Genomic DNA, 110,170 nt, shown 5'->3' on the forward strand with positions numbered 1-110,170 from the left:
CGCCCCCGCCCGCCTGCCCGCCCGCGCGGCCCTGCTGCCAGCTCCCGCTCCCTCCCCGCCGGCTCCGGGCCCGGCGCGGTATAATTACAGCCCATTGATCCGACCTGGGCCGGGAAAGCGGCTCCCTCGGGGAGGCCAAGCCTTTGGCTTCCGACACCGCCAACCTCGGCCTCCCGCGCCCCCCAGCCGAGCTGCTGGGCCACCAGCCAGGCCTTTCCCCCCTCCCGCTGGCCCCAGGGCTCGCGGGTGACCGCTGGGCCTGGCAGGAAGCCCATCCGCACACACACGCACAGGAAAAAGCGCACACACACATACCTGCCTCAGAACGGGGGAGTCCCCTCTCCTCCACCACCGCCCAACTGGAAACTCTGGGCCTCAGTTTACTCACCTGTACGGGATGATGGTGGGTGGAGAAGACTCATTTCCCAAGCTAAATCAGCACTCCCAGCTTGTGCCCCTGGCCTGGGCAGTTCAAGGCTGGGTCACAAGGCCAGGCCAAGAGGGGCCCCCAATCTGGGAGAGGGGGCAGGGAGAGAGTGGAACAAGCCTCCAGAGAGGTCATGCCCGGGTGAGGGAGGGAGGGTGGGACCCAGAGGCCAGCTGAACCCAGAGTGACAGCCCTGCTAGGGAAGCCATGTTAGTGGCTCCTAGATGTTGGGTCCTGGTGGGTGTTTTCGGCTGGGGTTCTACAGAGCACATAGGAGTTGCCTCATTTGTTTGAGTCACTCAAACATTTCCATCATCTTAAGGAGAGGAAGATGGGAGATGGTAAATTTCGTCCTGGTCTAAGAAGGGGAGCAATGAATGGACTCCCTTGGTTTTGCTGGGGGTGGGGGTGGGTGTCTCTGAGCATTCTTAGGCAGGGAATGGGGGAATTTGGACACATGAATGGCCAAGTCTCTCTGCTGGTGGTCCTAAATTCACAGGTGTTGGAAGCCACAGCCAAGGGCTGATGGAGTCCTGAGCATTGCTGGGGTACCAGTGTCCTGCTGGACAGAAACAGGGCACCTGGGCCCAGAGAAAGGGCCTCCTGTGGCCTGGGGTGGGGTGGGCGGGCGTGGATGCCAAGTGTGCTCATGCAGCTGGGTCTCCTCGCCAGGGAAACAAAGCACAAATCAGGGGCCAGAAAATGCTCACAGCCGCCATTCCTGTGAGTGCTCAATAATGGGCAGCCATTGTGTCCCTCCATCTCACCCTGACCTCCCTGAGCTTCACCCTCAGCTGGCCTCAGGGAATCTGAGCTTGTCGGGATTACAGGTGTGCACTACCACACCTCGGCTCTGCCCACATCTCTGTTCATCCACTGAAATGATGAGAACCCCATCCCATCTCTCCCCTGTCCAACAACATCCATAGCTTGCTATTGTCTGGCCTTGGCCCAGGTCTAACCCCCAGCGCCCTTGCACACACAATCCCCTCTGCTCAGACTTTCTTGGTTGTTTTGGGCATGCACGTACACATGTGTGTGAGAGAGCGAGCGCACCAGTACTGGGACTAGAATTTAGGGCCTCACTCTCACTGGCTTCTTCACTCAATGTTGGTGCTCTATCACTTGAACCACCATTTGCACTTCCTGCTTTTTTAATGGTTAATTGGAGGATACTCTCACAGACTTTCCTGCCCTGGCGGGCTTTGAATCATAATTCTCAGATCTCAGCTTCCTGAGTAGCTAGAATGACCAGAGTGAGCCATCATGGCTGGGGGCTATTTACTGTATTAATTTCTCTTGTTTCTCTCCAACCCTCCTTCTCTCCAAAGGTCAATGGGTTGGGAGGGATCCCTGGCACCCAACTCTAACCTGACCCACAGCTGCCGGATACTTAATAAAATGTTGAGCATTTGCCTCCCTCCTCCCCCCAAGGTAGGGCTAGTAGCTCCACAGTCTTGCCAGGCCCAGAGACACCTAGCAAGCTTCCCCAGAGTCACACAGCAAGGCCCTGGGGGTGGTCGCTTTGTGGCTGTGGTTCCGAAGCCACTCTGGCCACATCCCAGGCCCCGTGCCAAGTCACCCACTCACTTCTCCTAAGCCACAACTGGGGAACCCACTGTTAACCACGAAGAGGCCCGCCCACTGAGTTGCCAACAGGCACAGGATGGCCTGGCAGAGGACGGAGGAGAGGGAGCCAGGCTAGATCTCGAGAGGGGAGGTGGGAATGGGGGGTGAAGGGCACTGAGGGGGCAGAGGCACAGGGCAGAGCTGAGATGGAAAGGCAGGAGGAGGAGGAGAAGGCAATGGCCCAAGTTCAAGGGCACAATCTGGCCTGGCCAGCAGCCAGCAAACAGGGGTTCAGGGGGCCTAGGGGTGGGTGGGAGGGGACACAGGAGGGGCAGCCAGCAAAGAGACAGAGAAACAGCTCTTCAATGAAGCACCACCAGCTGGGGAGAAGGAAGAAGGGGAAGACAGAGACACAACCCCTAGACAGCAGAGGCCAATGGGGGAAGAGGGGGGAGGAAAAGGCAGGGTCTACAATAGAAGATTGCCAGTCAATTGCCAGACACTTTTATGTGTATGTGCCAGTCCTGGAACTTGAACTCAGGGCCTTGAGGCTGTCCCTGAGCTCCCATTTGTTCAAGGCTATTGGTCTACCACTTGAGCCACAGCGCCACTTCCTCCAGTTCCGGCTTTTTTCTCTGATTTATTGGAGATAAGACTTTTCCTTCCCTGGGGCTGGCTTTGAAGTGGGATCCTCAGGTCTCAGCCTCCTGAGCAGCTAGGACGGCAGGTGTGAGCCAGGGCACGGTAGCAATGAACTTTTGTCAGGCTTTTGTGCAGAAGGAGGCTCAAAGGGAAGATAGAGGCAGGGCAGACGCCAGTGGGGAGGATTGGAATGGGGGCTGCAGGAACAGTGCCTTCCTGGCAGAAGGCAAGGTCAGATGCTCGGCCCACACAGGGTCACTGGGTCATACTGGGAACAAAGAAGCCAAGAAAGGCAGGACAGGGTGTCCATCCCCACCCCTCCTTCAGCTGGCTTGCTAGACGCAGGTTGGTCCCCCAACATTCAGGTCCTCCTTCTCCTACCCATCACTGGGTCCAGAATCCTCTTTTGTTCTTGCACCCAGAATGGTTTTATCTTCTTTGGATCCCAATTGCTAAGCTGTGTGACCTTTCACAAGTTGCTTGGTGTCTCTGAGCTTCCTTTTCCCCCCTTCACCTACATCCAAGGAGTGAAAATATTTACTCAGTTGCTGCGCCCTGGTGGCTCAGGCCTGTAATCCCAGCCTCTAAGGAGGCTGAGATCTGATGCAAACTCCAAGCCAGCCCAAGCAAGAAAGTCTGAGGCTCTAGTAAGCAGCAAAAAGCTAGAAGTGGAGCTGTGGTTAAGGAGGACAGAGCACCAGCTTTGAGTGAAAAAGCTAAAGGACAGTACCCAGGCTCTGAGTTTAAGTTCCACTACTAGCATAAAATAATAATAGTGATCATAATTATTAATAACAATTGAGTCCAAGCTGATTGGCCAAGACACCCCAATTTCTCTGGTAGCTCACAAGAGGACAACAGTCCCTTAGCAGAAGGGCAGCCACCCCGCTGAGGCCTTGCTGCCTGTGTAGGGCCTCAGTTTCCCCATCTGCACAATGGGAGGAAAGAGCTGTCAAGGTGTCTAGGGGTCTCCTGCCAGGTGATGCCCTACCTGGCTGGGAATGGGGTGAGGAGGGGACCCTCAAGCTGTAGGGATGGGTGAAGAGGGGGCGGGGCCTCCCACAACTCAGGCACCAGGAAGGGGCGAAGGTCTGGAGAGTGGGCACGCCCTGATGAAGCATGGCCAGGGATGTGATTAGCTCCCTATCCCCCCTCCCCCTGTCAGTCCTCCTCCCCACCAAGTCTCCCCTAGCCCTACTCCTCCCCTCAGTCCCCCTCTACTTCCCCTCCTCTCTCCCCTCCCCCTCTTAGTCCTCCTCCTCCTCCTCCTCCTCCCCTCTCAGCCTCCCCTAGCCCTGCTCCTCCCCTCCCCCTCCCAGTCCTCCCCTCCTCCCTCCACCTCATTAGGCAGCACCGCTGGGCTCATTAGCGGATCAATTAGCCGCTGTCCCTGTAGAGCCTGGGGCTGTGGAGGGGGGCGGGGAGGAGGGGGAAGGGGGGCTCGGCCATGCCCCTCCCCCCACCCCACCGGAACCCGCAGGGTGGGAGGGGGCAGAGCCCCACAGTAGGTGTCCTGGGTGGCCCCCCTCCTGCACAGATCCCCCCACTGCCCCCAGTCCTGGTGCTGAGGACTGGCTGGGCAGAGGGTCCAGAGCCAGCCTAGCCCGGAGGGGCCCCCAGGTGCGGGTGAGGCCCTTTCACCTGCACCAACCACCTTGCAAAGCGAAGCCCTGGAAGAAGCCAGGGGCACCGACAGCACCCCGCGGGCCATGGGAGGAAGGGCCAGTATTGAACCCTCCCAGCAGGCCAGGCCCAGGGAAGAGGCCTGCCAGGCTGGCCCAGGCCCATCCCAGGAGCCCACCAGGCCCATCCCCTGTACCCAGGACATGTGCCAAGGTCCCAAGGTGAGCTGCTGAGTCCCAGCTGCAGGGCTGAGGCCGGTGCGCATGCCTGCCATACCAGCCACTCAAGAGGCTGAGATCTGAGGACCCGGTTCAAAGCCAGCCCAGACAGTAAAGTCCTTGAGATTCTTATCTCCAATGAACCACCAAAAAGCCAAAAGTGGAGCTGTGGCTCAAGTGCTAGTCTTGAGCAATTCTTTTGCTCAGGGATAACACCCAGGCCCCGAGTTGAAGTCCCAGGACTGGCAAAAAAACAAACAAACAAAAAACTAAGGTACAGCACCCAGGTCTAGGGCTCAAACTTGAAGAAAGAAGAATGAGCAAATTGCAAATGGTTTGGACTGTTAGAAGGTGACCAGCTTCTTAATGATGGAATCATGACTGAACTTGGTAGAGGAACCCATGTTCACCCCAGCCTGTTTATTTTTTTGCTGATCATGGCCTGGGTGCTGTCCCTGAGCTCTTTTGCTCAAGGCTAGGACTCCACCACTGAGCCACAACACCATTTCCAGCTTTCTGGTGGCTCACTGGAGATAAGTGTCTCCTGGACTCTCGGGCCTAGGCTGGCTTTTTGAGGAATCCCCCCCAGGCTGGATGCCTCACTGGGCCTAGGTGCCCAACCACCAAGGCAGGGGCTCCTCGGCGCTGCCTCCCTTGCCTGTTTCCGGGCCTAGAGGCGCGTTCTTGGGGCTCCCTCCTGGGTGGGCAGGTGGAATAATTTGCGGGGACCCTGAAAGGCTCTGCCCTTAGGAGAAAGATTCAGGAGGTGTTGTCCCTAAAATGTTCACGTAGAGCCAGGTGTGGCAGTGCACACCTGTAATCCCCACACCAGGAAGGCTGAGGACAGCCTAGGCTATCTTTAGACAGGGTCTCACACACATCTGTAATCCTTGCCTCAGGAGGCTGTCCTGAAGACTGCCAGGATCTGGGAGCTCACACCTGTCATCCTAGCTACTCAGGAGGCTGAGATCTGAGGACCTCAGTTCAAAGCCAGCCCAGACAGGAAAGTCCTTGATATTCTTATCTCCAATGAACCACCAGAAAACCAAAAGTGGTAGAGTGTAAGCCTTAGAGGGGGGAAAAAAAAAACAAAGAGCTTAGGGACAGCACCCAGGCTGAGTTCAAGACACACACACACACACACACACAGAGTCTGACTGAACTTTGTGTTGTGTGACCTCTAGTCTCAGAACACTCTTTCTGGGTCAAGGTATCAAAGGCACAGGAGACAACACTTTGAAGCCTTGGGGTACCATCCTGGAGGGTGCCTGGCAGTGGGAGCCCCACACCCTTGGGGGAAGGGGTGCCCTCAACACAGACACGCACAGCAGCCAACCTTCTGGGATGTTTATTTGCAAGGCACAGCTAAGATCGCTGTCAGTACAGACGTCCGCGTGGCAGAGACTAAACCGCACACCAGGAAAGACAGGGAGGGAAGCAAGAAAAATCGTGATTGAAGAAAAAAACAAAATGAAAACGAAAACCAAGACAACTTTAGAACCCTCATTTTTATTGGAGAAGGGGAGCAGGACAAGGTGGGGTGCTGGGCCCCAGCCCCCCAACCCTTTTTGTTTTGCAGGCGAGGAGGGAACCTGGGGGGGCGGCGCTGTGTTTGAAGCTAGCAGAGGAAGTGAGGGGGTGGGGGAGGGGGACGGCAGAGCTGGGGTGCCCAGGGCTTGGGGGATGGGCAGCGACCATCGTGAACATGCAGGGCCAGGGCGCCCCAGCAGTGGCCGTGTGATGGGCGTGAGTGTGAATCGAATCAGGGAAGATGCTGAGCACTGAAGGGTGTTTTTGAGGCCCTTGACCCCTGCCTTGCCAATGGGCTCCCCTCACCTGGCCAGGTGGTCCTCAGGGGGGAGGCAAGTGGGAGAGCTGGGCGGGGGGGAACTGGGGTGCCACGTGAACATGGACCATGACAACGACCATAAATACGAAACCGGAGATGGGAGCCCTTCAGAGCTAGCCCCGCTCCCTGCGCCCCTGCCTCAGTTTCCCCGCATGCCCGTGCTCCCCTCCCCTGACCCCGCCCCTGCCCGCTAGTCGGATTTGTCGCCGTCATCCTCCTGGTGGGCGTCGCCGTCATGGCCGTTCTTGTCCTCCTTGGAGAGATGCGCCTGCGAGCCCAGTGCCGACAGCGACAGCAGCCCAGTGCCCGCGCTCACAGCTGGCAGCGACGGCGGCTGCAGCCCCACGGGCAGTGGCGTCAAGGGCAGCGCCAGGGCCTGCAGCTGGGACAGCTGGTGTGCCTGCAGCTGCTGCTGCTCAGGGGAAAGAGGGGACGGGGTGCCTCAGCCACCAGGGCTGCCTTGGGGGGCCACACCCAGTCACCCACCTGCCCCACCTCTCCCTGGCACCTACTCGGATAATGGAGTTCAGCTCCGGAGCGGTGACCTGCTTGGCCCTCTCAATGGCTCCCAGAACCTGCTGCTGGTGCTGGTGTGGGAAAGAGAGGGGGATGGTACTGAATGCAAGACCTCACCCCACATCAGCCCATGGCAACCCCTCTCCTTACGCAGGGAATTCTACCATGAGCCGGGTATGCATCTAGGCTCAAAACACACACACACACACACACCCAACACACACACGCGCGCTTTTTTTTTTTTGGCACACTTCTCTCTGAACATGTATCTTTTATCTCCAGGATGCACCAATCTTACCCCCATCTGCCTTTTTTTTTTTTGGCCAGCCCTGGGCCTTGGACTCAGGGCCTGCACACTGTCCCTGAGCTTCTTTTTGCTCAAGGCTAGCACTCTGCCACTTGAGCCACAGCGCCACTTCTGGCCATTTTTTTTTCTATATATGTGGTGCTGGGGAATCAAACCCAGGGCTTCATGTATACGAGGCAAGCACTCTTGCCACTAGGCCATATCCTCAGCCCCCACCAATCTCCCTTTTTGCCTTGGCTGCGAAGAAGCTCCTTCTCAAGGAAAGCCCAAATAAGAAAGGCCCATGCTGGTCCAGAGCGACACCAGGCTCTGCTCACCTCCTGGGACAGGTAAGGAAGGACCTGGGCACAGATCCCATTGAGCCGCTTCACGATTTCCGCCTGGAACAGAGGAGTCAGAGTCCCACGGGGAACGGGGGGGGGGGGGGGGGGAGGGAGAGAGGGAGCGTTAAGAGAATCATCTACTCTGCATGGCCTGGAGAAGGAGGTCCCAGTCAGTGTCTCCCCTTTCCCCTCCTCTTCAGCACAGGGAAGATGGGGCGGGGGGGGGGGGGAGGAGTTGGGAGCCCAGTGTGGTGGTCCGCGCCTGTAATCCCGGCACTGGGGAGGACTGAAACAGGAGGATCAGAGTTCCAGGCTACACAGTGAGATCTTGGCTCCCCCATCCCCAGCACTGCACAAAATAAGAGGGGGAAGGGGGCTTGGGATCACCTGAGCGGCCTTGAGGTGGGGGGGGGTGGAGAGGGAGGAAGATGAGGGATAGGAAACAAAGCTTACCTGTTTGTGCATCTCGATGTTCAAGCCATAGGACATCTCATAGTACTGTATTGGGGAGACAGAGACGGGCAAGTGGGTGAGGCAGGAAATGGGACAGCCAGGGGGCAGATGGGAGAGACCAAGACAGGAAGAGACTCCCTGGTAGCCCAGCCATGGGACAGGTCTGGGGCTGCAGGCTGGGCCTACGTCCACCCCACACTCCAGCCACCTCATCCATTATCCACATCTTCTCAGCCACTAAGCCCAGACGGCCTTCCTCTTTCTTATCAACAAGGCAGGAGTCCAGCCCCAGCTCCAGCTCTGGTTCTGCCCCCATCCTATCTTGCTAGGAATCCTCTCCTGGCTCCTTACTATCCCTGGGGGAGAACATTACTTTCCTTCACAGCTCTTTGTACGTGGTTTCTTTAGGCTCTACCCAAGCAGGCTCTTACTCATACTTAAAAACCTCAGCTTCCATGTCCCATGTGCCTAACAAAACCTTCCTGAAGACAGTAACCCACCCACCCCCAGCCCCTCATCCTGCAGTGCCAGGTCCCTCTCCGGGACCCCAATCCTATTGCTACTGGTCACCGGCAGACTGCTGGAAGGGGTGAGGGGAGGAGAGCACCAGGGATGGGAATGTAGAAATCACCCCCTAGAGCAGAATTGCAAGTAGGTGCTCAAAACAGAGTCCAGCTAGGACCAGTGGTGGCTCACGCCTGTCATCCTAGCTACTCAGGAGGCTGAAATCTGAGGATTGTGATTCAAAGCCAGCCAGGGCAGGAAAGTCCATGAGACTTATCTACAAGGAACCACCAAAAAACCAGGTGTAGTGTTGTGGCTCAAAGGGTTAGAGCACTAGCCTTGAGTGAAAGAGCTCAGGGACAGCGCCCAGGCCAAGTTCAAGCCGCCCCAAGCCCCACAAAAACAAAATGAAACATGGGGTCCCAGTGGGCCTCCCGTGGGGCCTGACACCCAGGGGTTAAGCCAGGCCCCATGCACCCAATGGCTCCCTCCCCGCCCCTCCCACGTCAGTTCCTGGCTGTGACATCCACGCCCCTCCCCCGTGGCCACGGAGGCCAGCCAGGCAGCCAGCAGGCTGGGCTTGGCGGTTTGGTACCTCAACCACTGCCTGGGCGCAGGGCCAGGCCTGGCACAGCGCCAGCGGTGGCACAGCGTGCAGAGCCTGGCGAAGCGGCAGCAGCCAAGGCCCCCCACCTCGGACCCCCGGGCCTCACCATGACATAGTGTCGCTGCATCTCCGACTTCTCGCTGGCCAGCTTGTCACACTCCAGCTTCAGGCTGGGGAAGGCCAAGGGGGAGACTCAGATCAGTGGGTTGGGGGCCCCCTCCCCACAAGCCAAGGCATGTCCCTCACCCCCCTTACAGTCAAGATACACACACTATTTCTGTGGTGTGGGGGTTTGAACTCAGGGCCTTGCCCCCACTGGGCTGCCTCGCCTGTGGCAGGAGAGATCCAGGTCCTGACCAGACCACACCTTCAGCTTCCTCCCTTCCTTTTTGTGCCAGTGTTGGGGATCTATTACAGGAAACTAGGAATGACTGGGTCCCAGTGGCTCACTCACGCCTGGCATCTTAGCCATTCAGGAGGCTGAGATCTGAGGATCGCAGTTCAAAGCCAACCTGGGCAGAAAAGTCCCCAGGAGACTCATCTCCAATGAACCACTCCAAAGCTGCAAGTGGCGCTGTGGCTCAAGTGATAGAGTACAGAGGCTCGGGGACAGCAAGCACCCAGGCCGTGAGTTCAACACCCACAACTGACAAAAGAAAAAACCCCACACTCTTGGAGATCTGTCAGTAGAAAAAGGAAATTGGTAATGGAAGTTATCAAGTCAGCACAGGTGCTCTCCCAACCACCAAGGACATCAGCCCAGAATACTCGCTCATGCCCTCATTCCCAGATGATGCAATAGACAGAGGCTCAGAGTGGGTGAGGAGGAGACTCAAGGTCACACAGCCCGGAAGCCACTTCCATGCTCAGACATAAATAGAAACAGCCTGGGTCGGTGAAGTTCACCTCTGGGTTGGACTCCCAAGGAGTCCTGGCTCCACTGGGGCGGGGGGAGTGATTTCCCTGGGGCAGGAGTTTTAAGATCGGGGAGAGGCAACTCCTGGCCCCAAACTCTAGGGGTTCAAAGCTCCAGTCTGCTAGTTCTATGCTGTGTAGTCCCAACACCCCAGAAGCCTGCCCATTCACTCCACTACAATGCAGGGAACTAGAGTTGGGGCCCTAAAGGCCCCCCTAATTTTTCTCATCTACTAATGTTTAAAAAAAAGTTCTCTTTGCTGGGGATATGGCCTAGTGGCAAGAGTGCTTGCCTTGTATACATGAGGCCCTGGGTTCGATTCCCCAGCACCACATGTATAGAAAATGGCCAGAAGTGGCGCTGTGGCTCAAGTGGCAGAGTGCTAGCCTTGAGCAAAAAGAAGCCAGGGACAGTGCTCAGGCCCTGAGTCCAAGCCCCAGGACTGGCAAAAAAAAAAAAAAAAATCTCTTGTGAAGCCAGGTGCTGATGGCTCATGCCTGTAATCCTACTCAGAAGACTGAGATCTGAGGGAGATCTCAGTTCAAGGCCAGCCGGAACAGGAAAGCCCTTGAGACTTTCATCTCCAATTAATCAGCAAAAAGCCAGAAGTGGCACTGTGGCTCAATCTAGCCTTGAGCAAAAACTTCAGAGACCAGGCCCAGAGTTCAAGCCCCAGGACTGATATGACTCCTCCAAAAAACAAAATAAAATAAATAAATCTCTCACTGCTGAGTACTCACTGAGTTTGTCTATATGTGTATGCATGTCTGCATGCACCGAGTTTTACTACCAGAACTGGGAGAGGAAAAACAAAATCAGACACTTTCATTCCATATCCTGGAATTGTGGTCTTGTTTTAACAAGCCTCTGGATGCCTTGGGCCTGCCAAGATCTTTTCTGTGTGCCCTGAATCTTTAGGACCCCCCTTTTCACACATAGTGGGAAGCCCCCCAAGGGGGAGGCACCAAGGCTCAAAGATCAGAGAGGTGATTTGTTTCTGGAGGTCACACAGCAATGTGTGGTCAGCGGAGCTGGAACAGGACAACCACGGGGCTTAGCAGGAAGTGGGCAAGGAGCCAGGGGCCTGCTGGGCAAAGCCTAGAAGCTTCTACAGCAGGAGATGGGAATCAGGGTCCAGGAGCCTAATTCATCAGTCTCTCAGTTTCTTTATCTTTGAAATAGTCTAAAAAAATGAGCCAGTCCCTGGTGTCTTTTGCCTGTAATCCTAGCTATTCAGGAGGCTCCAATCTGAGGATCATGGTTCAAAGCTAGCCTGGGCTGAAAAGTCCCCATGAGACTATTTCCAACTAACCACTCAAAAGCCGGAAGGGGTGGTGGCTAAAGTGGTAGAGCACCAGCCTTGAGCAAAAGAGCTCAGGGGCAGCACTCAGACCCTTCAAGCCCCAGGGACCTGCACAAAATAAATGACAAAAGAGATAAGGCCCCCAAATGAAGCACTAAGAGGCCCAAGTAGATTCTTAGCACATGAAACACACACATAGCCCAGGCTGTGGATGTCTAAATTAACTAATCTTGCCCTTTCTCCTTGGGGAAAACCAAGAGTGACCCCTTCCCCCACGCTCCTGCAGTGGGGGCTGGCATTCTGAAGTAGGGGAACACAGCTGGGAGCCCAGGCTTGGTGTGTTCTTGCTGTGCACCTGAGGGAATTCCCCAACCTCTCAGTGCTCAGGGAAATTTTTTTCCTCCCTTTGAAACTCTGCACCCAGGAAGTATGTGGAAAGCCGGGAACCTTTCCCTCAAAACTGGGCACAGAGAAAATCGGGGGCTGTGTCTTGGAGAAAAAACTAAGGTTGGAGGCCTGGCCCTATTTAATTTTTTGCAAGCTGGCCTGCTGCCAATCGGCCAACCCATGGGCCTCTTCTCGGTATAAAGGGGGACGACTCCGGGCCCCACCAGGCCCACCGCTTGTTTGCTGCTTGAGATGAGGTCTCTTCAACTTTTTGCTAAGGGCTGGCTTCCTAACCGCTGAGATTACAGGTGTGAGTCCCGAGGCCGGCCCTTCACTCATCTACTTGGGTTTTTCTCCTTCTGGAATATGCACTTGGGGTGGATACTGGGAGGTGTTTTGCCCACGTCTGACTGGAGGGGAGGCCTCGCCCACCCCCGTCTCCCCGTGGGCCCCGGCTCACCTGTGGTACTGAGCCTGCAACAGCTGGAACTCGTCCTTGATGCGGTCACAGGAGTCGGAGGTGGTGAACTTGAGCTGCTGGGGGAGGTGCGAGGAGCCCTGCGGCAGGAGGGGGGGTCAGCAGCCCCCACCCCCTCTACACCCCTCCCCCAGCTGCCTGGCGCCCATCCCCCCCCTGCCCCACTTCCTGGGCCGCTGTTTACCGCCCAGGGCGCCCAACCAGCCTCCACCCTCCCACCGCGACCCGGCCGGCCGGGCCTCCAGGCAGGGGGTGCACAGTGGGGGGTGACCCCCCTAGAGAGCCCAGGGGGTCACAAACAAGCAGCCCCCTGTACCCCCCAACCTCCGGTGGGGTCTGGGGGAGTCCTCCCCAAATTTGGTTGAGGGGGGGGAGAAATCAAGGCCTTGCAAACACCCTGGTAGGAAGCGTCCTGGCTCAGCACCCCAAATCTTCCGGGATGGGGGGGTTCCCATCCCGGATTTCCAGCGTCCTTCCTCCAGATCATGCCCGTCCGGGGCAGAGGGCGGGTACCCCTCCTCGGATCGACCCCCCCCCCCCACCTCCGACTTGCTCCACCCTAGAAAGGGCCTGGCGGGGCTCCCGGGGCGCCCAGGCCTGAGGCCAAGGCCGCCGGAACCCGGCTGCGGCTAGAGGCCCGAGCCGGAGGGGCCTCGGCCTGCAAGGGGAGTCGGGGACGCTGGGCCCGGAAGACGGGGTACTGGGGTGTTGAGGAGCCAGCGCAGGGGGCGCTGGGCCTGAAGGCGGAGGAGGAACCGGGCCTGGGAGTTTGGGGGACGCCGAGGTGGAGGGGTCTCAGAGGGGATGGGAGCTGAGCGCGGTGACCGGGAGAAGGGGGTTAGGGGGGACCGGAGGACAGCCGGGAACCGGAGACGCAGGGCCCAGGATCCGTGTGCGTGGCTGGCATGGGGGGGGGGGCACGCAAGGCCCGGGATGGGGACGCAGGACCAGAACGGGGGCGCAGGGCCCAGGACGGGGGCGCAGAGCCAGATGAGAGGACCAGAGCCGAGAACGGGGGTGTAGGGCCGGATTAGGAGCTCAGGGCCCGGGACGGAGATGCAAGGCCGGATTGGAGGCTTAGGGCCCGGGACTGGGGTGCAGGGCCAGATTGGGGGCGCATGGCTGGACTGGGGGCTCACGGCCCGGGACTAGGGTACAGGGCCGGAATGAGGGCGCAGGGCTCGGAACGGGGGGTGGTGCAGGGCCGGATTGGGAGCGCAGGGCCCGGGACTGGGGTGCATGGCCGGATTGGGGGCCCAGGGCCCGGGACGGGGGTGCAGGGCCGGATTGGGGGCGCTCGGCGGGCGCAGGCCGCGGTTGGGGGTACAAGCCCGGGGCCCCGCTTACCGAATGCCTGCTTTGTGGAAACATCATGTCAGTCGCGGCGGGGGGCGCGGGTTGCGCCCCGACTGCGCGCCCCGACTCAGGCTGTTCGGGGCGCCGGGCGGCCGCGCCTTTGTCCCGGCGCCTATCGGCAGCTCCGGGGGCCGCTCGCTGCGCCCCCTCCCGCGCCCGGCCCCGGCGCGCCCCGCGCCCCGCCCGCCGCCCGCCCGCCGCCCGCCCGCCCGCTCCTATTGTCTAATGGCGGCGACGCCGGCGGAGGCCGCGGCTCGGCTGCTGCGGACGCTCGAGCTCCACCTGCCGCCGCTGCCGCCGCCGCCGCCGCCGCGCGCGCGCGCGCCACCGAGGAGGGGAACGCGCGCGCGCCGCCGTGGAGAGACCGCGCGTGCGCGCCGCCGAGGAGGGACGCGCGTGCGTGCCCGCCCCCCCCCCCCCCCCCGGCGGCCACGCCGCCGCCTGCGCGGTGACCTTGGCGCGCGCCCCGCCCCCGGGGGACGGGGAGAGGGAGGAGACGCTGGGGGAGGGGGAGGAGACCCCCGGCCCCAGGGGCGGGGCTCCTCACCTGCACCCTCACATTCATTCACCTCATGGGGCGCCCGCCTACTGTGTGCCAGGCCAGGCGCCAGGCCTCTGGGTCCTTGGCAACCAGAGGGTGGGAGCCAGGCCCCTGGCAGAACAGGCCTTGGAGTCATCCCAGCTACTCTGAAGATGGAGATGTGAGAATCTCGGTTCAAAGCCAGCCCGGAAGGGAAAGTCCATGGATTGTGCCTCAAAGTGGTAGAGCACTACCTTGAGCAAGAAATTAGCTGGGAACTGAGCCCAGGCCCGGAATTCAACCCCATGGCTGACAGGGTGGGGGTAGGTATGGAGGAGTAAAAGTGTGGGGGGCGTGGGGTGGGGTGGTGTCCATCAGGAAGTGTAGTGTTAAAGGCTGAGTCTGGGTGGGGATCAGGGAGGCCCCAGCAAACAGCTTCCCAGAGGGCTTGGAACAGCAAGTGCAAAGGCCCTGAGCCAGGCAGGTGAAGAGAAAAGGATTCTTTTCTGGTTAACAACCAGCTGGCAAATGGCTGCCTGCCTCCAAGATGAATTGAACTTGTTTGGTCTCAGGAGGAATGGAGTTAATGGAGTTAAAACCCAAGGGCTGAGCTTAGCTCTGGTGCTCACACATGTCATCCTAGCTACTCAGCAGACAGAGATCTGAGGATCATGGTTCAAAGCCAGCCTGGGCTGGGAAGTCCTTGAGACTCTTATCTCCAATGAACCAATAAAAAGCCAGAAGTGGAGCTGTGGCTCAAGTGGCAGAATGCCAAGCCTTAATAAGCAAAAAGGAGTGAAAGTCCTCAGCCCCTGAGTTTAAGCCCCAGTACTGGCACAAATAAAGTCTTTTCTTTCCTTTTTTTTTGTTTATATTGTTATGATAAAGGTGATGTACAGAGGGGTTACAGTTACATAAATCTGGTAAAGAGTACATTTATTTTTGGACAAGGTCACCCTTTCTTTCCTTTTATTTTGGACACAGTCTTGCTGTGCAGACCAGACTGCCCTGAAACTTAGCATCTTCCCGCCCAGGGCTGGAATTAAAGGCCTGTGTCACCATACTTGGATAATATTTTTGAAAATGCAACTTCGTTTTCAAAAGCTAGATGCTGATAGGCACTGTGGCCCGGAATCCCAGCACTCAGGGGTCTGAAGAAGAAAGATCTTAAGTTCTAGATCACCCAGGGCTGCACATAGAGACCGTGCCTCAAGAAAAGAAAAAAAACAACTTAAGTCTGAGGTACATGGGGCTGGGGACTTCCTGAGCCCAGGAGGTCAAGACCAGCATAGTGAGACCTGTGTCCAAAGAGGGAAAATAATTGTAATGCAAAAATAAATAAGTATTCTGGGTGCTAGTGACTCAAGCCTTTTATCTTCACTACTTAGGAGGCTGAGATGTGAGGATCATGGTTCAAAGCCAGCCCAGGCAAGAATGCCCATGAGACTATCTCCAGTTAACCACCAAAAATCCCAAAATGGAGCTCAAGTGGTAGAGCACCAATCTTGAGTGAAAAAGCTCAGGGACAGCATGTAGGCCCCAAGTTCAGGTCCTGGTAGTGGGACACACACACACACACACACATACACACACACACACATCCTAGAGGCCATTTCTCAGGGCAGGCTACATCTCAGCCTCCACCCTGGCCTTCATTCTGTGTAACAGGGCAGCCTGGCCATTACTCAGAGGCTGAAGGGGAAATAGGTGCTATAGAGCAGGGCAGTACTTGTGCCCGCCCCCAGTGTGTCCCCCCTCCCTGCCCCAAGCTGTCATTTCTTCATTCTCAGTGAGCATCTACCATGTGCCTGGTTCTAAGTGGAGCTTTTGTGTGTGTGTGTGTGTGTGTGTGTGTGTGTGTGTGTGTGTCTTGGGGCTTAAAGTCAGTGCCTGGGCACTGTCCCTTAAGCTTCTTTGCTCAAGGCCAGTGCTCTATCACTTGAGCCATACCTCTGCTTCTGGCTTTTTGGTGGTTCATTGGAGATAAGAGTCTTCACAGGCTTTGAACCTCCATTCTTAGATCTCAGCCTTGTGAGTAGCTGGGATTACAGGCATGAGCTCAGTCTGACATTTACCTCTCCATCTTCCTTTCCCAGCCTCCTCAGTGCTAGGAGGACTGCTGTATGCCTCCACCCCTGTCTTCTGGGCATGGACTGAATATGTAGGAAGTCAGGCCTGGCTGTATCCAGGACTAGAACGTCACCATGAGGACCATGCCTGTCTGCACTCTGCTTTGCTGCCTCGACTTCATTCTTGACCTGCCCCCCCAGGCCACCATCCGGCCTCCTTCCTGACCACTGGAGACTTTCATGACCCAGCTCGGCCCTCCATGCAATTCCTTCTGCTTCATTTCAACATGGCTGATTGCTCATTCCCATTGGCCAAGCTTAAAACATGTGACTTCTCTGTCTAGGCTGGCTTTGAACTGGGATCCTCAGACCATAACTCTTTTTTTTTTTTTGGCCAGTCCTGGGCCTTGGACTCAGGGCCTGAGCACTGTCCCTGGCTTCTTCCCGCTCAAGGCTAGCACTCTGCCACTTGAGCCACAGCGCCGCTTCTGGCCGTTTTCTGTATATGTGGTGCTGGGGAATCGAACCTAGGGCCTCCTGTATCCGAGGCAGGCACTCTTGCCACTAGGCTATATCCCCAGCCCAGACCATAACTCCTGAGTAGCTAGGATCACAGGAGTGGGCTACTGATGGAAAGCTTTGGTTGTTGGTGGTGGTAGTGGTGGCCATGGGGCTTGAACTCAGGGCCTGGGTGCTGTCCCTGAGCTTTTTTGCCCAAGGCTAGTGCTCTATCACTTGGAGCCACCACTCTACTTCTGGTTTCCTGGTGGTTCATTGGACATGAGTCACACAGCTGCCTGGCCTGGCTTCAAACTACAATCCTCAGATCTCTTAGGCTCCTGAGTAGCTAGGATGACAGGCATGTACCACTGGTACCTGGCACTTTATTTTATTTTAGAGTCAGGATCTTATTATGTGGCCCTGGAACTCTGAGGCCTCCTGCCTGTGATCCCAGCTACTCAGGGGGCTGAGATCTGGAGGGTTGAGGTTTGAAGCCAGCCCAGGCAGGAAAGTCTGTGAGACTTTTATCTCCAGTGAAACACCAAAACAGCCGGAAGTGGAGCTGTGGCTCAAGTGATAGAGTATTAGCTGTTAGGATTTATGAAACAGAGAGAGAGAGAGAGAAAGAGAGAGAGAGAGAGAGAGAGAGAGAGAGAGAGAGAGAGAGAGAGAGAGAGAGAGAGAGAGACGAACAAAGAGGAGACTGAAGTAAAAGAGGAAACCGATCTGATCAGATGAGATGAAGCTTTACTAAGCTTTGAAGAGGGTCACCCCGAATAGAGGTCAGGTTAATAAGATGGTGTGCCAGGGCCAGGGAGGATTGGTGGAGCTAAGCCAGGAGCAGGAAACTTGCTGCTGGCAGCAAGGGCAGTGGGGGCTTGTTCATCACGCCTCGGTGGGTGCGCACAGCATGTCCTCTTCTGAGAAAAAGGTCAGGGCTGGGGTTTTTTACCCAAGGAAGGCAGCTCAGAACCACAGACTTCCTACCATTGGAGATCCTGAAGGGGTAATAAAACGATGAGAGGTGTGGTGCTAGATATATGTCTGGCTAGATAGATGGGTGATGAAAAAGGGGCAAGGGAGGGGCTTTTCCTCTCAGGTCTCTGAGGTTAAGAGGTTAAGGGGCCAGGAATGTGGCTCAGCAGTGTCTAGCATGCCTGAAGCCCTGGGTTCAATTCCTCAGCACCACATAAACAGAAAAAGCCAGAAGTGGCGCTGTGGCTCAAGTGGTAGAGTGCTAGCCTTGAGCAAAAAGAAGCCAGGGACAGTGCTCAAGCCCTGAGTTCAAGCGCCAGGACTGGCAAAAATTTATGTGTTTGTGTATGCATATATATGTATGTATATATATATATATATCAGGAAATTTATGTGTTTGTGTATGCATATATGCATATATATATGTATGTATATATATATATATCAGGAAAGTTCAAAGAAGGAAAATGATGGCTAAAGGGGTGAGAAACATCAGAAGCCAGGAGACCTAAGCCCAACCCTGTCCCCCTTGGCTATGGGCCTTTGTGTCTCCTGCATTCCAGTCAGTCCTGTGATTGTGGGATCCCCCACCCACCCTAACTGATTTACATGGAAGCAGCACTCTTCCTTCAAGAACAGGCCGAGGAGTTCCCCCCCACCCTTTTTTTGATTCTGCCATGAGAAAATCCAGTCCCCCTCGGTTCAGTAATACCACTGCTGTGAGAGAAAACTTGATTTTGTTGGTGATGACCAAGGTGCCCACTCCCAGCCATCCCAAGCCAAGTCCAGCCATTATACCCAGCCCCATCACTAGGGCTGTAATTGGATCACCCTATTTATTTTTTGCCAACCATGGTACATGAGGGTCCCCCAGGCAAAGAAGGCCTCTGGCCAGGACAGAAGACAGCTACAGGGTTTGCTGGAGAGATTTCCCTTCCTTCCTTCCTTCCTTCCTTCCTTCCTTCCTTCCTTCCTTCCTTCCTTCCTTCTTTCCTTTCTCTCTCTTTTTCTTTCTTTCTCCTTTTTTGTCGGTTGTGGGGCTTGAACTCAGGGCCTGGGCGCTGCCCCTAAGCTCTTTTGCTGAAGCACTACCACTTGAGCCACAGAGCCACTTCCCTTTTTCTGGTGGTTCATTGGAGATAAGAGTCTCAGGGACTTTCCTGCCTGGGCTGGCTTTGAAACCACAATACTTAGACCTCAGCCTCCCAAGTAGCTAGGACAACAGATGTGAGCCTCTAGCGCTTGGCTCCGAGATTCTCAAAAGCTCCAATTACCCACCAGAAAGCTAGAAGGGGGGCTGTGATTCAAATGGTCTCTGATCTGGAGGTGGGAATGAAGGACAGGAAGAGGTGAGATCAGAAGAGGAAAGGACAGGAAGAGGAAAAGAGACCAAGGCAGACTTAAATCTGAGTATACTGGTTAGGTCAATATAGATCTCAGACAAGACCTACCACTCTCCCTAACACACACACACACACACACACGGCAATGGTGACTGGCTCTGACATTGCTATCCAGGAGAAAGAAAAAAGAGAAGGAGAGCCATTAGTCTGTGGCTTGCACCTGTCAACCTAGCTACTCAGGAGGCTGAGATCTGAGGATCATGGTTCGAAGCCAATCCGAGCAGAAAAGTTGGTGAGACACTTATCGCCAATAAACCACCAAAACCCCCAAAAGTGGTGCTGTAGCTCAAAGTGGCAAAGCACTGGCCTTGAGCAAAAGAGCTCAGGGTCAGGGCCCAGGCCCTGAGTTCAAAGCCCAGGACAAGCAAAAAATAAAAGAAAAAGAAACAAACTCAATGCTGAGATTACAGTCTTGTGTCACCGCACTCAGCCTCATTTACTTCCTAGGCATCCATTTTGTACATGGGGAGTTAAGGCTGAGCGAGAGTCCTCAGCCTGTGTCCACAGCTGCCCAGGGACCTCCAAACAAGGAGCGTAGGTTTTTGTGTTTTTTTTGCTAGCACTTTCCTTCTTCCCCGAGGCTCAGCTGTACCCCTGGGAGCCTGGCATCCTCAGGCATGGGTCCCTGGGGTGGATATTTAAGTGCTTTTAAAGTGGGGCCTCGTATTCCTGGAGCAGGGTGGTAATTAGGAGGCTGCCTCCATCTGGGCGTGTCTCTGGAGAGATGGGGGAAATATTTGGGGACCTTAGGGAACCAGGAGACATGGCTGCTGGCTGCCTGTCCTCCCGTGCAGACACCCCAGGCCAGCCCCAGCTCTGCCTCTGGTTGGCTGTGTCTCTGAACTAGCGGCTGTCCTCCTCTGGGCCTCGACTTTCCCATCTGTCTAATGAACACATGCAAATGTACCTCAGCTCTCCCAGGACTGGGACCTCCATCTTGGGTTCCTGGTCCCAAGCAGTACCCCAGTGACACTTCCACACACAGTAAAATCATCGGTGTCCCATGAAACTCCTTTCTGTTCTGTTTGTTCCTTCTTTCTTTCCTTTTTTGCCGGTCCTGGGGCTTGCACTCAGGGCCTGGGCCCTGTCCCTGGCTTCTTTTTGCTTAAGGCTGGCACTATGCCACTTGAGCCACAGTGCCTTCAGCACACATCTGTAATCCTAGCTACTCAGGAAACTGAGATCTGAGGATTGTGGTTTGAAGCCAGCCTGGGCAGGAAAGTCCAGGAGACTTATCTCCAATGAACCACCAAAAAGCCTAAAGTGAACCTATGACTCAAATGGTAGAGCACCATCCTTGAGTGAAAAAAATAAAGGTCTGCGCCCAGGCTCTAACTTTAAGTCCCAAGACTAGCAACCTCCCCCCCCCAACCAAAAAAAAAAAAAGGAAAGGAAAGGAAAGATCTTTCATGCAGCTCATCCTGGCTTGGAATTTGAAATCCTTCTGCTTCCGCTCCCCTGTGCTGGGATTACAGGCATGCACTGCCACACTCAACTTGGAACGTCTATTCTTTTTTTTTTTTTCACCTATGGTACTGAAGTTTAAACTCTGGGTCTACCATCGAGCCATGATCCTACCACTTAAGCCCTGTCCCTTGTAATGGGGTCCGAGGGGGGGGGGCGGATTCACCATCCCACCAAGAGTCCACCACTCAGAGACAGTGTCAAGTAAAAGGATGGGTTTATTGGGGAAGTAAAAAGTGAACTGACTGGCCAGGGTCATGGTCCAGACTCAGGAGCTGAAACTGCTACCATAAAAAGCAGGCTGGCTGACCAGGGCCGCAGCCCAGACTCGGGAGCTAGGAACCATGCGCCCCAGGTGGGGTTATAAAGGCAAATACCACATGGTCAAGTTTGCCATGTTATGCCCAGATTGGGGGGGTCCCAAAGACCACCAAGGAGCCGATTCTGATGCAAAACATGAGAGTTTTGTTGCAAGCTTGAGCCTGGACTCACAACCTTCACAGATGCAGTGGATCTGGATTGAGAGCCCCGACCCTTTAGTTAACAGGGTTTTTATAGGATTTTCAGGGACATTTTATGTGTCATAGCATCACTCAGCAAATCATATCATACCCTGGGAAAGTCATAAAATTATCCTTTTTTTTTCTTTTAACCAGTCCTGGCACTTGAACTCAGGGCCTGAGCACTGTCCCTGGCTTCTTTTTGCTCAAGGCTAGCACTCTACCACTTGAGCCACACTGCCATTTCTGGATTTTTCTATATATGTGGTGCTGAGGAATTGAACTCAGGGCTTCATGTATGCGAGGCAAACACTCTACCACTAAGCCACATTCCCAGCCCATAGTCATAAAATGGTCTGATGGCGGGAATGGACCTGACATGGGGTTGATGCTTTCTAAAATGGGCTTAAGCGGATGGTGACAAGGGTGTTGACCCAGTTATCTATCACTAAAGGGCCATCAAGATGCTGGGAGTATGGCCTAGTGGTAGAGTGCTTGCCTCTTATACATGAAGCCCTGGTTTCGATTCCTCAGCACCACATATATAGAAAATGGCCAGAAGTGGCGCTGTGGCTCAAGTGGCAGAGTGCTAGCCTTGAGCAAAAGGAAGCCAGGGACAGTGCTCAGGCCCTGAGTTCAATACCCAGGACTGGCAAAACACAAAACAAACTAAAGGGTCACCTGGAACTTTAGGTATTTCCTGCCATCTGTTGATTAGCTGCTGCTAGGGAGTTTACCGTAAAGGGGGTTGTTGACACATTTCCTAGACTTTGGGCTCAAAGAGAGCTACTGATACATTACTTAGTAATGCCTTAACAAGATGGAGTCTAAAACCAAAGATGACTGTATTGTGTTCAGGCTTCTCATTCCCCGCCTCTCTTGTGACTAAGGGAGCCAATCATGGTCCCTTGATCCTAAAGGGGAGCTGATGGGCGAAGATCCTCCATCTTCTGTAACTTCTTCAGCCTGACTCAGGGGTGTTGATCTTACCTAGCCAGGAACTTATAACCTTAATCTACAGACTCTTTTACCAGCTCAAAATTAAACTATCTCCCCATTTGACAAACTTAGCTTTACTACCCACTATCGCAGATGACCTGCAAGTTTCTGCCCAGTTACAAAGTAGACAGACATGGGCGTTAGAAAGGCAGGCTTACAAACTATTCTCCTAGGACGTCCCGGCTCTGATTAACTTTTGAAGGGCCAAACACTAGTGACTCTAAGATCCGACACCATCTCTGCCATCCAGGCAGTGGCTCACTGTCTCTGGATGCTCTACTACTTTTGTCCCAGGAGTGATTTTTCCATGCTGAGGTAAATGCACCTTTGGCATTTCACTTGGTCCATCGCTGGTCTTGGACTCAGGGCCTGAGTGCTGCCCCTCAGCTCTCCAGCTCAAGGCTAGCACTCTGCCACTTTGAGCTCCACACAACTCACAACTCTGTTCCCAGCATTCCGATTAGAGACAGACTCTCACAGGGACCTCTTTCTGCCCGGGCTGGCTGTGAACTGCCGATCATGAGTCTGTATATAAGGCCACTTTACTCCAATTAAAGCAACAAGAAGGTCCTCACAGAAGTAGTTTTTAAGCATGCTCTATCCTGGAACTAATGGGGCATGATCTTGGAAAAGATGCAAAGGGTAGGGATTTTAATTCCATGCTTTTCTCCTCCAGAGGTGGGTATTGAGCCCTGAGCACCATCAATTGTACTGTACTAATTTGTTCCTTTACAAATGTGACTAACCTATTTAGCATACACAGTCCTATGGTTAACACAAGCAAAAGCACAATAAGTGGTCCCATCAAGGTTGAAACTAAAGTTGTTAACCAAGGAAAATAGTTAAACATGGATTCAAACCATCCTTGTTGTTGTTCCTGCTCCCACTATCTTTTGGCCAATCCTTCTGAAACCTTGGCCATTGAATTCTTGACTACTCTTATGGTCTACATAAGAACAACATTCTTCCTTTAAGGCAGCATGTAACTCCCCTCCCCGCTCCTCCCTCCCACCCCCCTCCCTCTGCAAAAGCAGATCTAGTCCTCCTCTATTTTGCAACACTACCTTGGATAGGGGAGTAAGTGAGGTCTGTAAGTGGGAGATGCCAGTTTCCAATCTTTCTATATTCATGTCTATGGCCGATCTCAAACTATTGTAATGTTTGTTCTGGAGAGTCAAGGCTGCAATCCTTGTGCCGGCTCCCACTGCCCCTAAACCCAGGAGGAAGGATAGTGTCAAGGCAGTCACAGGTTCTTTTTCTGTTCCCGCAGGTCTCTAGAGGAATCTAGCTTTTGATATATCTCTTCCTCCTTATGATAATTTAACTGGGGCATTAGTTGCACCAGCACACAAAAGTCTTGGGTTTCATTAAGGAACTTACTGTGGACATATGGTATGAGTCCAGAGGAACAGGCCCACCACCTCTCCTCTCGGGGAATGGGGGCAGCACATATACATCTGACCCGACTAATTATTTGGACTGGTTACAACTATGTTGGTAATGGTTGAGGGCCTGTCCTACACACAGTTCTTGTCCCGACACAGACTGGAGGGTAAACCCGACCCCTTCTTTCTGTTTCCATTGGCACTGTTCAGTTTTCCTTGCCTCCATGATGTTACCTACTATAAAGGGAGGTTTAATATCATAGCATAGCCAGCAGGACTTTGCCAACTCTGGCTGGGAGGCATTGATTACTTGGAAGGTGCTTGCTAATAGGTTCCATAAGGGGTCTTGGTCCCTGTTACAGGGTCCAGGGTGGGGAGGTTCCACATCCCCCCAAGAGTCCACCACTCAGAGACAGTCTCAAGCAGAAAGATTAGTTTATTGGGTAAGCAAAACGCAAACTGCCTGGCCAGGGCCACAGACTCGGGAGCTGCCACCATGCACCTGAGTAGACCTCAACTTGGGGGTTTATAAAGGTAAAAGCGGGGCTGGGAATATGGCCTAGTGGCAAGAGTGCTTGCCTTGTATACATGAAGCCCTGGGTTCCATTCCTCAACATCACATATATAGAAAATGGCCAGAAGTGGCACTGTGGCTCAAGTGGCAGGGTGCTAGCCTTGAGCAAAAAGAAGCCACGGACAGTGCTCAAGCTCTGAGTTCAAGCCCCAGGACTGGCAACACAACAACAACAAAAAAAAAACACCTCAGTAATGTCCAGCCACAAACAGTCCTCAAAGCCCCAGGACTGGCAAAAATAAAAATAAAGGTAAAAGTGTAGCCCAGATTTAGGGGGCAAGCCATTTACAGAAGCAGAATTTTGGGGTCAGGTTGACCTAATCTACTGCCCCCAACATTTCCTACCATGTTTCCCTAATCAAGATGGAATCAGCTCTGCTCCCTACAACAGTCCCCCTTTCCAAAGGATGGGGGAGGAGGGCTAAGAAGCATGCCCTTTCCAGTGGGCCCAGTAGCTTGATTGGGTTTAGCTGGCTCTTGCCCAAAGGCCTTGGTGGGGCCTATTTCTTGCGGGGGTGTCAAGGGGATCATAGAAAGTTTTAAGTGAATAAGGAAGCCTGGGTCATAGATATTAGGGTTATATATCCGGAGGCCCCAAGTCTTTCCCTTTTCCCATCCAGGGGCTACTTTACCTTCCGGGGTGAAGCTCAGTCGTATTCGGGACTTTGACCTGCTTACCCTATGGAATTTGACTAGGTCCTTTTCTTTTGGTTTCCACCCAGTCCACCAACGTATAGAAGTTACACAACTCCAGGAGGCGCAGAAGAAGTCCGCTGACCCACCACATTCTTTTCCTCGTCCTTCCTCTGGGCATGTATACCAGGTATCTCCTCCACACTGGGGCAGCCACTGTTCTTTCCATTTCTTTCCCGCCACTAAACACATGTCAAAGGTCAAATCAGGAAACCAGGTGACCCGGGGCCCGATTCTGGATGCAAGAAGGTAAACTTCCCCCGTATGCCCATTAGTAATCGTCCAGGTCCAATTAGAAGGGGCATAGGGGCTGGCACCTACCACAGGCCAAATAAACACTAATAACATAAACATTATGCCGTCTTAGGTAGGCAGTGTATCTTAAGTTTTAAGGGATTGTCCTTAGCTCGGGAAACTTGTCCCTTCTGAGCAGGGATGAAGTCCTTCTTTACTGCAAGTGGGTCTGCCAGCTGGGCGTGGGTGTAGTGGACCCAGGAAGCGACTTCGTCCACTTTGAGAACGGTGGGTGTGGTCAGGATTACCAGGAACAGTCCCTTCCTTCCAGGTTCCGGGTTTCCCTGGCGATGCCGCGTAGACCCAGTCCCGGGGCGAAAGCGATAGGGTTCAGGGGGAGGTCCTGTGTCATAGAGGGCCTTCAGTTTTGGCCAAACATCCTGGTGGGCCCACTGCAGGGCCCTGAGAGAGGACAAAAGCTCAGAATCATCAAATTCACTCAACGAACGAGATTGCAGATTAGGAATAATGGGAAGTGGTCTCCCAACCATGATTTCAAAAAGAATTAATCCTGTTTTATAAGGAGAGTTATGCACTCTGTAGAGGGCCTATGGAAGAAGAGACACCCAGTCTCCTCCAGTCTCCGTGGTCAATTTAGTCAGGATCTCTTTTAGAGTACCTGCCCCGAGCTTTGGGACCTGTATGCACAATGTAATTTCCAATCAGCCCCAGGAACTCTTACTAGGTTCTGTATTACCTTAGATACAAAAGCAGGTGTGTTATCTGATCCTATCATTACTGGAAGGCCATATGTGGGTAGGATGTCTTCTAGCAGCTTCTTAGCTACCGTTTTCACTGTCTCATGCTTGGGAGGGAATGCCTGTACCCATCCTGAAAAAGTACCTATGAAAACTAACAAATATTTGTATCTGTTACTTTCCAGGCTTAACTTCAGTGAAGTACACTTCCCAGTATGCCCCCAGCTTGTCTCCTCTCTGTCTAGACCCGGGGTTTGGTGTATTCCGGGTCTTGTAGCAGGCTTTGCATTCAGCTACAATCTGTTCAGTCTTGGAATTAGCATCCCTGATTTTTATTTTTTGCATGTCAAACAAGGTCTTCCATCTTCTTGGTGCCCATATGAGTGGAGCGGAGCATCTTAAGTAACACTTGCTTCCCCAGCTTCTCCGGGCGAATCACCCTACAGTCAGCTGCTTGCCACCACCCATGTAAGCTGTGTCATAGGCAGCTTTCTTTTTTGGCCAGTCCTGGGCCTTGGACTCAGGGCCTGAGCACTGTCCCTGGCTTCTTTTTGCTCAAGGCTAGCACTCTGCCACTTGAGCCACAGCGCCACTTCTGGCCATTTTCTGTATATGTGGTACTGGGGAATTGAACCCAGGGCCTCATGTATAGGAGGCAAGCACTCTTGCCACTAGGCTATATCCCCAGCCCATAGGCAGCTTTTTTTAAAAATTAAATTTTATTGACAAGGTGTTATGCAAAGGGGGTATAGTTACATAATAAGGTAATGAGTACATTTCTTGTCTTATTTGTTACACCCTCGTTTTTCTTTCCCTTCCCTAGTTCAGGTAAGCGTATATACTATATCCAGTGTAACAAAATCACATACAGTAACCAAGTAGGGTACACCAAAGGAAATTCACCTAGAACATTAAACGTAACAACAACAATAGAATCCTCCTGTGTCCTTGTCTTGGAGTTCTTTTTGCTTATCCTTGTCTTATATGATCATGTGTACATAGCTGTTGGGCTATTGTGATCCACTGATAGGTCTATCCTAGACCTTTTTATGTTTGTTTAGTAGTTGTTTGGTTTTAGATACATAATGTAGAGTCGCTGACCCAAACATGTGGAAATACCATTTGAAAAGAAGTCTGTGGACTAGGGAAATGGCCTAGTGGTAGAGTGCTTGCCTCCTGTACATGAAGCCCTGGGTTCAATTCCTCAGTACCACATATATAGAAAAAGCTGGAAGTAGTGCTGTGTGTGGCTCAAGTGGTAGACTGCTAGCTAGCCTTGAGCAAAAAGAAGACAGGGACAGTGCTCAGGTCCTGAGTTCAAGCCACAGGAGTGGCAAAAAACAAACCAAGCCAAAAAAAAAAAAAGTTTGCTATTTTGCAGACCTGGTTTCTACTGTTTCCCCTCCCCCCCAACAGTCATATATCAAGGAGACCATGCGCCTTTGTTTTCTGTGTTCTAGGCTTGTATCACACAACATTATTTGTTCAAGCTCTGACCATTTACCTGCAAATACCAATATTTTATCATTTCTAATTGCTATGTAGTGTTCCATTGTGTTCAGGTACCACATTTTTTGGATCCATTCATCTGTAGTGAGGCATCTGGGTTGTTTCCATATTGTGAATTGTGTAGGTATAAGCATGGATGTGCACATGTCTTTATGATATCCTGAGACCTATTGTTCAGGATAGATGCCTAGGAGTGGTACGGCTGGGTCATGGGGTAGGTCTATGATGAGCTTTTTGAGGAACCTCCATACTGTTCTCCAAAGTGGTTGTACTAGTTTGCATTCTCACCAACGGTGCAGAATGGTTCCTCTTTCCCCGCATCCCCTCCAGCACTTGTTGTTGCCTGAGTTCAGAGTATAGGCCATTCTAACTGGAGTGAGGTGGTATCGCAGGGTTGTTTAAATTAGCATCTCCTTTACTGCCAGGTATGTTGAACATTTCGTCATATGTTTCTTTGCCATTTTTATTTCTTCTCCTGTGAAGTCTCCCTTTAGCTCCTTTGCCCATTTAATAATTGGTTTACTGGGTTTGGAGGGGCTTAGTTTTTTGAGTTCTCTGTAGATGATGGATATTAGGCCTTTGTCTGTTGCTGTGCTGGTCAAGATCCTTTCCCATAGGGTTGGCTGTCTTTGTAGTTTAGTGGCTATGTCTTTAGCTGTGCAGAAACTTTTTATTTTGTAGTAGTCCCATTTGTCGAGTCTCTCCCCTATCTGTTATGCCCCTGGGACTCTGTTCAGGAAGTTCCTACCTGTGCCTATAAGTTCTAGTGTCTTTCCTACTCTGTCCTTCAGTAGTTTCAGGGTTTCAGGTCTGATAGAGGTCATAGGCAGCTTTTTTATCCAATCCAAATCTTCTTTGGTGTCACTAGGAATTTCAGGTAACTGTCACTGCCTGGGGTCTGGCAGGGTGGCAACCATGGTTGGGTCTACTCGGAGGGCCACTCTTCAGGCATTTTCGCCTGCCAGGTTACTTCCCTTTCTTCCTGGGTCTCTCTATTATTGTATACTCTCTCAGCTACTTCCATCAGATCCTGCAAACTCTTTCCCCCTAATCTCCCTACTGTCTATAATTTCCTTCTAATGTCTGGTGCTGCCTGGTTTACGAACACCATCACTACGGCTGCCTTAGTTTTGGGCGACTCAGGATCCATTGGTGTATACTGATGAAACACCCGCATCACCCTTTCCAGAAAGGTAGGTGGACTCTCATCCTTATCCTGCTGTATATCTCCTACCTTGGCCAGATTGGTGGGCTTTCGAGAAGCCACTTTTTTTTTTTTTTGGCCAGTCCTGGGCCTTGGACTCAGGGCCTGAGCACTGTCCCTGGCTTCTTCCCGCTCAAGGCTAGCACTCTGCCACTTGAGCCACAGTGCCGCTTCTGGCCGTTTTCTGTATATGTGGTGCTGGGGAATCGAACCTAGGGCCTCGTGTATCTGAGGCAGGCACTCTTGCCACTAGGCTATATCCCCAGCCCTCGAGAAGCCACTTTGAGACCCGCCATTAGAGTCTGGCGATAGACTTGGGGGCCTATCCTTACCTTCAACTGTGTTAAAATCCCAATCAGGGGGAGTGAGGGGAAAGATGGTATTAATAGTGTCAGGATTCATAGTGGGCTGTCCATTGTCTCCCGGGGACCAATTTCCAGGCTTCCACCTGGATCCTCTCCCCTTCGGTAGTGAAGAGCACCTGTAAGAGCTGCCCGCCATCATCCCAGGTGGGCTGATAGGTACACAGAACAGTATCTAGAAGGCTAATTAATTCCCTAGGGTTATCAGAAACTCCAGCATTTTGGGTTTTCCAGTTAAACAGGTCACTAGTAGCAAAGGGCCAGCAGTGATGGGGTTGGTTAGCGGCCTCACCAGGGGGGCCTGCAGGGGCAGAACAACAGTGGAGTCTGCCTGCCCGAGGGAAGTCGTGGAACCGCCCTGTTGTCCTCCCTGGGTTCCCGAGGCTGGTGCTTCCAAGGCCCCTGCTCACAAGGGCAGCCGACTGGCCTCTGCCGCTCTCGCTGGTGGGGGAGCCTGGGAAGGCGGGGGGCAATGAGTCCTTCATCCACACCAGCCTGCAACACGAGAGAGAGGCGCCGACGGGGCCCGAGTTTTAGTTTCGTTTTGTCCGGACTTGGCGGGGCGGTCCCGGACTGCCAGGGTCTTCTCTGGTGAGTGTTCTTGAGGAGGCAAGTGGGGGTTTTAACCAAGGAGGAGCGCTTAGTGCAGTACCAACTTTTACCGATTCCCTGGGCCCTTCAGAAAAACCGAAAGAACGAAATGGAAGGACAAACAACAAAACTCACCGATGGGTGTCTGATTCTCCGGTTCTGGGAGTCCTGGGAGGATCTGGATTGAGAGCCCAGGCCCTTTAGTTAACAGAGTTTTTATAGGGTCTTCAGGGACATTTTATGTGTCATAGCATCACTCAGCAAATCATAGCATACCGCGGGGAAGTCATAAAATTACTCTTAAAAGTGATTGGTGTGACTGGTGGTGGGAATGGACCTGGAAAAGGTGGTTGGCTGGCTTATGGGGTTGATGCTTTTTAAAGTGATTGGCTAAAGCAAATGGTCCGGGCTGCAAGGTGCCCACCAAGTTATCTTTCACTAAAGGGCCATCTGGAACTTTAGGTATTTCCTGCCATCTGTTGACTAGCTGCTGCTAGGGGAGTTTACCATAAAGGGGGCTGTTGACACATTTCCTGGAATTTGGGCCAAAGGGGAGCTACTGATACATTACTTAGTAGTGCCTTAACAAGATGGAGTCTAAAACCAAAAATGACTGTATTGTGTTCAGGCTTCTCAGTCACACACAGGTGGCCAATGAGGTCACAACACTTACAGAGCATGCAGGTCACACGCAGGTGGCCAATGGAGTTACAATCTGCCTCATAGCAACTGTTGGAACTGTTAGGTCCTCTCCCTGAGGGCTCCATGTAGATGCCCCCACCTCATTAAGTCTCCACCCAGTTACCTGGGTAACCTGCAGACCTGGAGGCAGTTACCTCCCCTTTCCCTGAGGTCACATCCTAAATCACCTGGCCACACCCCTTGCCCCTGCCCTAGATATAAGGCAGAGCTGGGTGGGGGTCCGCTCTCTTTCTCCCTTCTCTCAGGCCATGGATCATCTTGGCCACAGGCCAGCAGTTCGGTAATAAACTTTCTCTCCTGCCTGAATACCGCGTGGCGTTCTCCTTTACTGGCTACCTACTTTAAAAACCTAACAGGAACCAAACTATCATTTTAGATTTGGCGCAAGCATTTGGTGAGGCTCACATTGTTAGCATTTCCCTAGCCTCAGGTCCTCAGATCCTCCCACTAGCCCCCAGATCCACCCAGACCTAATGCGCCACTCCTACTCACTACCTACCTACTTCCCCTCTACCCCCAGAGAGAGTAGCTGCCACCTGGATAAGGTGCCGACGCCATGTAGGCCTTGTAGCTCCCTCTTCCGTGGGAACTATGGCCCCACTAATAAACCTCCTTATGAACCTTCTCCTGTCTGTGATTATCTCCGCATGGTCCTCTGGGATGGCTGGGACCTATGCTTTCACACATGATGTGGGCGGATATGCCTACTCATGGGAGGACACAGGTTTAACCTTGAACATTCCACTACTCTGGTGGTCAAGCAGTTTACATAATCTTATCAGAGAAGGGGAACTTCCCTGCATAGGGTGAGGGAGATCTTAGCAAAGATGGAGTCAGCTTCTGCTCTCTTTAACTAATTGTTAGGTTTTTAAAGTAGGTAGTTCAGGCAGGAGAGAAAGTTTATTACCAAACTTCTGGCCTGTGGCCAAGATGATGCATGGTTGGAGAGAAGGGAGAGAAGGGGTGACCCCCACCTAGCCCTGCCTTATCTAGGGCAGGGGCGGTTGGGACCTTACATTAATCAGAGGTGGAATCAATCTGACACCCCTTAACAGCCAATGATGGTGCTGGCCAGATCTGACCTCCATATTACATCCCTTACCTTCTATAAGGTACCCTCCCCTCCCCCCATGCTCTGGGATTTTTATTTTTGAATTTCCTGGTAGCAGGTATGTTGTTATAGCAACAACAACAACAACAAATGGGCTGACACAGAGGCCAGTGCTTCTATATTTTGCTCAAATGGTAGGGCTGCACCTTGTTCCCTGCATTCATAGCTTGAAAAACCTCATCTCCCAAATTGACATCTGGAGCTGAGGCTGCTGGGAGGTATATTAACACCCATCACTAAGCCCAAGTACCTGAGACAGTCATTTTTCTTTCCTTCCTCCTCTCTCTCTGTCTCTTTATTTCTCAGTGCTAGGGACGCACCTAGGGCCCAGACAGACTAGGCAAAGACCACTGAGTCACACCCTGGGCCTCCCATTAAAGAGAAAAGGTTGAGCAGGTGCTGTGGCACCAACCTGTAATCCCAACAAATCAGGAGGTGGAGGCAGGAGGGTGGCCAGTTTCAGGTCAGCCTGGACCATGTAGTGATGATACATTCTCTCAAATAAAGGAAACAAAGAGATTTAATGCTAATTTGGCTTGAGGTTAGGAGGTTTGGTTTCAGCACAACTGGTGCTGTGGCTTTGGGCTGGTGAACAGGAAAAATTTGGAAGGGGTGGGGGAAAACAGGTAGAGGCAGAGCCAACAAGCCATCTGTAAGACCCACCCTCAAAGACCTAACTTCCTCCTGCTAGGCCACGCCTCCTTTAAGACACTCCATTGCTTCTCAACAGCGCCACCTAAGGACCAGCCCCTGGGCATGGGAGGAGTCTGGTTGCCATTAGGATTCTTATAAGCAGGACAGTGACATTGCCTGGTGGTCCAGTCTCCAGAACTGTGACATGATAAATTACAGGGCTTTTTGTTTTAATTTAGTATTTTTGTGTTTAGGGTTTTGCTTTTTGTTGTTGTTTTGATTATTTGGTTTTTGTAGTTCTGGGGTTTGAACTCGCAGCTATTGGTAGGTCATTGCTCTATTACTTGAGCCACACCTCCAGTTAGCTAGGTATTTTGCAGATATAATCTAGGGCCTGCCTCAGATCAATCCCAATGAGCTCTGCTTCCCGAAAAGCTGGGATTACAGCTATGCACCACTGCCACTGTGAAAATTTTAGTGACATAAGCCATTCAGGCTATGGTATTTTGCAATGGTACCCTGAAATGAAACCAATTGGTTATTTTTTGTTGTTGTTGTTGTTGGTCCTGGGGCTTGAACTCTGGGCCTGAACAATTGTCCCAGAGCCCTCTATGCTCAAGGCTAGTGTTCTACTACTTGAGGTGCAGCGCCATTTCCAGCTTTTTGGTGGCTAATTGGAGATAGAGTCTCACAGACTATTTTGCTGAGGCTGGCTTCAAATCACAGTCCTCAGATCTCAGCCTCCTGAGTAGCTAGGATAACAGGTATGAGCCACCAGTGCCTGGCCTGAAAATTCCTTTACTTTCTGCAGTATTGGGGTTTAACTTCAGGGCCTTGTGTTTGCTGGGCAGGTGTTCTAATACTTGAGCCAAGGCCCCAACATCTTTGTGCATTGCTTATCGTCAAGGTGGGGGTGGGGTGTCTCATTTATGCCTGGACAGGCCTGGCAATCCTCCTACTTGTTGCTGAGATGGCAGGCGTGTGCCATAGCACCCAGCCATTGAGCTTCTCAAATAGCTGGGATGGCAGATAAACATGACCATGCCCAGCCATTGATGGAAAGGGATCACACAAACATGTTTTTCTTCTTCCCAGGTTAGCCTGTAACCCCAGTTCCCTGCATCTTCATCTTCCTGGTAGCTAGAATTACAGCTTGAGCCAGTTGTGGGGCTTGAACTCAGGACCTGGGTAGCCTTTTAAGCTCAAGCCTAGTGCTTTACCACTTAAGCTACAGCTCCACCTTCTCTCTCTTTTTTTTTTTTTTTTTGGTAGTTTAGTGGAGATGAGTCTCACAGATTTTCCTGCCCAAGCTGGCTTCGAGCTGCCATCCTCATATTTCAGTCTCCGGAGTAGTTGAGATTGCAGGTGTCAGCCATACAGATGCCAGCGCCATAGGCCCAGGGCCCTGGGAGGAGGGGGGGATGGGGTGGGGCTGCCGAGGGAGACAGGTGGGGCCCAGGAAGGAAGTGGCAGCCACATGCCATTCTGTGTGTGTCCACACGGGGCAGTGTCTCCCCTTCTGGGTTGCTCCACGTCCTCACGTGCTGTGCCTGTGCAGGCTTGAGCTCTGTGGCTCTCAGGCCCTTAGCACTCAACGCCAATACTGAGAAAAATAAGCAGTAAGCAGTCATTTGTTTTGCCGCTTGTGCTTGCTAGGCCTGTGCTCTGCCACTTGAGCTGTCTCTAGCCCTCTGTTTCTTGCTATTTTGGAGATGGAAGCTTTTGGACTTTTTTTGTCCCAGCTGGCCTTAAACTGTGCTCCAACCTACAGCACCCTGTCCAGTCCCTGCCTCCGTCCTCCCTCTCTCCCCACTGCACCCTCTGCAGTAGACAGGGACCTCCTCACTGTTCTTTGGACAAGCCAGGCTCCATTCTGCCTCAGGGCCTTTGCACAGGCTGTGCCCTGTGGCTAGGATGCATCTCTCTTCCAAGACACCTCCCCTCTTTTTTTTTCTTTCTTGTGGTCATGGGGCTTGAACTCCGGGCCTGGGCGCTGTCCCTGAGCTCTTTTGCTCAAGGGTGGCACTCTACCACTTGAGCCACAGCGCCACTTCTAGCTTTTGGAAATAAGAGTCTCACTGTCTTTCCTGCCCAGTCTGGCTTTGAACTGTGATCCTGAATGTTAGGTTTTTAAAGTAGGTAGCCGGTAAAGGAGAACGCCACGCGGTATTCAGGCAGGAGAGAACGTTTATTACCGAACTGCTGGCCTGTGGCCAAGATGATCCATGGCCGGAGAGAAGGGAGAGAGAGAGAGAGAGAGCGACCCCCACCCAGTCCTGCTTTATTTAGGGCAGGGGCAAGGGGTGTGGCCAGGTGGATTAGGAGGTGACCTCAGGGAAAGGGGAGGTAACTGCCTCCAGGTCTGCTGGTTACCCAGGTAACTGGGTGGAGACTTAAAGAGGTGGGGCCATCTGCATGTAGCCCTCAGGGAGAGGACCTAACACTGAAGTTTCAGCCTCCTGAGTAGCTGGGATGACAGGGGCGAGCCACTGGAGCCCAGCTCCAGATTGTTTTCTATTTCACTTCTCCCCATCTCTAGCACCTAACATATTCTAACTATTCATATTTGTTTTATTTCCTCTATTCCTGCTTAGAATGTCAGCTCCACAGGGCAGGACTTTTTAAAAGCCTGTTTGGCACCCAGTAGGGGCTCAATAAATGTTTGCTGAATAAAAATCTAGTTCGGGGCTGGGAATATGGCCTAGTGGTAAAGTGTTTGCCTCGTACACATGAAGTCCTGGGTTGGATTCCTCAGCACCACACACACACACACATACACACACATATATAAAGCCAGAAGTGGCGCTATGGCTCAAGTGGTAGAGTGCTAGCCTTGAGCAAAAAGAAGCCAGGGACAGGGATCAGGCCCTGAGTTCAAGCCCCAGGACTGGCAAAAAACAAAACAAAACAAAAATCTAGTTTGGCCAGCCAGTTGCCAGTGCTCCTGCAGGTAATCCTAGCTACTCAGGAGGCTGAGATATGAGGATTGCAGTTCGCAGCCAGCCCAGGCAGAAAAGTCCTCGTGAGATTCTTGTCTCCAATGAACCATCCAAAAATGGGAAGTGGCGCTGTGGTAGGGCTCTAGCCTTGAGCTGAACAGCTCACAGTGCCCAGGCCCAGAGTTCAAGCCCCACCACTGATTAAAAAAAAAGTCCAGTCTTTTTTAGTATCAACCTGCCCCCTTCCTAGCCCCCATGCCCCCAAAACCACTTTCTATCTGGATCCATTTGTTCCAGATATTTCCTTTCTGTGGAGCCACACACTGTGGGGACTTCCGTGTCGACTTCTCTCATGGAGTGTGGTGGCCTCAGTGTCCCTCCATGCTGTAGTGTGGGCCATTGCCTCACTCCTCTTGATGGCCAAGTAATATTCGACTGCACAGATGAAACACATTTTACTTACCCTTCATCCGTTCCTGGGCATGGAGTGTGCCCCACTTTTGAGATGTCATGATTCACTCCAATGTGAATTTTCATACAGAACATATATTTTTAATGGGTCACGGAGATTGAATTCCAGGCCTGGGCTCTGTCCCTAAGCTCTTTTGCTCAAGTTTTTTTTTTTTTTTTTTGCCAGTCCTGGGCCTTGGACTCAGGGCCTGAGCACTGTCCCTGGCTTCTTCTTGCTCAAGGCTAGCACTCTGCCACTTGAGCCACAGCGCCACTTCTGGCCATTTTCTGTATATGTGGTGCTGGGGAATCGAACCCAGGGCTTCATGTACAGGAGGCAAGCACTCTTGCCACTAGGCCATATCCCCAGCCCTTGATCAAGGGTTTTGTTTTTTCTTCCCAGATTTCTGGTGGTTCACTGGAGGTAAGACTTTCCTGCCTGGACTGACTTTGAACGTTGATCCTCAGCTCCCAGCCTTCTGACTAGCTGGCATTACAGGCATGAGGCACCAGTTGCCAGTTTTCCTTCTGATGGTAGTGAGGCTTGAACTCAGGGCCTTCCAGTTGTTAGGCAGGTGTTCTATACCCTTACAGCTGGAGCTGTGCTTCCCCTCCACCCCAGCCTTGGCCCCAGCCCTCGTTCTTTTTGTTTCTGCAGTTCAGGATGAACCCTGGGGCTTTGCAGATGCCAGACAAGCACTCACCACCCATCATAGTCCCTGATATTCTGAGCTGCACTCCCACCGTGTAACCCAAGCTAGCTTGGGGTGGCAAGCCTCTTGCCTCCACCTCCTGAATAGCTAGGGTTGCAGGCGTCTGCTACCATGCCCAGCCCCTGTGCTTGTGCTCCTTTGCTCTGTGCTCCCCAGCCAGGCATGGTGCAGAGACTGAGCTGCGGTATGCAGAAGTGGGCACCCACATGGTGGGTGTAGCACAGAAGGGCCGGGGGACCCCGAGGGACCCACTCAGTCCTCTTGGATATCCTGAGTGGCCTGGAAAAGGAAGGGGAAAAAAAAATCAACAGCCTGGGACTGCTGGTTGAGGGCAGGGTAGGACTGAGAGAGTTCTGTGTGGTGGCTCCTAGGAGCAGAGGCCATGTCTCACCAGAGGCCCCTAAAATGCACTGTGAGCCCCAAGGATGGGAGGAGGTTGACAGGTGCATGCTGGGGCTGCCCCAGCCTCTCCCTTCGGCCTCCAGGGGCCTCCCGGACCGCTTGCCCCCCGCTAAGTTGACTTATTTGGGCTTGACAAGGGGAGGGGTGCAGTTCAGGGATGAGCACTTGCCTCACACCCACAAGGCCCTGGTCTGTACCCCCAAAACAAAACCACAATGTAAGCCATGCTTGGGTGGCTCATGCCTGTTATCCTAGCTACTCAGGAGGCTGAGATCAGAAGATCACAGATCAAAGATCAAAGCTGACCTGGGCAGGAAAGTCCATGAGATTTATTTGTTGTTGTTATCAGTCATGAGGCTTGAACTCTAGGCCTGGGAGCTGTCTGTCCCTGAGTTCTTTTGGCTCAAGGCTAGTCTTCTACCCCTTGAGCCACAGCGCCACTGCCTGTTTTCTGGTGGTTTGTTGGAGATAACAGTCTCTCACAGACTTTCCTGCCTGGGCTGGCTTTGAACAGTGATCCTCAGATCTCAGCCTCCTGAGTAGCTGGAATGACAGGCCTGAGCCACTGGTACCTTGATAGGCAGATTCCTTTCTCCAATGACCCACCAAGAAAGCAGTGCTGTGGCTCAAGTGGAAGATGCTAGCCTTGAACAAAAAGAGCTCAGGGACAGCGCCCAGGCCCAGAGTTCAAGCCCCAGGACCAACAAAAGCAAACAAACAAACATCCACAAAAATCCTCCTGGTGTATGGGCCCCAGAGGGAAGGTAGTGAACACGCATCACTTTCACCTCAAAATCTTTGTCCTCACCTCCCCTGTCACCTTTGGGCTCCCTTAGGGCGCCGTGCCAGGGCCTGGCCTTGTCTCCACCTTCCACAAGCTCATAATCCCACCCCCCCACCCCATCTCCAAGTCCGAAGGCCAAGGCCAGGGGCTGGGAGGAAGAAGGGCTGGGCTTGCACTTTGTCCCTTGAGATGAGGCTTGGGGGGACAGAGTCCAAGCTCACCTCCCACATGGGCCCCAGGCTGGCCCCCCCACCCCGTCCCCGGGCCTCAGCTCCCCGGCTTTCCCACAGGAGCTTTCTTTAGTGTGTGTGCTGGTCCTGGGCCTCAAACTCAGGGCCTAGATGCTGTCCCTTAAGTTACTTCACTTGAGCCACAACTCTACTTCCTGCTGTCTGCTGGTTACCTGGAGACAAGATGTTCATGGGCTCTTCTGCCTCAGCTGGCTTTGAACCAGTATCCTCAGTTCTCAGCCTTCTGAATAGCTGGGATTACAAGTATGCACTACCCCACTTGTCTAGGATAGATTTATATAGTTGACATCTCCTGTCACTTCTGTAGAAATGGAATCGTCTATTCTCTCCTCTGTGTGGCTTCTTTCATTCAGCAATTTTTTTTTTTTTTTTTTTTTGGCCAGTCCTGGGCCTTGGACTCAGGGCCTGAGCACTGTCCCTGGCTTCTTCCCGCTCAAGGCTAGCACTCTGCCACTTGAGCCACAGCGCCGCTTCTGGCCGTTTTCTGTATATGTGGTGCTGGGGAATCGAACCTAGGGCCTCGTGTATCCGAGGCAGGCACTCTTGCCACTAGGCTATATCCCCAGCCCCTCATTCAGCAATTTTTAATGTTTAAGGTTTCTTCATAAACTAGGGCTGCAGTGCTGCTCTGTGTTCAGTGTTTGCCTGGCGTGTGCACAGCCCTGGGTTCATCTTCAGCACCACAAAATAAATAAAAATAAAATAATGTGTTCATGCTATTGTATGTAAAAATAGCTCATTTATTTCTATTTCTATTTGTTTGCTAAAACAGCATCTCTGTGTAGTCCAGGCTGGGCCAGAACTTCTGATCCTTCTGTGTTAGACTTCCACCTGCTGGGATTACATGCATCAACTGCCTTACTTGACTGTAAAATGAGTCTTTGGTGGGTTAAGACTGGGGTTCAGTTGAATGTGACACTCATGGGATTCCCCACATCCCAGGTCTGGATGGGGGACATTCAGGCTGGAGACACAAGTGTAGGTGTCATCATGTATAGGCAAGATTTCTGGGAAGAGGGGTGGGGGGAGCAAGTGTCATTACCAGTGCTCAGGGCCTTACACTCAGTTTGGTTACACCCCAGCTCTTACCGCCTGAATCACGCCTCCAGCCCTGCTTTGTGCTCATTATTTGGGAGGTGGAGTCTTGAGGACTTTTCTGCTGGAGCTGGCTTCGAAACTCAGTCCTTCAGGGCTTGGCCTCCTGAATAGCTAAGAGTACAGGTGCTAGGCATTGGTGCCCAGCAGGTAGACAGGCTTCAGGTTGAGACAGACCTATGTCCTCCCCAGGAGTTGGTGGGGTGCGGGCAGAAAAGGGAAGAGGCCTGAGGAGTGGGACTAGACATTCTTCGGGGGGACAAAGATGCCCAAGGTCATCACAGGGTGGTGGTGGTGGTGGGGTATTTTCGAGGCCAGTTGCACAATGACAGGAGTGAGCTATTGGCATCCAGCTTTCCTGGTATTTATTGAGCAACTGCTATATACTAGGCTGAGATCTAGTTACAGAGTGAAGACAAGGGGCTCTTGCACCCCAGAGAAAAGAATCAGCACTGTGCATCGGTGGCAGATAGAGTTAGCAGATCTGGGTGGTGGTAAGTGATGAGGTAGGGTGACAGTTACATGGGTGACTATGGTACCCTTTAGCTAAGACCTAAGTGACAATATTTTTGTTCAGTGGGATTCCCTTGTCATGCATTCCATCTGGAAACTGAGCCTGTATTTCTCTGTGGGAGCCCCTACCCTGGTTGTGCCCAATTGAGGTATAGATGGAAGCCCCTCAGGTACAATTCAGGAAGACAGTGAACCCAGCTGCTCCCTCCCCCCACCCGTGGAGACTTTGTCCCTCCCCTTGCCCCTTATCTTGACGCCATGAGCCATGGCCAGGGAGCAGCTGGGAGGATGAGTGGTGGTGTGGGGTGCAGTGGAGGGGGGGCAGAGTCAGGAATCCAAGCACAGTTGGGTGGGGCAGGACAGGGTTCAGGCTCTGCAAAGTACAATGCACCTTGGTTTCTTCTACCAGGAATATTCCAGATTGCTCAGTGATCCCCACTGAAAACACATTGACCCCCCTCCACCTCCAGCTAGGGTTAGGAAGAACCACGGAAAGCGTTTTAGAGGGTCTGGGTGTTGTGCTGTGGTGGGTGCTTGCCTGGCATGACTGAGTCCTGGCTTCAAACTCAGATGTGGCTATATCCCAATAAAGCCAATTGATGACACTGGAATTCGGGTGTCAGAAAATACTATTTGATTTAATGTAAACACAATTTTCTTGACTGTACAAAAGCCTGGCAATAATAGGTTAGATTAGATCAGTGACACAATTTGCCAGTCCCTATAGTGAAATCAGGCAGCCTCATTTCAGCTGTCTGACTTATAGAGTCCACTTCAACAAGCCCACTGTCAATTGGGGGGGGGGCGAAACTGAGTAACCATTTACCCACCCAGAAGAAGAACACATGCACACCCATGCCAATAGGGCAGTGATGCTGCACACTGACTGCTATAGAGCAGACAGGGTGGCGTGAACATCAGTGGAGTGCCTGCTGACCACCAGCCACGCACCAAGCAAGAATGTGGTTCCTGCTATATAACCACCCACAAATTCACGCCTTTGGAGTGTGGAGTCAGGAGGGCTCTCCCCAGAAGGGAGATTTGAGTTGGGAGGAGCAGAGTCCAGAGTGCATCTATGGTCTTACTGATTCTGCTCACCTGCAGAATAAAGGGACAATACATCAATGTGGCAGGGTTGGTTTAAAGGGCGTATGGCAGTGCCTGGTATACAGAAGGTGCTCTATGAATGCTTCTTTCTGGCCTGGCCTGTAGCAAGCTCTGCATTTATGTGTAGTTTACAGTAGGCACCCCTTACATGGCAGCTTTGCCGTGTCTGATATACAGAACACATTGCATTCATACTGAGTTTAGGCATGGCATACAGTAAGCGCCTTGTCAATGCCTGACCCCATGCTGGCTGCACACTGCAAGAATGTGATAGGTTTGTATCATGCCTGGCTTGTGCCTGGCATACAGCAGGTGCTCGGTTCATGCTTGGTCAGGTTGCATGAGTGACTGTCTCGCGCTCGGCATACAGCAGGTGCTCCACTAATAACCTGATTTTATTCTTTGGTTTACAGCAGGCGCCGCATTCATGCCCAGCTCCTGTGCAGCATGCAGTAGGCACTTTGTTCTTGCTTGTGCACGAATGACAGGTATACAGTTGGCACCCTGCAGGGAGGCGGCGGTGAACAGAGAGGCCAGGTGCGTGCCGCCGGGCCCAGCGCGTGTGAGCGGGGCCCGAGCCCAGCTGAGCCCTGAGGCCCAGTCCTCCACATTCCCACAATCCCGGGCGGCCCCGCCCGGCTCCCGGCTGCGCGGCCCCTTCCCACGTCGGCGCGTCCCGACGCGCGCGGCCCCCCCTTCGCTCCACCCCGCCCTCTGGCGCAGAGGCCACGCCCCCACGCCCGGTCCGCTAGTCCCACCCCCGAGGTGCGCGCGCCGGCTTCCGGCCATTCTTATTGGTCGTGCCGCCTGCCAGTCGTCGTGGGCGTCAAGCGCGCTAGGTTGTCCGGCGCTGTCGCTCGGTCGCAGCGGCTGCGGTTTAGCGGCGGCGGCTGCGGCGGGCGGTGGTGGCGGCGACGGCTGTGGCGGTGGTGGCGGCGGCGAGGCGACGCGGACGGCGGCAGGGTCCGCGTCGGCGCGGCCGCTCGAGCGGAGGACCGGCGGCGGCGGCCGAGTGGCGGCCCGAGCTGAGGGCGGGGCCCGGTGCAGCAGAGGCGGCGGCTCCGGCGGGCCGGGCCGGGCCGGGGGCCGGCGGCGGCGGCCGGGGCCGCGACGATGACTCTGGAGTCCATGATGGCGTGTTGCCTGAGCGACGAGGTGAAGGAGTCCAAGCGCATCAATGCCGAGATTGAGAAGCAGCTGCGGCGGGACAAGCGCGACGCGCGGCGCGAGCTGAAGCTGCTGCTGCTCGGTGAGTGGCTGGCGAGGGCCTGGGCTCCGCCGCCCCGAGCCCCGGGGCCGCCCGGTGGCGCTGCCCGCCGCCCCGAGCCCCGTCCCTGAGGGGCTCTCGCGCCTCCGCCTGCCCGCCGCCCCTTTGCTGTCGTCCACGCCGGCTCTCAAGACTAGGGGTCGCCTGCCTTCCACCCCTCCCCACTCAGTGCCCCCCTCCCCGACCCCGGTCTCTTCCCTCCTCCCCCTCCCCCGGGCTGTGACCCGCGGGATTCCACTTCTCGCGGGGTACCAGGTGGATCCCAGCCGTTACCTGCCTGGCCCGTCCCCCTCTCCCCCATGTCCCTGGTCCCTTCAAAGCCATCTTCCGATCTTCCTTCCTTTGCCGGCCAACCGAGGCTGGGTGGACGCCTCTGGGGGTGTCCAAGGAGGCCCAGTCCGCTGGGTGTGCTGGAGGTGGTTGGGCCTCCTGGCCGTCCTGTGGAGGCTCCTGCTGCCCCAGGCACACCTGGTGTCCAAGCCTGGCCACCCAGGCCCAGCTGGCAGCGTGTTGTCACCCCAAATAAGGACCCAAATGAGAGCAGGGAGGAATGGCCCTCGCAGTGGTTTACAAAACAGAAGCTGTATCCCTGTCACCCAGGGCCTGGGTAGGGGAGGCTGGAATGGCAAGCTGCACAGACCTCCAGAGTTGCAGGAAGGGGGGTGGGGCGTGGATGGGGCTGTCTTGGAGTGGGAGGGGCCGATGGAAAGGGAGTTGGGGGCAGTGGGGTCTGACACAGGCACTGAGATCAGAGAGTCTGCTGACAGTGTTTAGAGTAGGGCCTGATGTCAGAGACACGTAGAGACTGAGTAATGTTAGCAGAGGATCTGGGTGCAGAGGGGCTGGGCAGAAGGTGTTGTGTAAAGACGTGTTTGGTATAGAGGAGCTGCAGTTAGAGGGGCTGAGGCAGATGTGGAGGCTAGTAGTAGAGCAGGCCTTGAGGTGCCCATGGGCTGGGGGCCGGCAGTCATGGACAGGTCAGTGTCCCCAAGGCAACATGTGTAGCCCCCAGACAATGGCCTTGGTGGCATAGCTTTCCGGGTACTTTTTCCCAAAGTGGGTGTGATTTCTCCCAGGGGCTCTGTGGCTCTGGGTGTCCCCCCAGGAGAAGACAATGGACAGACTGGAGCACTGGCTCCTCCGCTGGTGGAACCTTAGTGACTCGTGGCTGGCATGGACTGGCTTCTGCCCAGAGTAGGAGACTTTCTGTGCTTCGGAAATGCGGGTAATGCTGAGCACTGGTGGCTCATGCCTGTAATTCCAGTTACTCAGTAGGCTGAGATCTGAGCGTCCCAGGTCCAACCAGCCTCAGCAGACAAACCCAAGAAACTCTTATCATTTGTTAATCAGCAAAAGTCAGAAGAGGAGCTGTGGCTCAAGTGGTAGAATGCCAGCCTTGAGTAAAAAAGCTAAGTAGAGTGTGAGGCCCTGAGTTCGAGTCCCAGTTCCCAGCACACATACACAAAAGAAATGCCTGGATTGTGCCAGGTGCCTAGAGTTGTTGGGAGTGACTTTTGGCTCTCCTCTTGTCCTGCACCTGCTGGGCTTGAGGTCGACTGGACTCACATTTTGCCAGAGGCTTGGAGTGGAGGCCCAGCTGCTGTGTCTGTAGTCCCACACAGCCTGCTGTGTTTCAGGTGGATGGTGTCAGGGTATGCATGGCAGGTGGGTAGGGGAGAGAGGACAGCTGCAAAAGCTGAGAAAGAAGCCCTGAGGCCCTGGGTGTGCTGGGTATTGGGAGGGCTTCACAGTGGAGGTGATGTTGGGCTGTTGGCAGCCAGGGGCCCCTTGGACAACCCTACAGACCCTTTGTCCCATGCTGAGGGCTTTGCGGGTGGGGGGTGCTTGGTGTGCGGGGAAGGGGACGCTGGGGCTCAAGGGTGCTGAGGAGGGGAGTGGTCACTGCATCCCTGCCCTGTACCATCCCCACCTGTAGGGATCATGCCAAGTCAGCAGCCCAGCAGCCAGAGAAAGCACTGTCCTGTGCAGCAAGCAAGCTAAGGGGGGCTGAGGGGCTCCAGGGGGCCCATGCCCACTGTTCCTGCAAGTGGGTGGCAGGTGGTACACCAGTCCTTAAGCACAGACCCCATGGTCTCTTTGGTCAGGGATGGCCCCGAGGCTGGGGTTTGCTTTTCCTCTGGAACAAGCCCCCATCCCACTGCTCCCTTTTGGGTGGCAGAGTGGGTATGGAAGTCAGGGCCTCACCCTGGCTCCCGGGGACCACTTTCACACCTGGGTCTGTTACCGGCTAGGAAAGGGCCTTGTCCTCTGTCCTGCCCGCGTGCGGTCCCCCTGGCTGTCCATGCCTGTGATCCTGGTGCATAGAGCCGGCTGTTCTCTCCAGGGCGTCCTGGGCTATGCAGGCCCTTGTATGGTCTCTGCCCTCCACCCGTGCCATGCCAGGAGCCCTACTCTTCACAGTGTGTCTTAGTGTTTCTTGGCCACGGAGTAGGCTGTCACGGGTGTGATCAGCCAGTGGTGGGTGTGGTGCCACGCCAGTCTGTTCCAGGGTCTTGCCGGTTGCCCTAGGCTGGTCTCCCTTGTGCCTGTCAGTGGCAGCCATGGGCTGGAGGGACACGGGGTATGTGGGCTAGTGGATGTGTCCTTCCAGCCTCTCCCATTACCACTGCTACTGCTGCTGCGGCTGCTGCTGCTGCTGGGGTCCCTGCGTGCTCGCAGGGCCTCCCTGACACTTGGTAGCACAGCCACCTAGGAGACTGTTGCGATCCTATGCCCAATTTTCTGGCTGGAGAAAGGCGAGGCCTTGCTGGGAATGCCTGCTCCCAAGGCCTGGCGTGTGCACAAGGCCAAGCCGGCTGCTGGCGGGTTTCTAAATAAAGCAGGGTGGTCAGTCCTGGAGGCTTCCTGTCCCCTGTGCTGCTGGCTGGGCAGCCCTAGCCGGATCTGCCCGGGGGGCGGCTGGAGGGCTGGGTGTGCCTCCCGTGCCCTACCCGGAAGGAGGCCAGCAGTAGGGTGGCTGTCTCCTGCCTGCCTGCCACACCGACCGTGAGAGGGAGTGGGAGACCCCACAGGCGCCTTGCCCCCAGCCGAGCTGTGCACTGTTTATGCTAAATCACTAAACCCCTGTCAGGGCGTAGTCCTGGAGGCGCCCCAGGGGCCTGGGAGCTGGAGGCCTGAGCTCTTGCATCCACTGTGCCCTCAGTTTCCTTGCCTGACCCCGAGCCACTCAGCCCCTGGAAAAAGACAGTTTGCATGGTGAAGGGCTCGGGGCGCAGGCAGCACCTGAGCTGTGCCCACAGGTCACCCAGGGCCTTTGTGGCCGTTCCCGTGGCCTCCTGCCCTGTGCCCCAGCTGGCTGCCGAGGAAGGAAGTGCCCGCCTCCCTGCCAGAGGCTGTCACATGTGGAGTTGTGAGGTGGGGCCCTGCTCTGGCGGGGACAGAAGCCTGGACAGCCCTGGGAGTGCGGCCATGGGCATCAGCCGTGCTGGCCGCAGGCAAGGAAGCCTCAGGGGAGACAGCAGGGTGATAGTTGAGCCCCTCTGAGTCCTCAGTGGGGTGCTTGTGTTCCTGTGATTGGGGACAGTAAGGCTCTAAGGTGTCCTAGAGCAGGCCGCTGTCAGTGTGGGGTCCTGACTGAACTGGAGCAGTGCTTGGCTGGTTCTTCCTGCCCAGCCCCCTCTCCCTTGACCTCTGCCCTCCCTCCTGCCAGCCCCCTCTCCCTTGACCTCTGCCCTCCCTCCTGGCAGCCGTCACACCTGTTCTGGGGTGGCTAGAGCTTTTGAACCTGTCACCTGGGCCTGGCTACATCCTCTGCCCAGACCCCATTCCAGCCTCCTCACAACCACTAGTGCCCAGCCTCGCCGCCCAGGTGGGATGCCCACTGCCGCCGCCAGCTATGTACTTACAGGTGCCTCCCTTTCCCCAGGCCAGGTGGGGTTGAGAACACAGGGAGCGCTCTGACAGTGCTATTGTTGGGGTGACTTGCTGTGGCTTTCCTGCATCCCAGGGTGCTGGGAGGGGCATTCCACAGAACTCGTGTATGGGGCTTCTCCCCTTGGCACTGTGGATGCTACCCCCCCCCCCATTCCATGCCAGGAGCGCCCTGCTGGTGACAGGCACAAGTCCCTGCTGCTACTGGCAGCTTGGGCAGCCTGTGCCCTGTGCCTGCACGCAGGGCGCCCAGCAAGCCATGTGAGCCCATGAATGCTGTGACTCCTCATAGCGGGGTCTGGGGCAGCCTCCTGCCAGCTCCTGCGGTCCCACTGTGCCAGCCAGCAGGAAGGATGCATGTCCCCTGCAATCTACAAGCCCTCTGTCCCCATTTGTCAGGGATGGTGGCTACTCTGCTGCCGTCGTGGGTTACACGTGTGAGGACAGGTCGGTTCCTGGCCCACAGTGGGCGCGGCAGCGGAAGAGACTGTGTCCCCACTCCATGCTTGCACAGCACTGGGGTGCAGATGCCCCCTTCATGGCACCAGGCTGCCAGGTAGAGAGACTTCTGTCCCTGCTGGGCCTGGCATCCTGTGTGTGGCGGGATTCTGCCCAGCGACTGCCTGCTGTCACTGGTGGGGTCGGGGGTGGCAGGATGACAGGGTTTGGTCCTACCCCATTATCAGCCCTGTAGGGGTTCCCATGCGGGTGGCATGGGCTGGCCTACTGTGGAGTGAACTAGCTCCCACTCGTGGGGTAGTGAGCCAGCAGCAGGAAGAGCTCTGCCCTGGTGTGCCATGTCCCCGGGCCCACCATCAGGCCATGCTGGGAGGGTGAGGGCTGACCAGGTGGGACCTCAGTGGAGGCCCGGCGGGAAGTGGGCTACTTCATGCTCTGCTCCCTTGTCTCGGGCAGCCTCTATGGTGGCAACTGCGCAGGCAGGGTTCCATCCTTGTCCTCAGGTGGTGTCTGTGGCTTGGATTGGATTTGGCCCCAGAGACCCTGGTACCGGTGGCTTGTCCTCAGCTTGGTACTGTTGGAAGGCTGGGGCCTGGTGGGAGGTCCTAGGTCATTGGGAGGGGGGGTGTCCTTGAAGGGGATAGGTGGACCCCACTTTTCTGTTGGTGCCCAGTTTGACCTCAGCCTCATTCTTGCTAGGCAGTTGCTATAACCACTGAGCCACGCCTCCAGGCCTTCATGCTCTATTTTTCAGCATTGGGTCTTACATTTATTTATGCCCTGTTTGGCATGGACCTTGTCCTCCTGCCTACATTATGCCCAGCTTTTTGTTGGTAGAGACAGGGTCTCCTGAACTTTTTGCCCAGCCTGGTGTAGAACCATTCTTTCTGATCTCTGCCTCCTGAGTAGCTGGGATTATAGGCATGAACTACCATGCCCAGCACTCAGCATCTTTTGTGTCCCAGCCGTGAAGGATTTGCATCCCATGTGCTCCTGCTGTGTGGTAGGCTGTCCCCATGAGAGGCCTGTGAATGGATCTCCTTGATCACAGACTGGAACCTCCAAAACGCATCTCCTCTTTTTAAGTTGATGGTCTTGGGCGCTCATTCAGCCAGGCTTGCCTGGCTGAGGGGCTTTGTAGAGGGAGAAAACTAGTGTGGAGTCAGAAGGGTGAGGAGTGAATGTCACTGGCATGGGTCTGGTGGGGCTGGCCACGCCCCCCAGCTTGATCTACACTGCCCCACTGGAACTTGACCTGTGCAGCCATCAGCCTCCCTACCTTTAGGCACCTGGGAAGCTCAACACCAGCCCCTGGCAGACTCTGTCACCACCATGGAGATAAGATTGGGCCTGGAGTCCAGAAGCCATCTGTTACTCCCTTTGATTGCCATGTCTGTGGCCCACAGGCCACAAGAGCACTCTTGAGGGCATCGGCCTGTGGCAAGGAAGCCACCCAGCTTCTCAGCTCCCAGGAGGGTGTGAAGGGACAAGGTGATTGATAACCTGGGCTGGCAGGGCAGGGCCATGGCCTAGGACACCCCAGTATGTTCAGGTCAGCCGTTAGTACTGTGTGACCTCAAGATGGCTGCGTTCCCTCTCTGGTGCCCCAGCTCTCAAACAGAACCCACAGGGATAGCTCTTCCCAGGGTTCTGGAGATAAGGTGAAGCTGGGGTGGGGCAGTGTGAGCTGGACCGTGGCTGTGGTCCTCAGCCGCGGAGGGGCCCTGGCAGCAGTGGGCCTCCCCTGACTCTAACCTGAGGGTCACACAGAGATGGCATGCCTGTGTTGTGATCCTGCAGGTCCCGCCACACCACAGCATCCCGGCCGCAGCCACCAATGGCCAGGCTGTGACCCTAGAGCTAGGACATGGCTTCTGAACCCCACTGTGACACAGCATCCATGTTCTAGTCCCAGATATGGCCCCTGTGCTGGCCAGCATAGTGTCTATTCATCTGAATCTTCATTCATTCATACATATGTCCGTCCTCCTGTCCATCCATCCATCCATCCATCTATCCATTCAACTACCCATCCATTCATGTATCCATCCATTCACCCATCTGTTCATCCACCTACTCATCCAGCCATCCGTTCATCTACCTATCCATCCGTCTGTCCGTCCATCCATCCATTTGTCTATCCACCCACCACCCATCCTTCCTCCCACCTACCAGATAGGTGTGGTTTTGTCAGGCAGCCTGACTCCCCCATCCCTTCCTTTGGATATTAGTGGCAGCATAGGTTCTGGCTGCTCTTGGTCCTGCTGTGGACCTCATGCCCCGTAGGTGGGGTGGCTGGCATGGCATGCTGGACACAGGGGAAAGGGTTATTGTGCTGTCTGGTTCCAGAGATGTTGGCAGTGCTGTCTATGCAGGGGCTGGGTCTGAGTGGGACCTCAGCCGAGGGAGGGCTGAGGTTCACTCAGCACTGGGGAAGAGTTGGAGGACAGGGTGGTGGACTGCCCTGTCCACCCACGCTCTCAGGCAGGGGCCACAGGACACGTGAAGAGCCTCAGCCAGGGAGAGTGGTGGCCATAGGCATCCTCCATGTTCCCCCATCCCTGGCCCTCCTCCACCCCACGCGTGTTTGCAGCCACTCCAGGCTCCTCTGCTTTCAAGCGCTCTTCCATACTTGCCTCACCCTGCACGGCCCTGGCTCCAGGGCCAGGCTTTCCGGGCACACATCTTGGGGAGTCTGTCACGTTTGTCCTGGCGGCCCTTCCTGAATGGGAGTGCGCCCAGGCTGGCTCTGCGCTTTCTGTCTTGGAGCTGCGTGGCCACCATGGGCAAGGCATCAGTGGCACGGTGTCCTCTATGGCGGGTGTTGACTTGGCCAGGACTAGGGTGCTGGGTGATAGGCTGCGATAGTCCCTGAGTTGTCATGGGAGCTTCAGAGGCAAGGCACCTGCCTCATTGTGTGGCTCTGCCCGGTGCCAGCTGAGCTGTCCCCAGGGTACCAGCACTGGCTGTTGAGTGGTGAACAAGTGCCTGGCTGGGCCGCCAGTGCCTGTGGCCCCTCTGGTTGGGCTCTTGCTCCCGGCCACAGCCTCTCCTGGCCTTGGTGGTCAGGCACCTTGCTTGTTCACGAGCTGCTCCCCAGGAAGGGCATCCATCTGTGGAGGAGTGACTGCCTCCGATGGGGCCCTGGATGACCCTTGTCCCAGGGGAATGGGCCACCCTGTCCCCAGGAGCATTCCCCTGGCTTCTGATGGGGGCTGTCACAGCGGCTGTCTGGCCCCCTGCATTCGCCTTTCGTGTGTGGAAGGGCATGGACAGTGAGCTGGGGGTGGGACACTAGGACTCTGGCCAAGGAACTTTTGGGGTGGCAGTGGTGGGGCTTGTCCTGGTTCCCCTCTCTCGGGTACCAAAGAGCCTCTATTTGGGCGTGGACCTGGTGGGCACTACCCATGTGCTACTTTGAGTTCTGTTGACTCCTGAAGGGACATAGGCTTTGAAGAGGTCCCAGAGGAGCAGACACAGTGCCCCTAGATTGTCCCGTGCTGTTGGGCACCCCCAGTTTTCCTGCCTGTCAGCTGACACTACTGGCCCTGAAGGCACAGGGTCCCTGGTTCTCCCTTTCAGCTGGTACTCCACCTGCTGTACATGTGTGCAGGTGTGTGTGCAACTGTATAAGCGGGTGTGTGCCTTCACCTGGGGTGCTGGCCCTTGCCGCATAGCTCCACGGGTCCCACTATCTGGTCAATGTTTGCTTGTTAGAGAAAAGCATGCATGGCAGCCTCGTGCACCTTGCATTCCCTGCCCGTGCCTGTGCCTGTGCCCAGCACCCCGCCTTTCTGCCTTGTACTTACAGCCCTTCTGGCCAGGGACCTTGGGCTCCGCCTGGCCTCCCCCCCAACTGGGGCTGGTCCTGGGCGCTGACACAGTGCCCTCCCCCATCTGCTCTTCACATCAAGACACATGGCTGATGCTGTTTTGTAAGAGTTTTATTTCCTTAATAATGGGTGTCTCTGCCACGGGGTGGTGTCTGGGCAGGTGTGGCTGTGGTAATGGGGAGCACTGACCTGCTTGTGGAGGGGCTGCTATAGTAGGTTACTCAATCCACCCGCAGCCATGTGCAGCGGTGTGTGGGTGGCTCCCCAGCCAGTATGGGGCAGGGGACTGTGGAAGCTGAGGGGGTCTGGGGGCTGGGGTGGGCACATCAGGTTCAGTGGTCTAGTTCTGGTTGTTCAGCCTGGCCTTGGGACCCTTTGCCCAGCCAGGGCAGCAGGAGGCTCTGTTCATCCTTGGCGGGTGGCCACCTCCTCCTGGTGGCTGCAGGGGGGCCTCTTGCCCACAAAGGGGCACAGCCAAGATGTGGATGTGGCCATGGTGGACGGCCACACTCAGGTGGGCGGCTGAGCCTGCTGGTGACAGCAGCGCAGAGGCCCCTCCCCACGGAGCAGGTGTCAAGGTGTCATGACTGTCAGGAACGATGATAGGGCGCCATTGCCTGGGTTCTTTCCACAGTGCTGGGACCGTGCTGTGTGTCATGTGCTGCCCATTAACCTGCATGGCCTCTCACACAAAAATCAAATTCTGGGCCCCAGAGGCCATGGAGGCCACAGAGGTGGCACCAGGGTGTGGTGTGGTGAAAACACTTTGTGGTTTTCCCCAGTGCGTCCAGAAGGGACAGGAACCAGCTTGATAGGTCACCATATGTGGTGAGCAGGCAGGTGCTAGTCAGGCTGGCATAACCCCAGCTGCACATCATGGTGGCTGTGCTGTCTGCCCTGGGCCTTGTGGTTGACCTCCTCTCCCCCTCCCCACTGCAGGCACAGGCGAGAGCGGGAAGAGCACATTCATCAAGCAGATGCGCATCATCCACGGGGCCGGCTACTCCGAGGAGGACAAGCGGGGTTTCACCAAGCTGGTTTACCAGAACATCTTCACCGCCATGCAGGCCATGATCCGGGCCATGGAGACACTGAAGATCCTCTACAAGTACGAGCAGAACAAGGTGCGCCTTGCTCAGAAGGACTGAGTGAAGGAGGTGGGGACTGGACAAAGGGGGCCAGGACTGGGCGAGGGGCGAGGACAGGGTGATGGGACAGGGGCGGGTTGGAGGGGGTGGCGGGGACAGGGTGGAAGGGGCAGGGATTGGGCATAGAGGTGGGGACTGGGCATAGGGGTGGGACTGACCAGCTTCTGGGCCCCTGCATGGGTCTAAGTGTAGTTCTGTGCATAGGTGGACACAGAGGACAGGCATGGCTGGAGTCTGGGAAGGCCAGCTTACCTCAGTGGTCTGGACACTGCCTAGCTGAGCCCTACAGTTTCCATTCCAAATAGCTTTTCGCGCCCACCTTCAGGATGGCAGCTGAGGCATGAGAAAATGCCTGCCCGCCCCTCTCAAGAGTGGGCAGTGTGGGCCCTGTGGGTCCACAGATGTTCACAGGTCACCCACTAAAGACTAATGCCAAGGTCTTTAGTCACAGAATCATACAACCATCCCTGTGAACATATTCCAGAACATTCTTTTTTTTTTTTTTTTTTTTTTTTTTTGCCAGTCTTGGGCTTTGGATTCAGGGCCTGAGCACCGTCTCTGGCTTCTTTGTGCTCAAGGCTAGCTAGCACTCTGCCACTTGAGCCACAGCGCCACTTCTGGTCTTTTCTATATATGTGGTGCTGAGGAATCGAACCCAGGGCCACTAGGCCATATTCTCGGCTCCTTCCAGAACATTCTATCATCCCCAAAGGAAGCCCTCCCATTCCCTGCCTCTGGCCCCCACAAGTCCGCTTCCTGTGTGTGGTTCTGTCAGTTCTGGACGTTTCCTTTCAGTGTGGCCCCACATTGTGGGGCCTTTGATGTCTGCTGCTCTCACTGAGCGCAGTGGCAGCTACAGCACATGCTGGCCTCATCCTGCTCCTCTGTGTGGACTCAGCCTCCCCACCTTGTGTCCCTTTGTTCAGTTCTTGGATAGAATTGCTGGCCCTCTAGGTGGCTGTCACACTGCTTTCCATGCGGTCACCTTGTGTCTGGTCTGTGAGCACTGGCCATGAAGTTTGTGCTTGGGCTCTGCTGGACCCCACAGCCCTCTTCGTTGGGCTGTTGACTTACTTTTGAGTAGCTTATGATTCACCCAGAGCTTTACAGATCTGTTTCTGCACTGTGCCTTCCTTACTGTGGTGCTTGGATGGATTCCTTAGCCAGACAAACATGCAACACTGAGCTGCAGCTTGTCCGTATTCATTTTGGGACAGTGTCTCACTCTGTAGCCCAGCCTGGCCCAGAACTTGAGGTCCTACTGCTTCTGCTTCTTTTTTTTTTGGCCAGTCCTGGGCCGTGAACTCAGGGCCTGAGCACTGTCCTTGGCTTCTTTTTGCTCAAGGCTAGCACTCTGCCACTTGAGTCACAGCGCCACTTCTGGCCAGTTTCTGTATATGTGGTGCTGAGGAATCGAACCCAGGGCCTCATGTATACGAGGCAAGCACTCTTGTTCTGCTTCTTGAGTACTGAGACTATAGGAATGCACCACCATTTTTGGTCCTCCCTCCCTCTCTCTCCCTCTCTCCCTCTCTCTCCCTCTCTCCCTCTCTCCCTCTCTCCCTCTCTCCCTCTCTCCCTCTCTCCCTCTCTCCCTTCCCAGTCCTGAGGCTTTAACTCAGGGCCTGAGCACTGTCCCTGAGCTCTCTTGCTCAAGGCTAGCATTCTACCACCCTGAGTCACAATTTCACTTTGGTTTTCTGGTAGTTAATTGGAGATAAGAGTTTCATGACTTTCCTGCCTGGGCTGGCTTTGAACCACAATCCTCAGATCTCAGTTTACTGTGTAGCTAGGATTACAGGTGTGAGCCACCAGTGTCCAGCTGGCTTAAAAATTTTTTTCTTTTTACTTTTTAGTTTTGGTGGTACTGAGTTTGAACTCCAGGCCTTAAAAGTTGCTAGCCAGGTACCACGTCCTTTTTGCTTTGATCATGTTTATTTATAGTCTCCTGATTTTGCTTGGATCAGCCTGTATTACAATCCCATTGATGAATGCCAAGAAGCATGGTGACACATGCCTGTTAGTTGAGATCCTCGTGGTCTCCGCCTCTCTGCTCACAGTGTGTGGTAAGGCTGTGTCACCTTTGGAAACAAATTGGACAGAGCACCTCTCACGGAGCCACTAGCTGCCACATGCCAGGACCCCACTTTCCTGTGAGCCGTGCCTCCTTGCCGTCCCCCTGGCAGCGACCCGAGCTCGTGGCATGGTCAGGTCAGGCGCCTCCCACTGTGTGAACTCACAGCCTCTCCTCCCGCCTCCCAGGCCAACGCGCTCCTGATCCGAGAGGTGGACGTGGAGAAGGTGACCACATTCGAGCAGCAGTATGTGAATGCCATCAAGACACTGTGGAACGACCCTGGCATCCAGGAGTGCTATGACCGCAGGCGCGAGTTCCAGCTCTCAGACTCCGCCAAGTAGTAAGTGCCTGCACACGCGCGTTCTGACCTGGGCCCAGTCGTTGGGGCCAACCGCCTGCATAGCAGCCAGAAGGCGGCCAGGAGCACCATGCAAGCTGCTCCTGGCTGGCCCCCGCTCCCACGGCCAGCCCCCACCTCCCACGGCCAGCCACCGCTCCCCATGGCCGTCCCCAGCTCCCACACCCCTCCTTCAGCTGTCCCAGAGCTCTCCGTGTTCCAGTCACTTCTGTCCCCAGTCCAGAATAGGCCAGGCAGCTCCACCCATCCAGGGCCTCCAGATCCACTGTGGGTATCACAGGGCCAGGTCCTGTCCCCATCCTGCTGTCCTGAGCTGGCAACATCTGAACGGGCCCCACCCCACTGTGTTGCTGTGTTGCAGTTACCTGACTGATGTGGACCGCATTGCCACCGTGGGCTACCTGCCCACCCAGCAGGATGTGCTGCGAGTCCGCGTGCCCACCACCGGCATCATCGAGTACCCCTTCGATCTGGAGAACATCATCTTCAGGTGCCGTGTGGGTGGGTGGGATGCAGGGACCAGGAGGCCACAGCCAGGGAGGAGGACCGAGGGCTCAGGGGTCTGGGCTGCAGGCCTGGCTTTGCTGCAGGTGGCTGGGCACCTGGTGACAGGCCCTGGCACCCGCATAGTGCCCTAGCTTACCCAGAGCCACCAGGGGGCAAGGCCCAGTGTGTGAGCCCTGGGGCTGCCAGGGCAGAGGTAGGGCCGCAGGTCCCCTGCTCAGTGCCATAGGATCCAGGCAGCGGGGTTGGGGGGGTGTTCCTCCCTATCTGGCCACTGCCCAGGTTCTAAGCTGGAGTCCTGGAGTCCGAGGAGACAGCAGACACCCCTGTCCTGAGGAGAGGACGCACAGGGATTCCCAGCCCTCCACCAGCACTGACCCCACTGTCCTGCCTGGTGTCTTCAGCCGCACAGGCAGGACAGTGGTCCCCACACTTCCAGGGGCCACTGTGGGGTGAGGGGAGATGGGGCACCACCTGCCCAGCTCACACGGGAGTCCTGGGTTGCCCCGCAGGCATGGGGTCAGGGTGTAGCCCCTGGGTGGGGCTGAGCGCCAGGTTGGCTTGCAGGATGGTGGATGTGGGTGGACAGCGGTCGGAGCGGAGGAAGTGGATCCACTGTTTCGAGAACGTCACGTCCATCATGTTTCTCGTGGCGCTCAGCGAGTATGACCAGGTCCTGGTGGAGTCAGATAATGAGGTGCGTGTGGCCCCTGGGGCTGAGGGGCAGGGTGCGCTGCAGGCCCCCCATGGTGGGCAGCCAGATCACACCCCCCTCCATCCCTCAGAACCGCATGGAGGAGAGCAAGGCGCTCTTCCGCACCATCATCACCTACCCCTGGTTCCAGAACTCCTCCGTCATTCTCTTCCTCAACAAGAAGGACCTACTGGAGGACAAGGTCTTGCACTCACACCTCGTCGACTACTTCCCGGAGTTTGACGGTGAGGGGCGCTGAGGTCGAGGCTCAAGGTGGGACGAGGGAAGCAGACGGGCACCGAGGTGGGGGACATGTGGCCTGGTCCTTCAGAGGTCCTAGGGGTCCCTGGGTCCCCCCTGCAGCTTTCTCTTAGTTTTTTCTTTTTTTTTTTTTTTGGCTAGTCCTGGGGCTTGGACTCAGGGCCTGAGCACTGTCCCTGGCTTCTTTTTGCTCAAGGCTAGCACTCTGCCACTTGAGCCACAGCGCCCCTTCTGGCCATTTTCTGCATATGTGGTGCTGGGGAATTGAACCCAGGGCCTCATATATACAAGGCAAGCACTCTTGCCACTAGGCCATATCCCCAGCCCTTCTCTCAGTTTTGACCTGCAGAAGATCCCAGGATCTGAGTGCTGGTGAAGCAGTGGGAAGTGGGGTTCACAGTACGATGTCTGTGGCTCAACTTGCAGCTTTTGCTCTCCCCCCTGTATGTATGGGGTGTGGGCAGCACCTGCTCCTGCTATTACCCTGTGGCCCCATTGTGGCTCATCCTGGAGGATCTGGTGTGCGATACTGTACCCTCCCTGCCTTGGGGTCCAGGACCCCCCCTCTTTCCCTCCCTGTACCCCAGAGCCAGCAGGGTGGTGGGCAGGAAGCAGCCTCTCTTGCACGTGGCAGGACTTGGCCCATCCTGGTGGGATTGAGTGGGGAGTCATGGCTCTGCTGTGAAGATGGGGTACTCCACGCGAGACTTTCCTCTGTGGGCCCCTGCATCACGGCTGGGTGGCGAGCCACGGGCAGGGATGGGGAAGCAGCAGGGTGACATTGGGGCCACCGGGCTGGGAGGAGGGGGACACGCTGCACCTGGGGGCCCCAAGCCTGAGCCCCACCCGCTATACACAGGGCCCCAGAGGGACGCGCAGGCTGCCCGCGAGTTCATCTTGAAGATGTTTGTGGATCTGAACCCCGACAGCGACAAGATCATCTACTCGCACTTCACGTGCGCCACGGACACGGAGAACATCCGCTTCGTGTTCGCGGCGGTGAAGGACACCATCCTGCAGCTCAACCTGAAGGAGTACAACCTGGTGTAGCCGCGCCCGGCCGCCACGAGCCCCGCATCGGCGTTTGTGCCGCCCTCGCCTTGTCCCCCGATTGTTTTCTACGAAAAGAAAAAGAAAATCCAACAAAAACAAAGCCACCGGACAGGAACCGGGGAACCAAGGAGCCCAGTGCGCATGCGCCCTGGAGCCAGCCAGACCCCTGCCGCTGGCCCGCACTGCGCCTGCGTGGCGTCCCAGGCCCCGCGGCCCGGCCCCCAGGGCCGCCCTATGGGGCGCAGGTCCCTTGCTCTCGTCTCGCCCTCCCCGGTTGGTTTCATTTCCCTCCCCGTGAGGAGGCTGGGGACCCCGAGGCTGCTGCCTCGGTCTCTTTTAAGTTATTGCTGTCCACGGCCACGCCGCGTCTGCTCCCCGGACTCCAAGAAGTGGGGCGCGCGGTCTGCGCCCCGCCGCCGCCTGGGAAGTGCCTCACCGTTCTTTTTCTGTTGTCATTTTTTAAAGACAAAACAACTTCACCCAGCTCTGCAGGGCTGAGCCTGCAACTCTGGGCCCCCAGGTCCCTCGGGCCGGTCCTGGGCAGAGCCAGCCGTGGGGAGCCGGGCAGGGCGTGCCGGGGTTGTGGGTGTGGAAGCGGCGGGGCGGGGACGTGTTCAGAATATTCTCAGGTCTGTCCCCGAGACAGGGGACCCGGCTCGTGGCTCCGGGGGCCTGGGACTGGTCGGCGGGCGGCTGTCCCGGGGCCTGCGGGCCCCGCTGGCCACTCCAGGGCCACGCGAGCTATGCCCGCACGCGTGGCTTGGCTCCGCCCTTCCTTCGCACTTTGCCCCCGCGGGGGTCGCGGCCCCGGCGGAGGAGGCCTCCGCCCCGCGCCACGGCTACCCACGCGGTCTGTGCCATATCGGGCCCCGCGTTCTGCCACGCTGCGCAGTCTCGCCAAGCGCGGCCCGACTCACTTAAAGGGAACAGGACTGGGGGCGCGGCAGCTGGGACGCCCCAAGCTGGCCAGTGTTAACCTTCTCCAGGGTGGTGTGCCAACCGGCCCGGGCCTGGGGCCACAGCCAGGGCGCCCCCGGGGGCGCGGCAGGCCCGGCCATGGGCAGAGCCTTTGCCCGGGCGCGGCCACCTCGCTGCCCCGGCCACCTCGTGCCAATGGCCCGGGCAACCCGTGCAGCGGCCCGGCAGCCAGCCCGGAGGAGGCAGCGGCGCCTCCCTGTACATTACACAGCCCACCGCGGACGACTGAAAAGTATTTAAAGAGAATCTTGTATCAACGCTGTTTTTACACTTTGCGTCGTTTGCGCTGCATGGATCGTGGGGGGCGGGAGGGAGGCCGGTCCCCCGGCTCCGCGCCAGACCGGCCAGGGTGGGGGCGCGAGGGGCGGGGCAGCAGCTGGGGCTCTGACCCCTTAATCCAGACGCTCCTGATGGAAACCGACTTTTCATATCTTTCTCCTGAAATGAATTGTTTTAAATTGGAATAAATTTTGTTCCTAAACGCTGCAGTCTCTCTGTTCAGCCTGCCCGCCTTTTAAACAAAATCCTTGGTCTCGCCTGTCGTTGCAGCAACTCAGGAGACCTGAGGAGCACGGTTCAAAGCCAGCCCAGGCAGAAAAGCCCATGAGACTTGAGCTCTAATCTGTCACAAAAAGCCAGAAGTGTAGCGGTGGTTCAAGTGGTAGAACATCAGTCTTGGGCAACAAAGCTCACGGACAGTATCCAGGTCCTGAGTTCAAACCCCATGACTGGCACCAAAAAACCTAAAAGTGGAAAGACCACACCAGCTGCACCGAGGCTGAGGGGAACATGGGGTCGTGGGACAAACACAAGGCTTCCTGTGAACCACAACCGAAGCTGCGAAGGTCAGGGGCGTGGCTCCGGTAACAACACCCTCCTAGTAAGTATGAGGCCCGAGTTCAAACCCCAAAACTGCCATGCAACATGCAAAAAGTAATTGTAGCAAGAAGCCCACAATCTTATCATTTCGCCCGTGTTTCAGGACATGAGTGGTACTTGGCAACATTGAGCAGTCACGGGACCATGATGCCAATGCCACCGTCCATCTCCCACAGTGAAGCTGTGAATTAGGCTGATAGGAAGGTGGGATGTCAGCTTTTTGGGTACATCCCAGTGTTTGGAATGGCTGGAGCTTTGCTAATCATGCGCGCATGTGCTGCGGAAAGGGGCAGAATCTGTACCGGAGGCCTGCGCTCGCCACTGAGCCTCCCTGGCCTTCCTGCTGGGCTTTGAGGAGCTGCCTGACTGCCTACCCCGCGGCCCCCACGTGGTACCTTCCCACTCATCTGACTCAACCATTCCACTTTTTCCTCTTAAAAGTTAATTTCCTATTCATCAGTCACACAGGCTTAGGGCCCCTGAGTGTGGGGGAGGGGACTCTCATGGCTGCAACTCCCCCCAAAGATGACATAGGTCAAGGGGAGAAGAGGATTGGCCAGTGGGGACTGGTTTAGATGCGCGTATAGGAAAGGCCTTTCTGGGAAAGTGGCCTGTGAGAGAGGCCCGAAGGAGCCATGTTGCTACTCGGCAGCACCCAAGGCAGAAGGCAGAGCCCATGCAAAGATCCTGGGGCAGAAAGGAGTCTGGAGAAGCAGTGAGGGGCCCATGTGGCTGGAGCAGAGGAAGGGAGGGAGGACAGGAAGGGAGAGGATGGGGCAGGGCCTTGGTGGGCTCCTGGACGACTTGGGCTTTGATCCTGAGGGTGGTGGGAGCCTTGGAGGGCCAGGGACCGAGGAGAGGACCTGACTTAGTGCTTACAGGCGCCCTCTGGTGGCCACTGTGAGAGGAGGCGTGGGGATGGGTGTCATACCCCACGGGGTCCTGCAGGTGTCACCCCAAACAACCCCTGGCCTCTTGGTCCCGCCCCCTGCCCATTCCTGTCACATTCATCCTGAATCTGAAAGACGCAGAATGGGGCGGGGGTGCGGGGGGAGGGCGGGGGGGAGGGGGGAGACTGTCCCAGTATGTGGAGGCAGAGGCAGAAGGATCTGGGTTCCAGTCGAGTCTGGGCCTGGAACGACAAAAAAACAGTTGCTTTCTCAGTGCTTATAAATGTGCATTGTCACTCTACCGCAGTCTGTTACATGTATAATGCATGTCTAAAAATGGTTCGTTACTAAAATGAATGCTATGATCCAATTCAAGACCACAAACCTTGAATTTGTCATTAGCTTGACACATTCATGTGGCAGAACAGCACAAGTATGCCTGAAGCTGATACTTTTTCTACTAAAAGAAACTAGAAGCAGGGGCTGGGGATATGGCCCAGTGGCAAGAGTGCTTGTCTCGTATACATGAGGCCCTGGGTTCAATTCCCCAGCACCACATATGCAGAAAATGGCCAGAAGTTGCGCTGTGGCTCAAGTGGCAGAGTACTAACCTTGAGCAAAAAGAAGCCAGGGACAGTGCTCAGGCCCTGAGTCTAAGCCCCAGGACTGGCCAAAAAAAAGAAGAAAAAAGAAACTAGAAGCAAGTGGTAAAGAACAAAAACAACTGGGTACTGGTGGCTCACGCCTGTAATCCTAGCTACCCAGAAGGCTGAGATATGTGGATTGCAGTTCGAAGCCAGCAGGGCAGGAAAATCTATGAGCCTTTTATCTCCGACTACATGAAAACCAGAAGAGATGTGGCTCAAAGTGATAGAGCACTGACCTTGAGCAAAAAGAGCTCAGGGACAGCCCCCCCACCCCCCGCCTTGAGTTCAAGCCCCAGGACTGGCTAAATAAATAAATAGGAAAAACTGGAAAAATATTCCCTGAAAATAACAATAAAAACAAATTTCTGCCCAGATTTGCCCAAAGCAAGAGGAAACAATGGGGATGAGGACGTGTGACTAACAAGACCACCCCCCCCCAAGAGACAGCACTGCTCACCCCACAGAAATGAGTCTTAACATGTAAGGAGCAAAGAACACAAAACCTCTACCACCTGACCCAAAAAATACATGCGGATTCAGAACTGTGTGTGTTACTACTTTAGCCATGCCCCAACTGCTTGAGCCACGCCCTTGACCATTCTGGCCACACCCACCTCACTGAGCCGTGTCCCGGTTACGGGCCACGCCCCCTTGACACTGAGTCAAACCCCAGGCCCTGCTTGTTTGGGTTTTTTTTGCCAGTCCTGGGGCTTGAACTCAGGGCCTGGGCACTGCCCCCGAGCTTCTTTTGCTCAAGGCTAGCACTCTAGCTCTTGAGCCACAGAGCCACTTCTGGCATTTTCTGTGTATGTGGTACTGAGGAATCGAACCCAGGGCTTCTTGTATCCTAGGCAAGCACTCTGCCACTAAGCCACATTCCCAGCCCTGCGTTTGCTGTTTTGGAGTAAGGTTTTGCTTTCCCATGGCAGCGGTCTGGGTGGCAATCTGCTTGAGCCTCGCCCCACCAGCCCTTTCCACTTCCAGTGTTTTCAGGACAGGAATCTTCGGTTTGTACCAGGAGAAGCTTGAGGCCCCGCGGATCCTCTCTATGCTTTCCACTTACCTGGGGTGACAGGTCCAGCGGAGACCCCCCCTCCCCGCCTCTGCTTCCGGAGGGCTGAGCCCTCTGGCTGCCACTTGGGCGATGTTTCTGTGTCGTTTCAGTTTGGTGTGTAAGATTTCCAGTGGGGCCATGTGGCTCAAGTGGTAGAAGGCAGGTCCGGCAACCACATGGCACTGAGTTCAGACCCCTATATTCCCGAAAAAGGAAAAAAAGTTCCTGGCCAGGGCCCTCACTGCTGTGTCATCATATGACCTCATGATACATTGCAAAACCCCACGTGGACAGGAAGCAGCACCCCAGACTGTTTCAGGAACTAGAGAGTTTCTTCTTAAATGAGGAAAACTGACCAGAGGCTCCTACGTGGGGGTGCTTATTCAGAGGCCAGAATTCTGGGTGCCATAGAAGATGTTAAAGAGAGGGTCTAAACTGGGGCTCACACCTGTCATCCTAGCTACTCAGGAGGCTGAGATCTGAAGGTCACAGTTCAAAACCAGCCTGGGCAGGAAAGTCTATGAGATTCTTATTTCCAATAAACCACTAGAAATCCGGAAGTGGAGCTGTGGCTCAGCATGATAGACACTAGCCTTGAGCACCCAGGCCCTGAGTTCAAGCCCCATACCTGACAGAAGTGGGGGAGGCCTTTCACTGGAGTGGCCAGCCAGGGGTAGAGTTGAGGGGCATGTCCCCTGAGTGTCCCCAGCCTGCTCCTCAAGCCACTTTTATCCCAGGGGGGGTCAGGGCCCCCAGCCATTTCGTCTGCCAGTTGGTCCCTTGGTTGTGGGGGATGAGCTGGCCCAGCGACCCTGGGGCCCTATCTCACTTCCTATCCACCTTCCTTAGGCATCAGCAGCAGGAAAACCGCACCTTTATCCTCTACTCTCTTGGGCCGCTGCCTGCCACCCCCCACCAGCCTAGGGTGGGGAGGAAGGGAGAGACCGTTGTTGACAACGGCTGTGGGATTGTGGGCAGCACACCCCCCTCTCAGATCTCCACGTTTGCAGGGGTCTCAGAGTATGGCCAGGGAGCATGACTGGAGGAACGGGTCTCTAGAGGTGGGAGAGAAAAAGATGGTTTTTGTTGGTTTTTGCTGTCCTGGGACTTGAACTCAGGGCCTAGACTCTGCTTTTCTTGTGGCTCTACCACTTGAGCCCCAGCACCGCTTCTGACCTGTTTTCCTTTTTGTAATTTATTGGAGGTAAAAGTCTCCTGGCTGGCTTTGAACCCCAATCATCAGATCTCAGCCTCCTGAGCAGCTAGGATGACAGGCATGAGCCACCAGCACCTGGCTAGAAAGCTGTTTTAATCCAGAACTTTCCTCAGCTTCTCATGGTGCCAGACATGGTAGTTTGCTGGGCTGGAGACAGGCTTTTTTCTAGGGGGTGACTGTTGAAAAAGGGGAGGTGCTGTGTCTAGGGGTCTGTGGGGGATGGGCCTTGTTTGGACAATGACTCTTTGACTCCCCAGACTCAACTCTCAAAGTCCTTTTATTCCCAGTGGGCCTCTGTGACATCCCCACGTCTCAATGCCACAAGGGCTAAGTCGAGGCCACTTTCTCCATCCCCTTATTTACAGCTGCACCTCAATGTCTCTGTTTCTTTTTTCTTTTTCTTTTTTTGGCCAGTCCTGGGCCTTGGACTCAGGGCCTGAGCACTGTCCCTGGCTTCTTTTTGCTCAAGGCTAGCACTCTGCCACTTGAGCCACAGCGCCACTTCTGGCCATTTTCTGTATATGTGGTGCTGGGGAATCAAACCCAGGGCTTCAAGTATACGAGGCAAGCGCTCTTGCCACTAGGCCATATCCCCAGCCCCTCTGTTTATTTTTTCTTTAAAGACTTGTAGTCACTATCTGTCTCCCTAATGACAATGCTGGACAAGTGTTGTCCTTGGCTGGGCAGACCGGAACCTTGCCTGGTAAACAGTAGGTGCTGTTTAAATGCACGCCACCAGGAAGGGCAGCCCCTTCCCCAACTCTGCACGTTTAACCGCTGAATCCCTATGGGTGAGAGGTGAATTGCCCAGACTCTGTTCTGTCCCAGCTGGGCGGCAGCCTCCTAGGAAGCTCCCTGCCTCAGTTTCCCCATCTGTAGGAGGGTTGGGGGGAGGGGAGGGGAGGATGAGCCCCAGGGAAGCGCCCTGGTCCTGGCCCCCTGGTTCCTAATTGGCTGCGAGCCAGATGAGGAAGGAGGCTGGGTCTGGCTTCTAGGGGCGGGGGGGGGGGGGGCCAAGACCTCGTGGTGCCCCTGCCCTGCCCTCCCCTGGCCTCCAGCCCTTTGCCACCAACCTGTTGGGCCGGGTCTGGGCAGGTTGGAGGTGGGCGGGGCCGGGCCTCCGCCTCCTTCCTCGTCCCCACCCTGTTCTCAGCGCGGGCCTCTCGCAGGGCTGGCCGCTCCCTCCAGACACACAGAGACTGGGGAGTCTCCTACGTGTGATCCCCAAGAACAAGGCAGGCAGAAGGGCTGGGGGGCCGCCCTGGGCATCCAGGGGGCCGGGGGGCCATGCCTCCTAGCGCCCTGTGAGCCGGGCACCATGGCCCGCGCGCTCAGTGCGCTGTCCCGCGCCTGCTGCCCGTGGTGCCTCAGCGAGGACGAGCGCACGGCCGCCAGGATCGACCAGGAGATCAACAAGATCCTCCTGGAGCAGAAGCGGCAGGACCGCGGGGAGCTGAAGCTCTTGCTCCTGGGTGAGTGTTGGGGGGACGTGTGTGTGTGTGTGGGGGGGGGGGCTGGCAAGCAGGAAATCCGCATGGGGAGAAAGAGGGTGGCCAGTGCCAGACGCGCCCATTACCCAGATGGGAACGCTGAGGAACCCTCGGGTAAGTCGAGGCTGGGCAGCCCGGTGAGGGGCACAGGCCAGGCGCAGAGCTGGTGGGGAGAGAGGACGGGCAGCGGCCTGGCGGGGCCCTGGCCGCCAGGCCAGCCCAACGTGCCCGACCTGCTGTGGCATGTAACGAATGAGGACGAGCCAGGCTCCCGGGCCGCCCTGGCCCCACGGGCACAGAGAGCTGCTCCGGGCCGGTGAAGGCTGGGGCCGAGGGGCTGACTCATGCATTCATGTCTGCATTCATTCATTCATTCATTCATTCATTCATTCATTCAGAGTTGCTGGTGACACCGCATGAGAAATATTTGGCTAAACTCCTAAGCAAATAAAATCATTTGGGCTACAAAGGGCAAAAGAAGGACTGCGGGGGTGACCAGGCCTGTGTTGGGTGAAGCAGGGAGGGTTTGGGGTTTGTTTTGGATGCTGGTCCTGAGGCTTGAATGCTTGGGCATTGTCCTTTACCTCTTCCACTTGAGCCACAGCTCTACTTCAGCTTTTTGGTGTTGGATTGGAGATCAAGAGTCTCACAGACTTTCCTGCCCCGGCTGGCTTTGAACTGCCCTCCTCAGATTTTAGCCTCCTGCGTGGCCCGGGTTACAGGCGTGAGCTGCTGCATCAGGCTGGGGGTTTTAAGTCTCAGAGGTCAGAGCTGTCCGACTTCAGGATGTTGCTGCCTTCAGGCCTCAGTTTCCCCATCACCGGTCCCCACGGTGCCCTCCAGGAACTAAGTGCAGAGAACCACACCCCCATCCCGGTCCACAGGGGATCTTGGGTTCCCTGAGCCCTGGCCAGAGGCCGGTCATCCTTAGAGGAAATGGAGAGAAAAGGGGAACCCACAAAAATGACACTACATCCAGGTGGCTCCAGCTCTAGCCTTGATCCTTCTTGCAACTCCCGCCCTGCTTCACCTGACCACAAGCCTGTATGTTTTCTTGTCACCCCAATGACACAAGGTCTTTGTTGTGTTTTCCTTTTGGTGGTCCTGAGGTTTGAATCCAGTCCTTTGCTCTCTATAGGCAGGCGCTCTTCCACTTGAGCCATGCTCCCAGCCCCATGTCTGGAAGCTTTATAATGAAGAATTTTCTTCAGTAGAGAGCTAGCTCTAAGGGCCGGGAGCAGTGGCTCACACCTGTAATCCCAGCTCGTCTGGAGGTAGAGATCAGGAGGATTGTGGTTCGAGGCTAGCCAGGGCAGTGCCAGTGCTAAGACCCTGAGTTCAAGTCTTAGTACCAGTGCGCGCGCGCGCGCGCACACACACACACACACACATATAACTAAATAGGTATTTGTAGAAAAGGCATTCTGTAGTCAGTGTACTGCTGTCTGCAGGATCTATGTATTCTGATGTGTCCCTTTTTGTCCTCACGTTGGTCATTTATATCTTCGTTCTTTTTTCCATCCAGGGAAGGGGTTGATCCATTTGAACAATCTATTCCCTTCCCTACCACAGGGCTTTTACACCTGCCCTGTCAAGACCTCTCAGCCTCCTTGCTCCAGCCATTGCACCATTGGCCCTGCACCCCATGGGCTTCTCAGCCCCAGGGTCACCACTTGGGAGAGCAATTGTTTGGTTCCCAGCCATTCTCTGCCCAAATTCCCTGTCACCACCCCCTCCCCTCTGCTGTTTTGTTTCATTGCTTGTCCATCTTCTCCTTAATTGCTTAGCAGAGTTTGTCTCCTCCTCCTCCTCCTCCTCTTCCTCCTCCTCCTCTTCCTCCTCCTCCTCCTCCTCTTCCTCCTCCTCCTCCTCCTCCTCCTCCTCCTCCTCCTCCTCCTGTGCCTGTCCTGGGGCTTGAACTCAGGGCCTGGGCGCTGTCCTGAGCTTTTTGCACTAGGCTAGCGCTTTACCATTTGAGCCATCGTGCCACTTCCAGCTTTTTTGGTGGTTCATTGGAGATAAGCATCTTGCCCAGGCTTGCTTTGAACTGTGATCCTCAGATTTCAGCCTCCTGAGTTGTTACATGTGCAAGCCACTGGTACCCAGCTCATCTCTGCTTTTGTGTTCTGAGCACAGTACACAGGTCTGGTATACATAGGTGCTTCATAAATGCATATAGCTAAAGAAACGATGGAACAGTCTGGGATGGGTACAGAATGTCCTGGAACATAGGCTTGTGGCCTGCTCAGCCAGCCTGTCAGGGAACCCTTTCTTTGCCTGGGCCAGAAGGAGCAGGAAGCAGCTGTCATGCCCCCAGGCGCTGGGGTGCAGACTCGCCCTGTCCCTTCCTGCTGCTGTCTCTGCCCTGCCCTCCCCAACTTCTTGAAAACAGGAATTGAATCCAAGGGTTTTGCTTATTGATTTATTTTAAATATCCAGGGGGAGGAGTAGATCATTTGAGGAAGCTGTTGAGGGGACCCTGGTCTGGGGGGCTAGGGGGTCCTCTGTGCCTGGCATCACGTAATCACCACCTAAGGCCACAGTACCCCAATACAGACAGGGAAACTGAGGCTCAGGGACCTGCTAGGATTTTGCCAGACAGGAGTTGGCCTTGTCACCACAGTGCCACCCAGGCCTGGATCCTGTTGCTCCATCACCCCATTTTCTGGGGCTCATGCCAGGTTTTTGTGATTTAAGGGGGCCTGTCATGGCTCACCCCACTCCTCTGGGCATCTACCCCCTTCACCCACCAGAGGAAACAACAGCGCTTTCTCCTCCTCCCAGGTGGGAACGGCACCCCCGTGCCTGGCCCCCCTCCTTCTGACGGCTTCCTAGAACAGACCGAGGTCACCCTACTTCTGCCCAAGGGCTGGAAGGGCTTGCAATGATGGGCTTGGCTGCTAGTGTTCAGACTCTAGTAATGATCTGTTCATGACTCACGTGGTCTGTGCTGGGGGCAGGAAGAGCACCCTGAGGTTTTCTCTACTGAAAAAAAAAAAGAGAGAGAAAGAAATCAGATCAGCCTACAAAATAAACTCAGCTGTTCACTGGGGGACACTTTGGGTTGCTCTCTGCCTTTGGGGGGCAGATCTAAGAATTTGGAGGCCGGGTATTGGTGGCTTATGCCTATAACCCTTGCTCCCCAAGAAACTGAGATCTGAGGATCGTGGTCCAGAGCCAGCCTGAGCAGGAAAGTTCATAAGGCTCTTATCTCCCATTAACCAACAAAGCCAGAAGTGGAGCTGTGGTTCAACAGGTAGAGCGTCAGCCTTGAACAAAAAAGCTAAGGGACAGTGCCCAGGCTCAGAGTTCAAGCCTCAGGACTCAAAATCTATAGTGTGGGCTCTGGACTCAGAAGTGGTTTGAGTCCCAGCTTAAGGCAGTGTCTACACTGCCCCATGACTCAGTTTCCCCACATCAAATGGTCAAGAGCCTTTGCCTATAATGGTGAGGTTCAGGCAATATGTGCTCTGAGTTCATGGGCTCTGAGCTGACCGCTCCTGGTGACCTCTGTGGAAGCCCGTCCCCCTCCCCCTCAGTCAGGAGCCCCAGTCCTGGGAGCTGCCCGATGTGGCATGAGAAATAATAATCTCCATCCCAACCACAGTCATCCATGGCCATTGCTGTGTCCTCAGCCTACGATACAATCAGTTCCTGGGAGAGATTCATGTCTCATGGACTTGTCTGCCCATGTTGGCCCAAGCTGGCTTCCATTCCAACGGCCATCCTCAGATCTGTCAGGATTACAGGTGTGAGCCAAGCCCACTCTCTGGCTGGGTAATTGATTTTCACACCTGGGTGTGAGAAATGTATATTACACTTTTGGTGCTAAGCTGGGCCCTCAGGCCTCACATCTGCACAGCCCTGCCCTAGCCCTGATCATAGAAATTCACACCTCCATGGCCCTGCCTCCAGCCCCCTGCAGGAAAGTGCGGATTTTATCCTGTGCACTCCATGCCTTCCTTGGCTTTCTGTGCCATTCAAGAGCAAGGACCAGCTGAAGATGTGGCTCTTTCCGCGAGGGCGTGGCTCTAGTGCGAAGGCGTGGTCGCAGTGGTGGGGGCGTGGCTTGAGTGCTAAGGCGTGGCCGAGGTGCGGGGGCATGCCAGGGACTCAGGTGCCAGGGGCGTGTCCAAGGGGCGGGGCTTAAGAGCCAGAGGTGTGGCCAACATGATGGGCGTGGTGCAAGTGCTAGGGGCGTGGCTCGAGTGTGAGAGCCTATCTAGCAAGTATAAGGCTGTGAGTTCGAAACCTAACACCACCAACTAACACCACCAAAATAAAAGAGAAAAAAAAGGAATAGCTGCACCAGGAGTGATCAGGCAGGTGATCCGTTGGCTCGGGAGGCAGGCCTGGCGCTGACCTGCTGATTCCTGCCCACTGTCCCCATCCCCCCCATGTCCTTTGCAGAAATAGACCTGCTTGGAACTTGAAGTCTAAGAAGCTCCATGACAGGGAAACTGAGGCCCACAGAGTGCAGGTAGCTGCCCAGAACTTGCCCATGTAGTCCTCAGAGGTGTAGGTGTTCTGCATGTGGGGTGGGAGTGGTTGTCCAGACCCCTTCCTGTCCCTTCCCCCTCCGCTCCTGTTTCCTCTTTCCGAGACACCAGGCTGCCCCTTTCCCTTTTTTGCTTTTGACTCCAGTTCCCCTAGCATTAGACAGCCCCCCCCACCAGGGGAGCTGGCCCCCACTTCCCATCCCCCTGTGCCAGTGTCCCCCCCCCTCAGACACTGGGCTGGGCTGGCACAGTACAGGCCCAGGCCCGTAGTCTCCCCTTGTTGGGCTTCGTCCCCCTTATCCAGCCGCTAAGCCTGGCCCAGGGGTTCTGTCCCCTAAGTATCTCTTCGGGATGCCCCTGCTCCCAGCTCCACTGGCACCTGGGGACCGCCCCTGCCCCTGGCCCAGCACTGCTACTCTCCCACCCCTGCTCCTGCCTTTGCCCCCGTGAATGGTCTTCCCTGATAGCAACCAGTGAAAACCTGTGATGGCTGAGTCCTGTCCCTCCCTCCCTCTGCCCACAGCCCTCCATGGCCCACACCTCCTTCAGGGCCAAAGCCCAACTTCTTCCTGCAGTCTCCCAGAGCCCTTTACAACCCGCCCCACCTCCTCCCGGCCTCCTCCTCTCCTCCCTGTCCCTCACTTCCTCTGATCCCACCACAGGGGCTCCTCCACGTTCCTCTAGATGAGCCCTTCAAACCTGAACCCTGAAATCCACTTCCACGGGGAAGCCTCCTCTGCCCACTGAGCCTCTGAGATCACCAAATGGCTGAGTCCTGTACTTTTATTTTATTCCTTTACAAAGGAAAAAAAAAAAAAGCAATAAATGCCAACAGTGAATCCAGATCAACACTCAGCATCATTATCCTTTATCCTTCTCCATCCCCACTTAGAACAGTCTCAGGCAGGTTTCTTTGTTCTGTTTTCATTCATAACTTGCTTTTGTTTCCCTTCTTGTCATTCTGTTTTGGTGGTGCCAAGGATGGAACCCAGGGCTTCTCACTTACTAGGCAGGTGCTCTACCTCTTGAGCCACAGCCCAGCCTCTTTACTACCTTGGTGCTCTTTGAGGTAAAGTCTTGCTTTCTGCCTAAGATGGTCTGGGCTGCCTGTGTTTCTCTGTCACTGGGGATGACATGCATGTACTACCATGCCCAGCCATTGGTTGACATGGAATCTCTTGGATTTTTCTTTTGCCTGGCCTGTCCCCAAACGACAATCTGATCTCAGATTCCTGCATAGCTAGAATTACAGGCATGATCCACCTTACCTGGCTCCTTTCAGGTTTTTTTTTTGGCCAGTCCTGGGCCTTACTCAGGGCCTGAGCACTGTCCCTGGCTTCTTCCCGCTCAAGGCTAGCACTCTGCCACTTGAGCCACAGCGCCGCTTCTGGCCGTTTTCTGTATATGTGGTGCTGGGGAATCGAACCTAGGGCCTCGTGTATCCGAGGCAGGCACTCTTGCCACTAGGCTATATCCCCAGCCCCCCAGTTTTTTTTAAATTATTGTTATTGTTTTGGTTTTGTGTCAGTCTTGGGGCTTGAACTCGGCCTGGGTGATGGCCCTTGAGCTCACTCAAGGCTAGTGCTCTACCACGTGAGCCACAACTGCACTTCAGGCTTTGTGGTAGTTCATTGGAGAAAAGTGTCATGTACTTTTGGAGCTGGGCACTGGTGGCCAGTGGCTCACGTCTGCAATCCTTGCGACTCAGGAGGCTGAGATCTGAAGATCACTGCTCAAAGTCAGTGTTGGTGGGAAATCCATGAGACTCTTGCCTCCAATTAACTGCTGAAAAGCTCTAGCCTTAAGTGAAAAACCTCAGGGATAGTGCCCAGGCTCTGAGTTCAAGCCTCAGGATGGGTTAAAAAAAAAGAAGAAGTCATGTACTTTCCTACCCAGGCTGGCTTCGAACAGCCATTCTCAGATCTCAACCTCCTAAGTCATGAGGATTACAGACATGAGCTACAGCACAGGCTGCTTTCCCCAAACATCAGAACTCTTCCTTTTGCACCAAAGCAAAAACCTTTGCTGGCTAAATTTGGCCTGTTTGTCCCTGTCTCCTTTACTTCAGCCTAGCGGGCCTAGGATGGGGAAAATGAGGCTGGGGGAGGCAAAGACAAAGTCTCTGGCCCAGAACACTCCGCCACCACTGCCGCCGAGGGTGTTCCCAGCCCGGCTGGCCAAGCAGGTGCGCAGAGCCCTGCAGGGCTGACATGTTGTCCTCCGGTTGTCCTCAGGGCCCGGTGAGAGCGGGAAGAGCACGTTCATCAAGCAGATGCGCATTATCCATGGGGCTGGCTACTCTGAGGATGAGCGCAAGGCCTTCCGGCCGCTCGTCTACCAGAACATCTTTGCGTCCATGCAGGCCATGATTGACGCCATGGACCAGCTGCAGATCAGCTTCAGCAAGCCCGAGAGCGAGGTAAGCCCCAGGAGCGAGGGACCCCAGACCCTGGGATTCTCCTGCAAGCACTTTGAAGTCTGAGGATGTCAGAGATCTGAACAGAATCAGATTGGGATCTGGCAGCACCCCCCCCCCCCCCCCCGCCAAGGCTGATGTGGAAAATTTGCAAGGACTTTAAAAAAGCCCAAGCCCCTCAGGCAGCTTCTGAGGAGTTGAGGATCTACAAGGTTGAGAATTGAGACCAGCTCAGGCAAGTAAAATATGCTTGTGAAACCTCACCTTACCCAATAGCAGGATATGGTGGACCACGCCTGGTGTCCTAGCCATGCAGGAAGCATAATCGCAGTCCAGATCACTGCAGGAAAAAAACAAACCAAGACAAGACCCTATCTCAATAAAGAACCAGAGCAGGCAGGTGCCAATGGCTCTCACATGTCATCCTAGCTGCTCAGGAGGCTGAGATCTAAGGATTCCAGTTTGAAGCCAGCCCAAGCAGAAGAGACCAAGAGACTTATTTACAATTAACAGTGTGCATATGAACACGCACACACACACACACACAGAGCTGGAAATGGAAGTGTGGTTCAAGTGTCAGAGCACTAGCCTTGAGAAAAAGTACTCAGGGACAGTACCCAGACCCTGAGTTCAAGCTCAGGTAAAAAACAAAACAAAGCAAAGCAAAACAAAACAAAACCAGAAAACGCCCAGGTGCTGGTGGCTCACACCTGTCATCCTAGCTACACAGGAGGCTGAGATCTGAGGATTCCACTTCAAAGCCAGCCCTGGCAGACACATCTAACCGACTTTCATCTCCAATTAACCAACAAAAGGCCAGAAAATAGAGTCATGGCTAGCGTTGTAGAGAGCCAGGAGAGAACAAGGATGTGAGGCCCTGAGTTTAAGTCCCTGAACACAGAGAAGCAGCTTCCGGAACACAATGAGGAATGCTGGCGGGTGATAATGTTATTTAAATCTCATCATTGCCCTCAAACAGGAGAAAAAGAGGTTCAGGCGTGCAAACGGCGCTCAGGAAATACAAGCCGCAAGGAAAGAGCAAAAACCAATCCTCACTTTCCAAACCACCGCCCTGTACTTCTGCTCTGTGTCCCCAGTGCATCCCACTGCTCCTGAGGGCAGCGCAGGCCTGGTCAGCACCAGGGGCCGGGAGGCCTAGGCCAGCCAAAGGCCACCCTGAGATGCCATAGGAATAAAGGACACGCCCCAAGCCTTCCCAGAGCCGGCCTGCACTCATGGCAGGGGATGGGGCCAGTGCCTTGGGGCCATTGCTGGGGGGGGTCCCCCGCTCCCATGAAGCTGTTCCCTTCTGTCGGAGGCCTGATGACAGGGGGCACCCACATCAGCCCCAAGTGCCTTTTTTCTTCTTGTTGGTCCTACGCCTTGAACTCAGGACCTGCGTGCTGTTCCTGAGCTTCTTTTTGTTCCAGGCTAGTGCTCTATACTTGAGCCACGGTGCCACTTCCAGTTTGGGGTGGTTAATTGGAGATAAGAGTTTCATGGACTTTTCTGCCCAGGCTGGCTTCGAACTGTGTTCCTCAGATCTCAGACTCCTGAGTAGCCTCCTGAGCCTCCCTCCTTCTGGAGATACCTCCTCCCTGCCCACTCCACCTCAGAGCAGCCAAGAAGGAGGCAAAGCCAGCTGGTGTGAAGAGTTGGTGGGGTGCTTGGCACCCACTGGGGTGATCCTTAACCTGTCATTGTTGTCCTGCCCCAGCTGGTCAGTGTGCAGCTGCTCTCTGCTGCCTCTTTGTGCTGTGGTATGACCCAAATACCTCCTAGCCCTGGACTGGGGCCCAGAGGAGCCGGGAGGAACACTGCTGTTGGGATGTTGGAGTTCCGGCTGTCAAGGGGCTGCCTTTCCCTCTGTGCCTCAGCGATTGTGCAATTGGAGCAGTGAGGGATGTGCAGTGGTCAGTGTGCCCACGGGAGAGAAAGCCAGGCAGAGGGAGAGTGTTTTCGGGACAGGGACAGACAGGGGTGGGGGTCTTGCAGCTCCTGCAGGCTGCCTAACCTTCATGGCCCCTTCCCTCCGCAGCATTACGCCAGCCTGGTTATGAGCCAGGACCCTTACAAGGTGACCACGTTCGAGAGGCGCTTCTCCCTGGCCATGCAGAGCCTGTGGCGGGACGCGGGCATCCGGGCCTGCTATGAGCGCAGGCGGGAATTCCACCTGCTGGACTCTGCGGTGTAGTGAGTCTGCGCTGCCTGCTGAGGGTCTGGGGGGTGTGGGCGGGGCCACGCGGGGTGGGTGGGGAGGGGATATGTGGGTGGGGCCTTGGGAAGGCCAATCGCGGGTGGGGGCGTGGCCAGAGCCTAGGGGCGTGGCCGTGATATCAGATTGCTGTGGAGGCAGAGCCAATAGGAGCGGGATACAGATGTGAAGGATTTGTGGGTGGGGCTGTGTTCCCACCAGACTGGTGTGGGGGCGTCACCAGTTGCAAGTGGGCGTGGCTGCTGCCAGGGGCGGGGCCAGGGCGACATCAGGCTGGTGTGCGGGCAGGGCTGTGTCGAGTGGGCGTGGTCACTGTCTGGGGGCGTGGTGACAGCGATATCAGATTGCCGAATGAGCAGAACACCCCTGTGAAGGAAGATATGTGGGTGGAGCCATGGTTCTAATGAGCTGTTGTGTGGGGCGTGGCCAGTGCTGAATGGGCGTGGTCACCACCTAGGGGTAGGGCCACGGTGGGGTCAGACTGCTGTCTGGACGTGGCCAGCACCAATTTGGGTCTAGAATCTGGGGATGGGGCCATAGTGAGAGCCTTGGGTATGTGGGCGGAGCCAGTGCCTGGTGGGTGGGGCTACCAGGTGGGCTTGCCCATGTCGGGGTGTGGTCAGCGTGCGGATGGGGCATGGTTGGCCCTCCACTTGGGGTGTAGTGCCACGGTGGGCGGGGCCGGGGATAGGGTGGGGTCGGGTAGCACAGGAGCAGCGTGGAGGAGGGGCCACGGTGGGCGTGGCGGGTGTGAGCGGTGTGGGCGTGGTCACCGTGGGCGCGGCCTGTGGAGAGATCCAGCCAGTGGGCTCAGCTCCGGCTGCCCGGGCTGCTGTGGGTAGACACCGGCTCTGTTCGGGGCAGTGTCTCTTTGGTCCAGACCCTGGGGTGACCCCTGCCTGCATCGGGATGTGATGGCTGGGGGAGGGAGGTCTGTCATCGTCCGCAGCCGTGCACTGTCCTGGGGTGCCTTGGGAGCCACACTGGCAAGCCCCAGCGACCACCCCACCCCTGGTCCTTGCTGGCCTTTTTTTTTTTGCGGGGGTGGGGGACTAAGCATCCGAGGGAGGCTGGCTGCCAGGCTGGGCCTCAGGTGCTTCTTCCGCAGTTACCTGTCGCACCTGGAGCGGATCACTGAGGAGGGCTACGTGCCCACTGCGCAGGATGTGCTGAGGAGCCGCATGCCCACCACCGGCATCAACGAGTACTGCTTCTCTGTGCAGAAGACCAATCTGCGGTGAGTGCCCAGCTGGACCTGGCCTGGGGCAGGCTCACGTCAGAGGGACAAAGTAGCTGAGGCTGTAGGGATACATAGGAGTTTTCTGGTCCCAGCTTTGAAGGGGCTGCCAGGCTGGAGGAGGCAAAGCTAGACACAGATCCCTCCAGTCCTCCATGCTGTCAGTCCTGGGACCTAGAGGAGGCCAGAGTGAGGAGCCTCAGAAGAGGTCTTCCCAGAGGGGGGACATCAGCACTGCGGGAGCTGGAAGGTGAATAGAGGCTCCCTAGTCCCAACCCTCAAGAAACTGTTGGAGAGGAGGAAACAGGCCTTTGGAATGGGGAGCTAGGGTCATCATCATCTGGACTGGTCTGAAGTGAAGGTGGAACATCAGAACATTCTACAAAAGGCAGAAAGGGCTGGTACTGGGCAAGGATTATTAGAGTCTGTAGGATGGCATGTGAAGGAATGATGCAAAGATTATTTCTGACACACAGAAGACAGGTGAGCTAAGTGTGTAAATTGTACACAGCTGGAAGTAGAGCTATGGCTCAAGTGGCAGAGCACTAATCTTGAGTTAAAAAAAAAGGGGGGGTGGTAGTGGTGGCTGGGAATATGGCCTAGTGGTAAAGTGCTCACTTCGTATACATGAAGCCCTAAGTTTGATTCCTCAGCACCACATATATAGAAAAAGCCAGAAGTGGTGCTGGGGCTCAAGTGGCAGAGTGCTAGCCTTGAGCAAAAAGAAGCCAGGGACAGTGCTCAGGCCCTGAGTTCAAGCCCCAGGACTAGCAAAGAGAAAGGAAGGAAGGAAGGAAGGAAGGAAGGAAGGAAGGAAGGAAGGAAGGAAGGAAAGAAGGAAGGAAGAAAGGAAGGAAGGAAAGAAGGAAGGACCTCAGGACAGCATGCAGGCACTGAGTTCAAACTCCAGGACCCAGTAAAAAGAAATAAATACATACATGCACACTGAACAGCTGTGTATGGTGGCTCTCGTGCCTGTAGTGCCAGTTACTGGGGAGGCTGACATTGGGAAGACCAAGGTTACCAGCCTAGGGAAAAAGTTCAAGAGATCCCATTTTCAACCAATCAAAAGCCCACCCTGGTATCTCATCTGTGTGGGACATATAAAAAGGAATAACTAGGAGGGTTAAGGTCCGTGTCAACCTGGGACAAAAAGGAAGAATATTAAAAAAAAAAAAAAAGGACTAAAGCTAACCACTGGTGGCTCACACTGTAATCCTAGCTACTCAGGAAGATGAGATCTGAGGACTAAGGTTCAAAGCCAGCCTGGGCAAGAAAGATTACTCTTATCTCCAATTAAAGAGGGAACAAATCCAGAAATGAGCTGGGAATGTGGCTTAACGGTAGAGTGCTTGCCTAGCATGCATGAAGCCCTGGGTTCGATTCCTCAGCACCACATAAATAGAAAAAGCCAGAAGTGGCGCCATGGCTCAAGTGGTAGAGTGCTAGGCAAAAAGCTCAGAGACAGTGCCCAGTCCCTGAGTTCAAGCCTCAGGACCCCAGCGGGCATGGGCATGGGCATGCGCGCACACACGCACGCACAGACTAAAGCAGAACAAAGGCTGGGACTTAGACAAGTGGTAAAGCACCTTCCTGGTAAGTGTGGGGCCCTGAGTTAAAACCCCAGTATTGCCAAAGAAGAAGAAAAGGGGGAGAATTGAGAGAGGATTCTGGGATGGGCAGTACAGAGTGCTCAGCAACCTGAGCAAGGGGACAGGAGCTGAGGCGATCACAAGGCACTAGAGGGGGATTGTGCTCAACACGGCCAGTGGCCCCTTCTCTGCGTTCTTCAGGCCGGCCATCATGGCCTCGGCGATGTCCAAACTAGAACGGTCCACATGACTCCCCAGGCATTGCCCTGCCCCCTCCAGCTCCAAAGACTGCAGTGATGCTTCATCTTTTTGGTTGGAAGGGTGGGAGAGGATGGATGGATGGTAGATGGATGGGTGGATGGATTGATAGGTGGGTGGATGATGGATGGATGGTGGATAGGTAGGTGGATGGGTGAATGGATGGTAGATGTGTGGCTTGGTAACTAGATGGATGAGTGGGTGGACGGGTAAGTGGATGGATGGAGGGGTGGATTGAGGAGTGGGTAGGTGGATAGATGGAGGGGTGGGTAGATGAGTGGATGGAAGGGTGGGTGGGTGAAGGATGGGTGACATGGAGGATGGTTGATGGATAGGTGGGTGGGTTGATGAGTGGGTAGATAGGTGGATGGAGAGGTGGACAGATCGGTGGGTGGATGGGTAGATGGATAGGTGGGTGGGCTGATGAGTGGGTTGTTGGGTGGGTAGGTGGGCAGGTGGGTGAGTGGGTAGATGGCGGATGAGTGACAAGGAGCATGGATGGATAGTGGGTAGATGGGTGGGAGGGAGGGTGGGTGGGTGGCAAGGAGGATGGATGGTGGGTGGATGGTGGATGGCGGATGGGTGGCATGGAGGCTGGGTGGCATGGAGCATGGATGATGGAAGGGAGAACTGAGCACTGTTTTTCTTGGGGGGAGAAGGTAACAAATGCTGGGCAGGCTCAGGGGAAGCCTCCACTTCTGGTCTGTCTGTCTGTCTGTCTGTCTGAGAACTCCCCTCAGCCCTGAGCCCACCTCCCACCCACCTCCCGCCCTGCCCTGCGGGTGGATTCTGAGCCTTGAGTGTGCTGTACAGTGACAGAGTCGGAGACCCAACCTCACAAGCGCTGGCTTCCGTCCAGCTGCCAGTTCCCAGCCTCAGTTTCCCCTCCTGCGCTGCGGGCAAGTCCCTTTTCTGGAAGGCTGTGACCAGGGTGCATGGGGTGGCTGCACCCTGTCACGTCCTGGGTCACGGTCAGGTCCCCAGGAAAGGTGGAGATCTCTATCAGTGACCCACTTTCTGAGACTCGGCACAGGAAGGGGCCTGGCTCAGGACTTTGCTGTGGTGAGGGTGGAGGGTGGAGGCCGGGGCCGCCGCCAGGCCACGGAAGACAGGGGCTGCGTGGGTTCTGGGAACAGGCCTCTGTCCCACCTGCGTGGACACTGGACATTCCCACAGCCGCCCAGGCCCACTGACCCCCCCCTTTTTTTTTGTCAGTTGTGGGGCTTGAACTCAAGGCCTGGGCCTTGACCCTCAGCTTTTTTTGCTTAAGGTTAGGCGCTCTACCACTTGAGCCACAGCTCCACTTGATGTTTTTGGTGGTTCATGGGAGGTGATCATTTCATGGACTTTCCTGTCAGGACTGGCTTTGGGCCTCGATCCTCAGATCTCAGCCTCCTGAGTAGCTAAGATGACAGGTGTGCACACCAGGCCAACTCTGACTGCACTTTCTAACCTGTAAAAGCCACTGGACTGAGTTCCCCCTCACCAGGGATACGCAGGCCCTGGGGGCAGCCACACTCTTGCCAGGCCTCTGGCAGACCTTGCTGCCTCTAGCTGATGCCTGAACTCTGAAAGTGGAGTGGGGGGTGCCCTGCTTTTCCTATAGGATCGTGGACGTCGGGGGCCAGAAGTCAGAGCGCAAGAAGTGGATCCACTGCTTTGAGAATGTGATTGCGCTCATCTACCTGGCCTCTCTCAGTGAATACGATCAGCGCTTGGAGGAAAACAGCCAGGAGGTGAGAGGTGCCTCCCTGCTCTTGGCCAGAAGTCGGAGGGGGGGGGCCCAGGAGGGGGAGGGGAGCCAGGAACCCTCATCCTGTCAGAATGCCAAGGGGCCCCAGAGGGAATGGCTTTGCTGTTTGATGGCTCTGTGTGAACCTAGTGTGATTTATCTTTTTTATTTCCATACTTTTTTTCTGTGTGTGGGTCATGGGGCTTGAACTCATGGGCGCTGTCCCTGAGATCTTTTGCCCAAGGCTAGCACTCCACCACCTTGAGCCACAGCACCACTTCCAGTTTTCTGGTGGTTAGTTGGAGATAAAGGTCTAGACGTTACTGCCTGGGCTGGCTTTGAACCACAATCCTCAGATCTCAATCTCCTGAGTAGCTGGGATGACAGGCATAAGCCACCAGTGCCTGGTTGTGACATTGATCCTAAGCCTTCACCCTTTCCAGTTGGGATCTTGGCATGGCCAGGACGCCAGGCTCCCCACAGGCATGGGTGTGGAGTGGACAGAGTCCACTCAGCCCCTCCATTCCTGCTAGCAAGGCTAGGGTGCTTCTCTCTGCGAGGTGAACTTGCCGCCCCAGCATGAAGGTCAGGCCCCTTAGCATCATCAGGGTTCAGGTTTCTCAAGTCATTCTTCGATCTGAGAACTTTCAGATTGAATCAGAATCTGAATCAGACACAGCATGGTGAACTGTTAGTCATTCCATCGGCTGCAGAGCAGGCACCAATGCCCCGGGCACTGGATTAGCTTCCTTCAAAACAGGGGCTAGGAATGTGGCCTAGTGGTAAAGTGTTCGTCTTGTATACATGAAGCCCTGGGTTCAATTCCTCAGCACCACATACACCGAAAAAGTCAGAAGTGGCGCTGTGGCTCAAGTGGTAGAGAGTTAGCCTTGAGCAAAAAGAAGCCAGAGACAGTGCTCAGGCTCTGCGTTCAAGCTCCAGGACTGGCAAAAAACCCAAAAACAAACAAACAAAGCTGGTGGCCTCTGTACACCAACAACTCAGGAGTATGAGTTCAGAGGATCACAGTTCAAAGCCAGCCTGGGCAGAAAAGTCCCTGAGACTCATATCTCTGAAAAAGTGGAAAGTGGAGCTGTGGCTCAAGTAGTAGAACAAGAGACTTGAGCACAAAGAGGCTCAGGGACAGAGCACAGGCACTGAGTTCAAGCCCCAGGACTGGCAAAGAAAGAAAGAAAGAAAGAAAGAAAAAAAAGAAAGAAAGAAAGAAAGAAAAGAGGCTATAAGTAGAGCTGACGGTCAAGTGGTAGAGTCTTAGCCTTGGGTGAAAAAACTCAGAGACAGTGCCAAGGCCCTGAGTTAACACCTCAGGACTGGAACAAATTAACCCCCTCCCCAACCAAAATACAAAAATCAGACATTGAAGGTCTGGGCATGCGGCTTAGTGGTAGAGTGCTTGCCTACCATGCATGAAGCCCTGGGTTTGATTCCTCAGCACCACATGAACAGAAAACATCAGAAGTGGCGCTGTGGCTTAAGTGGTAGAGTGCTAGTCTTGAGCAAAAAGAAGTCAGGGATAGTACTCAGGCCCTGAGTTCAAGCCCCAGGACTGGCAAAAAAAAAAAAAAGTCAGACATTGAACTTGGGAGGCTGAGGGCGTATAATCATGAATTTAAGGCTAGCTTGACCAACATAGTGACTTTTTTTCTTTTTTGTTCAGTTCTAGGCTTGAGCTCAATTGGGCACTGTCCTTGAGATTTTGTGCTCAAGACTGGCACTCTTCCACTTGAGCCACAGTGTCACATTTAGGTTTTTTTGGTGCTTGATTTGAAATAAAACTCTCACAGATTTTCCTGCCCCAGCTGGCTTTGAACCTTGATCCTCAGATCTTAGAAATAAATAAAAACAAAAACAAGGGTTCAGGTATGGCTTAGTTGGTAGAGTGCTAGCCAATGAGCAAAAAATGTCAGGTACTGAATTTGAGTCCCTGTCTTTTTTTTTTTTGCCAGTCCTGGGGCTTGAACTCAAGAAGCACTGTCCCTGGCTTCTTTTTGCTCAAGGCTAGCACTCTGCCACTTGAGCCACAGCACCATTTTTGGCCTTTTTGTATATATGTGGTACTGAGGAATCGAACCCAGGGCTTCATGCATGTTAGGCAAGCACTCTACCACTAAGCCACATTCCCAGCCTGAGTCCCTGTCTTGTACCTAAAATAAATCTCTCTCTCTCTCTCTCTCTCTCTCTCTCTCTCTCTCTCTCTCTCTCTCTCTCTCTATCTCTCTCTCTCTCTCTCCACTTGCCAGGCACCAGTGGTTCACATCTGTAAACCTAGCTACTCAGAAGGCTGAGATCTGAGGATCAGGGTTCAAAGCCAGCTGGGTCAGGAAAGTCCATGAGACTCTTATCTCCAATGAACCACCAAAAAAGGCCGGAAGTGGCGCTGAGGCTCAAGTGGTAGAGTGCTAGCCTTGAGCAAAAAAGCACAGGGATAGTACCCAGGCCCTGAGTTCAAGCCCCAGGACTGGCGCCTGCATATAACACACACACACACACACACACACACACACACACACACACACACACACTCTATTTCCAAATTAAATCATACCCTAAAATCCCAAATGGACAGATTTTGGGGAAACACTTCTACCCAGAGGCAACAGAAAGCATGTTGGGCACACACAGCTTCGGCCCAATCCAGCCAGGCAAGAGAGGGGCACCCTATGTGGGAAAGGGTGGCCTGCTGGGCTGGCCATGACCCTGTCTTCTGCCCACATAGAACCGCATGAAGGAGAGCTTGGCGCTGTTCCGCACCATCCTTGAGCTCCCCTGGTTCCGGAGCACCTCTGTCATCCTTTTCCTCAACAAGACTGACATCCTGGAGGAGAAAATCCCCACCTCCCACTTGGCTACCTACTTCCCCAGCTTCCAGGGTGAGTGATTCTAGAATGTTCTAGAACTTTCCTCTCCCCAAAGTAGCTTCCAAGAGTGGCTTCATCAGGGTTTGGCTCAGTGTCACTAGAAGTCTCAACTAGGATGAGTGTGGAGGTTCCAGGTTTGCCTATTTCTGCTGCCCAGCCTTACTGAGCCTCAGTTTCCCCCTTTCTATCACAGACATAAAGTAGTAGAGACCACCATGTGTCTTTGGCTCATGCTTATAATCCTAGCTACTCAAGAGGCTGAGATCTGAGGATCGCAGTTCAAAGCCAGCCTGGGCAGGAAGGTCTTTGAGATTCTCATCTCTAATAAACTACTCAGCAAAGACAGGATGTGATGCTGTGGCTCAAGTGGTAGAGGGCTAGCCTTGAGCACAAAGAAGCTTATGAACAGTGCCCAGGACCTGAGTTCAAGCCTCAGGACCGGCACACACACACAAAAATTCAAGGGGCTGGGAATGTGGCCTAGTGGGTAGAGTGCTTGCCTAGTATATATGAAGTCCTGGGTTCAATTCCTCAGCACCACATATATAGAAAAAGCCGGAAGTGGCGCTGTGACTCAAGTGGTAGAGTGCTATCCTTAAGCAAAAAGAAGCCAGGGACAGTGCTCAGGCCCTGAGTCCAAGCTCCAGGACTGACAAAAAAAAAAAAAATTCAAGAGATGTAACCCTGTAAGAGGGTTTGGGAGTTACCGTATATTCCACCAGAGGGTCAAAAAGGCCAGAGCTCACTGGGGAAGGGCACAGGTCAGTGGTGGGCAGCATGTGGGTTATTTCCTACAAAGGAGGTAGGGTCGTGTTTCCTTCAGGGAGCTCAGTACAGAAGATGCACATTTCTAGCACCTTTTCCAGATCTCCTTTTTCCAGGATAAAATGAGACACTCTCTGTGTCCTGTTTGCCTAATGCTAAGGAGAAAATTAAACTTAGGACCCTCACACGTAGTGGCTTAAGAATGGCCATGTTTTATTTTGTTTCATGATTCTGTGTGTCAGGAATTGGGGAAAAGCTAAGTGAGGTAAATTTGTCTCCAAACCATGTGGCATCAGCTGGGGTGGTTGGGACTGGAGAGAGCCTTCCAAGATGGCACATCCCTTAATAGATATGGTGCCCTGGAATGCCTCGTCTGCCCTCCCTTTAAATCCTCATGTACCTTGGGCTTCCTCACAATATGGCTGACCCAGAAGGAAGCTGCCAGTCAGAAATGTCAGAATGTTCCTTCCATTCCATTCTATTGGCCCAATGTTGCTGAAGCCCAGAGTCAAGAGACAATCACTGCCTCTTTTTTGTTGGTGTTATTGGTGGTTGTGGGGCTTGAACTCAGAGCCTGGGTGCTGTCCCTGAGCTTTTTCACTCAGGGTTGGTGCTCTACCACTTTGAGCCACAGTGCCACATCTCATTTTCTGGTGGTTCATTGGAGATAAAAGTCTCACAGACTTTCCTTTCCAGGCTGGCTTCAAACCACAATCCTCATATCTCAGCTTCCTGAGTAGCTAGGATGACAGGTGTGAGCTACCAGGACCTGGCTTCACTGCCTCAGAAGGAATAGTGTCAGCACAGGGGAAGAAGGAAGTGAGGGTAGCCATTTTGGAGACAAGTTCTTTTCCTTATCAGAGATACTGAAACAAAGGACAGCAGACTGGGCTTCAGACAACAAAAATGGATTCCTTTATAATTCAGAATTTGTAAATTTTTCTTTCTTTTTGCCAGCCCTGGGGCTTGGGCTCAGGGCCTGAGCACTGTCCCTGGCTTCTTTTGGCTCAAAGCTAGCACTCTACCTCTTGAGCCACAGCGCCACTTCTGGCTTTTTCTGTGTATGTGGTGCTGAGGAATCGAACCCAGGGCTTCATGCATGCAAGGCGAGCACTCTACTACTAGGCCACATTCCCAGCCCAGAAGCTCTGAATTTTGAAATCAAGGTGTTGGCAGGGTCATTTTCTCACGGAGGCTTTGAAGGTCAAGATACTCTGTGTCTTTAGAATGACTTTGATGGTGGCTACCAGCCCTAGTTTTTCCTTGGCTTGTAGACATGTTCCATCTTGCCCATTGTAGCTAGGATGACAAATGTGAACTACTATGACTGGCTTCTCTGGTTGAGATGGGGTGTCTCAAACTTCCTTGCTTGGACTGGACTGAAACAGCACTTCTTCATCCTCCCTGGGAGATAGGATTACAGGCATGAGCCACAGGCACTTGTGTGGATACCCATTTTTAGACGTGTGGTCCCCACTGAGCCAGTGTGACTTCATTTTATTTACTTATTTATTTTATTTTTTTGGCCAGTCCTAGGCTGTGAACTCAGGGCCTGAGCACTGTCCCTGGCTTCTTTTTTGCTCAAGGCTACTAGCACTCTGCCACTTGAGCCACAGCGCCACTTCTGGCCATTTTCTGTATATGTGGTGCTGAGGAATCAAACCCAGGGCCTCATGTATACGAGGCAAGCACTCTTGCCACTAGGCTATATTCCCAGGCCCGTGTGACTTCATTTTAATGCACCTAACTCCATCGGCAAATACGCTACTCTCAAATGAATTCAGAGTCTGAGGTTCTCAAGGGGATAGGGATTTGGGAGAAATATTTATTTATTTATTGTTTTATTTATTTTTGTTGGTGGTGGGGCTTAAACTCAGGGCAGGGGTGCTGTCCCTTTCCCTGATTTCTCTTGCTCCAGGCTAGCACTCTACCACTTTGAACCACAGCACCACTTTCAGTTTTCTGTTTGTTCACTGGAGATACAAATCTCATGGAAATTTTCTGCTCAGGCTGGCTTTGAATGGTGATCCTCAGATCTCGGCCCCCTGACTAGGTAGGATTACAGGCGTGAGCCACCAGAGCCTGGCTAGGAATTATTATTAGTATTAATTAATTAATTTATTTTTGTTGGTGTGGGCCTGGAACTCTGGGCCTGGGCGCTGTCCCTGAGCTCTTCAGCTCAAGGCTAGCGCTCTACCACTTGAGCCACAGCACCACTTCAGGTTTTCTGGTGGTTAATTGGAGATAAGAGTCTCACAGACTTTCCTGCCCTGGCTGGCTTTGAACCACGATCCTCAGATCTCACCTTTCTGAACAGCTAGGATTACATGTATGAGCCACCAGTGCCCAGCTCAGGAACTTTTATTTTTAAGCCAAGGCATAGTCAATCACAATAGGTGAAAGCCAGGCTCTGATGTTTCACTTGTAACCTTAGCTACTCAGAAGGCTGAGATCTGAGGATTGCAGTTTAAAGCTAGCCCAGGCAAGTAAGTCTGAGACACTCTCATCTCCAATTAAGCAGCAAAAAGTCAAAAGTGGGGCTCAAGTGATAGTCAGGGGTAAAAATGCTGAGCAAAAGCTCATAGCTCGGAGCTCAAGCCCCAGTATTGGAAAAAATAAAATGAAAACAACAATAAAAAAACTCTCCTAGATGGAACCTAAAGCATATTTGCCATTAGGTCAAAGGTCAGTTAACCTGCGTTTTGCTAAAGCCTCTGGAATCCAACCCCTAGCTTGGTCACATCCCAGAGGCTTTGTGAAGCAGGTCTCCTACGGTCACAGGGAGGCAGAGGTCACGTTGTTCTTGACCTGGGGGTGGTCTGGACCCTCCTCATGCAGGTCCTGGCCCTGCAGCCACAGGAATTAGAGAATTCTGAAACAGAGTAAGATGGACAGCTCTGAAGCCTTTTTATTCCCCCTCCCCCCTCATTCAGATCAGGTCAAAGGAATTCCCATGATGGATCTCTTTTTTTTTTTTTTTTTTTTTTGGCCAGTCCTGGGGCTTGGACTCAGGGCCTGAGCACTGTCCCTGGCTTCTTTTTTTTGCTCAAGGCTAGCACTCTACCACTTGAGCCACAGCGCCACTTCTGGCCGTTTTCTGTATATGTGGTGCTGGGGAATCGAACCCAGGGCCTCATGTATACAAGGCAAGCGCTCTTGCCACTAGGCCATATCCCCAGTCCCTGGATCTCTTTTTTGATGGGCAGTCTTACCTGAGGCTGACTTAGGGACCCCTTACTTCCCTTCCTCTCCTCCCATTTCCTTATTGTCACAGTCTTAGGATGTCGGCCTCACCAACTCCAGGTTCCCAGCCTCCATTCCCAATGTATCCAAGCGGGTAGGTATTGCTTCCACAAAACCCAGTCCAAAATACCAGGACTCAGTCTCATTGGTCCATTTCAGGTCACACGGCTGTGCACTCCCCGATGTTACCATTGGCTGAGCCAGAGTCAGGTGACCGGATGTGACCTTAAAGACGGTGCCTGCCCGCAGTAAAGATGGCGGAACCCATCCTTTCTGGCCAGCTGATAGGGAAGAGGGCCCCATGGGTCCCAAGGATGAGTCCTGACCCCTATCTCCCACTCTTTACCCCCAGGACCCAAACAGGACGCGGAGGCGGCCAAGAGGTTCATCCTGGACCTGTACATGCGGATGTATACGGGCTGCGCGGACGGCCCCGAGGGCGGCAAGAAGGGGTCCCGTGCCCGCCGCCTCTTCAGCCACTACACCTGCGCCACGGACACGCAGAACATCCGCAAGGTGTTCAAGGACGTGCGGGACTCGGTGCTGGCCCGCTACCTGGACGAGATCAACCTGCTGTGACCCGGGGAACCCCCACTCCCCGGCCGGACCCCCGCCCGAGGTCTTCGGCAGCGCCGTGCGAAGCTCGTGGGGGATGGCGGCGGGCCACGCGCGCCCCTCCCCCCCGGGGCCTCCGCTCGGCTCCACCTTCCACCACCCGACTTCTGACTCAGTGTACCGCTGTGACGGGCAAGTCACAGAATGGCGCGAAATGGCCAACGGGGTCGCTGAGGTGGAGGAAGAAGTGAAGAACCGTCCCAGACTGCGTGGTCTTCTCAGGTGACGTCACCAGAAAGGAAGTCCCAGACGTCCTGGGGGTGACGTCATTCAGGACACTTCCGGAGGGCGGACTCTGTCGCCCCCTCGTGGACAATGTCGGAACTGCTGCAGGAAGGGATTTCTTGCCCCTGGGACCCCCATGGACAAGATGCTGCCCTCCCGAGCCTCTAGGCCCTCACCCTCCTGTCCCAGCTTGCACAGGAGGGAAACTGAGGCTCACTGTCTGGGATCAAAGCACACTGTGCCCCATCCACCTTCTATATTTATTCCCTCCTTTCTGCAGGACCCCAGTTGGGGTCCACATTAAAGACAACACTCTGGAGAGGAGTGATTTCTCCGAGGTGTCTTGCCACTATTCTCCGTTCCTCATCCCCACCCCGTGGTGGGAAGGTGACTGTATGAAGGGGAAAAAAAAGTTCTACTATGGGCTGGGAATATGGCCTAGTGGCAAGAGTGCTTGCCTCCTACACATGAAGCTCTTGGTTGGATTCCCCAGCACCACATATATAGAAAACGGCCTGAAGGGGCGCTGTGGCTCCGGTGGCAGAGTGCTAGCCTTGAGCAAAAAGAAGTCAGGGACAGTGCTTAGGCCCTGAGTCCAAGGCCCAGAACTGGCCAAAAAAACAAACAAAAACAAAAACAGTTCTACTTGTTGTCTGCCCATTTATGAGACTGTGCTCCTATTGTGCCAAAAAGTGGATTCTAACCCCTTTCCCTAGCTAAAGAGACTCAGAGTAGACTACTCTGCTACCATTTACCCTCAAATTCCAGCAGCCAGAGTACATGGATCCTCTCATTCCTATCTCCTCCCTTCCCTCCTTCCCTTTCTTCTCTCATTTTTTCCTTTCCAATTCTCCCCTCCCTCCCCCCCCCCCCACTTCAACTCAGGGCCTGGGTGCTGTTCTTGAGCTTTTTCACTCAAGGCTAGCACTCTACCACTTTGAGCCACAGCTCCACTTCCTGTTTTCTGGTGGTTCATTGGAGATAAGGATCTCACAGACTTTTCTGCCCAGGCTGGCTTTGAACCTTGATCTTTAGATCTCAGCCTCCTGAGTAGCTAGGATGACAGGCGTGAGCTATTTATTCTGTTTTGGAGATTGAAAGTCTGGATTTCCCACAGTGCCACCTTGTTCAAATTGCTCTCTTTTTGTGGGTGGTATGTGTTGGAGCTGTTCTCTGGAGCCTGGGGTCTGCTAAGCACCTGCTCCCCCACTGAGACACACCCCAGACGTTTCCTCTCCTACAAACCAGTCACACTGAACTGGAGTTCACCCATCAACATTTTATTCTTTTTTTTTTTTTTTTGGCCAGTCCTGGGGCTTGGACTCAGGGCCTGAGCACTGTCCCTGGCTTCTTTTTGCTCAAGGCTAGCACTCTGCCACTTGAGCCACAGCGTCACTTCTGGCCGTTTTCTGTATATGTGGTGCTGGGGAATTGAACCCAGGGCCTCATGTATATGAGGCAAGCACTCTTGCCACTAGGCCATATTCTCAGCCCTGCGTTTTTTTTTTTTTTTTTTTTTTTGGCCAGTCCTGGGCCTTGGACTCAGGGCCTGAGCACTGTCCCTGGCTTCTTCCCGCTCAAGGCTAGCACTCTGCCACTTGAGCCACAGCGCCGCTTCTGGCCGTTTTCTGTATATGTGGTGCTAGGGAATCGAACCTAGGGCCTCGTGTATCCGAGGCAGGCACTCTTGCCACTAGGCTATATCCCCAGCCCCTCAGCCCTGCGTTTTATTCTATCTTTAAACGCTTGCCTTCTAATTGTGGTCACGCTGACACCTGCCAGGAGTAAGTCTTCCATGGATCGTTTCACAGCCAAGGTTTCAATTCACATCTGGCACTTTCTAGAAATTTTCCTCACTAGGACTTGTCTCCTGTGTCTGCAAAGATTTGACTAAAGCGAGTGATGGGTTTGAGTAAGGAAGGCCAGAGAAGTATTTATCTAAGTCCTGAAATAAACATGACTAAGGAATCAGATTGTCTTCACCATTTTTTGGTGGTACTGGAGCAGATGTTAGGTGGGTGGCCTACCCTGTGAGCCCCACCCCAGCCTAAGCCCCGCCTCTGCACTTAATATTTGTCCCTGGGGCATGAACTCAGGGCCTGGGCCCTGTCCCTGAGCTTTTTTGCTTAAGGCTGGTACTTCACCACTTGAGCCACAACTCCATTTCTGGCCTTTAGGTGGTTACTTGGAAGGAGGAGTCTTGGGGACTTTCCTCCCTGGGCTGGCTTTGGATCATGATCCTTGTACTTCAGCCTCCTGAGTAGTGTGGATTACAGGTGGGAACCACTAGTAACTGGCTGCCATGTACCTTTTTAACCTATCAACATGTCTAAAAGTACAGTGTCGTTTTTTGTTGTTGTTTGTCTGCCAGTCCTGGGGCTTGAATTCAGGGCCTGTGTGCTGTGAGATCAGGTTAGCACTTTGCCACTTGAGCAACACCTCTACTTTTGGCTTTTTTTTTGTGATTTATTGGATGTAAGAGTCTCTTGGCTGGGTGCTGGTGGCTCATGCCTATACTCCTAGCTTCTTAGGAGGCTGAGATCTGAAGATCATGGTTCAAAGCCAGTCTGGGCAAGAAAGCCCATGAGACTGTAATCTCCAGTAAACTCAGAAAAAGCCAGATTGGTGCTGTGGCTCACGTGCTGGCTTTGAGTTCAAGCCCCAAGACTCAGACACACATGGACTTCTCTGCCAGTTCTGTGCTCTTGCCAGTGACTTGCCTTGGTGGCCGGTGACAGCAGCAGAGGCGGCAGCCTCTAGTGTGTGAGGTTCATGTGTGTGTGCTTGGGTGCAAGGTGCCTTTGCACCTCAGCAAGGAGGCTCTAACAGCACCCAGACCTTGGTTATCAGGCTCCACTTCTCTTTTCTCCCTGCATTAGCAGCTCAATAATAAGGAAAACAAAAAATAGGCAACAAAGCCAGGTCTAGGGTGACTCATGCCTGTGGTTGTAGCTACTCAGAAGACTGTGATCTGAGGATCATGGTTCAAAGCCAGAGCCCAGGCAGGTAGTCCATGAGATTCTTATTAACCAACAAATGAAGCTGAATGGGGAGCTGTGGCTATAGTTCTAGAGCACAGGCTCTAATTCAACCCTAGAACTGTCACCAATTTTTTTAAATTTAAAAAAGCAACAAAGACCCTGAAAAGTCTTAATTGCACTTGATGAGGCAACCCCAGGAGTCACCTTGCACCCCAGGCAGGTATCTGCAGCTCTGCTTGAAAAAGGAGCTGCACGATCTACTCATATAGCCAGAAAGGGAGGGGCGTGGCTAGTCTGTCTGCACCAATCATGGCAGCCCTTCATGCAAATGAGGGTGGGTTGCCACCAATCACAGCACAGTCCTCCGCATACAAATGAAGGACTGCGGTTTGTACCCATCAGGGTCTCCTGGTGGGCCCTCTCCTTCCATCTGATCTCGATGGAAGAGGCGGTGGGCACTTCTAGGTTCCATTGGGATGGTGGAAAGTCCAAACTAAGCTAGCTGTTCGGGTTCTACATGGCACCCCAAAAAGGGATCGGGGGACTTGAAGGGCAGTGGTGATTGCAGAAGGGGTAAGCCTGGGATGCCAGAGGGCATCAGAAAGTTCAGGAAGTGTTTGGAGAGGGATGGAGACGCGCGCCCCTAGCAGCGGCAGGTGGCGCCCTCTGGTGTCCACAGCAGGAGTCACAGTCTAGGGTTTCAAGTGGTGTGGGTGGCATGGCCACTGCCTGCCTTTGCCTGCAGTCTCTGTGGCTGCAGGGAGACAAGCAAACTGGGCTAAAGTAGGGAAGAGCTAGTAACTGTCAGCTAGGGCGCTAAACTGGGCATAGTGGCCATGCCAGTAATTAGGAGGCAGAGGTAAGGGGGGGGGGGTGCATGAGTTCCAGGCCAGCCTGGGTTACTGAAGAATTTCATGGACAGCTTGTGCCTCAGGGGAAAATCCTATCTCAAATAAAGCATATAGCTGGGAATCCATTTGCATCGATTACCTGACAGATTGTGCGGTGCACTGGACATCCCTCGCTCGCCCAGGGCAGCCGGGAATTCATGCATGGTCTCTGTGGCCACACACCAGCTGGGTCCCACGCTCCCTTAGATGGTTCATCGTCCTACTCCTGAATGTATTGTCTCAACCTGTGGGTCAGGCACTCAGCTGGAGCAGTTGAGTGGGGTCAGGAATCAGTACAGGGACAGGGGTCAGCACTGAGGGTATGTGCACAGTCATAGGTCAAACCAGAGTCAGGGTTCAGTCAGGGATCCAGGCTCAGTCTAGGGTGTGGCTGTTTAGGATCTGGGCTCTCTGTGCTGGTTCGACTCAGTGATCTTTGTGGGCTGGGGTTGAAACTCAATCGTTCACACCCCAGCTGCTGGCCCTCCCTCCCCCAGCTTCCCCCCCTTTCTGTTGGGTCACCTCCAGTCACTAAGCTTCCCACAAACTGCACAGTAAACAAGGGGGGGATGGCAGTGCCAGGAACTTGGGGTGCTCTGTCTTCCCCTGGTCTCCTCCAGTCTTCCCTCACCCTGGACTCCCTGGGGTGCTACTTCCGGGGGAGGGAGGGTACCTGACCCTAGAAATGGCCCCTCAGACACCTGGGGCCAGGGTCACTGCTCCCTCAGACCCATAGTTAAGTTGAGTCACCTTAAACCTATGTACACAGAATGGGGGGGTGCACCCACAGTTCTTTTGTCTCTGGTGTCTCAGAGCAAGGGTTGTGGCCACTTCCACTCCTTGTAGGGGGAGCAGGGGCTGGAGGCCAACAGTTCCCAGCATGCACCTTGTCTCCCTGGGCCTCAGTTTCCCCTCTGAGCGGAACAAGTCAGCCCTGGAAGAGGGGGGAACATAAAAGCGGGTGAGTGTATGTGTGTGCTGACACATGCAAGGGTGTGCTTGGGGGGGGCACTGGGGAGGGCGGCTTCTTGGGGGGGGTCAGCGGGTGACAGGTGGCTTTCATTTCCCATCTGTGCCTGGCAGCTCCGCCCCTCCTCCCTGCTTTCCAGGAGGACAGCAGCGGGGCAGAGATGGGGAGGGTGCACGAGGTGCTTCCCCAGCGCCTCAACCGTTGGTGGGGTGGCCCCTCCCCGTCACAGCTTCATCCCCACCCCAGGGCACCTTGAATAACAGGAAATTTCAAACAACAGGAAACCTAGACCCAATGCGGTGGCTCCACCCTGACTCAGGGCTCAGTCTGTCCCCAGGGGAGGCCATGAACACCACGGGGTCACCGTCCCCGGTGGCCCCCGAGTCCTGCTACTGGCTCGCGTCCGGGGGACACAGCCGGCTGATCATCCTGCATTACAACCACTCGGGCCGGCTGGCCGGCCGCGGGGGGCCGGAGGACGGCAGCCTGGGCGCGCTACGGGGCTTGTCGGTGGCGGCGGGCTGCCTGGTGGTGCTGGAAAATGCGCTGGTCCTGGCGGCCATCGGCACCCACATGCGCTCCCGGCGCTGGGTGTACTACTGCCTGGTCAACATCACCCTCAGCGACCTGCTCACCGGCCTGGCCTACCTGGCCAATGTGCTGCTGTCCGGCCCTCGCACCTTCCAGCTGGCGCCTGCGCACTGGTTCCTGCGCGAGGGCCTGCTGTTCATGGCCTTGGCCGCTTCCACCTTCAGCCTCCTCTTCACGGCGGGTGAGCGCTTCGCCACCATGGTCCGGGTGGCCGAGAGTGTGGCCACCAAAACCAGCAGGGTCTACGGCTTCATCGGGCTGTGCTGGCTGCTGGCCGGGCTGCTGGGGCTGCTGCCGCTGCTGGGCTGGAACTGCGTGTGCGCCTTCGCGCGCTGCTCCACCCTCCTGCCCCTCTACTCCAAGGACTACATCCTCTTCTGCGTGCTGCTCTTCGCCCTTATCCTGGTCGCCATCCTGGGCCTCTATGGGGCCATCTTCCGGGTGGTCAGGGCCAACGGGCAGAAGGCCCCGCGCCCTCCGGCCAGGCGCAAGGCCCGCCGGCTCCTGAAGACCGTCCTCATGATCCTGGTGGCTTTCGTCGTGTGCTGGGGACCCCTCTTTGGCCTGCTGTTGGCGGACATCTTCGGCTCCAATGTCTGGGCACAGGAGTACCTGCGGGGCATGGACTGGATCCTGGCGCTGGCCGTCCTCAACTCGGCCATCAACCCCCTCATCTACTCGTTCCGCAGCCGGGAGGTGTGCCGCGCCGTGCTGGCCTTCCTGTGCTGCGGGTGTCTCCGCCTGGGCCTGAGGGGGCCCGGGGACTGCCTGGCTCGGGCCACTGAGGCGCAGTCCGGAGCCTCCACCACCGACAGCTCGCTGCGGCCCAGAGACAGCTTCCGGGGTTCGCGCTCGCACAGCTTCAGGATGCGGGAGCCCCTGTCGAGTGTCTCCAGCGTGCGGAGCATCTGAGGGCGCGCGCAGCCCGGGGTGCGGCAGACGGGCGTGGGCCGCGGGGCGCGCGCAGCCACGCGACCCTGGGGATGCAGGGAGAGGCGTGCCCGGCTGGGAGCTCCGGGCGGGCCGGGAGTCGGGGTCCTCCGCGTAGCCCTCGGGGTTGCCGACGCCACCCCCCATAACCGGGACTGCGGCCTAGCGGTAAGGGGAGCTGGTGTGACCCTGATGCTGGGGGCCCCTGGGGGCCCCTGGGCCGCGCTCTGGGCCTGGCTGGGGTTCCAGGCCGCGGCGTTTCCCCCAAACCCCGGGCGAGTGCAGGTTCAAAGTCGCCTCCCGCGGGCTGATTGGCGCGCGTGTGTGCGTGCGCGCGGGCGCGGGCGGTGAGCGGCCGGCTTGCGCGCGCGCGTGGGGAGGCGCGCGGCCGTGGCGTGACCCAGCCCTGCGCGTGGGCGTGGGGCGCGGTCAAGAGCGGGGGCGCGCGCATCCCCCTTCCCCTCCGCACGCATGCGCGAGCGCGCGTCGGTGTCGCAAGGACGCCGGACCCGAGCTGGGCGGCGGGCGGTCGCTCACTTCCTCTCCGGAGACACCCGGAGCCCCCGCCTTCCCGCCCCGGCGGGCGCCCGCCTCGAAGACCTGGATTTGAAGCTTTGGGGGTTCAGACCGGGAAGTCCGAGGGAGACTCCCCACGGTGGGAACAGGATTGGCCCCAGTAATAGTATTTAGTTTGCATTCGTTTACATTCGGTGGCGCCTGGGGATGGTGGCCCAGGCGTCCCACTCCCCATCTCCACCCCGGTCCGGGCAGATCTGAGGGGTGGGGCTGGGACTCGGGGTCGCCACTCAGGCCCCCAACAGCGCCGCTCCGAGCTGCTCTAGCTCCGCTGCCCCGCGGTGGGAGGCGCGCGCCCAGGAGCCCACGGCCCATGTCTCACTCGCCACCTGTGGTCCTGTAAACTCATTAAACTTAGTGAAATGTGAAGAGTGCCGTCTCTCAGTGTCTTGCTCTCCTAGGAACACCTTTGGTTCTGGCTCAGTCTGGAAGTCTTAGGTCAAGGTGGGCACAGCTGGGACCTTACCCTCATCTGGTTTTCTGGTGGTGACTCCATTTTTCCAGCTCTTGGCCTTTGGAAGCTCATCCATCTATGCATCTCTTTCTTTGCATTTTTTTTTTTCCTTTCAGTCATGGGGCTTGAACTTATGGCCTGGGCACTGTCCCTGAGCTTTTTCACCCAAGGCTAATGCTCTACAACTTTGAGCCACCGCTCCACTTGCCGTTTTTCTGGTGGTTCATTGAAGATAAAAGTTTCATGGACTGGGCTGGGGATATGGCGGTAGTGGCAAGAGTGCTCGCCTCGTATACATGAAGCCCTGCGTTCGACTCCTCAGCACCACATATGTAGAAAACGGCCAGAAGTGGCACTGTGGCTCAAGTGGCAGAGTGCTAACCTTGAGCAAAAAGAAGCCAGGGACAGTGCTCAGGCCCTAAGTCCACGCCTCAGGACTGGCAACAAAAACAAAACAAAGCAAAAGTTTCATGGACTTTTCTACCTTGTCTGGTTTTGAACCCAGATCCTCAGACCTCAGCCTCCTAGGTAGAGTCACCAGTGCCCAGCTTTGTGTCTATCTTCCTACCCTGCCCCTCACTGTGTCAGGGCCTCGTGCTCACTTGGCTGGCTGGCTTGGCACTCTACTACTTGGATCACAACTGCTTTTCTTGCTTGTTAATTGGAGATGGAGACTTTCAAACTTTTCTACCTGAGGTTGGCTTTTAGCCACAAATCCTCCAGATCTCAGCCTCCTGAGTAGTTAGGATGACAGGTGTGAGCCACTTAGTACTTAGTGCATGTCCAAACCCCTCTGTAAATAACAATATCTGCCAATGAACGAAGGCTCACTTTTTTTTCTTTTTGCCAGTCCTGGAGCTTGGACTCAGAGCCTGAGCACTGTCCCTGGCTTCTTTTTGCTCAAGGCTAGCACTCTATCTCTTGAGCTGCAGGGCCACTTCCGGCTTTTTTTTTTCTGTTTATGTGGTGCTGAGGAATGGAACCCAGGGCTTTATGTATGTGAGGCAAGCCACTCTTGCCACTAGGCCATATTCCCAGCCCTGAAGGCTCACTCTTATCAATACGCCATTCTAACAAACCCATCTGCAGGGACCCTAGTTTTCAAATGACACCCTGCTCTGAGTTGCTCTGAGTTCCTGGGGGTCATGAATTGAACATACAGATTGGGGGGAGTGGGTGCAATTTAATCCATAATACACAGGCCACTTTTCAAGTACTTGTGGGCTACTTTCTCCTGTCAATCACAGGAGAAAGGTTTTTGTTGTTGTTGTTGTTGTTGTTGTTGTTGTTGTTGTTGTTGATAATGGGGTTTGAACTCCTGTCTGGGCACTGTCCCTGAGCTCTTTTGCTCAAGGCTAGCTCTCTACCACTTTGAGCCACAGCACCACTTCTGGTTTTCTGATGGTTACTTGGAGATAAGAGTCTCCTAAGATGAGTCTTTCCTTCCCTGCTGGGGCTGGCTTTGAACTGGCATCCTCAGAGCACAGCCTCCTGAGTATCTAGGGTTACAGGTGTGAGCAGCTAGCACCCAGCTAGGAAAAAGTTTCAAGCCTTCTCCATGGCTCAATAAGTGAGGGCAGGTTCCTCTTCCCCTCCCTGTCCCCTACTTTCCTGATTCATGTCCTGTGTGTAGCCGTAGGCACAGCAAGAGTTTGGAGCCAGTAGAGTCTGGGCCTCTGAGTAGAGTCTGAGTCCTCTGCCCTTGTGTCTCTGGGTCAGCGTGAGCTGGCCTTGTTCCTGTGCTTTCTGCAAGTGCTCCTTCCACTGACCCTTCCTCTTTGTTTTGTCACCCCCACCAGAACAGCCTGCTTGTCATGTGTCTTCCCCATTTCTCTCTCATCAGCCCATCCTCTGAGTGCCATATTGGCACCTCCAGCGAGCTCCATGGGATTTCTTCTCCTTCCTTGGTGACCTTGGGGCTCCCACAGTCACCTCTGTGGCCTCCATCCCAGCTCCAGGCACCCCTGTTCTCATGTACCTTTTCTCCCCTAGACTTCATGCTTTGTTGGGATCATGACTGTATCACTGGAACCTGGCACAGAGCCTGGTACCCAGTAGGCATCTGGTTGTCAGAACTCTGAATGATTGGGGGCAGACAGCCTTTTTTACTTTTTGGGCCAGTCCTGCAGCTTGAACTCAGGGCCTGGATGCTGTCACTGAGCTTTTTGGCTCAAGGCTAGCGCTCTCCTATTGGAGCCACAAGCTATTATTCTGGCCTTTTTTTTTTTTCTGCTGGTTAATAGCAAATAAAAATCTCACAGACTTTCTTGCCTAGGCTGGCTTTGAACTGTGATCCTCAGATCTCAGCCTCCTGAGTAGCTAGGATGACTGGTGTGAGCCACCTGTCCTAGGCTGCAAGCCTCCTTTTGTTCTGCCTCTTCCATCCTACCTCTCCTCGTAGGTATGTTCCCAAGAAATGTGACATGGCTGAGTATGGGAATCAATGCAGATGCCTCATTCTGTGCCTGTAACCCACTAGTACCCCAGCTCTGCCATGCGGCACAGCCTCATTTTCTTCTTCTGGAAGGGAGAATTGGGATAGCACTGCATACTGCTGAGGTTTGACAATGTGACCTTTGCACCACCCTGTGTATGTTGTCAAGTGACAATGAAAAAGCCGAGGTTCCACTTAGGTCCAGACATTGTTCCATGCACTGTATTAAACCCAGAAAGAAGTGCAGGAGGCAGTTACACAATTAGCTCCCCTAGACAAGAGGAGAATTGGAGGACCAGAGAGGTTAGTGCACTTTCATAAGGTCATGTTGCCAGGATTCAAACTCCATCCATCCAACCATCCACCCCTGCATCTAATTCCCCATCCATCCACCATCCATCCATCTGCCCATCCATCCACACATCAATCCATCCACCCACCCATCCATCCACTCACCTAACCATCCATCCACACATCAATCCATCCATCCATCTACCCATCCACCCACTCACCCATGCATGCATCTATCACCCACCCATCCCTCCACACATCAATCCATCCACCCACCTGCCCATCTATCCATGCATCCACCCACCCACCCACCCATCCATCCATCCACTGTGTTGGGCTCTTTTCTGGCAGAAGACTCATAGCCATAAGCAGCACGTTCTCCAGAAGTCACATGCTGGGAGGATGAGACGTTGCAATGCTTTCACGAAGAAATGTCAAGATCAATTCCAGCTACTCAGGAGTTGGGGATGGGGAGATGGAGATTGGGTTATCAGACTGATGATCTGATCTTGAACTTTGGGGTTCAAGCCATCCTCTGTATCACCCTCCAAGTAGCTGAGACTACAGGCATGCACCACTTCCTCTGTCCCCAGTGTTTCTAGTGTTTAACAGTTGAGGAAAGCCAAGCTGGGACAGAAAATGACTTGTTCCTGGGAGTGCAGCTGAGAAGGGAAGAAGCTAGACCTTGTAAGCCCTGTGCTGATCTTAGTGAGCACAATTCAAACACAGTGGCGCCTAAAGGTGTCACTCAGCTGAGGACCTGGGTCTTCTGTACCATTTGTTTCCAACCTCTAAGGTCCCCATATAACGGGTGTGAGTTGTGATGTAACGTTCACTCACATTTTTGGTGCCGTGGCCCTGAGACGCTGAGTTCTTACACAAATATGAGATACACCAAAATTAAATTTGAACTTCCCTCTAAGCAATTACATTTCAATGGACACATTTTAGTGTAACTATGTCTAAAATATGAATAAATATAAACAAGTACACCACCAAACACTATGGAAACCCCAGATTGCAGACCACAAATCTAACCAATGCAACCAACATCAGGATAGGCAACCTTCGATCTTGAGTTTTTTATTCATTCACCCCCAAATTGTGTAGCCTACACAGTGTCAGGACTTGTGCTCACCGGTTTAGGAACAAGTCAATGTGCAGACCAGCCAATGACCTAGGACTTCATGGACTTTAATGTCTGTCTTCCTTAAGAATTTTCATTTTCTCCGCAACTACAGGACTACAGTTACCACAATCCATTGCAACGTGTACAATGGGACTACAACGCCCAGAAGAACTAGCGCGCGAGCAGGGCACTTCCTCTTTCCGTTATTTCCTACTTCCTTCCAGGTCGCTAGGTCACGTCCTGCTTCTGTTTCTTGCCCCTCCCCCACCACGCCAAAGACAAAACTTCAGGAAATTCTTCTTAAAAATAGTCATTTTCAAGTGTTTCTATTTTCCGACTTGGGAGTTACATGAAACTGCCCATCACTTCCTTTGCGGAGTCTATGAATATGCCTACAACTCCCAGGAGACGCCGCGTGCGCGCTCGGAGGACTACAACTCCCAAGAGGCAATGCGAGCCGTAGAGTTGTCCGCGGCGATGCCCGCAGGACCCTGGGCCGGTACGGGGCTGTCTGGCGCGGCGCCCGAAGGACCCCGTTGGCTACCCATGCCGAGGTGAGTCCGCGGTAGTCCTCGCCACCGTTCCGTCCTCGTCTCGTCGTCGTCGTCGTCGTCGTCGCCGCCGCCGCCGCCCCGTGCGGCACCGCCGCCGGCCAGGATGTTGGAAGAAGCGGGCGAGGTGCTGGAGAACATGCTGAAGGCGTCGTGCCTCCCGCTGGGCTTCATCGTCTTCCTGCCCGCGGTGCTGCTGCTCGTGGCGCCGCCTCTGCCGGCCGCCGACGCCGCGCACGAGTTTACGGTGTACCGCATGCAGCAGTACGACCTGCAGGGCCAGCCCTACGGTGCGTGCGTGCGCCCCGCGTGTCCCCGTCCCCGCCCCCGCCGGGACCCCCGGGCCCCCGCCGGACACGGACGTCCCCCGGGGCTGGGTCATCGCGCGGCCTCTGCCCTGGCCCAGCCCTCTTCGGGGCTACACTGGGCCCCGGGACCCACCACGCCAGCCCGTCTCCTCAAATCCACCCGCCGGAGTCCCCCTGGCCCTCGCCTGGCCGGCAGCTGCGCCCAAGCCTGGCCTCCAGGCCCCTTTTGCTTCCCTCCTTTGGCTCCGCCTCCTCAACCCCCGACCCCCACCTGCTCCCCTTCCAGATCCCAGGGACCCCACCCCCTCCAGCGTGACCCCTGGATCCTTAGGGCCTTTGGCCACCTGTTATCGGAAGCCTCATGGGGCCTGACCCTGATTGTGTCTGGTATTCTGGAACCTTCTGGGTGTCTGCTTGCCCCCTGCTCCCAGCTGAGAGCAAGGCCTGACCTCCAGGTGAAGGGTGCCTTGCGCTCAGGCTGGTCCCATTCTGAGTGACTGCCCTGGTGGTACTGTGAGGCCCAGCTGAGCCCCCTTAGGTCCCCAGGGCTCCGCCACGCCCTTTCAGGGTGCCCGAGTCTATGGAGGTGGCTCCTCTTTTGCTCAGAAGTTTGCGTGGTTTCTACTTAGAGCCCTGGTTGTCATGTCTGGGGGATGTTGTGGCTGTCATGACTGAGGGTCTCCCAGTGTGCAGTGTGCGCACAAAACGAGTCACTGTTCTGCACCCAGCAGAGCCTGGGTTGCCTCCAGGGAGTGACCCCACATAGTTGGCACTGGGGGAGGGGGTCAGGTGAGGCTTGAGTGATGGAGGAGACCCTGCTGTCACTGGACTGCGGAGTCTCTTGTATCTTTCATGTCTCACCTGAGCCATACTGGCTGAGACACAGCCTGTGGCCTCTGGACACCCCTGAGCCTCAGCTAAGGGCCCAACCAGCCCTCACCTCCACCCAGCTTGACTCCCATCTGCCCTCTCCATCACCCTCCTCACCCTGTGTTTATTGCTCCTGTTCAGAAGTCCTCAGGAGACTGAGAGGAGGATGGAAGCTGGGCAGAGGGGCACTGGAGGCAGCTGCCCAGCCCTGCCCTTCCTGCCAACCCAGGAAGGCAAAGGTCCCCTCCTGCCCCCTCATGCTCCACATCCTGTGCTGGGGTGGGGCATGGCCTCTGCCATCCTGGGTTTCTGTGCATAAGTCATTCCCCAGATCCTCCAACCCTGGGGCTCCCCAACCTGGAGCAGCACCCCAGCTGCAACCCATGGTGCTTTCTAGCTCCTTACCCAACTTCCTCTGGCTGCTGTGGAGAAACCAGGCCATCTGTGCCTGTAGGAAGGGGTGACCCACCAAGGTCACCAGCTAGGTGCTGCCCCCTGCTTGGCCTCACTCGCCCCTGTGAAGTGGGGAAATGTCTCTTGGGAACAGCCCAACTTCACAAGGCTCCTCAGTCAGATGTGGGCTCACTGCACTCCGGCCCCCCATCTGCAATTGTAAATCAAGTTTTATTAGCACATTATGGGCTGTGCCTGTGGCCACCTTTACACTGACAACTGCACATGTGGCCCTCCAGTCCTTGGTAGAGAAAGCTTACACAGACCTCCATATAGGTCTGGGCCTGCTGTGTGGGCTGCCAGTATCTGTCAGCTGTGCTGTGGGAGATGATGTCCACACTGGCTCTGGGTGTCTGTCCCGCCCTGAGGCCCTCACAGGTATGGGAGGTATGGCCAGTTTCCAGCAGAGGCCAGTGCCCCCAGGGTGTCCTGGGGAGGGGACCCTCTCTTGGCTCACACTGTCTGTGGTCCCCCCTTTCTGCGGGTGCCCTGCCCTCATGGGCAACTGAGTCACAATGACCAGAGGGACCTTGGATGGACAGGTGGTGGAGGACCCTTCCTTGGCAGGCCCCAGGTTTTGGGGACAGGTGGGTTAGGGAGGGCTGTCGAGCAGCCCCGAGGACATCTTCAAAGTCTTTGCTGCCCTCCTCTCCAAGAGAGGGCAGCCCTTGGGGGCTTTGGAGGGGAGCAGAGGAGCCTTGATCTCCCAGCTGGCTCTGACCTCTTCCCATTGGGGGGGCACAGGTGTCCCTTCTGAGTCCTGGGTCCCCACCGCTGGGAGCTCCAGTGCCTGCTTCTGCCAGCCAGACCCTCCCTGTGCTCTGTCTCCCAGCCTGTTCCTGGAGAGCTCCTGGCCCAGAGCCCCAAGCTCTGTGTGGGTAGCCCCAAGCCTCCTAGCTCATGGTCACCTCCCGCAGCCCCTGTCTCCCTGGTCTCCTGGGCAGAGCCAGCTAGAGAGCACCCTCATTCCCGAGCCACATCTGCGTCCTGCCTGCTCACCTGGCTCTGCTTGGCCCGTGCAGCATTTGGACCTCCCAGACCCACCCCCGTCTTTGGCTACTTTGCCAGGATAGTGAACATTTCTTTTTGTGTATGTGCTGGGCCTGGGCTTGAACTCAGGATGTGAGCACTGTCCCTGAGCTTTTGTGCTCAAGTCTAGCATTCTACTACTTGAGCCACAGGTCCAGTCTGGCTTTTTGGTTTTTAATTAGAGATAAGAGCCTCACAGACGTTCCTGCCCAGACTGGCTTTGAACCTTGATCCTCAGATTTCAGCCTTCTGAGTAATTATGATTACAGGTGTGAGCTACCAGCATCCAGCTGAGAACAAGCTTTTCTTTGTCCCCTGCATGACACCAGGGCTGTGACATCCGGCCCCGTCCAGGGGTCCTATGGGCATTCTGTGCCACCCTGGGCTTTCAGAGCTGCTAAGCCGCCCTCCACTGGCCCCCTGTACATGGGATGTACCAATGGGTATGCCCCCATCCTGCGTGGGTGTAGCTCTGTGTACTGAGTCTCCTCCAAGCGAGAGGCCCCCACTCGGGGACACAGGAACTTGGGGAGAGTGGCTGGGGGGGGCACAGGTTACACCCCACCACAGTCCTGGAGGCTGCGTGCCCAGCTGTGTGTTGTTTCGGCAGTGTCCAGGGCTGCCGTATTGTCCCAGATGGGCATACCTTTCCAGTTCTGGGGTTGACACTGGGTGTGATGCCCTCCGCATCCCTTCCCCAATGGGTGCTCTTTAGAGTCCCCACAGGACCCATGGGCATGGCAGTCAGCGTGGGCAGGGCTGGGCAAAGCTGCCCCGGGATCAGGGGGTGGCGCAGCTTGTGCCCGGGGTGGGTAGGCTGCCCCTGGTGACGCCCTGCCCATGTCGTGCAGGCACACGGAACGCGGTGCTCAACACCGAGGCGCGCACGGTGGACGCGGACGTGCTGAGCCGCCGCTGCGTGCTCATGCGGCTGCTGGACTTCTCCTACGAGCAGTACCAGAAGGCGCTGCGGCAGTCAGCGGGCGCCGTGGTCATCATCCTGCCCCGTGCCATGGCCGCTGTGCCGCAGGACGTCGTCCGGGTGAGCCTCGCCCCCCTGCGCCGCACCATGTGGCCTCTGGGTGCCCTGGGGGGGGACCCCTGTCAGCACTGGGGGGCACCCAAGATGTCCCTGAGAATGACCTGGCACCGTGAGCCTGGGTGTTCCTGCTGTCCATGCTCGGGGCCTGCTGGGGCCCTGTGGGGGTTCCTGCCCCTCCCCTGACTGCGGTCTCCCCCACAGCAATTCATGGAGATCGAGCCTGAGATGCTGGCCATGGAGACCATCGTTCCCGTGTACTTCGCTGTGGAGGATGAGGCCCTGCTGTCCATCTACGAGCAAACACAGGCCGCCTCCGCCTCACAGGGCTCTGCCTCTGCTGCGGAAGGTGTGTGTGTGCGGGGGGGGGGGGGGGGGCTCCGCTTCCATGTGGGTGGCCGAGAGCGTGGCAGCCCAGGGTTCCCGTGGCTGGCATGCAGGCACTGCTCAGGGGCTTGGTGGGGTCTGGAGAAGGCCATCTCGCTCCCCATGCCTAAGTTGGGGGAGCTGCCATCAGGAGGGAGTCAGCTAGCAGTCAGAGGGGCAGCTGGGGGAGGGGGGGTGTAGAGCTGGCCTTGCCAGTGCCAGGCCTGCCTCACCTCCAGCACCACAGAAAGAACCAGGAGGAAGGGGAGGCAGCAAATCCCTGGGGATGCCGGCACTGCAGGCGTGCCGCTGGCACGCTGGCTGCACCCGGCGGACGCTGCCTCTGGGTGCCTGGTAAAGTTTTATCAGTATACAGGCCACTACTTGCTTTGCTGTTGCTCAGGGCAACCATCCACCCAGACAGCCCAAAGTGCTCACTGACCATCCAGCCCTGGACACGTGTTCCCACCCCGGTCCCCACGCGAATGCAGACCACGCATGACCGCCTCAGAACTCCCAGGGGGAGAAAGAGGGGCCAAGCTGCCCTGAGTGGAATATTACACAGCTATTAAAATGTGATCCCAGCTACTCAGGAGGCTGAGATGTGAGTGGGGATCATAGGAGAAAGGAAAGTCCATGAGAATCTTGTATCCACTTAGCCAGTAAAAAGGTAGAAGTGGAGCTTTGGCTGAAGCAGTAGAGCACTAGCCTTGAGCATAAAAAGCTCAGGGACAGGGCCTAAGTTCTGAGGTTAAGCCCCAGGACCTAACACACACACACACACACACACACACACACACACACACGACCTAACACACACACACACACGACCTAACACACACACACACACCACCCAAAAACTGGAAGTGTTCCAGTGGTAGAGTGTCAGCCTTGAGTAAAAAAAAGTACAAGTCCAAGGCTCAGGAATTCAAGCCCCACTACACATGCACACGCTCTGATGAGGTAGTAGCATTTTTGTGGCAAAGGGATATGCTTGTTTCACAGCAGTTTGTGGGGAAGGGCAGGATATGAAACCGAACACACTGGTCATAACCCAGAAACTAGTGTTTTGAAGTACGCCAAGACTCACAAGGGGTTGCAAAAACATGACAGGGAGTTCTGAGAGCCTGCCTCTCCGAGCTCACTCTGTGGTGACGTGGCTCTGGTTTTGAGGCACTGGGGGTAAACCCAGGGCGTGCACAGGCCAGGCAGGGGCCCTCCCCATCAGCTGGTGGATTGATCAAGTGTGGCTCAAGCTCCGCAGCACAGAGGTGTTGAGTGTGGCTGCGCTGGATGCAAGGGGGGCCGTCCAGTACCCCGGAGAAAGGAGTCCAGGGTGGCCCCTAAATGCAAGCCTTCTGTCCCACTCTAGCTCAGGCACACGGGTTCCTGAGTTTGGGGTGCGGGGTTGCCATGGCCAACCTTGGCCTTGGGTGGCTGAGGGGTGGCGGCTGGGCTCAGGTGACCGCCCTTCCCATCCTCAGTGCTGCTGCACACGGCCACTGCCAACGGCTTCCAGATGGTCACCAGCGGGGTGCAAAGCAAGGCCGTCAGCGACTGGCTTATCACCAGTGTGGAGGTAAGGGTGCGATTCTGCCCTGCCCAGCCAGGCCTCCCCACGCTGCCACCCGGAGTCCGGCCAGGAACACCGGCTGGGCCTCTGTCCACCCGCCTCCTGGGCTCCCTGGCCTCTGCCAGTCCCCTACCTAGTTCCATTCTGTCACCACACCCCTTGGCCTTTGTGGCCCTCCCAGGAACCACTGTTTAGGCCCCTGCTGTATGCTGAGGCGTGACAGCAAGGCTTAGCTCTCCCTTGCCATGACCAGCCCCCACGGGGAAGGCTGCCATGGGGGCTCTGCCAGCCAAGGGCTTGGGCTGGGTGGGACACCCAGTCTGGGGCCCATGGCCCAGCAGAGTGGCCAGGCCAAGGGCAGAGGCGCTGCCATGACAGGTGGACAGGGCTCGCAGAGGGTCATGTTTTGCCCAGCTCCCTGTGTCTAGACCCAGCTAAGGGACCCCAGGTTTGGAAGGCCTTTTATCAGTGCATCCGCCCTGCCACAGGTTTCTAGAAGCTTCTGTGTTGCTCACTGGGAGTGTGGCAGTGGGCTGCTGGGTCTGGTGTCCCTGTTCTCCTGACCCTCCTGTCACTGGGTTGGCTGTGTTCTGGGAGGAGGCTGGGCCCATGGGGTCAGGAGGCCCCTGGTCTGCCCTCCCCCATAGACTCGGTGTGTGGCTGGGGCCAGCCCTGGCTTGGGGCTGCAGGGAGAGCCGGGTCGTGGGCTGTGTATCTGTGCCATTAGGTTGTTGCAAGTCCTGGGCTGATCAGGCCTGTGTCACTTGCCATGCACAGGCGTGGGTTGGTGCCCTGCAGGGCCTCTGACGTGTTGACACATAGCCACAGCCATCATCCATGTCATCCACGGTAGCTCTCCTGAGTACTTTGCACGGATCCATGTGTTCCTCCAAGCTAGAAGTCCAGATGGGCTTGCCTTTTCTCCGTAGGGAGGCTGTTCTCCTGCCCATTCCCTTCCCTGGGGATACGGTTCCTCCCCATGCAGGCCGGGGGTGTGGCAGACACAGGGAGCCCCCCATGACTCAGCCTGACTCCCGCAGGGGCGGCTGACCGGGCTGGGTGGAGAGGACCTCCCCACCATCGTCATTGTGGCTCACTACGACGCCTTCGGTGTGGCCCCTGTAAGTACAGCTCCCTCTGGGCCTGGAAGAAGTGGAGTGGGGTGGGGGGCTCCCAGGGCTACTGTGCAGTCCATGGTGGGGCCGGTGCACTCCGGGGAAAGGCCAAGTCCTGTGCTGAGGATGCCCCCCTGGCCGGGTGGAGTAGCCCAAGCCCCCTTCCTTTGGCCCAACACGCCTTTGTACTGTTTGGCCATGACTGTACCTGTGCCATGTTTTTAAAAAAATTTTTTGGTCAGTCATGGGGATTGAAATCGGGGCCTAGGCACTGTCCCTGAGCTCTTTTTGCTCAAGGCTAGCGCTCTACCAATGTGAACCCCAGCTCCACTTCCAGTTTCCTGGTAGTTCATTGGAGATAAGAGTATTGTAGACTTTGCTACCCAGGCTGGCTTTGAACCTGGATCCTCAGATCTCAGTCTCCTGAGTAGCTAGGATTACAGGTATGAGCCACCAGTGCCTGGCTGGGCCATCTTTAGAGTAACACAACTCACTGTTTAAGGTGTGTCATTAGGTATTCCTCCCTCCCTCTCTTCTTTTTCTCAATACTGAGGTTTGAACTCAGGGTCTTGGGCTCACTAGGCAAGTGCTCTACCACTGAGCCACACCTCCAGTCCTGCTTTGCACTGGTTATTTTTGAGCCTGAGCATGTGCCTGGACCAAGATGTACCTACTTGGTTTATTTGATATGGTGTAGATTGAGATGGGAGTCTTGTGATGAACTCTTTGTCTGAGCTAATTTTGAATTGTGATCCTCCTGATCTCTGCCTCCTGAATAGCTGGGATTACAGGCATGAGCCACTGACACTCACCTCTTCTGTCCCTGTGAGCCACTTCTTGCACTCTTGGTGGTATTATTTAGGACACGGAAGTGGATTGGGCAGGTGCTGAGGCTGCACCCCCACATGACTGAGGTCTTGAGTACTGGGGCTCGGCCTCCAGATGTGAGGTGCAGTCCGCTGGGCATGCGCAGCTGTGGGAGGGAGCCAGTCCTGCCCTGCCCTGCCCTGCACTGCAGGAGGACTGGAGGGGGGTTGGTGGGGCGTGGGGGTGACACCCAGTATCCCCTTGGTCTGTCTCCCTGCAGTGGCTGTCCCTCGGTGCGGACTCGAACGGCAGTGGCATCTCAGTGCTGCTGGAACTGGCCCGCCTCTTCTCCCGCCTCTACACCTACAAGCGTACACACGCAGCGTGAGTGCCCGCCAGGCCGGGCGGGTCGGGGCTGTGGGGGCCTGGGCCTGGGCCCCAGGAGGCTGGCAGTGTGTGTGAGGCGTGTGCATAGACTAAAAGAGCAGGAACAGAACTGGCTACAGGTTGATCAAACCAGGCTCACCCTGTGCACAGTAGACATGGACCGGATGGTTCTTTGGGTGCATCAGGGCTGCTGTCCCTGGTGTGTACTGTGGAGCCATGCCTCCATCTGTGTGTATGTGTGTTTACATGTGTGTACATGCATGTGCAGAGGTCCTGCTTCCAGCCAAGCAGCTTTCCAGGTTCCCAGAGGTTGTGGATGTCACCCCTGCAGTGAGCTGGCGGGCAGGGCTGATGAGAGTGAGGGTGCAGAGCCAGGTCTTGGCATCTGTACTGTTGCTGCGGCTTCACCAGGGCCATGAGAGTGAGCTGTGGCCCTGGTAGGTGGACAGGCACCAAAGACAGGTTCCCAAGCCCCCCTCACCTCACCGAGAGCCCCCACCCAGTCTGCTCCACATACCCACCTCTCTGGGGTGCAGAGCTCTGAAGCTTTGCCATCTGGGTACACAGGTAGCAGTCAGGACTGGCGTGGAGTGGGTGGGGGCCGGGGTGCCATTTCACTGGCTCAGGACACCCCGGGAAAACTACTCATCCCGGGAACTCATCATGTTTCTGAGTTTGTGTGTTGTGCCCCCACCCCCAGGTACAACCTGCTGTTCTTCGCCTCTGGAGGGGGCAAGTTTAACTACCAGGGCACCAAGCGCTGGCTGGAGGACAACCTGGACCACACAGGTGAGTGCAGTGGGCTGGGGCCTGGGCCCCCCCGCCTTCCCGCCACCCCCCTGAGCCCCTGCTGCTCCTCAGATTCCAGCCTGCTGCAGGACAACGTAGCCTTCGTCCTGTGCCTGGACACAGTGGGCCGCGGTAGCCAGCTGCACCTGCATGTGTCCAAGCCGCCACGCGAGGGGACCCTGCAGCACGCCTTCCTGCGGGAGCTTGAGACGGTGGGTGTCTGAGCCGCCCATGGCTCCTCCCCAACCCTGCACGGGCCTCCCTGCACTGCAACCTCCTGGCCAGCGGGTCCTGAGCACAGATGCCAGGGCCTCAGACCGGTCCCCCTCCCTTGCACCCTTCCTCCCCCCCAGCAGGTCCTGAGCACAGATGCCAGGGCCTCAGACTGGTCCCCCTCCTCCGCATCCCCCTCCCCCGCCAGCAGGTCCTGAGCACAGAGACTCCAGGGCCTCAGACCTGTCCCCCTCCCCTGCCACTCCCGCAGGTGGCTGCACACCAGTTCCCCGAGGTGCGCTTCTCCATGGTGCACAAGAAGATAAACCTGGCCGACGACGTGCTGGCCTGGGAGCATGAGCGCTTCGCCATCCGCCGCCTGCCGGCCTTCACCCTGTCCCACCTGGACAGCCACCGCGATGGGCAGCGCAGCAGCATCATGGACGTGCGGTGAGCAGAGCCTTGGGGCCCCTCAGCCCTCACCTGGCACAGAGCACGGATAGCTCCTCAGCATGGCAGCAGCACTGCATGGGCTGTGCTTTTCTGCACTGGGGTTTGGGGGTTTTATTGGTTTATTTTTATTTATTTTGTGTGTGTGTGTGGCCATTCCTGGGGCTTGAACTTGGGGCCTGAGCGTTGTCCCTGAGCTTTTTTGCTGGAGGCTAATGGTGCTCTACCACTTGAACCACAGTTCAACTTCCAGGTTTTTGGGCTAATTAAATGGAGATAAGAGTCCCATGAACTTTGTTGCCAAGGCTGACTTCCAACCCTGACCCTCATATCTCAGCCTCCTGAGGAGCTAGAATGACAGCCATGAACCACTGGCACCCATCTGGATTTGTATTTTTTATGGTACTTGATATTCATCCCAGGGTCTGGTGCCTGCTAGGCAGGGTGTCCCACCAAGAAGCTCACTTCTTGCCAGGTGCATGCCTGGACCTACCTATTTTAGGCTTCCTGACAAGCTAGGACAAAGGTGCATGCCACCTCATAATAGCTTCACTTCCTTGAGATGTACTCTTGCAATATCTTACCTGGACTGGCATTGAACCATGATCCTCCTGATTTCTGCCGAGTGAGTCGCTGGATTTATAGGTGTGAGCCTCTTGAAGTAGAGTTTTAAGTCAGTAAGCATTGGAGGAAATCGCAGCCAGCCCTTGAACTCTGTCCCCAGCTGGGCTCCCTGCCCTGCCAAGCTTGGTATTGTGGAGCTTAGGTGGTCCTTGCCTGCTCTTCACCCTATTCTCTGGCTTGGAGCAGAGGCCCATGGTAGTGTAGGTGTTCTGTGTGTCCCAGACACTGGAGTATGGGGCCAGAGCCCCATGACCCTGCTTGTGACAGGTCCTCACAGCCATCCTCCCTTGGTAGCTTGAACTGGCTTCCCCGAGCTTCCCAGGTGCCCTCTGACATTCTTGGAGTCTAGGCTTTTGGAGCTTGGCCTTCACCCCCGAGTCACCCACACCATTTTCCAGGTCATTAGCAATGTTGGGAGGTGGATAGCCCCAGCTCTGTCCCAGACCCCCAGCACCCCTCATCCGGAGAGCCCCTGCTTGTGGGATGTGCAGCCCCAGGCCTTCAGCAGCCTGGTGACTTTGCTTAGATCCCCTCTAGGGCTGAGTGGTAGGTTCAGGTGAGGTGGGGTCCTTCCTACCTCTGCCATCATCCCAATCTTTTTTTTTTTGCCAGTCCTGGGCTTTTTCTATATATGTGGTGTTGAGGAATCGAACCCAGGGCTTCATGTATGTGGAAGCAAGCACTCTACCACTAGACCATATTCCCAGCCCCACCCCAGTCTTTTGCCTCCAGTGCCCATGGCTTCGGTGTCTCTTTGTTTGGGCACTCCCCCCTCCCCCCAGCATGATCTCATTTCAGCATCCATGTAAAGGCTGTCTCCAGATGAAGCCCTGGCTACACAGTCTGGGTGGATGTCATTTGGATTTGGGGGTCCGCCCTCCACCCCTGTGCGGAGGTCATAACGGCCCGAGGTCGCCTGTCCTGTCCTGGGAGGGGCACCCGTATGGCTGTGCGCTGGCCTCGCCGCGGTGAGCAGGCGATAGCAGGGGTTCCATGTCCCCCTCCCCACAGATCCCGCGTGGACTCCAAGACACTGACCCGCAACACGAGGATCATCGCGGAGGCCCTGACTCGGGTCATCTACAACCTCACAGAGAAGGTGAGGCCCCGCCCACTGCACCGAGCGAGCAGATAGGCCCGCCCCATGCCTGCCCCTGCGGGCCACACCCACTCATATAGGCCCCTCTGTTGGCCGTGCCCCCTCCCTCACTCTGCTGACCACTTCCTGCTGGTCACACCTGCCCTGACAGGCCCCACCATACCTGCCACGCCCCCTGACAGGCCCCACCCACTGACCACACCCACCTCCCAGCCCTGGCAGGCCCCACCCACCATGCCATGCTGGGCCGTCTATGCCCCTTCAGACCTGCCTGCTCTCTCCGCAGGGGACACCCCCAGACATGCCCGTGTTTACTGAGCAGATGGTAAGGACCCGGGAGAGGCGGCGGTCCGGTGGGGGTGGAATAGAGGTGGGCCATCACCGTGACCCCACCCACCCCGTGCCACAGCAGGTGCAGCAAGAGCAGCTAGACTCAGTGATGGACTGGCTGACCAACCAGCCCCGCGCCGCGCAGCTGCTGGACAAGGATGGCCCATTCCTCAGCACGCTGGAGCACTTCCTGGGCCGCTACCTGAAGGATGTGCGGCAGTACCATGTGAAGGCGGACAAGCGGTGGGCCTCCCACAGGAGATGAGGGGTGGGCGGGGCAGTCAGAGGACTTGGGAACTGCGGAGAGCTGGGCATCTGCTTATCCAGCCCCTCCCCCACTGCTCCCCTCTGGGCCTCAGGAGGCCTCTCCCCAGGTGCAGGGCCTGGGACAGGGCTGGCCTGGGATGCTGAGGGACCCTTTCTTCCTAGGGACCCTGAGTTTGTCTTCTATGACCAGCTGAAGCAGGTGATGAACGCATACAGGTGAGTGCTATACCCATGAGAGCTGTGGGGAATGCTGCCCACTGGTCCTCTCGGGCTGGCTCTGACCCCATCCCCGAACCCCGCACTCCAGGGTGAAGCCTGCCATCTTCGACCTGCTGCTGGCTGTGTGCATCGGCGCCTACCTGGGCATGGCCTACACGGCGGTCCAGGTGAGGGGGCGATGGGGCGTGGTCGAGGCCTGCAAGCTCTGCTGCCAGGTGCAGCGCCCCCTGGCCTCACCCCACCGCCCCTGGGTCCGTGTGTCCCTGCAGCATTTCCACCTGCTCTACAAGACGGTGCAGAGGATCCTGCTCAAGGCCAAGGCGCAGTGAGCGCTGCCCTGCGGCCCTGCCCAGCATGGAAGAACGCCAAAGGGCTTTTCCACGCCGTGCTCGTGGACTTAGGGTGGCTGCCTCTTTCCCTTCCCTTGGATTTTCTCGGAGGAAAGCCTGGTGGGGGCCCAGGGCCAGGCAGCCCGCATGAGTCCTGTGCAGTAGCCAGCCCCCAGCCCTGCCTGGCCCGCCCCGTGACTGGACTGGTATTTATCTCCTCTTCCTCACGCCCATGGGGTGGGGCTGGAGTTACCATCTCCATGCAGGCACCGGCCTGTCTCCTCCTGAACTCCGTGTCTGACAAGGGCAGGCTGGGGTCTCCTGAGCCAAATGTCCCCACCCCCACATACTGTCCTCCTCCACCCGCACCCACTTCCCCAGGCTGTCCCCAGTGCTTGTGAGTCTGCGTCTGCCTGCCTGTCCCCACACAACCTCAGCTTTTCCCCGTCCCCCAGGCTTCCCGGATGTCTGTCCCCTGCACCTGGTGTGGGGCACAAGCAGCCTGGGGCCCCTACCCAGGCGATCGGGCCGAGCCAGCCCCTCTGTGCCCCAGGAGCGATGGCCAGGCAGGTCGGGGGCAGCTGACACACTAAGACGGGCTCAGCCCTCTTCTGTGACCCGCAGCAGCACCTGCTTGGGTAATCCTTCTTTGAGGAGGAATGTGGAGGGGTTGGGGGCTCGAGCGCCAAAATTGACCTCAGGGAGACCACGGCCTACTGATTCGTTAGCAATATAATCAGTGCAGTGTTCACAGGAGGCTGAGTGAGCCCACCTGCCCAGGCCCTGCGCCCCAGGGCGGCTCCGACCCCACAGGGCTCGGGGCCCAGCACTGAGTCTGCACAGACACAGCCCTGGCTGCCCCTGGGTATCCTGAGTCTGAGGACGAAGGGGTTCATCCCCCCCAGGCCTCCCGCTGCTCAAGACTGTTTACTGAGGGTCCAGGTGGCCTGGCCACCTCCAGGTACTGTCCCTGCCGCTGGCAAGGAGCGAGGCTAGCGCCTGCTGCCCCGTGCAAGGTTGGGGTGCCATGCCAGCTGCGAGCTGCCTCCCCTTGTCCCTGGCAGGTGGGGATGGGTGCCCACCCGGGCTTGGCTGGTGGGGGCACAGTTGCCCTTCAGAAAATAAAGCCATATTGAAAGACCTGCCCTTGCCCTTCCTGTCAGGAAGCTGAGGCCTCGGTTGCACCCACTTTTCATGCATTTGGGATCCTGGAGTGGGGGACCCTGGGAAGTGAGAGTGTGGAAGGGCCAGCTGAGTCATGGGGGCTGCCTGGCCCTTCCTGCCTGTCCTGCCCCTGACCCAGGCTCCCCTGAGCCAAGCCACCTGTCTTGCTCTACCTCCTCTGCCCCGTGTGCAGGCTTTCAGGGTAGCCACAGCCTGAAGATCCTCCACTGCTGGGGGACCCCTGGCCAGGACCTTGCTGGTCAGCTCCCTGCAGCCCATCTGCAGCGATGGGGGTGGGGTCTGAGGCTATCCATGTCTTAAGCATCACAGAAGTGAAAGGACTAGGGGAGGGGGGGAGGGCTCAGCAGTAGAGCCTGAGACCCAGATTTCAAACTCCACTAGAAAAAGACCCTGCACACCCTCCCACACGGCCCCTCGCCAGCCCCTCTGCGCAGTCTCCCCCGCGGGCTGAGGCCCTGGGTGTGGACCAGCTGTCGTGGCATGGTGGTCAGAAGCCCCTCGGGCCCCCGGTGGCCAGTGGTGTCTGTGACTCCATTTCACTCAACGGCCTAGCTGCTTTGTGCTGGGCTCCTGCTGGATGCAGTTGTGCTTGACACTGACCCAGCCACCAAAGGGAGCTCCAGGTAC

At 55.5% G+C, this 110,170-nt stretch overlaps 5 protein-coding genes and 1 long non-coding RNA gene across 6 annotated transcripts; 5 read left to right on the forward strand and 1 right to left on the reverse strand.

The window, feature by feature from the left end:
• Positions 1-5,968: 5,968 nt before the first annotated feature.
• Tle5 (TLE family member 5, transcriptional modulator) lies at positions 5,969-13,745 on the reverse strand. The gene is made up of 7 exons (XM_048342068.1): positions 13,470-13,745; positions 12,105-12,202; positions 9,145-9,208; positions 7,928-7,972; positions 7,469-7,531; positions 6,841-6,915; positions 5,969-6,740 (listed from the first exon to the last, which is right to left on the reverse strand). Exons 1-7 carry the CDS (start codon positions 13,494-13,496, stop codon positions 6,519-6,521), a joined length of 594 nt encoding a protein of 197 aa, XP_048198025.1. The 5' UTR covers positions 13,497-13,745; the 3' UTR covers positions 5,969-6,518.
• Positions 11,278-26,551, forward strand: LOC125348663. Its single transcript, XR_007210398.1, has 3 exons — positions 11,278-11,288; positions 25,948-25,955; positions 26,297-26,551. It is a non-coding gene; the product is annotated as an uncharacterized LOC125348663 (long non-coding RNA).
• A 14,320-nt stretch (positions 26,552-40,871) lies between these two features.
• Gna11 (G protein subunit alpha 11) lies at positions 40,872-55,572 on the forward strand. The gene is made up of 7 exons (XM_048342055.1): positions 40,872-41,168; positions 50,309-50,493; positions 52,780-52,934; positions 53,314-53,442; positions 54,024-54,153; positions 54,242-54,395; positions 55,271-55,572. Exons 1-7 carry the CDS (start codon positions 41,033-41,035, stop codon positions 55,459-55,461), a joined length of 1,080 nt encoding a protein of 359 aa, XP_048198012.1. The 5' UTR covers positions 40,872-41,032; the 3' UTR covers positions 55,462-55,572.
• A 6,762-nt stretch (positions 55,573-62,334) lies between these two features.
• On the forward strand, positions 62,335-84,180 carry Gna15 (G protein subunit alpha 15). The gene is made up of 8 exons (XM_048342054.1): positions 62,335-62,600; positions 69,352-69,536; positions 71,572-71,726; positions 72,857-72,985; positions 76,442-76,571; positions 79,305-79,458; positions 83,807-84,058; positions 84,128-84,180. Exons 1-7 carry the CDS (start codon positions 62,447-62,449, stop codon positions 84,031-84,033), a joined length of 1,134 nt encoding a protein of 377 aa, XP_048198011.1. The 5' UTR covers positions 62,335-62,446; the 3' UTR covers positions 84,034-84,058; positions 84,128-84,180.
• Positions 84,181-89,437: 5,257 nt separating this feature from the next.
• S1pr4 (sphingosine-1-phosphate receptor 4) lies at positions 89,438-90,985 on the forward strand. The gene has a single exon (XM_048342052.1). The coding sequence runs from the start codon at positions 89,481-89,483 to the stop codon at positions 90,636-90,638; it is 1,158 nt and encodes a 385-aa protein (XP_048198009.1). The 5' UTR covers positions 89,438-89,480; the 3' UTR covers positions 90,639-90,985.
• Positions 90,986-96,050: 5,065 nt separating this feature from the next.
• On the forward strand, positions 96,051-109,516 carry Ncln (nicalin). Its single transcript, XM_048342014.1, has 15 exons — positions 96,051-96,381; positions 99,603-99,793; positions 99,995-100,139; positions 101,641-101,735; positions 102,770-102,850; positions 103,932-104,035; positions 104,739-104,827; positions 104,900-105,039; positions 105,312-105,490; positions 107,126-107,213; positions 107,500-107,538; positions 107,623-107,786; positions 107,973-108,026; positions 108,118-108,196; positions 108,299-109,516. The coding sequence occupies exons 1-15, from the start codon at positions 96,198-96,200 to the stop codon at positions 108,356-108,358; spliced, it is 1,692 nt and encodes a 563-aa protein (XP_048197971.1). The 5' UTR covers positions 96,051-96,197; the 3' UTR covers positions 108,359-109,516.
• The last annotated feature ends 654 nt before the right edge of the window (positions 109,517-110,170 follow it).

This window comes from Perognathus longimembris, chromosome 3, assembly GCF_023159225.1.
Source record: "Perognathus longimembris pacificus isolate PPM17 chromosome 3, ASM2315922v1, whole genome shotgun sequence".
In the NCBI taxonomy this organism is placed as follows: domain Eukaryota; kingdom Metazoa; phylum Chordata; class Mammalia; order Rodentia; family Heteromyidae; genus Perognathus; species Perognathus longimembris.

Excerpts from the sequence above, each read along its gene's own strand:
- Gna15 (XM_048342054.1), top strand. The coding sequence starts at position 62,447 with ATGGCCCGCGCGCTCAGTGCGCTGTCCCGCGCCTGCTGCCCGTGGTGC. Across the intron at positions 62,601-69,351 it reads GCTGAAGCTCTTGCTCCTGG|GGCCCGGTGAGAGCGGGAAG; the intron begins GTGAGTGTTGGG and ends GGTTGTCCTCAG. Across the intron at positions 79,459-83,806 it reads CTACTTCCCCAGCTTCCAGG|GACCCAAACAGGACGCGGAG; the intron begins GTGAGTGATTCT and ends CTTTACCCCCAG.
- Gna11 (XM_048342055.1), top strand. The coding sequence starts at position 41,033 with ATGACTCTGGAGTCCATGATGGCGTGTTGCCTGAGCGACGAGGTGAAG. Across the intron at positions 52,935-53,313 it reads CTCTCAGACTCCGCCAAGTA|TTACCTGACTGATGTGGACC; the intron begins GTAAGTGCCTGC and ends GCTGTGTTGCAG. Across the intron at positions 54,396-55,270 it reads CTACTTCCCGGAGTTTGACG|GGCCCCAGAGGGACGCGCAG; the intron begins GTGAGGGGCGCT and ends CGCTATACACAG.
- Tle5 (XM_048342068.1), bottom strand. The coding sequence starts at position 13,496 with ATGATGTTTCCACAAAGCAGGCATTCG. Across the intron at positions 12,203-13,469 it reads TTCCACAAAGCAGGCATTCG|GGCTCCTCGCACCTCCCCCA; the intron begins GTAAGCGGGGCC and ends CTCCTGCCGCAG. Across the intron at positions 9,209-12,104 it reads TTGCAGGCTCAGTACCACAG|CCTGAAGCTGGAGTGTGACA; the intron begins GTGAGCCGGGGC and ends GGCCTTCCCCAG.
- Ncln (XM_048342014.1), top strand. The coding sequence starts at position 96,198 with ATGTTGGAAGAAGCGGGCGAGGTGCTGGAGAACATGCTGAAGGCGTCG. Across the intron at positions 102,851-103,931 it reads ACGCCTTCGGTGTGGCCCCT|TGGCTGTCCCTCGGTGCGGA; the intron begins GTAAGTACAGCT and ends GTCTCCCTGCAG. Across the intron at positions 108,197-108,298 it reads TGGCCTACACGGCGGTCCAG|CATTTCCACCTGCTCTACAA; the intron begins GTGAGGGGGCGA and ends GTGTCCCTGCAG.
- S1pr4 (XM_048342052.1), top strand. The coding sequence starts at position 89,481 with ATGAACACCACGGGGTCACCGTCCCCGGTGGCCCCCGAGTCCTGCTAC.